Below are 119,608 nucleotides of genomic sequence, written 5' to 3'. Positions count from 1 at the left end.
TCTGCCACAAAGCAAATAAACACAATTCACACAAGTCAACACATACCATCCTTTGGAAGTTGAGGAGCTATGTACAAAGTCATGTTTTCAGTGGCATCATCTGAGGTTTCCCAGAGACGACACAAAAACGCTGGAGGTGGACGTTAATCCGTCAGTTTGCCCATTTCCAGTAAAACACAAGTAGAAAACTGGTTCTAGGTGAGAGTATGACATTTATTTGCATTGGCAGGGGAAGGAGAGATTGTCAGGTGATCTTGTTTCTTAGTCATCTAAGAACACACTTCTCTGCACACTGGTGATATACCTGAGCTTAGCAGTCTGACAAACTTTAACACAAGCCTTTGAGAGACTCACACAGTGACAACATGCTCATCGTGAAAGGCTTCATCTTGGTACGAAACAATAGAAAACAAACTTGTTTAAGGCAAACTTTTACTAGTAACAATGAGAAAGTTGATCTGACGTCAGTAACTCTATGCACATGAGCCGCGGCGTTGTTATGAAAAGTTTTCCAGTTGTGGGTTATACAAAGACTCTCCAGCTATAGAACAAAGTATAGTACACATGCAGATTAGGGCATTAGTTCATTTTCCATTTTCTCCTATAACACCCAGTGTGAACAGATATGACTGTACAGAGACATCCACTGTAGAAATAAAAGATAAATAAAATGTGACATTCGAGAAATTAGTGTTTGTATTAAACAGTTATCTAATATATATGCATCATTTACACCCATATACTGATACTTCAAGAGTGTGTGGACTTCTAGTTATGTCAACATTGAACTGTGTTTCAAGAGTCAGTCCACCCAAATGACAACAGAACTATTTTTCCTACCAAACCCCTTAAGTGTCCGTCGTACAGATAGTTTTAATTTTAATTTTAATTTATTTAATTTAATTTTTTTAGTTTTTATTTTCTGCCTTCAGTCCAAATACAATGGAGGTGAATAAAATTTAGTTTGTGGTGCTCAAAGCATTGGAAAATCAAACTGAAGTAAAATTACAACTGTACTCTCATAATGATTTATATATGTGTGTATATATGTGTATGTGTGTATATATATATATACAGATAGATATGTGTGTATATATATATATATATACACACACACACACACACACACACATATATACACATAAATATATATATGTGCATATATATTTATGTATATATATAAATATATACAACTTTGTGAAATATTGCAACTAATCTGTAAAATCACTTTATTCTCATATGAAACTCAAAATTACAACTTTATTCACATAATGCCTTTTTAATCACTATATCATGACTTATGAATTATGCAACTAATTAATTAAAACTTAATTCCCTATGGTAATATTACCACTTTTTACCCTTGTATTCAAAATTTTTTCTAACTTTACTATCATAATGTCACGTCTTTTTTTCTACTATCACAACTGCATTATTGAAATATTGCAACTTTGTTTTTGTAAATGTACAGCTTTATTCTAATAATATCCTTATTTACTCCAAATATTGTTGAAAAATCCAGACTGATTTTTATTTAATTTTTAGAAAATAACTTTTTCTCACAATTTTATTTTTTTTTATTAATTCTTTCTCCTCCAAATATTGTTTTCATTGTTGAAATATTAAATGTATTTTCCAAACTGGCTTTATTCTCAACATATTCCATTATGATACATTAAATTATTATTCTAAAACAATGCAACTTTTCTCTTGTAAAACTACGATTCTTATAAGTTACTTTTTTCTGGTAAATTACCACTTTATTTTTGCTATGATTTAAATTTACTCAAAATTAAGACTAAATTCTCATAATATATGATATGATGATTTAAAATATCTTTCTTTTATAAATCTATTATTCTATTAATTAGCCATTTCAAGCCATTTAAGGACAAATGTTTTTGTGATTTGAGTGAATTGACCCTTTAACACTTCTGTGTGGAACGCCTGTTATGAAGCAACAACCGGCTGTTTTTTTTTTTTTAGTTTTCCGAAAACTGTAGATTATGACCCAAATAACCCTGAACCTGAACTCCTCCAGTTAAGACAATGACTGCTATGAAGATATTGTACATAAATTAATTAATTGGTAAATATTATAGATTCTTTTTTAACATTATAAACAACCCATAGAGGTTTAATACTCGATCTGTGGATGGAACTGTTCAATGAAATATAAATAGAACAGGTACAACATGTGAAAGCAGGAAACTAATCTCTGCTTTTAAGATTCTACACATGAATACAGAACATCACTACAGGTTTTCCTCAGAAGCAGAAACAACACACACACACACAGTCAGTGTGAGGTGCAGCAACAGTATCAGATGGTGGTAGATGTGGAGGCAGAACGAGCAGCAGCCACATGTCAAATAAACAGGTTTTTATTAACTGTCAGGGACAAAGTTTGATCTGATTCTCATCAGTCACCATCTTAAAAACTGTGATGTCTTCATGTGACCTCATCTCCAACACATTCAATCCACATACACCTGTTCTGCTTCAGTAGGTGTGGTTTAGGGGGGGAAACTTAATTTGTGTTAATAATGAATACATTTTAAAAACAGTGGTTCAGTTAAGTAGAATCATCCACAGACAACACAGGAAGGAGCGTGATGTTCACATAAATAACTGTAATGGCAGGAGGTGGTTGTTCAGTCTTAAGGATGACTCTGGTCACATTCTGTATTTTTCTTATTGACAGTAAAAATCCCATGAAGAGACTACAACCAGCCATGAACCGATCCTGTAATGCTTTCTTTAATGGCTCCCTTATTTTCCAGCTAATTACCTGGAAACTTCCTCAACATTTCTCATCTAAATACCAGCTAATTTTGGGGAAGTTATGAGAAAAGTTTCCATAAAATTGGCTGGAAAACATGGGACTTGTAAAATAAAGTATTACCAAGTATTGTCCGTGTATCCAAAGCCTGATCCATTTTATTTCTCTGTGCCATAGAGCTCCACTGTTGTCCAAAAATGATTAAATACACATCAGTGAGACACACTGATGCACTTGGTGACATGTTCCTTCATTACCATGAACACATGATCCGCTGCTGAAAATATTCTCATAGAAATGAACTATTTCCCCCTTTTTGATCAACATTTACTAAAAACCTCAGTGACCAACTGTTTCCGTAAATTGCTGAGCCTTTAAAAAAAAAAAGAAAAGAGTATACATTTGTGAGGAATTTTTAAAGATTTTTTGCTTCAGTAAGAGCCTGTTGTCCTGGAGCTGAGAGCCACAGACAGTGTAGGGAAGTCAGAAAGTACTGAGACAGGAACCAATACATTGTTAGTTTTGGTCTTTTCATGGGATTTGTTAACTATAATGAAAACATACAACAATGATACCAGGTTGAGGTAAGGGAAAGGAGTGAAAAAAGGAGTGACAGTGGAGTGGTATGTAACACAACAACAAAGTTAAAGTTGAAATGAGTACTGACTCAAAGGAGCTACTTTAAAATGTCTCTATCTCTGTTCTTATCAACTGAAAAATGGGAGAAAATCTAAACATAAAAATTAACTTGTGACCTCAAAGGTCCACTTACTAGCCCCTTTTGTCCACATTTGCAAAGCTCTGAATGCTCGTAAGTGGATCTTGACTAATATATTTTTCTTACATGTGCACAGTGTGTCTACTTTTACTTACAACAAAAACAATGATGCATAGAGGAAGACTTACACCATGAAGCATTAACCAAACCACCATTAATATTTAAGTAAATAATATTCCATATGATAATAAACACAAAATCCCTCCCCAGACTTGAATCACAGTCCAAAGTCCCACATAACCAAGTGGTTACAGTTGACAAACCAAATGAAAAACACTGACAGTAAATATCATGAAGTTTGAAGAGTATTCTGATATGTCAAAGAAAAATGTAACAAAGCTGGTATTAAGTTTCCTCCAAAACCGCATTTTTGCTGACGTAAAACAGTTGCAGTTTTTTGCGTAATGTGCAGGAGATGTCGTTCCTTTAAAATCATATACATGAAGGAAGGCTTTATAAATGTGTCAAAGCAGGATTTTTAAATTAAAAGAGAAGCACAGACATCGTAACAGTTTGATATTTACAATAGCAAAAGGTAAAGTTATGCAAATATTACAAAAATTATAATCATGAAAAGCAAAGATTTTGATTCATTTCCTATACATTTTCTTGCACACAAACAGTTAAAACAAACTTAAGTTTCTCTCCTTGACCACACCGAGTAGCACCTGTACTCTCCTGAAATATTTGCTCTGTGTAACCATGAGTTTGTCAGAAGAATTATTGTTACTGGGGCAGAAGATGAAACTGGTACAAATTCAATTCTGCACTGGTGAAAAAGAAAACAATGACAGTAATACTCCAGTATCTTAATATATATTATTTGTCCTCACATTCAGTTGGCAGAAGCACATACTTTACACCACGTCATCCCCTGCATCTCTACGTGGAAAACAGAGGGAAGAAAAGATGAGTGCGACTAACAGGAAGGGACAGAGTCAGTAATGGCCGGCATGTCCTCAGTGAGGAGCTGAACTGAGGACTGAACAAGGCTTGATTTTGAAAACAAAAATGTGAAGATGGCAGGCAATCTGGTTGCAAACACTGACACAGTAACGCACCAAGTCAAAGAAGGAAATGATCTGCAGGAGAAAGAGAAACACTGTCACTCTTTTCGAGCAGGAAATCAGTAGCTCTCCACATTGTGGAAACACATTAATGCTAGGAAAGGAAAAACACATGAAGAGATAGTAACTCATGACAAAATGTTCTCTGTCTCACAGGTTTGATCTCATTATTTTGACTTTGACTTTCCTTTCCTTAATATGTCATAATCAAAACTCTGTATATCTGTATATCATACTTTTGACTCAGTATGTAATACTAATACACAATACTTTTGATGAAGTTACTCATAATTCTGACTTACTACCTTGTACTTTTGACTTACATCATATTTTTAATATAGTATCTCATAATTTTGACTTAGTATCTCAGTTTTGATGTACCATGAGTATTTTTATTTTTGTCATTCGTTCTATTTCAAGTATTATTTTCTTTTCTTTTCATGGCAGATTTGACTTTCCATACAACACAGACAAGCAGCCATCATAAAGAAAATATAACCATGACAGAGTAAATATCAGTATCACTCATTAAAAATAACCTAACCGACCTTTACTGAGTACACTTAACCATTACTGAAAACATTTATCCAAAGCTAGCATCACGTATGTACTTACCAATGCAATCCACAGCACCAGGTACTCGTCAATAAAACTATTGAAATACTGATCCAGGAACAGTAGTCCCGGTCCCAGGAAGGCTAAATCGTGAAGATGCATCTCACTTTTTGTCATATGCGCTACCTGTGGACATACAGACAGACAAACGACACAAAGTCAGCATCGGACACGACACTGAAATCTTTGCAAACCTTCAAGTGGAAATTAGGACATAAAGTTCTCTGATGGGACATTAATCTTGAGTTTTACACATAAGTTGTAGAAGCTAACTTTCTGTCTCACAGTTTGAATGGTCAAAAGACAGAGAAGATGGTTTCATTAGTATTTGTATAATTGTCTGCACTATGACCTCACCATGCCTAGGCCAAGTTTTACATGGACTTCCAATTGCTAACTGAAGAGTAAAAATGAAAACAAGAATGAAGAAAACAAACTGTCTAATTTCTGTTTTTCTCCACCAGCTAGGTGCCAACTGTCAACAGCCTCATATTTTCTATGGTATGAACAACGGTTATCCAAAAGTCTAAATCCTCCACCAAGAACTCTTGTGTCATAATGTAAGAAAGGTTTATTAGTTTAATTGTGCACTGGTCTGTTAAGACAACTGATTCAACAACATTTGTTTCTGCAACCACAGCATCATGTTTGACCTCCCACTCATAAAAAAGGTGTGTTTGACTTACAACTAATTTATTGGTGATTTTGGCTGAGACAAAGCCGAATGCCAGGATATAAAGACACGGATGTTTCTCAAAGAGTTGGACAGCAGACTTCTTGTATATCATCACCGCCAAAATTATAACTGAACCAATATGTAAGACTGGAGAGAGGACGCTGGTTCCCTGAGGGCGGAGACAACAACAAAAACACAACAGGGTTACAAAAGGTGATTTCTTTTTCTCTTGAAATATTATAAGAACATATAAATGAACATTTAACTGATCACTGAGCCTTGGGAACATTTGCTGAATTGCTTTAACAGCCATAAACAGGCAGTAACATGCGCCCTAAAACAGGCTTTTCTTCCTCACGTTTCAGTTGACACTATCCACCAATTAATTAAAACCCACAGCTCTGACGAAATCACTACATGCTAACAGGAAAGAAATCTGAGGTTTCCAGACTTACTGCTATTGTGGATCCGTTTTTGCCCACACCTCCTGTAAAAATAACTCTGAAGTAATTGGTGCAGGAGAAGATGGCTCCTAAAAAAGTGCAGATGGCAGGAACCATTTTCATCTGGATATTTAGGATTGGAATCTGTGAATTGAGACATTAAAACACAAAAATTAAGGGATGATAATTCAACACAGAGATTTACATCAAGATATGTCCCGATCATACAGTAATTTTCCAGCTCTTTTTTGTAATTTGTGAGTACATTCACCTTTATATTGACAATGAAAGCATCATGAGTAATGTTAGAGAATGTCAAAAGCGGTCAGAGTGTATTTCTGATAACAATTACAGTAAAACAGTCAAAACTAAAATATTGGAGCAGTATCATAATTATATTAGCATTACTAACATACACATTACTACATAATTATGGCATCATTCTCTTTAATCTCAGTCTATAGGAATTAGAAGCGATCACAATTACCAGTGACTGCCACAAAGCAGATCCTCCCACGGCGGCCAGCAAATACATGATTATAATGAAGATTTGCACCTCAGTCACATCAATGCTGAGTGGGAGGAGAAAGCAGAAAGTTTTATAGTGAGGATTAGTGACATCTACCAGCACACAGTCATCCTACAGCCTTCTTCCACTTCCACACTGCACGACATAGCGCTGATGCGACACTGTTGTGTTTCTCTGCACAACACAGGGTTAATTTTGAGGTTCAAGATTCAACCAGAAAGCAGCTACGTTAGAGATGCAATCAGTAATTTCACTGGCTCTTTCAACAAAATGGTGATGATTTAACAGCACGGAGTTTCAAGTGTTAAGTGTGAAGTTTCAAGTGTGGTTGACTCAGTCACTCCTCTGTTCCCTCAATGACTGCTGAGCGCTAAGAAATAGCTCAAGCACATAACTCTCCATGAAACTACAAGGTATTTTACAAATTAAATAAATGAGATACAATGTGTTTATTAGTGAGCTTTAGATTAGTTGATATTGATATTTAAACGCTGGACAGAGCCAGGCAAGCTGTTTCCCCCTGCTTCAAGTCTCTATGCTAAGCTAGGCTAACTTCATCCTGAAAGTAATGGTGAACTATTCCGTTAAGCTTTTTGAACAGAAACAGCCTCTGGGTATGTGTGTTTACTAAGGCTGCAAGCAACAAATATTGTCACTATTAGTTAATTTTCTAATAAAATAATTATGAGTGATTGTATAATCTCTAAAAAACATTAAGATATGCCCGTTAAAGTCTTCAAATGTCCTGTTATGTCTGACCAACAGTCCAAAATCCATATTAAAAAAAGAGAAAAAGCTGCAAGTCATGCTGTTGTGATAGTGGGGCAATCTTACTAGGTGATACAGTATAACATCCAGTGGGTCTCTCATCGTGCCCTGTCTTAGCAGTGCTAGAAATGAAATGCAAAGATTATATATATATATATATATATGAATATTAATATTCTAATGTTAGTGTTTCCTGCTGGAAGGATGTCGCCTGTGTCAGTCTGTACTCAGTGACATGTAATTTGTCTGAGTCTAATTTAGTTAAGTCAAATAGAGTCAAAACCCAGCTCAGAATTTAAATAACACTGGTATGTTTGGAAGATATTCACACAGTTTGCAAACTGTTAATTTCCTTCAGCTGATGTTAGTGAAGAGCTGTAATTTACTGACTGCACCTTTCATCAGAACGGACTGAATTTAAATTCTACATGTGCCTCCTTGGAGGTCAGCAGTCAGTGTGGAAGCAGACAGCAGTGAGCCATGCAGCAGCAGCCAGGAGGTTTACCATCATGTTCCACAGGCATGGACCCACAGTGGCTGTGAGCATCTGTAATCCTGCTAGACAGATCTGCACCTCTGTTATGTCAAATCTGTACACAGATACATCCACATTCACTGCAGCTCAACTGCACAGCTATCCAGTATAACTGGCTAGCTGACTTACAATAAAATCCAACTAGTTTATCCACTTTTCAATAAATACTTTAGTGCTATGGACTTTTATTACATTGTGTATTACATCTGTTATATATCAGATTAATCTGATCTTTCAAAGTTTGTGTGGCTCTATATCCACCTGACTAATGTACAGTGTATTACAACCATTCGACCTATCTAAATTTAAATAGATAGATATTTAACTCCATGTTTCAATGTAATATTGATGCACCACAGACAGAAATTCTCAATAAAAGCAGGTTTCAAGTACAAGTGACGGAGACAGCCAAATATAAAGAAAATAGTGTTGGGGTTAGTTGGTTTTTCTGCTAATCACCATGAAGCTTACATGTAGATTTTTTTCTGAACTCTCGACCCATAAAAAAAAAATGAATGGACACAATATTTAATCAACATTACATCACACTCAGTGAGTCTCCTCTGAGTACATGTAATAACACTGTTTTAGGAAGAATTCTTGGTTTTACAGAACCCGAATGGAGGGAAATAAAACTCAGTAATATAGAATTAGAGCAACAAGAAAACACCACAACGAAAACACTAAGAGGAAGTGAGATGTGAACACTTGGCAGCTGTGATGCTGCTGAACCTCGTCTGATAAATGCAACTGGGCTGACTTCAAGAACAATCCCACATGAATACATGAATCCAGGAGTTACCTAGAGGTAAATTAAAAGTCTTAGTCTTGTTTGTTTATTCCATGATCAGGTATTTCCTGTCACTATTCTGTTTGTTTTATTTAGTTATAAGTTATTCTACATGTTTTTGTCCTCGGACAACATTAAATACTGATGCAATTAATATATATCTTGACCAAGTTAATTGTTTGTTTGAGTATATGTTTGTACTCAGCTAAATGAGGTATGAAAGAGTATTATTTTGGCTGAAACAGGTACTGTATTGGTGGAATTTATAAAATAACTATCCTCACACCCACTAAGGACGCACTGTAATAATGAGATGTATGAGTACTGAAAAGATAAATGGCTGGAAATGATCTTCTTACTTTTAAACAAAAGCAAATCAGAAACAGAAAATCAAGCAGCTTTGGTTGACTCACATGCCAAACCGCAGTGTTCCTGACACGTATGTTTGCCAGTGGGCACAGTAGAACATAAACATCCCAGCGAAGCAGCAGAAGAACATCCAGTCCGGGTTGGTGCCCAGTTGCACTGCTATACTGGTTCCCAACACCACAAACACTACAAAGACAATTTCAACAACACAGGCTGTTTTAACAGAGCTTCAGATTGACTGAGATACAGTGGAGTTAAAAAGGAAACTAACTAACCGGTGGAGAGGGAGTCGCAGCCGTGGTCAAACAGCTCACCCAGCGGAGAGCTGCTATTGGTGCGTCTGGCCTGCTTCCCGTCAATGGCATCCAATGACTGGTAGACAAACAGACCCACTGCACACAACAGGTACGCCCAGAGGGGAGCCTGAAACAACACACACACATTCATATGGAGCTGGGGTGACTTTGCCTTTAAACCCACATAGACACAGTTTCAAAATACCATATGGCAAAAGACAGGGTCTTATGTCATTGCTGTGTCAGAGGTCTGTTTCCCAAAACTGATTTGTCCATATAATCTATGGCTGAAAAAAATGCTTATTTGCATTTCCATTAATCTGCTAATTATTTTCCTGATTAATTGTTCTGTTTGTAAAATGTGAAAAATGTCTTCATATAATTTGCTTTATTCAACCTACAGTTAAAACCCAAAGGATATTGAGTTTACTATGATATGACAAAGAAATCAAATCCTTCACATTTGAGAATCTGGGACTAGGAAATGTTTGGCAACTGATTTCACCCCTATTATAAAATATGTCCAGAACTGGCTACCGGGCCCACAATGGGCAGGAGAAATAGCAAATGACAAACAAAGTGATACTGGTATGCTGTGAAAGCAGAGACACCCTCAGTGATGTGAAAGGATTCTGTTCTCTGGTATATCTGTGTGCTCAGACCAACACACTGGCCTGAGCAGACCTCAGAAATCCTGTGTATTCTAATCACAGCCGACACAACTGGATAACTTCATTCATTTTGGGTGGATTATCCAGAGCATCCAGGATGTTGTGTCTAATGTTTTCATGTTTTGAGCACTACAACTTTTGGGACACCTCAGAAACTCAACAGATTAAATAAAACTATCTACATGGATAGACACCAGTACTGGTACATGAGAAAATAAATATTTTTTATGGTTTGGCTGAACTTCACATTTTGGCTGGTCCCTAAATAAAATCTCAACAGCAGGTTGAAACAAGCCTTTATTTGAAACATGCTCATATTACAACCAGGCTTTTATTTCAGATTCTCTTTCCACAGCGCTAATTCAGTCAGTACAACAACAGAGTCATGTTGTACCCGCCACTCTGCTGATAACGCTTTCTCTTTTTAACACTAACACTGTTTTCATTCATGAATTAATTCTAAAATTCTTCCAGTGGCTCAGAGCATAATCTCTCCCTTTCATGGTAATCTTTTAATGTGAAACATCTGCAGCAACTGAGTTTTATTGACACTAGTTTAATAATAATAATAAAAAAAAAAAATAGCAAAGAAGCAACTAGGGTTAATTATTGTTGAAAACGGTAATAGCCCAAATGTTTCTAGGTTGTTTGACAATGATGACTCACCTGTTCAGTGGCAGTCGGGCAGTAGTAGACGAGCACAAGGGTGGTGAAGACATTGGTGGCGAGGCCGATGATGGTGATGAGGTTTGGGGCAATCCAGGAAGGGACTCGTCCCACCAACCATTCCCAGTAACGCTGCATCAGGGGCTCCAGAAGGGAGCGTCCAGCACTGCTGTACCTGCAGGGATGGACAACAGCCAGGTGAGTTCCCACCCAGGAAGGACCAGAAAGAGTGAGCCCTGTCATCGTAACTAGCCAGGGTGATAATATGACTGTTTATTGTCTTCTTTTAAGACTGAACAATTTTTGGTTTTTATATTGAAATTGTGATGTAAAAGAGTAATTTTTTAATTCTAACTAAATACAAATAACAAGTGTCGTAAAGAGCTGTACCAAGTGACAATTTAAGATGTCAGACACTGATTTTGTCAGCTGCAACAAAAACAGATTAAATTTACCACATTTACACTCAGCCAATGGCGGTTTTGTTAAAGAACAATAGTGCTTTGTATAATTTCGGTGAGAGGGAGAGGGCTGTGTCTTTGTGCTGTTCAAAAGAGACCAACAGATTAGCCAGTCTTTTTCTACATAAATGATTTAGTTGATCACTTCACATCACTTTCAGACAGATACCGGATAGCTTTGCAGTTGTTGAGTGTAAATGACAGAATCTCCTGTTAAATTTTTAATCACATCATCATTTGAAACTGGTCACTGGATTTGATTGTCAGTCTGGAGCTAACGCTAGCTCTAGCAGCTATGGAGCAGTGCTGTCAACAGTATGGCTGATAGTCCTCAGTCTCTGACATTACTCTATAGTTTGCTCCAAACATACCACTGCTACACCACAGGGCTACATAGAATTACCTGTGCTCCTCCAGTCTCTTGAGCTGGTGTCGGGACAGGGGGGGTGAAGGCAGCTCAATCAGCCTGCGCAGCACTCCGGGGGCAAGCCAGCAGGCCGCCTCCATGCCCATGCCCTGCCCAGGGTCCTTGTCCCGGCCAAGGCCTCGGCGAGAGCGCAGGCCCCCCCCTTGCTGCTGCCCCGTCGTGCTCATGGAGCCCTGCTGCCTGCTGGTCTGGTCCCCGATGGCTCTGGCTCTGCCTCTGCCACTGTCCTGACGGAGGGGCTAAAGATCCACAGTGGGGCTGGATGAGGCTGGACAAAAACAAGAAATCGATATTACAATGCTATCCTGTGAAAATATCACAATATATAATACAGCTTCACATAACCCATTAAGCATTTTACTAAGCTGCAACTAATGACTATTTTCAACATTGATTAATCTGACCTAAATCTATATTATACTATATGAATCTGTATTTTCTCAATTTATCAACTAATCTTAAGGTCTATGCAATGTCAGAAAACACTGTCAGAGCTGATATACCAGAAATCTTTTAATTTTAACCATAACTAAACAACTGGGCAGCTGTTATCAATAAATACATTTCTCATTTAACCGTTCAATAATAGTTTATATATCAATAAACACCACTTTTGAATGTCATGATTATATTGGAATAACCCCTGTCAGTGATTTATAACATATTATTAAAAATGTGAAATATATCATTTATATCATTAATATCATAAGGGGAGTTTCGCCACATTACCTACTGAGTTTGTTATTGTTGGTATAATAGGTTTGCCAGGTATTTTTTAAGCTATAAAGCCAGTATTGCAGGTGAACCACACGTGCTCCACACACACATGCTGCTGGCTGCTCAGTGTTTTGCTAATACTGAGGTTGAGGAGTGCCTGTTTACATCCTCTCTACACCTTATGCTGACGGTAAATTGTAGGCTGTATAATATAAATACAATAAAAACATTGGATCATAAAACTTATAATAGTTACACCTCAAGACAGCGATAACAGATGCTGTGTGGGATGTGGAAGAGTCAAAGACGCTCCTGAAAAAGATGAATAACTAGATTACTTATGTGCCATGTCATATCTAGAGATTATAATCAGGTTAAGACTCTTAACAGGGCCACCAGCTGCAGGGTGTGTGCAGGGTTCAGAAAATTAAATTTAATACTTTTTAAGACTGGTTCACATTTATATTGTCAAAAATATGAAAGTACAACAGAAAACCAGCAGAAATTATATGGTATTTATTTTCATATCACATTTAATTTCATTAATTATTTAAATAATTACTGATACTCTCATTAATTACATTAAAGCAACCTGGATACGGATAGATTAGCCAATGAAAAATGTAAGACTCATTAAAGTTAATTTAAGTTTTTTGCTAAAATTGGCAGTTGCCCATTACGAGATGGACTTCTTAGCTGCTGTAGCTACCAGTGGTACCAGTGTTTGACAGGTCTGATGGTACTGACTGAAATTCCCCTAAAATGGACTGACTGCTCAAACAGTCAAACCTTTAAATGTATACATGTATAACATCACCCCATAGCCAGCAATCATATAAAAAAACATAACTAGCATTACCCTCTATGGCAAACAAGATCTAACACCTTTGTAAATGAAATTCAATGCTTTTTAAGAGTCCTACAGACCTACAGATACTCAGATGCATGAAAGCCTGTCTCTGACGCACCAAAATGGCCAGAACCCACCTTGAACTGCCACACGTGTCGATGTTAGTGTTGTTGATTACATGAGTACATGAGCAGTGTGGTACAAGGAAATGTCTGCTCAAACTACCGCACATCTCTGACATGTTGCACATCATTATCTGCGGACATGCCTTTACCAGGGTTCAATAACCAGCGACCTCTTAACCCTGTTCAAATCAAAGACAGCGTGAAACATCCAATTGACGCACCGTATCTATGTTACTCAACTATTTCTTGTGACTGTCAGCGACATATGAACTACGGAGAAGCCTCTATCGACCTCCCTCGGCGGTTTGCTAATGCTGCCTAGCATACTTGCTGTTGGCTATCTTCACATTAGTATTGCTAGTGTTGAAGATGAACATAAGCTGGGCTTGTTGTAACTTGTTCTGTTGGCTTATTCTCATCTCTTCATACTTATATTGTTGAAAATATCACCTACACCACTCAATTAAATCAGACTGTACTACTGACACCTCCCTGCGCGCTAGCCCAAGCTAGCCTGACTAGCTAACCCAAAGAACTGACGGATGTAACACCGACTGACCTGGCCGATTAAAGGACGAGAGCCGCGGACAGTCCGAGGGGAGGTGACGGCGCTTCAAGCTGACAGACAGCACTTCTCTGTGCGTGGTTAGTTTTTGATTTACCCGTTATGAATTAGAGTACCGAAGACACGTTTGCAGCTGTAGGTGGATCACCACGACCGGTGTCACTGTGGTTAACACAGCAAGCTAGTTAACGTTAGCCGTCACGGAAGTCTCGCGAGGCTGTCTCGTTTGAAAATGGACCTTTTGCCCTGAGTTCAGTTTTACAGGCAAGCAGATCAGGCAGACATACTCCACCTGGCCACCTGGGTTTCTGGCAGAAAGGCAACCCAACCAGGTACTTTTGGTGCCTAAACCTAACCAAGTAGTAGAATAAACTGAAAATAATAAGTTAACAAAGTCAAAAAGTGATATAGGACTCAAACCCCAACTCAACCTCCTCATAAAGAATTGTTTTTGCTGAACTTTCTTGGGAATGCAGGTTGAGTTGAGGGACCAGGAGAACTATCAATGATCAAATGGCTACTATCAAAACTAATAAAGACTTCAATTCAGAATTATTAAAGAATAACCAAACAAGGCACAAACATTTTTTGCATGGACCAGCAAGAGCTTTTAGGCTTTTCGGGTCAGTCAGTTACAAAATTTAAGCAGAAAGTTGATGCATAAACACAGACCACATCCGTGCATCCACAAAGTTTAATATAAATTTTCATAAGATAAAACTGCAGGCATTCAATCATTGTTATACAACCACACGTCTCTTGCATGCACAAAGAGAATTAATCAAACACATGAAATTCATAAATGTCATCCCATACATTGTGGGTCATTCAGTCTGTAAGTTCATACTGCACTACATTCAATTCTAGGAGAGGAGTAAACACAGTTCAGTCACTAATGATTACAAGTAGTACAGTAGTCTTAAGATCTTTTTAGGTTCTGAAAACAAATGAGCTGTACTGAAGAAACAGCTGTAACAAGTATGTAGACTCTTACACATGAATATTATCACACACTAAGCAGCGTTTTAACAACGGCCAAGAACAGAATAATAAACATGCATATTTTTAGACATGCAAAAAGTTGTGTTAAGTTGCATAAGACCCTATGGTGGTGATACAAAATGTTAAATACACACACAAATACTAAGATCTAAAGGATTTAAACTGTGTATTATTTTCCTCCTTATATTTGCCTTGTACACACAACTGCATTAGTCCCCCTGGCTGTGGCAGCTGCAGCTTTAAAGAAGGGATTTGTAAGTTTTGCTATTGGTACATAGCCAATGTTAGCATTGACAGCTGTTTACTTACTAGTCAAAAAGAAATGTTGCGGGTTCAGCATCAAACTTCATTCCTTTACTCACCAAGAGTTGTATCCACTGAGGAAACGCAACGCCAATGTCATGGCTTGTTTTGCCTCTATTTCTATCACTTCTTTTCTTCTTCTGAAGTTAGCATGCTAACCAGCTAGCCCCAGCTCGGCTACCCTGAAGAAGTAGTGCTGCTCAGAGGATGTATTATAACCTCTTGTATTGTAAACGCAATGATGGCTGAAGCTCTCCTCAAGACTGGTAAGTAAACAGTTGTTAATGCTAACGTTGGCTGTGTAGCCTAACAATAGCAAAACTTGTAAATAGCTCCTTTAAAGGACAGGTGTGGATTTTTTCAACTCTGTCTTAGTACAAATACTCACATATCCATATATGAAAGGAGGCGTTGGTGTTTGTAATCATTCCTCCTGTCCATACTGGCTGTGAAGTGATTAGTTTACACTGTAAAAATGACTTGTAGAGTTCAGCTGAAGATATAAAAAATTAGGCTTTTAGCGGGCTGAGTTACTCATATTATTTTCTGATGTATGCCTTGTTGTGTGTTATTGCTTACGTATTACAAAGTTGCAGCCACCTGAAACAACATATTTTTTGCATCTAAGCTAAGATGTACTATGGATGTACAATGGTACTACTACTACTGTAGTTCTCTGTTGTGTCTTCTGGACAGCATCTGTGATTCTGAGTGTTTTCTTCAGAGCTTTGTCTGGCTCTCTGGGTTGAGGTGACACAATAAAGATACCAATTGTCTTTGAAATTACATTAATACATTTTTAATTTGCCAAATACAGTTTGAAGGAAATGTTAGATTATGTTCAGGGGCAATGTTTTTTCAAGTGAAAGCAGGAAGTGCTTCTTGTTGTGAACACAAGTCATAGGAAGGTGTTCTGACTCATCCTGACTCATGTGTGGTTAAGTTTAGACAACAAAAAAAGGTTAGGGAAAGATCGGTTAAATGTTAAAAAGTGAAAACATCCTGTGGGTGCTTTAAACTTTTTCAGTATTTAGCTAAATTGACAATCTCTCCCTAATTAAATACATTGTTTTGCAAACTCAGTAATTAAAATGTTTTCCTCATTATGCTGATAAAACATGAAATTCAGAGGCATCAAGCTTCTCTCGAGACATATCAGCGCAGCACACATTAAAAGTATATTGAGACAGGTTTAAACAAAGACATGCAGTCTGTGTGTAAGAGCCGTTAGTCTTTTTCTGATGTCACTAAAGTTACAGTCACATTAGCCTTCTGTTGAATTTACTTCCTCTGCACTGGAAATTATTCACATTTCTGATGTGGGGGGGTAAATAAATAGACTGTAAGCTGTGTATTTGTGTAGTTGTAGTCTGGTAGTGTGATGACAAGGTGTTAGAATAAGGACTTCCCAATTAAAAAACACAGTGCATCAGTGTGTCTGTTGGCTGCCTGTGCAGAGTTTGCTGGAGGAGATCGCACTGGAAACTTCGAAGGCTTGAATTTGTCTTCAACTGAAGATAATGAGAAATAAAGCAAACATAATTAGACCTGGATAGTACATAGAATTAATCCAAGCTATTCAAATTTTAGTTTTTGTGGAAAAGATCAACAGTGTTTTGCACAGTTTAGCACATGACCTAAAGATTTGATGTTGCAATCATGTTTTGGTCTCGCTGTATTTTGTTGGAAAAACAAATTTATCAAAGTTGTGAATTGTCCCCAAGCTTGAAATGAATTTTATTTTTTGGTTCTATCACCCAGCCCTTGATGTAAAAGTAATGTGACTTAACATTAAGACAAAAAAATAAAATAAATATATATATATACAGTATATATGTTGTTTTTTTTTCATAAATATGTTGTTTTTGAGCCCAATCAACAAATCTTTTTTATTGTTCAAACGATGGACACAATCAATACTTTTTATATTTTTGTAACCTAGCTTAATTTTGTGCATCAGTGTGGTGTTAGGGCTCTCTGTCTGGCAGCTGAGTCAGGTAGGGGTTAAAGAAGTCTCTCAGGAGGCTCTGCACCCGGGCGGTCTGGGGGCTCCCCGCAGCAGTGACCAGCGCTGGGTTCAAATCCAGGTTCAGGACCTTTGTGGGATTGAAAGCAGCAGAGCGGGTCTGGGCGGTGTGGAGACCCTCGATGGCGCTGGACAACCAGATGAGTCTCTTGAGACTCTGGATGTTTCGGCCGCGGTCGTGCATCAGCTGGTGCTCAGTCACAGCTCGGCGGCTGTGAGGAGACGGAGGAAAGAGCATGAAGAATCTGTCAGTCAAAATCAGCACATCCTCAGTCCACGTCCTCATAGGTCAGTCAGGAGTCATTTATAAGTGCTGATATTTAAAGTTAAAAAAAAAACATCAAAATTGTCCTTGGAATTTTCTGTCAGTAATTTTAAGTTGTGCAATTTTAAAAACAGCACCAGACATATTTCAAACATCTGCTCATACAGAATGAAATCACATTTCATTGCTTAAACATTTCACTGAAAAAATAAGTCAGTGAGAACAGTTTCTGATTCTGTTATAGTGCTCAGTGGTGACCCTCAAATCCCCAAATGTCCTCCCTGCTGAAGTATGAGCTGTGATAATATGGACACTCTAATACATCTATGTGTTTCAAAAAGCTACATCTGATACACACTAAACATTTTCCTACTACGTTTTTTTTAATTATTCAATTTTTTCAGTGCATGCGAGAATGTCTGAACACTGAACATATTTTGAGTCACAGAAATAAAAATCCTTCAAAACTTGCAACATATAAAATGGTTGAAATAAGGCAGAAACAGTCGTCTCACCTCTCGTTCTGTTGACACTGGCCTGCTGCAAAGATTACTAGAAGCATGACCGCGAGCCACTGCACAGGTCTGTGGGACATCTGCATCTTCTGATACAAAACAACCAAGAAACTCACATCAAAACAAGTCATTTAGAGGAAAAAGAACAGGGAGCATCATCCATTTAATTAGTTAGACAACTAGTTCCCAGCCATTCTGGTTTGTGACCTCTTAAAACGAAGAAATGTCTAATTGCAACTCCTCAGTATCGGTTGCATATATCATACTATTTGCTTTTGCTTTTGTATTTTGAATGAGTGAAATCATAAATGAATTCACAAGAAAAGCGCAAATTTTGTAGTCAGGAAAATAAATATTTTTTAAATAAATATTTCAATATTTTCAGAATACAAAACATAAAATTCTGCATTAACTGCTCCTAAACAGGAACTCCTTACAACCCATATTTCATGATCTGAAAAACTCAATGGTGAGATGCCACTTTTCTTCCACAAAATGCTTAACAATGGATACCTCACCCATATATACATACAGTATTCACACCAACAGGCTCTGTGATGACGGGCGGTTAACCATCCAATCCGAGAGTAAAAGTGATTGTCAACAATAAATTAAAAAATTAAAAAAAACAGCAACAAATATCAACATTAAATCAAAAAATAAAGTTACAAGCTTCATCAATGCATCTTTTTAAATAGCCTTACACTTAGCAAGCGATGTGTGTATAATTACACCCCTTCTATAGATTTCACTGTTTAGTGCAGAATAAAAATCCTCATTAATTCTCACTGAATCAAAACGTATCAGCTGAAAAAATACTAACTTTACTAACTAACTAACTTACTAATTTTTCACAGAAGAATATAAACTGTACACTAAACACTAAAATCCTAGAATTCCCAATAAAAGCCAACATGACCTCTCTGCCCTGCAGACATGGTCAACAGCCAAATGTGTCTGTGGATGTTTTTACTAATGCAGGATTTATTGTAAGTGCTATATATTATTTGTTTGATGGTGTTATGGGAAACCATAAGTCACAGAGGAGCTGATGAGCACACCTCCCAAATATCAGCAATAGTAAAATAATAAAAGTGAGAGTCAAACAAGCTGATGTATCCAATTCCTGACACCAGTTCAAAGAGAAAAAACATGTTACAACAGACACATGAACATCGCCAAATGACCTGTGTGTGTGTTTTCCTCCGTCCAGCCTTTAGTCAATCCATCACATGGATAGAAATGGAAACGTCTCTAATTTTCTTTTCCTTAATTTTCCGTTTTTAAATTTAAATTTTCCAATCTGACCAAATAAATAAATAAATAAATAAATAAATTTTCAGTTAAGTTCTGTTTTAAACTTTTCTATTATAAAATACATCACACAGAACTGAAGCATCATGCTTTTCTAACCTTAACAGGAAAGCCTGGTGGACAAGTTAAACATAAATCATCACATTTACAAAAGTAACTTTAAACAGCAGAAAACACATTACAACAAAAATAAAAGTAAAATGAACTAAACTGACTGTTGAAATAAAATTAAAAAAATCCCACTTTATCAGTTTAGTTAAGTGATGACACTCTTTAAAATGTACTTACATGGTCCCTGTTGGTGACAGCAGCTCCTCCAATGATCAGACACTAAACTGACTTCAGGTTCGACCTCCAGACCTTTTATAAAGCCCCTTGACACACACACACACACACACACACACACACACACACATACACACACACACACACACACACACAGGTTGTTCAGACCTCCCACAAGCTTAAGAGTCACAACAAATTCAAAGTGCAGCCTTTGATTTGATAATGAAACAAGCGTCAGCACNACACACACACACACACACACACACACACACACACACACACACACACACACACACACACACACACACACACACACACACACAGGTTGTTCAGACCTCCCACAAGCTTAAGAGTCACAACAAATTCAAAGTGCAGCCTTTGATTTGATAATGAAACAAGCGTCAGCACCGTCGTCTCTCTGACATGTGATTTTTGTGTCTGCGGAGAGAAAACATCAAACATTTTCTAGGTTATTTGTGTTAATACAATCCCAAAAAGCCTCCTGCATCTCAGTGTGATGGTGGAGGAGGTTAACACACTCTTTACATAATCAGGTGTTTTGAAAAGGAGGATGAAATTCAATTGAGGGATTATCATTTTTCTATTTCCTGGTCTAATCCGACCCGTTCCTCTTGGAGAGATTCAACCATCTGACAAAGAGGAATTTAGAAAAATGGGTTGGAATGGGTTTATTGATGTTGAGGGTGCAGACACACAGGAATGAGTCAGTGTTGATGAAGTGTATGTCAGCAAACTGTCTGTCAGCTCAGGTTTAAACTTTTCTGAACACACTCAGTCTGCAGTGAAGAATCTTGTTGCCTGGAGCTCTTCTCCAGCGTCTTGACATTACACCCTCCACCACCACCCCCCAACACTAATGAACCCAAATAAACCGGAGTCTCTGGTTGCCGAGGTGCCAACACAGTTACCGTTAGAAACGCAGTTGTCTTGACAACACCTTCCAGGATGAGTTTCCCTCAGTGAGAAATGCAGGCCACCGTCAGAGGCTCGTGGGCAGAGAGATGAAGCGAGGAGAAGTGATTTAGTTCATTAAGGAGCAAATGATCGTGGTGTGAAGAAATTCAGAGAAAATGGAGATGGACAGAGAGGAAAGAAAAGGAGGAGGAGAAGCAAGTAATCAGCAGATGGAAGTAAATATTTCTCACAGCGGGAAGAACAAGGGCTGATCTGATTGGTCACAGTCATCAACCAATATTAAAGTTGTGTTTTACAGATGAAATCAGGGTCTTTATTTATCACACTGCTACTGAAGGATATAAGAAACATTTCTCACACAAACTCAAGAATAAAAGCAGTTTATCAAAAAATTTTACGACTTAAAAAAACGCTCTGAAAGCTGCAGAGGAAGTGTGTGAAGTTCAGAGTTGATCCTGGATGTGTGCAGCACAGAAACACAAACCTATCTTATATTTTATACTGACTATTCAATTCTAATTGGTCAGGATAAATAACATGTCAGTTAAAGCATTATGTTTAATTCAGGGTGAGGATGTATTTCTTCTAATGTCTTTCCAGTTTGTTGTCTTCTTTATGTTTCAGTTTCAGCCAGTTTTCCTTCATGTCATCCCTATATACAGAACATGCTAAAAAATATATTAGATTGTTTTTGATTTAATGTGAATTTTTATTGTAGATCTCAAGGATTTCCACACACACAAAAAATAACTTTTCACAAAATTGGTAATACACATTTTTAACATTTTAAAGCAAACATTTTAACATTTAGTCCCAGTAGCAAAAATACAGGTGTAAATGATAAAATTAACGCTTGCTGAATTCCATTTAGAGCCATTTCATTTTAGTCTTCAGTTTCTAAACTGAACCTGTAAAGAGCATGAATCTGAGGTTCATAAGAGACACTAATAGAGCAGGGAGTCAGGTGAACACTCTCATAAAACCAGAATGTCCTGAGTTATCCAACTCAAGTTGGAATAAGTAGAATCTTAAAGGAATTGGCAGCAAATTTACACTATCATTATTCCAAAATCAAAAGCTTGTGCTCCTACAAAGATTTTGAAGAGCACAAAACTCCACTTTGGAAGATCAATAATATCTGTATTACTGTGAATCAGGTCAATATTTTTTGTCACCTATTTGGTTTATTTAAGCAACATAATACAATTTTATCACTTACTTTACAATGTCTTTCCTCACATGGCCATGATTTGTAAATCTGGTGTTCTGCAGCAGGAGGTCTTCCGGGTGTAAGGCAGCCTGTATCCACATGGTGGCAGTATTGCACTGAGCAGCTGAGCGCTGCTGAGAAAGAGGAAGTCCTGTGTCGCCATAACTGGAGCTGCAGATGTGGAGGGAGACCAAAGGCACTATATCGGTTTGTCGTGCAGCACACAGTATGTTAGACTGTGAGATAGCGACTCCTAGAGGCTGCAGTGGTTATTGCAGCGGGGATACGAACAAACTTGTTGACGATTTATTTATTCCTTTAGCCTTGCCTTGTCATTTAAAAGTCAGGACTCCAATGATGGCCGGGGGTGTGGTTGATATACAAACAAATAAAGGCGGGCCCCCAAATACAGGCTGGGGAAAAACCAAGGACGGATAAACATGCCAGTTGAGCATAATGTACATTTCTACCACTTTAATTGAATAACTTCAACAATATAATCATGGATTTTTCAACACTTTGATGGTCTGGATTACTCCTTTAAAGGGTCTGATTCATTCATGCTGATCCACTTTACTTTGTCGCCCTTTCATCCAGTCTGCCTGCAAATGTTTCACAATAAAAGCCCTGTTAAGAAATTGAAGGTTTCTGTTCACTTTAATTTGAAAGATTTACAGGAGGTGTTGAGTTTGTATTAACACCATGCAGTAACTTTAACAGGGCTGGAGTGAATCAAAATGAGGCTTCTTACTGAAATATGACCAATTATACAGAAACATAAATAAAAATAAAGAACTGCCTCAAATAAATTCCTGTGACCTTCTGTTTAGGTAAAAAAAACAAAAGGTCCAGTCACTATTTGAGGAAATACAATATGTAAATATTTTCTGCATTTTCTTGCATTTTCTTACTTTTTACCAAAGAAATTAGGTTTTTGTCATTTTCAGTTCAAAGAGCTACAATACATTTAATAACATTTAATGTGCTGGGAGTAAAAACCATTCATCTTTCTCAACTTATCATCAAGATACATTTTAGATCCCACATCAATCTTGAGGATAAACGTCTTGAGAATAAATTTCAATTGTGAAAAATTTAAAAATCTATATGAAAATAATATTTTAAAAGAATCACAAATTGACACATATTTATTTCAAATTCCAATGGCTTTATTTTATGTATATAGATTTGTATATATTTATATATATTTATATATTATATATATATACTTATGTAACAACTTTTACTCAGTTGCTTGATTATCATCTTTTGTTCAGCTTAAGTTCAAACGACATGACACTAAGACCAAGGCATTCCACATGATCATATCTTACAAAAGAGTAAAGAAAACAACATGTGTGTGTGTGCACCTGTTGTACATACGCGCACACACACACACACACACACACACACACTCACATACATCAATGTACAGGTATCGTGGTTCTGTTTGTAGAAAGAACTGAAAAATAAAAAGCAGATAAAGACGGAGACGAGCAGACAGAGTGAGAGGGAGAGAAAGTGAGAAACCAAATGAACCACTGGAGCCGAACTGGAGGATTCTGTTGCATAGATCGAAGCAAACAGGAGGAGGATGTTCGATAGAGACAGACAGGATGAGAGCGAACGAGGGAGAAGGTGACACACACACACACACACACACTGAGGAATCACACCCTCACCGAGCACCCAGCAGCCCGGCTGACACCAACAGCACACACACACACACACAGCAAACACACAAACCAACACACACACACACATACAGGGAAGCACAGGAAGTTTTTATTTTGGCTCACAAACAAATCACTGCTGAGGCTCACAATCAGCCACACAGGACCCAAGATACAACTGAAGACACTGAGGTCACATCCTCTGTATTTCAGCAACGAGCAGAGCTTTCAACATGCGAAGATGCTATCGATGGCATGCTGACATCTGCTAATTAGCCCTGGACAAACAAAGTGAGCTGAGGCTGATTGGAATGTCGTTTTGCAGGTATTTGATTATAAACCAAAATACTGGATGAATTAAATCTTGACCTGATGATGGCGCTATATGCATCCTCAAGGCTGTTACAGTTCATTAACAGGGGGACATGAGTGTGTGCTGTTGAGACATGTTGATGTTGATGTTGAGACGCTTCACTCAAAACCCAAAATGTGAACTGAAGGAAAACACTGAGGATCACCAAAGTTATTAGGATTCGTCCTCTGACAACCACGAGTGTTTGTGCCAAATTTAATGTCAATCCATCCAATTAGAGGAGCGACAGACCAATGCTGCATTCATGTCATTTGGGACGGATGGTAGCAATTAAAAATATTCTTGTACATTAACAACACAGCATTAAAACACTATGTCCATTAAATTTAGGTTTAATCACCTTGAACAAAGGAGTTTGGATAAAATGAAGCTTCCTCATCTTTGTTTATTTTCCCATGAAATTTTGCGCCAAGTGATGTTTATCAGAGTCATTTCGACTCGGATGTTTACGTGAACTAGGAAACTAGTAATTATGGTAATTCTGATATGACATGAGCGTAGCACAGTGCTGGTACTTTTAGACTCATATAGACTACAGTATGTAAATCTGACTACAAAAATAATTCATTTAGGATGTCCTCGCAAGAGATGTGTTGGTGGCAACGTGGAGAAGGCTTTGAAACAGCATTTAGACAGAAAATATATACAGTAAATAATCAACAAGAAACCAATTTGTAAAATATTTCTTGAATCCAGGCTGATTCGCCAAACTGTTCATCTCAACTTGCTCTGTGCACTTTAACGTGAGCACAAAGAGCAACATCCACCTTTAATGCTGTCAACATTTTGTCGTTTCTACAACCTGATAAAAATAAATGTCTGAGCAGGTGTGTAAAATATTTATAAATATATCTTTCTTTCTTGTTAACGTGGATTTAAACGGACAGTCTGACGCTTTATGAAATCCTCTTGTTTTCTGTCGTCTCCAGTTTAGCACAAAGACTGGGAGCAGAGGTCATCACAACAAACAAGAAGACTGGTCTCAACCATCAGACTGACACTGACGTGAACTCGAGCCCGACTGATACCGATGTAAAACACAAACGTGAACACGATAGAGATCCCATGAGTCTGGAGCTTTGACCAGCGAGGAGCGGCACATTTAACCACTGGTAAAATAATTGGTCAAAATAGTAATTTAGTTTACTGTTGATCAATTAATCTGCAACTATTTTAACAGTTAATCAATGTGACATCCTCTGATCTCTAAATCTGAACACGTCAGCTTGGGTGCTGGGAAATTATAACAAGCATTTTCCACTATTTTCTGATATTTTATGGATAAAACAATATATTGATCAATCAAAAACATGAAATAGAATAAACAGCAGATTAATTGATATTAAGAATAATCCTTAGTTGCAACATTTTACGGTTGAAAAATAAACTTGAGAAAGATAAAATCGGCTGATATATCGGTCGGGCTCGAACATGGACACAGACGTTTAACAGGTTGAGCAACAACTCCATCACCCCCAACCCCCCCCCCCCCGGCCCCCCCCCCCCACAGACCCCGCCGGTGGAGGGAAGCAGGAGGATAGTGGATCAATGGATGTGATAAGATGATGACACCTGCAGAGCAGAAGCCTACCTGAACCACATGCTGAATGTTTCAGGCCTGTTAACTGTCATCTCTCCCTCCTCCTCTCACTGCACAGATGAGTGGGTGATGAGTTCAGGAGAGTCTATAAATCTGAGTGTTTGTGCATATATGTGTGTATGTGTGTGTGTGTGTGTGTGTGTGTGTGTGGTGGATGGACATGAGGATGACACAGTGGGGAGGTGGATGAGCAGACAGATCTGTAAACTGTTTAGTTTGCGGATAAGTGAGATGATGGAAACAAAAAGAAGAATCTTCATCTTTCATTAAATCCATCCGTCTGACGTCACACAGTTTTAATTTCCTCAGTGTGTTTCACCTCACAGTGCAAATACACGTGTCTGTCTGTGTGTTGTGTTGTGATGTGTCTGGGGCGAGTGTTTGAGATTTCATTTGGAAAACACGTCAACATTTGGGATGTTTCATTCCATACTAAAACATGCAGAACACAGAACATTGAACACATATACTGAACAGTTAGTTTTATCCAAATGCAGTTACTCTTTTTTTATATATATATCTCTTTTCAAGTGGCTTTAGGCTACACAGAACACGACAGAACCAATCGCACCAGGTTGGACATATTGCTTTAAACCACCAATTTTGTATATATGTCATGCATGCCACATAGATGATATTATGTTTATACAAAAATAACACCAACGCCTATTACTGTGTATCATAGTAATTACAGAAAACAAATCTTTTTCAGTCTTTTTTGCAATGAAGTTCAACTGAGAAACCATATATATATATATATCTACGTATTTATACCTAATATACATGTATATATAAATATATATATATATATATATATATATATATACACACATATACTTGATATAAATGCATAGATACATTATATAAATATATAGATATATATGTTGAGTGGTTATGACTTTTCCATCTGTAATATTCCAGTTCGTTTGAACCATTTTTTTTATTTGTGAATTTTTAAGTGGATGTGAAGGTTCTCCAAAGATTTCCTTTAATATCCAACTACAGGAAGCTGTTCTGAGAAAGGCAGCGCTCTGAAGAGGAAGCAACGCAGTCAAAATGCAACAATGGCTGGATAAGAAGCGAGTTCCTTCTCCACACTGAAGTCCTAAAGGAAAACTGTGGCAAACTGAGATCTGAGATTCTCCAAAAAAATATGAGCCTTCAGAAAAACTAAAAACCAGGTGGAGATTTTCAGTCCGATTGCTGAGTCTCGTCCTCGACTGTTTTTTTTTTTTAAATTTGTGACGTGGCTGAAACCAGAAGCACAAACAGGTCTGGAGCGTCTCTGATGGCGGGACTGTACCGTGCACCTGGTGTGAGACGTGAGGGCAACCAGTCCAACAGACGACCACCACAGCACACTGAGGCAGAGGGCAATCTCATCCAGGTGGGGGGGGGGGTGGGGGGGGTGGGGGTTCGGGGGTTGGGGGTTGAGGGTGTGTGTGGGGGGGGGAGGGGTCATGTGACTGCAAACTAAACACACTTGTGCAGAAGAAGTAAAGAAAAGAGAAAACAGCTTTGGCAGAACACTCTTAAAGCTTTGCTGGGTGATGATTGGCTGATTGCCCCCTCTCCCATTTCCTGTCAGCGACACAGAAAGCAGGTACACTTCATTCACTTATATGACAATATTTACATTGTACTGACTGCAGGAGCACAGGTGTCCTGTCAGGTTCAGCAGTAGAAACAAAACAAAGAGGAAACGCTGTCATCGTTGGGAAGGTGTGTCTCGTTTACAGCTAAAGGACACACGGCAGGAAGAGGAAGTGATGTCACTGGCACTTTGCCAGTCCTGCTCTCGTCGGGGGATGAAATGTTTCTGAAGCCGTCAGTCGTATAAAATGGTGATGACATCTACAGCTGCAGCTGTGTCCCATCACAGGCCCCGCCTCCTTAATGGTCCAAATTTCATAACCAAAGTAAAAATCAGGAATGAGGCTGAGAACTGTGGCGTCTGTCTTTGGCCCGAATCACACGACACAACCTGTGGTCCAGGGCCGGCCCTAAGCATTTTTTGAGCGCTAGTCAAGATTAGACCTCCCCCCCCGACCCCCACCTCACCCTCCAGGAACGTCTTGGCTACTAACAACCAAGATCTGACCTGGGACCCAGTCAGGCACAAATTACATTCAGTCCAATCACGCTGGGTGGGGGCCTGTTTGGACTAACAGGGTCTAACTGTCTTTGAGTCTGAGCCCACAGACGTTCAATGGTATTAAGATCATTTTATCCTTAAGCTGCTGTTTATACCGGAGCAGGACACGTGGTGAAGGCCTCTGCAGGACGCACGACGAGGCTTTTATGCTCATTTTGTTCTCCATCACAGTATTTTTACAGTGAAGGAGTAAAAATTAAACAAGTGCGTACCGGTGGCGGTTTAACTTTTAGCACATCCATTTTGAAATGAACCTAGTCTCAAGCTGGGAGCCGCATCACTACGCACCCCGATCATTTGTAGACAAAGCAAAAGGTGCAATGACACCACTCTTTGCACAGGATGCTGCATCAAGTATAAATAAAGACAACACCCAGGTCTGTGTAAAAAAACAAACAAAAAAAACTTGATTTACACACATTGGGGCCAGGCAGGTTTTTTTTTAATGGGTCCATTACAAAAACCTCTAAGCTGGGAGGGGCGGAGCAAAACAACTCATCGGTTTATCTAATGATTTGGGCCGGCTCTGCTCTGGTCTGCAGGTTACTTTCTCAGTTTTGATCTGTCTGAGGTGAGGACACGTCTTCATAGGACACGGCCACGTGCAGGAGGCGGAGCCTGAAGTGGGACACAGCTTTGATCCTCTTTAAAGTCGTCAGCTCCAACAACAGCCAGTTGGTAAACAGCATCAACCCACTCATTCAAAGAAATCAGTTGTAGTAGCTTAAAAGTACAGAAACAAAGAAACCCAGAGGTTGGATAAATAATTATACACTCCCATTTAATGTTTGATACAGTTAGCTGTATTCACGTTGCATTTGCTTAACTCTAATGGAGTTGGATAACTGCGAAAATCACATAGCGTGTAGTGTGTCACAACATCTTAGATAAAGTAGATATACTCATGTAAAAGGGGGCTGATGAGACTAGATTGTTGAGATTCCAATTGAACGGCCAACAGGAAGTAAACAAGTCACTGCAGGTTTCTGAGCCCTAACATCAGGTGACCAAGACGACACACGTGGCATAAATATTTAGAGCTGTAAAAAGACAGAGTCCACGGTAGATTCATCTCATTCATGTACTGTACTGTCACCAAACTCTTCAGCCTATACATATATATTCATATATCTCCAAAATATTAAAAAGTACTTAATATAAAAATACAGAAGAATTGTAAAAAAATGAGCAAAACATTGAATTTTATATGAAAACCATGCAAGAAAGATTCCCCATTTAGTTAAATAGTAACTCTAAGATTCAGGAAAGCAAGGGAATGAAAGGGAAGTGGTCGGATGAGAGAAGCGCAGGCGAACTGCCACCCACTCGCTTTTCATGTAAACATTGTAGAGGTCCTTTAAACTTGGTTCGGCAGTGACGACTGAAGATTTTCTCCTTGCTTTTTGGTCATGTTTGGAGTAAAGGGCCAGGGGAGGGGAGGAGGGGAGGCGGTTGGGGTGGGTGGGGGGTGGTGGGATGGGGCGGTTTCAAGGGTGAGAAAGTCCAAAGGAAACCTCAATAACAATGAGATAAAAAACAATACAGACAACCTATAAAATATGGCTCTGAGTTACATAGAAAAAGCTCATCAGAGGGGAGAGGAAGAACCTAGTCATGACAAAAAGTTGGAAATATGGCAGTAGTAGCACATTACTTCAATAACGTGTCCTAGTTCATAGATCGGTTGATGGCTGCTAGTCAGACTAAGAGAGGGGATTAGACACATCGCTGCTTCTGATTGGAGGATGATTCCTTCTTCTTTTAAGACAGTAATCTGCGGACAACGGCAGGCAGGAAGTGCTGAGCGGCAGCAGGGACACACAGTGGATTTATCTCTACGTAAAACCTCAGCGTGGCCGCCACACACTGACGTCTGTTAATCAAACACAGCAGAGCAAGAGAGGGATGATGATGACCGAACACCTCCTCTGCTGCTGGCTGCGGGATGTCACTGACAGCTGATTTATTCTCTGCTCATAAAATCTGACAAACAAGGGAAACAGAAATCAGAAGTGGTACTAAGATTTGTCTTCAACACAGACTGACAGTCCAGATCCCGTTCAGAGAGACATTCACTTCCTGTCTGTTAAACTGAACAACCTGCACTGGCACAAAATAGACTCATCGATACTATGGTCCTTCCTGTGTTGATGCACATTCAGACTCAACATGGATCAAATTTGAGAGGTGGGTGGGGACTTGTGAGATGTGAACTTGATCTAGGCGAAACAAACTTGCAAACTTTAGTGAAAACTTGTGTGCTAATCCCGAGAATGTACAGAGATGTGCGGAGAAGTCGAGAATCTCGAGGATAATAACATAAGAAAAGCTCCTGTTAGGCTTTGACATCAATCCAACTCATTGAAATTCAACAGCAGGGGTAAGCTTGAGTTTCTGCAGTAATGAGGACACTGTACAGAACTGACCTGTAACCTCACCTACAGTCTCTGAGATTGCGGATACAGGAAGCTGAAATGAGTTTTCCTCTGCAGAGCGTCTGGGCTCAGCCTCGCAGGCAGGGTGAGGAGCTCAGACCTGCAGGAAGAGCTCGGAGGAGACCTGCTGCTCCTTTGCGCTGATGTGGTTTACCGCCCCATCAGGGCGCCCCCTTGTGGACGTGTTCTGCGCACACACATCTGGGAGGACGCGCCCGGCTGCTGTTAGAAGACACTGCAGGGATTATACATTCCACCTGGTCTGGAGACACTTCTGGACGGGAAGGACATTACTGGGGAGAAGACGAGCTGGGTTGGGGCTACCTTGCTTGGTGCCCCTGCAACCCTGTCCTAGACGAGTGGTGGCGCATGGCGGGGGCAGTGGTTAGCGTGGTCCCAATGTCACAAAAATCACAATGTCATGGTCGAAGGTTGGAATGTGTCAATTCTGATTAGTTGCCACACTTCAACAGGGTGGGTCTTTTCTAACAAGAGCCTGTCAGGAGGGACGAAGAGAGAAAGAGGGAGGAGATAAGAACGTGAGAAAATGAGTGTTTGAGACTGTGATGGAGAATGAATGACAATCTTCGTCCCTCAGTATTTTAGATCAGTTTCTGTCAGTGTATCTGTTAACCTAATTCAGCGCACAGTCGCCCAGTGAGGAGGGGGCCGGTCTGAGCAGGGAGGGGCTCTAGGACCTCACAGACCTGCATGGGTATTTATGGGTGAATCCCTTAGTCATGATCTGCAAAATCTAGGAGCACATGGACTGTACGCAGACTGCACTTGCCTACAAGTGTGCGGAACAAGTCCATGTACGCAGACACCGACTGCTCTGCTGTCAAGTAAAACAGCCCTGCTACAGTTTCCTCTGTGTTTGCTGAGTATTGATGAGTCTGTCTCAGTCCTGTTGCGGTAACATGATGTTCAGTCCTACACACAGGAAGTTCACGGAGCTCCGAGCAGGCGCTGCTGCACACCAACACACACAGATGGTTGTCTAAACAGAATCCCAAATATTCATTCCTAAGTTTTCATGCGACTCAACACGAATGAAACATAACATGCATCCTACTAGAGGGCGAGTACGAGCCACACTCCTGTTTCCTATCGACACTGTGGATGTACCGGGGGAGGGTCTGAGAGAACCGCTGCATGAGATGAGGTCAGACTCCCACTGAGCAGAAAGCGAGCCCTCTCTGGACGCCGCTATGTTCGATATTTTTGAGTAGTAAACATTCTGTCTTTCCACATGCAACACAGCAGCTAAAAAGAAAAACCAACACATACAGACACGATAAAGGGAAGAACATTTTTTTTTTAACAGTTGAACCTTGAAGACTGTAGTGTCACACTCACAAGACATTCTCAGGAGTTTGAATCAACTATCAATTAACATTCGTTAGAGGTTTTAAAAACATAATTGCTAAACATCTAAAAAAAAAAAAAAAAAAAAAAGAAAAGAAAACAAACAAAAAAAAGGTTACATTTTTGCATTTGCCTAAAATTCTTCTGATCACCAAACCCGGCTGTTAGCTGTGTAGAAGAGCGGAAGCGTATGTACATGAGAATCACTGCACTCTTTGAAAAGTTCGGTGCTGTTTTTGAGAACGTTATGCAGGAATGAAGCAAGTACAGAACAAAGACATGCTGCTGCGAGTCCCACAAGGATCGAACCCAAAATGGTTTAAAAGCTTTTCAAAAGGATTATCAAGTAAAAAATATACACGGATGGACAAAAGAACAGGCCTTCCAAACTTACAGGCAGAACAACGCCACAGTCAGTATGAAAAACACAACGTGGCAGGAATAATTGAGAGGGGGGGGGGGGCAAGACGATGTGAAGCATGTGTGCGTGCAGAATGAGGGGATGAGCAGAGTGATGACTTCCCCCCTCAGTGCGACAGTTCAGTTGGTGGAATGACACATAGGATGTTGATGAGGAGGAATGAGGAGGAGGAGGAGGGAGGAGGAGGAGCTCAGATGGATGACTCGCGGCTGTGGGGGAAGACGCTGGGTGGCTCTCCTCCTCCCCTCGCCCCAGAGGAGGCACTGGGGAGGGGGTCGATCTCATCTCCGGTCTCCTCGATGGGGGGGATGCGAGCCTCCTCCTCGGACAGGGGGACGAACTCGGGATGGGCCATGAAGCTGTGGATGGAGCTACGGGACTCTGGGCTCTCCAGCCCCTCGTACAGGGAGCTACGGAACGCGTTGACCACCTTAATCTGAAACAGAACAAGAAAAGGCAAGTCAGACGACGAGCAGGGGAGCAGACACAAGGCGTGATGTCAAACAGGCAGCAGGGACTGATGGGACACGCGGTGGCTGGTGTGTCTGCATCTGGGCAGGGAGGTGCAAAACCACGAAACACAATGTGGACAAGTGAAACAGAGGCTGGCTGGATGTGAACATGGTGGGAAAACTGAAAGATATTCACAACACATCAACACAAAAGGTCAAAAAAAAAAAAAAAGGTTGACGTGATGTTGGAGGCAGCTGCAACAAAAGATCCACAAAGAGGCGGCTGAATGTGGAGTGGCGTCGAAACACAACCGCTACAATACACACACATACACTTTTCACACACGCGCACACACACACACTTTTTTTTCTATCTGTGGTCGGGGTTACATCCTGTACACTGACTGACTTTTACAATCCCATTTTATATTTATAATCCCAAATTTTAATATTTAAATTCCACACTGACACACTGAGTCCGACAATATGCCAATGCCTGAACATTACGTCCGTATTTTGATGGTGTAACATGTGACTCCAACATGTGATGGGCTGCAGCTGCTACAACAACTCTCACTCTTCTGACTCCAGGCTTTCCGCCACATCTCTGAACCCGGCTGCAGGGATTTGCTCCGCACTCAGCCACAAGAGCATCAGTGAGGTCCAACACTGATGCTGGGTGATAAGTTCTGGCTCACAGTCGCCGTTCCAACTCATCCTGAATGTGTTGGGTGGCGCTGAGGTCAGGGCTCTGCGCAGGCCAGTTAAATTCTTACACAACAAACTGTGAAAAACTATTTCTTAATGGATCTGGCTTTGCGCTCAGGGACATTGTTATGTTGAAACAGGAAAGGGCTTTCCCCAAACTGTTTCCACAAAGCTGTAAACACACTATTGTCTAAGAAATGATAGTATAAAGATTTCCCTTGATTGGGACTGAGAACCCAGGAAAAACACACCCAGACCCAGAGTACTCTCAAGCATGTGGACGGGGTGTTTTCTTTTTTTCTTTGAAAAATAATAAGTCTTTGCCTTAATGTATTAATTGCGGGTTAAACACTTTCACATACGTTATTATAGTGGAGACCCTCTACATGACAGGGCCACAAGATTATCAAATAATGCTGGACCTGTCTTTGTTGATTCACCAACAAATCGGCAATTAATGATATTTCGATGTGTAAATAAATGTGTATAAATATAACAAACAACTGACATGCCTAGATCTAGACCTAGATCTACCTCGGGAGGTCCACAGGGTTGCAGGGATGGACGGCGCTGTCCTAAGAGGAGACACAAGTCCTCATGTGCAATCAGGTTTGTGAGCCCATAACGCAATGAACATTGGCACCAAAAGAAATTAATATCAAAAACCAACAAGAGAACCAAAAACTGCTGAGTCCGATTTAAAATGTAACTTTTTTGTCAAATAAAAACAGCATTTTGTAGAAAGTGAAGTTAAAGTGAAAGAAAGGACCTGTATTTCATATCATAGTCTGACTGATCAGAGGGAACACGAGTCCCCACAATGCAATGGACACACAGCAAACACTAGGTCTGGGTACCGAACCTCTAAACAATCTCCTGTCCCAGTAAACAACACACACACTCACTTGGGAAAAACAACAAACACATGCACACTGTAAAGTATTTATAATCACATTCAGAGCCAGAATCATTTTGTCCTCTAGCTGCTCTCTTCTCGCTGCCTAAAGTCACAGCCTCTGTGATGAATCCACAGAGGCTGCAGCTGATCACACTGATTTATACGCACCAGCAGACACTCTTCATTATAATTAATAACCCTGCAGTTCAAAGCTCTCTATTACTGAACCACAGGAGAGCTGCAGGCTGAGCACTGCAGCTTAGAGCATACATGCAACAGTCACAGTCTCACACACACACACACACACACACACACACACACACACACACACACACACACACACACACACACACACACACACACACACACAGCTCACAAGTTAAAAAGCTCTTGGCTGTTAAACCATGAGAGACTTGCTGAGCCTGACAGATTTAACCCTGCTCAGGATTAACCCATAAAATTATCTTGGTGCCCAGGCTGTCGCCTCCGAGGAAAAGAGTGAGAGAGAGAAAAAAAAACAACAAAGAAAATAGGACAGGGATTTTTTTTTCCTCTGTCACGAATAAGAAGGATTCACAGCTTCCTTCTCTTCTCATTGGCCATGTGTGCCAACAGTTGTTATCTGTCATCGACTCGTCAGGCAGCAAGTCGCATCAGGGTTCATAGCTGCACGTCCACAACATGCAGGAGGAGCGGCAGCAGGCTGAGAGGGGACTGATGACAAGTATCAAAAACCGAGAGATATCGAGATGGAGAAAAGGCTGCAGCAGAGGAAGGTGAAGCAGGAAGCACGTGGAAACCGAGTAAGAGATGGAAACACAGATCAGGTTGTCTGCAAGCTCCAGAGTTTTTAGATGGTTAAGCTGAATATATTCTATATTTTTCGAACTGTCTCCCGTGTCCCATGTACGACACACAGCCCCAGTCCCATGCATCTCTACTGAAGATGTACATCTGTCAAAATACCTCATTTATAAAAAGGCTCAGTAATTTCCTAAAACAATAGGTTTTTATATTTCTGTCTGTGTATGGATTAAATAAGATACAATATTAGTTTTTAACTGGTGAGCTTTAGTCGTGTTGGTAGATGTGCTGTATTTTCCCCCTCCCTCCAGTCTTCATGCTAAGCTAGGCTAACCACATCCAGTTTAGTTTCTGTCCTATGTTCCTGTCAGGAGTCATGCTAACTACTCTTCACATCAGTTGCAGCTTCATGTAAATTACTATCACGTTTTCTCAGTCAGTTATTAATAATAACAGCTCAGATAATCTTTGAGATTCGTCAGACTAGTGGAGGACGTGCAGACACCTGCTGATGGACTTAGTGGGTGAGTCATGCAGCGTTCAGTGTTTCATGCAGCTCAAACAGAGAAAAAGAGACAGAGTCCAGCCGCGTGAAGCGTGGTGTTAGCTGGCCTCCGGTCACCGACTCACTGCCTGCAGTAGAGGAAGAAGCAGCAGCGGCAGGGGGTGGAGCCCCGGCCGAGTTGGTGAGAGAAGAGGAGGAGCTAAGTCCTACGTGGGTGGGGCTAGAGAGAGTTTTGGCGGCAGTGGCGTCATTGTGCTGGCTGACGACGGACGGCTGGCGGCGCAGGGCACCTGGCACCGCCGCCTGGCCCGTCTGGAAGGTATAGACCACATCCATCTGAAGGAAGGACAGCCACAACACACCGTTAGACAGCAGAGACAGAGACAGAGCAAGGAGACAGGACAGGAGGGAGGAAACAAGGAGGTAGGAAAGACTTCTGGAGAGGTTAGAGAAAGTTTTAAAGATGCTGCGAGCTAAAGTTTGTGTTTATGGTTTTAAGTTTCAAGTTTCATGTCCACAGTGCAACAAACACCGGACAGACAGAAGAGGAGGTCCGGGTGCAAGTAGCTGGGACGAGCCTGTCCAGAGAGTGAATGTGATAAAACTGGTGTTGTTCTACTGACTAGCGTTAATGGAAAGACGGCGGTGGCATCCAAGTGTCTGAGGAGTTGATGTGCACCTGTGATGACGACATACAGTAGGTGTGGGCACTGCTGCCTTTAGCTTTGCTTCTCCAAACACAAATGGTCAACCGAACGTTTAAGAAGAGGATCAGCTCAACCGAAACCGTCCTCTCTTTGACGGGGTGTCAGACCTCAGCACGTTTTTGGTGCAGAGGCTTAAATGTGTCTTTGCGCGATTGTAAAGTTGGTATCGAACCCTTCAGTGCACATTGTAGCTGGAGTCTCCTGAAGCGATGCAGCTCCATGGGCTCTACTGATTTCTTTCTTTGCAGAGGAGGGGCTCGTCTGCAGCTTTTTGACTGGCAGCTTGAGAAAGCAAATGCACTCATTAGCTTTTGTTTGTGGCAGAGAGAAGAAATATGAAATAATTACAGAGAGATTCTGATTTCTTTTGAAAGGATTATTGCACTGGTTTTCTCGACACATTTTAACCCATTTACTGAAAAAATATCATCTTTTTTTATCCCATCTTCCAATGAGATAAACACAGGCGATCTGTTCTGCAGCAGAGAGAAAATATCATCGAGCTGACAAAGAGGACGGAGAGAGGAAGAAGAACATGAGACAGAAACAAAAGGAAGAAGAGGATGATGGAGAGATCAGGATGAAGGAGAGGTTTTAGGAGTGAGGAGAAGAGGAGCAAAGTTTGAGAGAGAAAGCATGAAGAGAGAGAGAAAGCTGTCATTTAGTTAGCGAAAGACAAAATGTGAAAATCCAGAAGAAGCTCCGATAGAACGAAGGGATGAAAGAAGAAACAACAATGAATAAAGAGCTTTTGAATCAGGCTGAAAGCACTTTGAGAGAGAAGGAGTGCAGACAGGAGAAAGAGGAGAAAATGTGTCACTTGGAATGACTGATAAAGTTTCAGCAGTGAGTGCTGCTGCTTGTACCAATTATTCCCCCACTGTGTTTGACTGTCGAGGCGTTGAGCGGCACAACGCTGCCCACCAGGATTAGAGAGGAGGAGGACAGGAAGAGGAGCAGGGAAAGATAAGAACCTAATTAGCTTGCAGCCTTTCGTTGCCTCCCCCTCCATCCCCTCATCCTCCCATCCCCGGAGGATGACAGACTGATATTACAGATACACAGGCATGAAGAGAAAAGAGAGAGCTTCCTCTTTTCTCTACAGCGTGTCTGATGGTGGAGAGACTGAAGAGGACGAGAGCTTTGTTTCACTTCCCTCTGTCACGACGCTCCGCTGCTTCATGGAGGCCAGGTGAAGGTTGTCATCACGCACCTGTCCGCACATTTAGTAGCTTTTCTTGAGCTTTCGATCGTATCGCATGATCTTAACCGGCAGATGGACTTTGTCACGTAGTCATGGAATTGTAGATGTTCAGATTTAGATTTTGCACCCAGCTATTAAAGATGGTTTTCTCAACGACCGTTTCCAAGATCAAGAACGGTTTGACTTGTTGAAAAGTTCATGTGATTATTGCAGGAATGAAAAGAAAGAACAGATACAGCTGGTTGTTTACTGGAGAGGAAACATCTAAATATTAAAACACATGAAAAGCCTGATGTTATGTCTGTTAGTTTGAGTCTTTGAGGCTTTTCAGAAAAAGTGTGAAGGTCAAACTGAAAAACTCAAGTCAACAAAGAAGAAGATATTTGTCATTATCAATTCAGATGTCTTTACCCTCCAGCCACAATAAGCAGAAGTTAGTCCACAGCTGAGAGGAAGACACCTGACCTCTCTGAGTATGTGTGTGTGTGTGTGTGTGTGTGAATGTGTGGAAGCAGAGCGTTGGCTGCTGTTACTACAGGTGGGTGTTAGCATAGAGGCTAATGAAGCCCATAGGGACTGAATAGGACTGCCTGTGGACATTGTAATGCTCAGCGAGTGTTGATCCATCTTGTAGGTGGAAGGTAGGAGGAAGTCCTCGACTGTGAGATGAGTCACTGGTGCAGCTGTTTACCACCGACACTCGTCAGGTTTCCATCTGAATCTAATGCAAATTTTAATATATAATTTTATTTGACTAATTGTTTTGTTCATTGAGATAAACAGTTGGTGGCGCCAATTCTCCAGCCAGGTGTCGTTTAACCATTGCAGAAGACGAGGTGCGAGAAGACATTAAAATAGCGCCAGGCAAACCTCAAACGAAGGAAAACCATGTCAAGAACATGATGGAAATATGTTTCAGGTATTAACTCCTCATCGCTCTACAAAGATCTGATGATTTTGTTCGTCTTAAACCCCTAAGCATTTTGCTTTTATCAATACACCAACTTTTCCACTTCAGCCAAGTGTAAAAACTCTTTAAACCTTTCAACTCATTTTAGAATTTACTGTGTTTACGCTCACGGATTGAAAATGTGCATAGAAACAGCTGGATGGAAACATAGTTAGTGACTAATGAAAATATCTGATATGCAAAGTGTTTAGTCCCACGCTGGTTACCGTCTTTAATTTCTGTATTTTAATGAAGTGGTTCTGTGCTGGAGCTCAGCAGCAGAGTGTGAAATTAAGTGGACAACAGCTACAGTGTGTGTGTGTGTGTGTGTGTGTGTGTGTGCTAAATTTCCAGTTTTACCTCCGCACACTCCTCTGTGTTTTAAAGCCTTTCCAACAAAAAATGTAGAAGACAGTTTGTGCCATCAGCTGCTGCTTTTATCTACGACTCTGATCACCTGAACTAAAATGTAAATATATAAAGTTTTCATTCAACCGCTGCCTCTAGTTTTCAGACACAGGAACTCATTTTATCAGCCGTCTACTGAGGTCTATGTATGAAGATTATGTGTGTTCATTTTTCTCTCGACCATTGTCTCTGCGCTTCACTAATTGTTTCATAAAATCACAAACCAAATTAGCCCAGAGCTAATAAGCGCCACTCTCCTCTTACTGCTAACTCTAGTTTGAATCTGATTTAACTAAAATGAACTGCAGCTCATGTAAACTGTCAGAAATGTTTGAAGTGAATGAAGCGTTTTCTGATTGTCTTGATGAAACACAACGTCTCTGGTGGGACAGTTTGTCTCTGATTCAGTGGCTGTTTGGCGAGGAGGAAGAGGAGCAGCTGGATTTGGATTTTCTTTTTGATTTGCAAACGACAAAAGAGAAATTCACCTCAACAGCTTTAGATTTTTAAACAATAATTCACAAAACAACTGATCAAAACAAACTGTTTTCTTCCTGAGTTCTGTGTTACCACAGTAACTGATGTTTCCTGCAGCTCTGACAGAACAGTCATGTGATAATCTTCATAAACACCATCTTGATATCACTAAATATATAAACTTGATATCAGAAAAACCTTAAAACAAAAAGCAGAGTTAGCGATAAAGTTAGCCGTGGCGGTGTGACGGGAGTGTGACGGCGAGGCCGAAGCCGTCATACCTGCGTCTGGATGCGGTTCAGGCCTCTGAACCAGAGGATCTGGCCTCTCCTCAGCTCCATCTCGGCGTGGTCGATCTCGTCGGCGCCCTCCGTCAGCTCCTCCTCGTGGATCTCCTCCTTCGTGATGCCGTGACCCGCCTCCTTCAGGAACTTCAGGTGGTGAGTTGGGATGGCCGAGATCAGCTGAGTGTGATGGATAAAATACGTTTGTTAATGGGTTTTTATTTGGGTGGGGGGTTCAGAGGGCTGTCTCAAAAACTGATAAATCACATTTCTAATGCTACAACAAATGACAGCATGTAAGTGAATGGGAAAGTGGTCTCAGACTTCTGGACCGCACTGTATACATTTATGATATAAGCTATTCATGGTTTTGCTGGTTTGTATCTAGTTGCATTATGGGAAATGTAGGAGTTTTGGGCGTTTGAGCCATACCAGAGCTTAAAATCAGAATATCTTGCACTCTGCTGTTTCAGTCATTCTTTTAATCTGTCTGTGTTACATTACATTTCTGGAATTCCTCTTTAACAGCAGAGATCAATATCATGAACAAAGTTTTTCCTGACATAAAGTGGAAGTTTGACAACTTAATTTCTAATAAAACTGATGACAGTTCATTGATTTTTATTACTGAATTTCTAAAAGTCAATAATTGTTTCATTACAAAATTCTTACTATTAACAAACATTTCAAGCTCTGCTAAAGTTTTACAAGAACTAGTGGAAATATTTTGATTATTTTTGTGTGTAAACCACGTAGAATGTATTTTATCTATTTGCATTCATACTATTAATCACATCAACATCAGATGTGAAGGTGTCCTGAACTTCTATCATATTGTGTTACCTGCTTTGTTGTAATGTTTTTGACGTGTTGTTTGTTCATTATTCAATTAAAAAGGCAGAAGGGAGACAGACCCAGCCTCCAGCTACAGCTGCACATCAGTTTTTTATACATCTGTCCCCTTCCCCTCCTCCCTCTCTCTCTCTCTCTCTCTCTCTCTCTCTCTAGAAGAAACAAAAGGCACTTTACCTCTGAAATAACTCACAGACCTGAGATCAGTCTGTTTCTGTCAGCATCTTTCTGTCTCTACCCTTCAGCTGAACCCATCAGGCTTCTTACAATTGAACTTTTCTTCCCGTGTGTATGAGAGTGTTCATGTTAACAGCATCTCACATGCGATGGTGTGTGCTTGTGTCTATCCACAGAGGGACTGACACGCTGGGTTTGTTTTTCGCCCGGCGCTCGTAAACAAGAGTCGCGCTGCTTTCATGTGCTGAGCTCATTACCATGGAGATGGTCGTGATGGCAACGCTGCAGCAGCGCGAGTGTGACAGGCAACAGTTTGCTGCCACAAAGCTCAATGTATCCACCTCTTCATCCTCTCAGTACTTGTTCATTCTCAGAGCTCACACTGACATATCATGCTCAGTGCTGATGCTGTTTGATGAGACTAAAGGCACCTGTCGATCTGGCTCTGGTCTCACCTGTCCCCACAGCAGCTCTCCCACACCGATGAACACACACCACAGCCACTGGTCAATGGTCAGAGCCGTGCAGGAGAACGGCTTCCCTCCGAACTGAACGATGACGATCTGAGGAGGGAGAGAGATACGGGACGTGTTAGCTGTGTGAACTCTGGTGGAGCAGTCCTAAAGTGAAAGTCCGGCGATGTTGACCAGCAATGACTTGTTCCTCCTAACAGGTATTGTCTGTGTCTCCTAAACATGATATATCTTGTTCCTCTGATGATGATGATGATAGTGATGATGGTGAGTTACCTGCAGGGCGAAGGTGCCCAGTACCACGCTGCAGAAGATGGGGTTCCTGTAGATGCCCTCGAACACGTTCCTCTCTCCGTGGATCTTCCTGGCATTGATTTCATTGAAGAGCTGCATCATGACAAACACGTTGAACACGATGGTGTAGTGTTCTGATGGCGGCGAGTGCAGGGGAGTGTTGCGGCCACTGTCGATGTCAAAAAACTTCTCACCTGAGAAACAACGCAGGAGAAGATCCGCAAAATAAATCGAATTTTTTTTTGGTCAGAAAACAATTTTTTTCCTTGTGAACGTTGGTTTAACTCACCAGCGAAGAGCAGGGTGAAGATGATGACGAGCTGGTACACAGCGTGGCCCAGGATGTTCTTCATCATGGTCCTAGAGATGAGCGGCTTGTCGCGGCCGTAAGGTTTACGTAGCAGCAGAGACTCGGTGGGCGGCTCGGTGGCCAGAGCAAGAGACGCCAGAGTGTCCATGATGAGGTTCACCCAGAGCATCTGGACGGCCTTCAGAGGGGAATCCTGCAGGAGGAAGAGGAGGAGGAGGAGGAGGAGGAGGAGGAGGAGGTCAGACATTTAATTTACAGAAGGGAATATAAATCTGAATGAGAAAACAATAATAGGAAATGATCATCAACAACCAATAACCAATAACCAATCTCCATTTTGTTTCGACTTGTAGCATAACAGCAGTGTGTTGTCAGGATCGGTCTAAACAATAAACATTTGCCTCACAATCTATCACTTGTTAGACTGATCCTGCTGAAAGGCTCATGTCAGGTCTGACTTGTTGCGGAGGCTGGGCATGTGCAGGCGTGTAAGCCACCAGTCACTAATTAACAATCTCGTGGCACAGTGAGCAGAGGAGAAAGTTCCTGCTGCCAAAAAAAAAATGTGGCCCACTTTATCCTTCCCATACTCTGTATGTGACACAGAGTTGTGACGAGTCACGACTCGGCTTTGCGCATCGTTATTCTGGAAAACAGGCCGTTAACAAAGTGTACTGGGCATGTATATGTGATTCTGACTAATTGGTCACTGCTGGACTTAATTGATGGGCGCTGGAACAGCTGTAACCTTTCTGTCCTTGTTCAGTTATATTACATATCCTAGTGCCTTACCATAATTACATGTTGTTCAGTTCTGTTAATATTGTTGTGAAGCTGATATTGCTGTTATATCCTACATATTAGCTGTTGATAGATTTGGAGGTGAGGAGAAAACCAGCTTCTCTGCCTGTTAGACTGTGAAGGTTACATGTGTTATGTGTTATATGTACTACAATGTATATCTGTGAAAGGTCACCTAAGATCCCTCTTTTTATATGGAAGACATATACAGTATTTCTCAGGTGCTAGGAGATCACCTCTTTACAGTTACAAATCTTCACTGAATTGTCAATTTGTGTTTTTTCCTCCTGTGCACATAATACACACATCTACTCTGGGCTTGCTTTGTTGTGCTGTAATTTATTGTATTTACACTAAAAAGTGAAAATTATCCAAACTGGTCTCGTGTTTCCATCGACACTCTGGAGCGAGGGCCTTCTTATATATATATATATATATATCCTATTCTTAAGATTCAAATGCATGTAAATGCAGGACACACACACACACACACACACACACACACACACACACACACACACACACACACACACACACACACACACACACACACACACACACCATCCTCTGTATAAACAATAAGGACATAAATCAGTTTGCCATCCTCTAATCATCGGTATCAACATCTCAGTGACCTGAATGATCAGTGAGCATAAACACAGCACAGAGACCACAGACCTGCTGAGTCCCTGGTATATTTCAGGATTATGATGGTGTCGTGTTGCCATGGTTTCAGGCTGTATCTTAGCCTACTTTCTGTTCTCCGCTCTGTAGACGAGTTAGTTATCGGTCCTGCCAGCTGTGAGCCTTTCAATTAATACACAGTCGCAAGTTACTTTTTTTTTTTTTTTATTGTGTCAGGAGTTCACTTTCATGATTAGAGACACATTATGAAACAAAAAAATGTGACACGGTCGCCTCGCCTCCTCACAGCAGCCAGACGGCCACATCAAAGTCACAGATTATTAGCTTTTTCTTATTGTTTCTGTGGATATGGTGACAGAGATTTACAGATGATTTACAGATGTTTACAGGGCGTGAGAGCAGATGCATCAAACACAACAACAAGCTGCAAAACTAAATCAACCTATCAAAACACAAGCTTCTGCTCAGGTTCAACAATCAAACAAAAGCAACTCTTCCTTGGGAAGAATAATATGGAAGAAGATATTATGGACTTGCTGATGTTAAAGAAATACAAAGTATTTTTTGTCTCTAAAAACGTAAAGAGTCTAAAGTCACACTGCAGCTCTGTGAGTCTGTCCTGAGTCAGTGATGCTCAGCCTGATTCAAGGTTTCAAGGTATCTGGTCATAAATAAAGAAAATAAATCCATTTCAATGAAAGAGGTGAACCTAGGGAGCAACGCTGAGGATGAACTAAAATGTGTAGTACTATTTAGAGAGTTAAAACATTGTTTAAAATGAATTTAATAAACAACTAGAGACCATCTTGCACACCAGCCAGTAGCCACGGGTCAAACCACACCCATCTTCAAACTCGGCCTTCATTGTGAAATCAGCCACACACCTGTGAAGGTCACACTGAAAATCTGTCCACAGACGGACAGACATGTAAACACCTGCCAAAGCACCGAAAACTGCCTCAGAGGTGCTTCCTGCTACAGTAGGTGTCTCTAGGACCACTGTTTGCCATGATGACACACACACACGCGCACACGCACACGATGACAACAACGGCAGCTGGCGGTGCTGAGCTGCTGCGGAGAAGCACGTGTGTGTGTTCACCCCCCGTGTCTCTGCTGCTGCAGCTCTATCTCTCTACAGAGTTTGCAGGTTACTGGGATGTTTGATTTCTCTTCATTATTAATTACTTTCCGTTTTATTTATGACAGACAACCTCACTTAAATGTCACTGCTAAAATCGTTAAAAAAAATAGGTTTGTACTCAAATAGGCCAGATGCCAAATCTCTAGATCACGCGACGTAGCCGCGACGTAGCCGCGACGCAGCCGTGTCCGCTCTAACCTGTTAACGTGCGCTGAAATGAAAACAGCTGGGACGAACACGCGACACATCCAGTGTGTTCCTGGCCTAAGACAGTTGGTTGATATCCCATAACATAACTGTGTCTATGATAAACCACTTCATGTGATATGATGTTTTGATACAATGTACATGAACATCCTGGTGCGTCTGTTGCAGCTGCGATGAGCAGTGACCACACATGAGTTTCAGATCCAGCATGGAGCCTGCAGCCTACCTGTGTGATGCAGGCGCCGGTGAACGCCACGATCACAGCCACCACGTTGACAGTCAGCTGGAATTGCAGGAATTTGGAGATACTGTCATAGACGTTCCTCCCCCACATCACAGCCTTGACGATGCTTGTGAAGTTGTCGTCAGTTAATATGATGTCAGACGCTTCCTTCGCAACATCTGTGCCGGCAATTCCCTGTCAGGAAACAGAGGGACATGATCTGTTTCAGGAAATTGGGGCTGAGTGCCACAGACAATAAGACAGACAATAATGTGTTGACAATAAGAAAACTGCACTAGACTTATCCTATAACTAACAACATGCTGCATTTTATTTCTAGATGAATCTAAATGGAGAAACCAGAGCATGAGCTTCAGTATCAACCAGTGTCTGCTGTTCAAAAGCTCAAATACTGCAACTACAAGAAAAAAAAACAAAACAATAATGATATCAGTTATTTGATTGGAGGATGAGCTGATCTACCAAATCAAATATTCATTTGACCCTTTTCTACTTATGGCACATGGAATAAATCAGACATGAAGACCAGACAGGCTGCTACTGAGTTCAGTCCTGTCATTGCCTCATCAACCTCATCTGTGCTGCAGATTTGAGCTAAATGACACTTCAGGCTACATCATCATCATTTCTCTATTTTCAATTTAACAGCGATGTCAGTTTTCTTTGTTAGTCGCCGTTGTTCTCTCAAAGTCTCCGTCTCAGTTATTCTTCCTTTCACGACCACAATCAATGAGTGTTCTGTTTACTCTCACTGGACTCTCTCTTCGTGGGTTTAAAGCAGGGGTCTGAAACTACTGTACCACACCATAGAGTCATTATTTAATTTCTAGCAAGGGTTTTCTTACTTCACATCTAAAATTTAGCAAACTGTGGTTCCCATCGTGATGGATGGGATCCGCTAAAAGCAGCCCCAAGCTAAATCTGAGGGGTCATGAGATGATCAGTGGGATAGGAAAGAAGAAACATATATACACAAAAAAAGGAAAAAAAATAATTATAACATTTCCTCAATCTGAGAGGGGAACACTTGCTTCACTGTAGTAGTAACAGAAGTGAGAAGCCAAAAAGATTGGGAAGCAGCAGCTGAGACACCTGACACCTGTCTCTTTCTAAACCTTAAAGAAAGTTTAATAGGACTGTCAGTCGCATCTGCAGGGGGAGAGCTCCTGCTTCAGCACCATTATCCTACTGTACCTCCACCACAGTATGACAGATACAAGGGAGAGGAGGAGGGACGACCAGCTGCTCAGCTCCACAGGTGATATAGTTGGAATTTACTACTGACAAATACTGGATTTTTTTTTCCCATCCCAGTGTTCTAGGAGAGAACAACTCAGCCAGCGACACCCAGGTGATTTCAGTTTGACGTCCCTGGTGTAGAGGAAAATACAGCTGAAGTGTAGAATATTTTAAACCCAGTCAAACGACACGGTGGTGGTGAAAATAAAACAGGAGAATTAGTCTCATGTTAACAGTAACCACGTAACCATGAAGAAGCTGTGATCTGAGTAGCTGCATCTCTCTGCAGAGTCAGACTCTCCCAAACAGACGGAGGTGAATCGCTCTGTTTTCCAGCTGAACAGGTGATAATTGAACTGGGACACTTGGTGCAAACTGAAAAAGATTCCAAATGGGACACATTAGTATCTGGAAGGTCACTGGTTTAAGTCCCCAGAGTGTGTTCGTGATGTGTTTAGGAACAGTGAGTACTGTCAGGGAGCTGTTTGACAGCTCAGCAGCTGCTCGGCAGCCTGCAGGAGACACTGGTGTTCAGATGACTTTTCCTCAGTAAATAAAGGTTACAGCAACACACAAAGCTCAGCTGATGTTACTGAGCGCATCCATGGGCCATTTTAATCGGTAAGTATCCGCTTAAATATTCAGTTGATCACTTTCAGTGCAGCTCTTGGTGCTGCGATGTCAGCTGAGAGAAACTCCTTGCTGTGAATCTTTTCTGATCTAATGAACAAATAATCATCAGCATCTGATTCATTCACATTCATTGATGACAAACGTTGCTTCGGGTTTCAGTCACTCTCTGTCTCTGCTCCTCAGGTGAATCACTTGCTGCTTCTGGTTCACAACTGAATTTAGGGCCTTGAACCAACAGACCCCAGAAGCCCCTTAATCCCAGTCTCTAGTCTCATATCATATAATGCTTTATTACTGTACTATTATTTTCAGGTTATGTGAGTCAACTCAGAGATACGACTCACCAGGCATCATTTGTAATGCACGTGTTTGTTTGTATGTTTTGAGTTTCTGACACTACAGTTCCCATCATGCTGTGGGTGACTGTAATGTTTCCACTGTCAAATAAACTGGCGAAGATAAAACATGCAAAATCACTGAAAGACATTATTTACTGTATATAATACATAATGCATAAGCTAAAAATATAAAAAAGGCAGATTAATTCTCCCTGATGCATCCGGGCTCAACACTTATTGATTTATTATTCCATTTTACAGCTATCTTAATAATTCCATGGCATTACACTCAGGCGTTACTGTGGATGATGTTTAGAGAAAATACCTATTTCATGGCTGCGTTAGAAATGTAATTAACTTAAGGACTTTTTTCTTCTGGTAATGAGGCAGAGCTAACTGAAGCAGCAGATGAGTGAAGCAGTGAAGAGCTGGCGAACAAAGATGACAGAAAAAAAAAAAAAAAAAGACGTGAAAATAAAAAAAGAAGTGGTTACCATGGCAAAGCCAACATCAGCTTTTTTGAGGGCAGGCCCGTCGTTGGTGCCGTCTCCTGTCACTGCCACCACCTGTCGGGTTTCACCCACCGTGCTGTCAATGATGCCTGATCAACAGAGTGGAACAAAGAAACAATTCTCCATCTCAATGAGCGTGTCAATATTTCAAATTCTCTCCTTCTGTTAAAGAATTAAAAATACAAACATTTTCAATTTTCAACCGACATGAGATCTGGTTTAAAACTGCATTTCTTTTTTTCTAACCAATATACAATATACATCCTACAATATAACACTGAATCCCTGCGAGAACAAACCCACCTTTGACCAGAGTGTGTTTGTCTGTCGGTGAGGAACGAGCCAGAACGCGCAGCTTGGGCCAAACTTTGTCCAGACGCTCTTGTTCCACCTGGAAAAGTGAAACATTAAAAATGGTTTGTGTGAATTAGCTCATATATGATACAACGTGTTTGTCCGACACCTCGTTAACAATTCAACCATCATTTATCGGATCTCGGACTATTTTCTTTCCTAAGGTGAGTTTGGCTGCATCACATCGTCAATATGGTCATAAATCAAAACGACGTCAACAAAAGTCTGTGAAATATTCATCTTGGTGTAAAAGACTCTGCAGAAGGAAACACCTGAACGACTTCATGCTACAAAGAACCAAGTCTTTATTCAACTGAATGCAGCAGAAAATCACAAATGATGTAGTTTGACAGAAAATTATTCTTATATCCTTACTCCCTACCATTTTCTCATTGTTTCCATGACAGCAGCTGATGAGAAGTGGCTCCCATCAGGTGGGAATCTGTATCTTAATTATACATTGTATCTAACTTGCATGGTGCAACCTGTTTTTAAAGTTAATAGTGTAGCTTCCACACTACGATCAAACTAAGCTTCAACACAGCTGCCGCCACAGCTGGACTCTCGCTCCGTGTCTGCAGGATGTGGAAGCACTGGTGGATGTTTTTGTTCACAGGTTATGCTCAAGGACTCGATCAGCCAAAATTACATCAATGCTCAAGTTGCTGTGAATTTTGGACGCAGCCTGTTTTCAAAGCTTCACACAGCTTTAGGTTCATTTTTAATTACACAGTTGTAGGCCACAATAAACCGCAGTAAAACATTTTCGTAGCCGTCTCACCTCTCCCTTGTCGTTTCTGATCTGCTGGTTGAACTCTTTGCCCTCCAGACACAGGAAATCCTCCCCGGGCAGCAGGATGCCACACTTGGTTGCAATGGCGCGGGCCGTGTTAATGTTATCTCCAGTAACCATGCGTACGGTGATGCCTGCACGCTGGCACTTTGAAATAGCCTCAGGCACCTGAAAGAGTGTCAGAAAAAACAAACGTGCAAGATTCAACAACATGAAACCTGAAAGACGAGCACAGACGTAACAACTCCGGGAGGACAGAGAAACTCTCCAGCTTCTTGTTCTGATCCATCCGTCACTTTAAAGATTATGATGAGTCGCTACTGGAGAATACTAGAACTGGATTTAGGTGAACGTGATCAGTTCAGTCCTTCAACATTACCCAAGCTACACTAGTATTGCATCCTCATTGCTCAATGATATGAATAATATATGAATAATAAAATGAAAGGCTTTTCTCTTGTATAGGAGTTTAGTTTCATGTCTTCTACATGAATAATTAACTGTTGAGGAAATGGGCTTTTGGCCTGGGACATGTTCACTGTAGCCTCAGTTTTTTTTTGCGAGATGGTCGCTGGCCTAAAATGGGAAGCGGCTTTTGTTGACTTGTGTCTGAAATCAAGGATCTGTTGTTTAAAAAAAAAAAAAAAAAAAAAACCACTATGAATTTTTACTGTAAATCTCCACAGTGATCACTGCAAGGAATAAAACAGAGAGAATAGAAAGCTGCAGGGCACAGCACAGGGAGAAGCCGAGTAGTTTAGTCGTCGTGATTTACTTTACTACTTTACTGAGTTAAACTGGGTCATCACGGGAATTTGACCAGTGTTTGTATGATGTCAGTATGCTCCGCCCTTTTCGTGAAGGAACTAACCACTAATTGCAAGTGGTTATACGAGGGTTCAGCTCTTTGATAGTGGGATTTGTTCCATATAAATTTACGGTGCAGACGAGACAGTCAGGTCACAGTGACATGCAAGTTTCATGTTTCAGAAGTCTGAACAGAAAGAATAGCTAAAATATTCAGACGAGTCTTGTGTCCATCACAGGTCGTGTAGAGATAAACGATGAGCTGCCGACTCTCCTGCTGCTCTCCAGTTATTTCCATCCTGTCTGTGATCTTTGTGCGCTGACATTAAAGCAGCAGGCAGCAGCACTGATGCTTTCTGAGCTTCATTACAGGCTTCATTTAACACTTCAGAGCTTCTGAATCCGACGCACCTGAGCAGGACTCACCTCAGTCTTCATGTTAGGGAAAAGAGTTCATTTATCTCGACACTGTCACACACCACTGAATGTTGGAAGCTTTTTCCCTTATAACACAAATATTATAATATAATCAGGAGCCGCTTGACAGATCAGTCACACTGTCCGTTTTTCTCTTTGTTCTGTCATGATGGAATAAACTGAGCCTCGGTGACTCTGCTGAATTCCCGCAGTGCGCGCAGGACATTTTAGAAGTAAGCTGAACTCATTTTTGTATCAGTGAAAACAGCCGCAGACTGCAAACACTGATTGTTATACTGTAGACGTACCGACACCACACCGAAGCCGACGTAATACTGCAGGTAACGGATGCCACAGCCGCACTGAGCTGCGGCCCCTTTCTGCCGTTTGTCAAATTAACGAAACTACTTCTTTCACAACAACTGAGTGCAACATCATGAATATCTTTGAGGAGAGACTGTATGACACTGTGCACCATTATCCTTATACACGGCGGTGGTGGGATGCAGCCTGGAGGAGGCCATGACAGCAGATTTTTCACTCTGCCTTCCAGTGTGGAAATTCAGAGCATGTAGAATCGTGATCCTGATTTGTCTTCATTGTGTCCTCATTTCTCTCGCATTTTCTTTTCTTGTGTCTTAGTCCCGTCTTTAGCCTTAGCCTCCTTCCTCTGAACAGTCATCTGAAGCACCGTCAGTCTTTGACGAGCTGGATCAGCTGTCAGTCTGCAGGGGTTGACAGCTCTGTAGTCTTCTTAGAAATTTTTCAAGGAAAGTGGAAATTATGTTAATATTTCTCACATCAAAATATAGTTTCTGTGGACGCAGTGGGATTTTCAGCTTCACATGTGAGAAAATAGAATGACACTGATGGATAATTAAAATGTGTTTCTTGTTGAATAGATAAAGACCCCCCTCCCCCCTCCCCCTCCCCCTCCCCCCTCCTCTCGGTGAATATGATATGATGCATGATGCGGGTTAAAAGGGTAAATAACAGATCATAAAGAAATGTTTCTCTGATGAATGATGAAAGTGGTTCGCTTCACACTGAATCCACTTTCTGGAGTTATTAGATTACATTTACGGTCTCTCTATCTATTGCCTCTGGTCTTATTTTCTAGTGTTTACTGCAACAGAGAAAATCCAGTAATTCTGTCCACTTGACCCCCCCACAAAAAAAAAAAAAAAAAAAAATCTTTAAAAAGTTCATGGCATACCACAGCACACTCCTCCCCATAACTTTGAGGCGATCCCAGGACCAACCGACTGATTTCTAACGGGTGTGTCTGTGTGATAAAAAACCTCCTTAAAAGGCGGCTTTTGTGGATCGTTGCTCAAGATAATCTTAGTTTTATTGTAGGTCCTTGGGCTAAGATCATTTTAGTCTTAAGATGCTTTTGGGAAACTGGGCCTGATTAATTTCAGTAAGTGAGGAGAGATCAAATAAAGCAAAAATTAAGGGACAAATGAGGCTAAAAACGTACCACATAATTAATACTAGGAGAGATGGAAGCGGTCCAGCAGTCCGAGATGTCACATTTCTGCTGGTTTCGATCATCTTTGTTCAGCAGGAGTTTACTAAACAGCTCAAACCGCCTCCTTTATTGGGAGGCTCTGTTGCACTTACTGCCACAGCCTCTGCTCATGCAAACAGCACTCACGACTTTCTGCTCTGCTAGTCCGACTCCCTGGCGTCTTCAGCACCGATAGAGGAATGGACCTTAAAAATTCTGTAGGTTTTCACTTATGTGGAGCCAGTCTCAAGTTAAACGTCCTTCACATCGGCAGGATTTAAAGTCGGATCACTTGATTTGTTTTTAAGTTATGTGTAATCGGACAGGAACAGTGAGCGGGTGGCAGGAGGGCACATCGACTATTACCTATGTGACTGAAACTCTCCGATTTCATTAGACTATATTTAGACTATTCGACTAGTCGGGCTTCCAGTCCGACTATGACTCACTGCGAGAGAGATAATAATTAGTACATGGATAAAATATTAATAATTATTTGAACTGACTATTTCTGGCGCCGACGTTTTAATTGTTCAGTCGACTAATCACATACATTCCTAATGAACATAAACCAACATCGGGTGTTGAGTACAGGATGTGTTTCCACGTTCAAGATATGTGCGTGAGCGTGGTTAACCGTGTTCCGTACCTCAGGTCTGACGGGGTCCTCGATGCCGACCACGGCGATGCAGGTGAGCTCGTTCAGGATGTCGTTCTCGGTGTCCCAGTCTGGCTCTCCGGCCTCGGCGGGAAAGTCCCTGTAGGCCACGCAGATGGTCCTCAGCCCGTCGCACGCCATCGGCTCGATCACCTTGTGCACCATCTCGTCGCGGTCCTTCGGCTTGAAGACGCGAGGCTGACCCTGGGCATCCAAGATACGAGAGCATCTACGAGAGGAGGAAAGAGGGAGGCGGAACAGGTGGAGGGAGATTATTAGGGAGTAAGGAAGTGAGTGAAGACTGTCATCCGTTACTTCATCCATCCATCTGCTATTTGATCTCATGTCTTACTTCCTCAGGACGATCTCTGACGCTCCTTTGCTGTACATGCGGAAGCCTCCGTCAGCGTTCTTCAGCACTGTGCTCATGGACTTGCGGGAGGAGTTGAAGGTGTAAACCTTGTAGAGGCTCTCTTCGGGGACCTCGTCTCTGATTGGCTGGTAATCCCTCTTCAGCTCCAGCACCAGGCCCAGCAGAGCACACTCAGTTTTGTTGCCCACGTGGCGGGGGAGGCCGCCTTCTTTTTCGGGAGGCTGAGAAGGGGAGAAAGGTTTGGATGAGATGTCAGAGTTTGAAGTTTCACCAGTTTCATGTCGTCACGAGCAATGAGGGGCGGACACCCAGACTACTTCTGCATGTACAATGGTTTCAGGTGTCTCCGATCTTACACCATTGTGGCTTTCATGGTGTCAGGGTTAAGGAAAAGATAAGATATAGGTTGTGGTTAGATGAAGCTGTGGCGGCGAGGGTCTCACCAGGATCTTTGTTGTGTATGCTGAGTTAATGGAGATGCTGTTGACCATCACTTCCAGAGTCTCTGGTTTTATGACATCTGGTTCAGGGACAGTTTTGTAGTGTGTGTCGCCGATGTACGCCTGCACCACCGTCATCCGGTTCATGGTCAGTGTGCCCGTCTTGTCCGAACAGATGGCCGTGGCGTTGCCCATGGTCTCGCAGGCGTCCAGGTGACGCACCAGATTGTTGTCCTTCATCATTTTCTAAAAGATGGAGAACACGGTTAGAAGCTGAGGTCTGTTTTTAGACAGAGTTATGAAAGACATGTTTGATAGGTGTAGTTATCAAATCCTCAACAAACATGACATGATTCTCTGAGGAGTTAAAAATCCATTAGTGTTACATTTCCCATAATCCCCTTTGCTTTCCATCCTGCTTACCTTGACAGAGTAGGCCAGAGAGATGGTGACAGCAAGCGGCAGCCCCTCAGGAACAGCCACCACCAGCACTGTCACGCCAATGATGAAGAACTTGACAAAGTACTGGATGTAGATGGGGGTGCACTCAGCCACCCAGGCCCGACCCTGGATCCCGAAGGTGTCGATCACAAAGTAGAGGATGAGGATGATGACGGTCACGGCTGACATGATCAGACCTGGTTGGAACGAGCAGAGCGAGTTTTAAGACAAGCGCGCGTCCTGTTCCAAGTCAAGTCAGACATCCTTTCATCTCGATGTGGGCAAGAAAGACCTGCCACAGATTTCCACATATTTTGTTGCAGCGTGAAATACGAATGACATACTGCAAGTATTCCAGTGACTGACTGATGCTTATTTCTCGTTGTTTTTGTCGTGGTAACACTCTTTTAAAAGATGATGGCCATCTCATGGTGCATTCAAGGACAATCTGATAACTACCTAACTACCTGCTGAAAAATGACGACGACTCATGTTGCTGGAAAACTGAATCCAGAGAAACAAAGTAAGTGACTTTCATGCCCTTGAATATACTTATTCCTTAATGTTTGACTTGACTGATTGCTAAATGCAACATTTGCATATATCAGGCTTATGAAACTGAGAACTGGAACTGAAATCATGGTCAAACAAAAAAAAAAAAAAGAAAAAAAGTGTGGTTTATATTTCTGCAAACCTGTGACGACCTGATGCAGAATCAAGGTAAAGGTCTAACAGGAAGTTTGCCACTTGACAAAACAGAAGGGGAAATCTCTTTATTTGTCTGTAGCTCAGACACATCCTGAGTGTAAAATCAGAAACAAGTGAGGACAGGTGGAACACAAAAATCCACTGCTTATGTTTTTTCCGCATCATCTCTCCTGTCAGTCACCTCCAGTCAAAGTGTTTTGGCCCAAATTCTATTTCTGTCCACTAATGAAGGGCAGTTTATTACTGAAGCTAGTCTATGGATGTTGCCCCCCCCCCCCCGTCCTGAAAGCCCCTCGGTGTATTAAGGTCAATTGAAATGACACAGACAATACCTTCAATTCCGGGATGAATCATGTACCCAATAAACATCCATCCAATAAAACTGAGTGCATTCTGACCCTCAGCCTCTCCGTCCCCGACCTGAGCGCTTTGTGTGATGTTAAAGGAACAGTCCCGCATTTCTGGAAATCCCCTTGATCTTTGTCTTCTCCAGAGTCAGGAGAGAAGATGAGTATCAGTTTCGTATATGTGCATCCAGTAAAGAGAAAGGTCCAGGATGTGTTAGCCTAGCCTAGCTTAGCACAAACACTGGCTCAACAAGCCACGTGATTATACAGAGTCACGTTATCAAGGAAAAAGAAAAAGCTCGGTATAAAGCAGATCAATGAAGGCGTGTCTTTACAAGATCATGATCCACCATCATTTTAAATTTCACATTGACCAGGATCAGATTTGATCAGGAGAGTTGATTTGACCTGTGAGCTTCAGTCTTATTGGTATTTTCCACTCACTGTTTTTTGAGTCTTTCGTGGCTTTGGTACCGTGACTTTGCGAGAGCCTCCGGTTGTGAGAAACCTGTGATTCTGAATGACTTTAGCTTGGCTGATAGCTGTGACGTACTCATTATATTAAAAAACCTTCACAGACGCCCGCAGAGAGATGCCGTCAGACATGGGGAAAATATTTATTTCTCTTCTGTGGCTGTAAACCAAACACACAAACCTGCAATAAGTGTAATAAGTGCATTCAGAGCTTCTCTAACATTAGATATTCAGAGCTGGGGAGCAGTAACATCATCTTAAACAATGGAAATAGCAGGGCTATTACTATGTACTGGCACACACACACACACACACACACACACACACAAGGAGAGATGAGCTACAGAATATTTAACTCCCTCAGGGGCATAACTGTGTTTCAAAATACCTTTGGTCTCGCTGTGTTTCCAGAAGAGACCTGCAGAGCCCAACAGTAGCTGCTCATGGCAGGTTCGCTCTGACTACCTTCACCATTGATGCACATGTCACTGTCCATGCATACATGAGAAGTCACTGTGCCCAGACCAGCATGTGTAAACAAACACTTCATAATCACAAGGACGTTTGGAGGCTGTGGAGATTTTATAACTACTCTAAGGGTGTGGCTCTGTTGAATGGATTGGCATGAAATTTGGGTGCAACATGTCATTTCCCCTCAGGATGAAATATAATAACACTGTCGGTCTCTTATTGTTTCACTTAGCTCCATCATCATGTCAGAGTTTCAGTTGTTCAATTACTTTGGTTTATGACCAAATATCTGCAAACGCTGTACTTTGTGTTCAGTGCTCATTAGCAAATGTTAGCACTCTAAACTGAGACGGTGAAGGTTATATGTGCTGAACATCATAATGTCACTGTGTGCATGATAGCACGCTGACATTAGCATGCAGCGCATTAGTACAGCCTCATATAGCCGGTAGCGTGGCCTCAGACTCGGCTTTACAAACTGCTTGTTAGATGCTTCAGCTTCAGAAGCCCCCGCCCTGAACCACACAAATATTTCTGTGACTTTTCCTGAGAACAACTGAATGCAACACTGGGAGTGACCGTCTAAAGATGTGCGCCGTTATCCCTGTATCTGAACATATCGCACCTCCACCCTCTCTATGATGTTTGGCTTTTCATCTAACATCTGGGCGTGGTCGTCCAAACAACAATAAACACTTCTGACTTCATGCTGAACAGTCCGTCGTTAGACCTTGTTCTGACGGAGCATAAACTGACCCTCTGTCTTGTTCAGATGAACCTGCTGACTCATCCCTGCAATTATTAATGACTACATGTTTGCTTTAATATTGTTTATCAAACTTATTAACCCTTTTATTTTGTTTTTTATTTGTTCCAAATTTCTCTGGATTTGTTGGAACATGTTTTTTTCCCTCTTGACTGAGCTAGGCTAGCAGGTTTTTCTAGGTGCTAAGCTAAACATATTGTGTTGCTGTTAGTGACACACATTCATGTTCACGCTGTTCCATGTTTTATGTGAGTAAATGTGTGTGTGTGTGTGTGTGTGTGTGTGTGTGTGTGTGTGTGTGTGTGTGTGTGTGTGTGTGCTCCTCACCAGCCTTCCCAATCTGTACAGCCAGCCTGGTCAGTTTGCCCTGCAGCACTGACTTCTCCTTCTTAGTCACGTTGACCTTCTTCACCGGTTTCACCTCCTCCTTCTCATCTGACTCCGGGGCCTCCTCGCTCTTCAGTGGCTGGATCTCCAGGGCGATGCCGTCCTGGGTCTTGGCTGGAGGAGGAGGGGCGTGGGGGGTGGGGGGGGGATAAGGTGATGGTTGAAGGGTAAAAGAAGGAGGAAGGTTTTAAGGGGCAAATGAGTGAGGAGAAAGGTAGAACAGGGGCAAAGAGTAAAGAGAGATGAGGAGGAGGAGGTTAAGGAGAGGTCAGGAAAGGTTTGTGATGATGAAGAGGTGAAGATGAAGGAGGATGAGGGAAGGAGTTATGTGATAGATGGGGGGAGAAAATATTGTGTAAAAGGTAGATGGTTGTATTTTTAGGAATGAAGATAGAAGAGAGGAATTGTGGGCAGAGGGTGAGGAAAGGTGGGACAGGTTGACAAAAGGCGAATGAATTAAATCAATGACAATAAATGACAAAATAAAACAATTGAAGAGGGGAGGAAGGTTCAGGAGTGGTTTGGGGATAAAGGGCAGAGAGGCAGAAAAAAACGTTACAGATTCAGTCTGAGGGAAAGCTGAAAACGACGGAACGAGTTTTCTCAGAGATCAGAAAAGACCCCTGACACTTTATCATTAACATGGTGACCCTTTGGCTGAATGCAGAGAGTAGCATGTCATCACTTTTGATAACAGAACATTCATGAAAAGGTCCAGGTAGCTTTCAGAGAGTGTCACAGACGAGTTGGGAGCAGCAGGTCGTAATGAAGAGCAGCAGACAGAACAGAAAACAGCAGATACAACAGAGGATTTAACAGGGGGCTGTCAATCACACACGCACACACACTCTGTTTGTTTCACATCAGAGCTCAGAGTTTGGAGCGAGGCTGGGCTCTGAAGTCTGACATGGCGTCTGGTTTTTCACGTCCTGCTCGGCGGCTCTGCTCCTCATTTGCATAAACAAACTGTGTATTTGCATTTCACTTCATCAGCTGTGATCCTGTTTGGACTGTAGTGCTGTAAGTGCCGCTTTTTGATCTGTTTGATCTCTGCTGAAGAGCTTACACTGAATTCAGCTGCACTCTTTCCATCCACTGCTGTTTGTCATATTTCCATACCAAAGAAATGTGAGCAGGTGATGAATGGAAACAGAACAGATCTACAATTAATCTGACACACTCAGGTTGGACGTGCTGTTTGTCCTTATGAACAGCTGAGCTGACAACACTGACTGAACCTGGAATGATTTTATCTTGAAATCCCATAATTTCTTAGAAAGGTTATTAACATTTAATTACTGGAGATGTCTGATTGGGCCGTTAAATATATACACAAATACTCAAACGCCGTCCATCAGCTAACTGTGTTGTCCTGTACTAAACCCTGTTGGAGAGTCACTGCTGGTAACAATATCAACATCACTTCTGGAACCAACAATACCAACAGATCATGGACATAAAGCAGGTTTAGATTCCTGGATGACCAGTAAAAAGTTTTTAAATAACAAGAAAAACTTCATCTGTTCACTGCTGAGAAACTCTTTAGATTTATCCAAAATCTAACCAGGCAATGTCAATGAAATTCAAAGGAAATTCAAAAGGAATGGGGGAACATGTCTGTTGGAAAACTTCTTCCGATTTTTTATTATCTACTGATGTCAAATAATGAAGCCTGCTGGGTCAGCGAAGACGACCGTTTCTGTCAAATCTATCCCAGTTTTTGATTTCTGCTGGAGAAACTTTCACTGGAAGCAGCCAAGAGCAAAGTGAGTCAATAATAAAAATGAGGGTTGGAATCTGCAGTGTTTGGGAGTGGAAAACATACAGTCCTCTGTTGTGCCGTGTCTGCGGTGAGTTTTCAGCGGAAAGTTAAAATCGAAACGTATTAAAACAAATTCACTGACTGAGCCTCATGTGAGAACCAGGATGTGATCGAGGTGAACTTGTCACACTCTCAGATTTAGTTGTGCATGACTAATCATCATGTACAGATAGTCTGCCTTTCTCCACAAGGGAAAAACAGCAGCATATAGCCTTTAAGAAAAACATGGAGGTGGAGGGGAGGGGTTATTCTGATATGCATTGTGTTGTGCTGCACTATATATCCAGTGTGTAAACAGTGTGAAGCCTATCAGGGCTGGTGTGTGTTTCACGGTATTGGGGTGCAGATGTATTTAACAGGTTACTGCAAATGTTTTCACTCTTTTATTGGTGATACATTTTTGTGAATAAAACTTGGTATGAATCAAGTTAAAATGAGCAATTTACAACAAGTTTGTTCAAACTGCAAACTTCACAGACAAACATTAGAGAAATAATAGATGAATAAAAATATAAAAAAAGGTTCTTGCACGAGGCTCAGTGTTTCTAAACAAGAGATTTCCTCCCAGCTCGCTGTTGATATTTTGTAGAAAACATCCACACTGAGCTTAGGGACCTTCAAAGATTTGGAGATATTCGCACAAAACCAGAGAGTGTCTTTAATGTGCAGTAATGTGTTTTTGGACACTTAAATCCCAAACAACTCCTTCACCGCCTCACTTCATTTTCATTGGGTTGATAATCAGAAGCTCCCCACACTGAACTTCGTTAGAAAGGAAGTAATTTCAAGACAGCACGACCTTAACATGACATTTAGACATTCTGAATGTGTCGGTGTCAAACCAGGAAGCTGTGGAGCTTTATGCACATGGTCCACTCTGAGGACAAGCCACAACATAGAACTAACTGACACAGCTTCACATGAACAGGACTGAGACCCACTGACCAACCACAGAACTGTAAACAGGCGCAGCACTGAACCATGGGAGAACACATGGCGGGCAGAGGGGAGGGGGGTGTCTGACAATCAAAAAAGAAAGCAAGTCAACAAACAGAAGACAAACTCAAAGGATCACCCCAAAAACGACAGCGATGCAGAACCACGACAGAGAGAGACAGGAGGAGGTAGAGGAGGCTGCAGAGCTGTGGAGGCTGCAGGAGACTTCAGCAAGACAGAAAAATAACAGAAGAGGGAGAGAGTCAAACAGTGATTACAAGACAACATGAAGTCCTGAGCAACACCCTGCAAGGAGGCAACAGTAAGAGAAATGAGAGGAATCAAAGGCGAGAAAAAAATATAAAAAAAAGGAAAAAAAAGAAACTGAAGATACACAAACAGAACAGACGACAGCCCACAGCCCACTAATACTGCAAGGGTGCAACTCCCACACACACTGACAGCCTCGAAACAGCCAAAAGACATCACGGCACTGTTTGTTTTTCTCACCGGTGTCAACAGAAAGTCACATTCATTAAAACAGAATAAATAACCATGTGGTGGGAAAACTGATCGTGTAGCATTTTTAAATGCTGAATAAATTCTCAGATACAAAGAGCTTAACTTCAAAGGACAAATCTCTGTCTTTCCTGGTCGACTTTTACTGTGACACATCCGCAGGAAGTGTTTAGTTTCACTGATGTTACCTTAACAGTGAAGTAAGTGGAATTTATCAGAAAATGAAAACGGTGTTGGTGTTGAAAAGATAAAGCGAGAGCAGCAAAGTGGTGAGTGTGACATGTTGTTGTCCTGTGCTGCTTCGGTTTCAACACTTCCTCAATGTTTACCTGTTTTCTTCATAAATTCAGTACAAACTCAATTTCCATTGCAGTAATAAGATCAGTACGTCAGTCATGTCACACTCACCGCTCCGCTGAAAACACTCTCTGTTTGTAACACTCATGTTTCCATTCACTAATTATTGCCAGCTGCTTCTACATAGCTGTTTTTTTGATCATTGTTGAGCTACTGTCAGTTAAACTTTATGCACAGATGTTACACTTGAAACGTTTTAAACCACTTTAAAAGGCATAATTATGTCCTAGAAAGGAAACGATTAGTTGATGAATCAATTACCCTATTGATAGAGAATTAATTGGCAACTATTTTGATGACTGATTAATCGTTAAGCCATTTAGTCGTATTTCTAGCAAAGATGCAAACATTCCCAAGTCCCATTCTTAGGTTGAAAACTGAAAATCTTTGGTTTGAGATGTCACCTTTAGCTTTAAGAAAGTGTGAGACAACCTGGATTCTTCCTTTTACTTAGGCTTTTATAGTGAAACATCTGCAGGAAGTGTTGAGTTTCAATGAAAGTAGCTTTACAGTGATCGAAAAAACAGCAAAGTAGAAGCTTTTGAAGGTCTTAGAAATACCTTGTGGTGTGTGTTTAACACTAACTGTGAGACTTTAATTTAGGAGGTGCGTTACCCAATTTTCTTGACCACTAGGGGGCAAAATAACTCCTCCTTCAGCCCTGACACACTATAAAGTGCAAACAGCTGCCTACTTTCACATCCAGCAGAAACAAAGGCACATCATCCCTTTGGAGTCATGTGAAAACAGCTGTCTGCTGCTGGAGACTGAGCCACACAGTTCATCTGGCATAAAACCAAAGCTGGGAGCTAAAAGAGGCTAAAAATCTCAGTAGAGCTGCAGAGTTGGTGAGAAATCTCATTGATCTCTAAAGCTAAAGAGTAGATGACGTGACTCAAGGTGTTTTGATCTTGATATGTTTTTAGTGGAGGTCGTCTGTGACTGCAGCTCTGACTGTGAATTATTTTTCTGTGCAAAACTGTGGTGAGTGTCCAAGAGCAGTGTGTTTGTGTGTGTGCTTCTGTGTACATCAAGAAGCATTCTGCCTGCAGCAGATGCTCAAACCATGGGAGGTCGGGAGGAGGGGAGCTCTATGTGTGTGCATCAGTGTGTGTGTGTGTGTGTGTGTGTGTGCATGTGTTGAGACAGCTTGCCGTGGAAGTTGGACATGTGTTGGATCACACGGGACTTGGAGGGCAGTTGGCTGGTCGAGTTTGGAGTGATGACATCGTTACCATACGCACGCATGTACGCATGCGCGCACACACGCGCACACACACACGCACGCACGCACGCACACACACGCACACACACACACACACACCAAACCCATTAAATATTAAATATTTAAAGGCACCAAAGGAGCACTTGATGTCAACACAGCGTCATACACCAAGGACACCTCAGAGGTCGGGCTAGTTTGGACTGATAGTCATGTCTCATCTCTGAGCGTGGAATGAAACATTTTGAGGAGAGAAAATATTTTTGCAAGCATGAATTATAGTTTGTAGAGAGATTATTATCACTACATGAATAACTTTATTTGAGTGAACACAAAATATATTTTGTGCTCAGTAGATGTATTTTTTTTTGATTGTTTTGATCCACAGAAATGCACTTTGATAACCTCTAACTCTCAGTTTTACTCATTTGCTCTCCTTCAACATCTGGTCTGCACACCTGCACAGACAAAGTAGTTTATACGGTTTTGGTTACATATATCGTTTGTTGAACCTTTATGAAACTCTGTGTGTTTATTTCATTAGCTTGCAACCTAGTTGTGTTGGTACGTAACTAGCTAGCTATCTTCTTCCAGACAAGCAGCAACTAATTAAGCTAGATGGCTAACTTTAGCATCACCAGTTATACAGCCAAGGCGTTACAGTCAATCATGCAGTTCCTTTAAAAAAAAACAAACAAACTTGTAAGCTTTGTCTTAAAGATCATCTTCTTAATATATCTGTGGTGTTGTCAGGCTCATAAATGTGGCTATGCATTCTCAACAGAGAAACGTATAGTAGGATGAGACTCTTGTATTTACTATAGCCAGCAACATCAACTGGAAGATAAGACACAAAAACGGAAATGGAACAAATGAAAAAAACGGGCGTGTCACATGAGGTCGACAGTATCCTTTTGGTGGAACTACAATAATGACTTCAGAGCCTTGGCCGTGTAGCTGGTAGCTACCAGGTTAGCTAACTTGCTTGGTTAAAGGGCAAATGAGTAAAACACTGAGAGGTTATTATTGCACATTAATGTGGATAAAAACAAACATGCAAATATATTTATTGAGCACAAGATATATTTTTGTTTTCTCAAACACTGATAATTAATTCCTCTACAAAATATAACGTATCTACTTGCAAAAATATTTTTTCTGTGCTCAAAATGTCCCATGCACTCACAAGTGAGCCAAAAATATAACTCCATAGTTGCCCTGCGACAGTTGCCATGACAACTGTGGACACTGATTGGCTGTCAAAGACCTGAAGGTTGAGAGTTGCACCCTTTGACAGGTAAAGCAAGGCGAGAGAACGTCCCCCTTTTTTTTTTTTTTTTTTACAGCAGAAAGATAGAGAGATAGAGAGATGGACTGGACACTCCTCTCCTGCCGCTGGGTGGAGGGTGAGGAGGGGGTGAGTAACAGGGAGGATGGAGGGACAGAGAGGGACAGATGGATGAATGGAGGGGTTACCTTTATTGCGATTTTCAGTGGGTCCTTGTTTTTTACCTGTTCGGACAGAGAGAGAGGGCGGAATGCTGATAAGATGGCTCAAAGGAAAAATAAGATCAAATCAAACTGAGGGAAAACACAAAAGTTCAAACTGATAGAAACCCACAGGTGTGTGTGTGTCGTGTGTGTGTTGTGGGCAGGAATGGACCAATCAGAGGAGAGAGACGCATGACTTCCTGCTGCGGAGAACCAACGGCCACAATGTCTGACGGCCGCACTAATCAATTCATAAATAAATCAGTAATGAATGAAAAATGTAAAGTTCAATTCAAACGTTTTGAGGAGAATGTTAAAAAATAATGTATAATGTATAAACATTATTGGTTTGATATTTTCTAATGCTCCGTTTCCATGGGAAATCACTTTTTGTGTGTGTGTTGTCGATAAACTGTATTGCTGTTCCGGTGCATATACATTAATAGTACTCATTGTCTGAGGGTGGTCTAATAAACTCTGGTTCCAATCTACAGCTTCTAGATACACAATGAACTTAAATACTGAATACTTAAATACCAGAGACAGTGTACACAATTGTATTTATTTGTCCCCTTCTTTCTGTAGATCGTAGCTCAACTTTGTTTTCTGTTTCACTTTGTTTCGTGTACTTGCTGATTCGTCCCCGGCAGCGAAACTTTATTGAATGTCATTCCACATCTGTCATTTCATTTCATTTCCTGTCATCTCCTTACTGTTGGCTTTCAAATAAAGGTTGTTTGTCAAAAGGTTGACTTTGTAAGTTGGAGGTTTGATTTTATTTGACGTGAGCTTCTAAAAATGGCTCCAAACTAGACTGTTACATGTGGAAGAGGCTGTCGATTGGTCAACTTCACAATTATTCTTCCAGTTCAAACAATGTGTGGACTGGATCAGCTTGTGTTGGAGTGACGGATGGATTTGGATTTGTTCCTTCACTGCACACATCTGAACTCTGATCCGTGTGGCTGTTTACATATGCTCAGATCTAAACATCTAGCAGCTGTCTTGTGATCATGTATTGATCAGACATCTGACAGTGTGAATGTGAGAGGTGTAGGTCAAGTGCATTTCCCTCCACAGGGACATTAACTTCCTGTTGCCCTAAAATGGACACACACACACACACACACACACACACACACACACACACACACACACACACACACACACACACACACACACACACACACACACACACACCTCTTTCTTCTTCACATTGGTGCTTTGTGACTGATGACTGAGACTTAACTGCTGCAAGGGCGTGTGTGTGTGTGTGTGTGTGTGTGTGTGTTGCACAAACTGAAGGCTGAATAGGATAACCAATGGGTGTGACTCCAAATGAGTGCATGAATGTGTGTGTCTGTGTGTGTGCATGTACAGCAGGTTGATCTGCTCTCACCAGAACACAATAGACACACAACAGTGACTGTGTGTGTTCTTGTACTTCTCTCTTTGTTAAGACCAATTAAAGTTTCAGACTTGGTGTGTGCAGACATTTTTGTAAAGTGAGGACATGTTGAAAAGTTGGTGCCATTTTGTCCAGTCCTCTCTTCTTCTAAGGGCTTTTTCAGAGTTCCTGCCATGTGTTAGGATTATGGTTGAGATTAGGAATAGACGAACGCTATGCTCAGGGAATGTATTATGTCAATGAGGAATGAAGTGTAGCAGTACGGACACATGTGTGAGATGCTAATCTAAATATTCATTTCAGTGGAATTGGAAAACTTGTCTTGTGGTATTCCTCATTAGGAATTCATTACTGGTTTGCTTTTTAAAATCAGTGACTGGAGGCTGAAATTTAAACCTGAGCGTCTCTCTCCGCTGAGCTGGTACATTCAGCCAGTTCACAATGAATGCCTGACAAACTAAAACTTTAGCAAATAAAACAAATGATAAGACAAAAAACAAACTAAAGAAAAAGACATGAGTAAAAGGGGGTTAGCGTGATCACAAGCAAATCAAAAGCAATAGAGACCGACTGCAGAAGCCTGTTGGTTTACATCAAACTGCTCTGTGATAGTACGAGGATCATCTGGACTCTGGCTTTTGAAGGGTTCCACTTCAAAAACAACTGTATGTAAACAGGGACAGGTACGTTTCACATTGGTAACCGACATTACAACATTGTCAAATCAATACCTCTGTATAAAAGGCATAAACTATCAGGAACAAATGAGACCATGATGTAGTATTTATTTAGGTGATTCTAAGTCCTTTTTAAGGTCCGCGTGAAAACACTGTTGAAAAAGTGAACTGACGGAAATGTTCACCACGACGCCTTCATTTGCAAGTGTGCAAATTGGAAAACTCACAACTGTTGCTACGCCTGTCAAGCTTCCCGTCTCACACCTATTCAGTTAAAGGTGGGAGATCTGTCATCAAAACTCATACTCCAGTTTTTTAAATAATGACTCTTTGATTTCAGACAGAAGTAAAGAAAACCAGCTTCTCGTTTTTAAAAGTCACCGGCAGATTTGATAAGATGACTCAGCTACTGAGTTAAGTTGGTTCAAAACTGTCCCCAGTGTTTGAAACTGACTTGTTTGACGTGATTGATTGATCGATTGATTGATTTAAAGTCTGAAAGTTGAAGATTCATGTAGAAGACATGTAAATAAAGGTAAAGTAAAGTTTTTTCTTGTATTTCAAGTGTTAAAATAAACAAAAAAACAAAACTGTGTGATCAGGTTTATTTCTCAGTCACAGCTGTAGGTAGTACGCTGTTAGGTCAGGAATGCTAATGTTAGCAGCTCACATTGACTACAAATGACACCACCCTTCAGACTCGTTGGATGCAGAGTATCTCTTCTACAACACTATGTTCACTGGATTTAATGTGTGGAGAAATTCAAACACCGATAAATCTGCCATGCCTTATTATGGTTGCTAGGCTGTGATTGGACATTCACTGTTTGGGGGAGGGGTTAAGTGAACTTGTCGCTGTTGGCCAGACACTTGTGTTAAACTGTTAGTGTAAAATAACACACTACGGATCAATTCATCCATGGTCTCATTCATTCACTGATAATATTTTAAGGTTCAGATTGAAGCTAAATGTTTTTAAAATACTACAGTTAGACCCTTCAAACAGCTCTGCTGTTATCAGCCCAGACTGGATGAAGTCTACCTGCTGACAGAGTCAGCTAGTATGACAGGAGAAACTTCAAATCAACACCAGCTGATATGAACGTGCAAATATTTCCAATCTGCGCTGTTCAAACAGTAGAGTAGAAATATTCAGAAGCTGACACGGTGATAGTCGTCTTTCTAGCCAAACTTCCCTCCCAACACTTCACACAATTACTGTCCTCGCATGACCTTCAACACTTCAACGTGTGTCGTGTTTTTTGAGACATGTGTCAGGGGCTTTGTCTCGTGTCTTACTTTTCTTGACCTTCTTCTCTTCGTCGCTCTCACCGGCACCCAGGAGAGTAAAGATAATGCCGGTTTGAGAGTTGAGGCCGACGGCTGACACCACCATCCTGCCCGATCCCTCCATCACGTGGGTTCCTGAGGAAAGATTCAAAAAGGTATGAGTCACCACTGAAACCTGGGTTTTTGCTGTCGCTGTATCACTGTCATTTATCAAATCATTTATGATTTTAGTCACTAATCATTTCTCCAGTTGCATCATTGAATACTTATTAGTATTTAAGTTGTATTTGAGATTTGTTACAGTTTGTTTTGCCAGTTTTAACTAATATTATTATTATTGTTGTTTTAGGTTTGCAAGATAACTTTTACAAGTCATGCAGCAAAAACAGATACAGGGATTGTAAACAGGTTTGATGTTTGATCCTCGACTTTCCTCTCAAGAATTAAACATGTTCTTGTTTAAGAGTAATGAATCAGCAGAATCAGCTCAGACCAGAATCATCCATGTTGGTCCATGTCATGTGACTGAACAGGAACTCACCGGACAGCAGCATGGGGTCTTTCTCCAGAGACTTGCGGACATGGTCGGATTCTCCGGTCAGGGAGCTCTCGTCAATCTTCAGATCGTTGCCTTGGATCAGGATCCCATCAGCAGGCAGCAGGTCTCCTGCAAGTACAGAGGTCAGAGGTCAGAGGGTCTTATTCCTTTCAGCCCTGGGAAGAGAAGAGGATCTTATACAGGACCTGCATTTCATTTTATTTCTCGATACAGCTTCAGTGTTTACAGATTTTTGCCTTAGTCCTCAAACAATGATGAGAGCTAAACACCAGAATGTTGCATTAAAAAGTGAAACCAAACAGCTGAATACCTACTGTTTAGCTCTCCTATGAATGCTGTTATTGTAAAATAGAAAATATGACTGAAGTTTTTAACTTTTAACATTCTGTGGTTGTTATTGAGTGAGGACAGTGTAACAGATTGAGGAAGTCCTTAGCACGCTCCGTGGTGGTCAGTGATATTTCAGACCAAAGTTTTAAAAAAAGATGAAGGAGGCAGGTTATGTAAAATTGCCTTTCTTGGAGTGTGTATGTGAAGATTTCCCATCAGCCATACACTATATGGCCAACTGGATATCCACATACTTGTATGTCTGCGTGTTTTTTCTGGTTTGGTCTTGGACCACTAGCTCCAAAGAAGGAAAATCTTAATGTGATGGCATGCAATGTTATTTTAAGCTACAGTGAGCTTTCAGCTTTGTGTCAGCAGTTTGGGGAAGGCCCTTTCCTGTTTCAGTGTAACAATGACCCCATGCTCAAAATCCAGGTCAACACAGAAATGAGTTTATCGCTTAAGAACTTGAGTGGCCTGCACAGAGCCGTGACCTCAAGCCCATCCAATATGTTTGGGATGAATTGGGACGCCAACTACGAGCCAGAGCTCATCACCCAACATCAAAGGCTGACTTCACTGATGTTCTTGTGGCTGAATTAGAGCAAATTCCTGCAGCCAGGGCGTCGTAGCAGCATATGAATGCCCATGGTTTTGAAACGACACGTTCTACTATCACATATAACTAAAATGTTCAGGTGTCCGTTATTTATGTCACAGGTTTGATGTTTCTTCGTCTGTGGCCTCGTACCGTATTTGATCTGTGCGATATCTCCCACCACGATCTCGGCCACAGGGATCTGGATGACCTGGCTTTTGCGGATGACGGTGAACTTTTGTTCCTGCTCGATCCGACTCTGCAGTCCACGGAACTGCTTCTCCTTGGACCAGTCGTTGAAGGCCGTCACCAGGACAACGATGATGACCGAGAACAAGATGGCGGCACCCTCGATCCAGCCAGCCTGAGCCTCGCCCTCGTCCTCGACACCGCCTGCGACCTCGCCACATGCTGTGAGAGGACGAGGACGTGTTGAATTGGAATCACTTTTACCAAATAAATAATAATCATTTTCCTATCTTCTTTTTAATTTGTAAATTAAATCCTAGGCTAATTGCTACTCTTTGTAAAATAGAAATCATATTTTCTTAATCATTATCTTTTAGTTTTTGAACATCTTTGCACAGGATAATAACCAGGTTTTCAAATTATATAAATTATATTACATAAATAATGTGTGTGTGTTATACAGGAGAAGAAAGGAGGAGAAAAGCTAAAACAGATTCATTTACTATGTTGTTGTCTTAACAGCTGGAGTCAAAAAAATACTGAGATCAGATTTAAAAGGTCACCAGGTTACTTAAACCTCAACATGTACACACACACACACACACACACACACACACACACACACAAATATAAATATAAATAAAATAAAATGGTGTGTACATGATCTCAGTGTCATAAATAATATTTGTAATAATAACAATAATAATAATAATTTTGCAGGTGAAAGTTCGACTGCACCAACCTTCAGTGTCACCCCCGGGTGGATGGTAGAAGGACAGGCCCAGCGAGATGATGGCAGCGATCTCCAGGATTATAAGCGTGACATCTTGCAGAGCCTCCCACACCAGCTGCAGGAACGTCTTGGCCTTCTTGGGCGGGATGAAGTTTTTTCCAAACGACGTGTGACGTTTCTCCAGATCGACGGGGTTACCAGACAGACCTGCAGACCCAAACACGAGACATTAATATTCACATCCACGCAGACCACATGTCTATAAAAAGGAAACCACTGGAGTGTGGCTTTGCTTTACACACAAAGCATGAGTATTTTGTAAAAAAAAAAAAGTCACACTTCAGCCACACTTGATGCTCAAGAGGAGTCGAGGAAGAAAAAGATCCCAAGGCCCCTCTGGCTAAAATAAATGATAAAGCACAGTTGACACCACCCTGATCTGGCTCGAAGCCTTCATCACAGTGTCGAAGTAAAATTCAAACACAAGACATGATACAAATGAGGTGCAGGTGTGCGGATGGAAGCCAGGAGGAAGGTGTTGCTAAAAGAATCACACAGTGCGAATAATCTCACTGGCCACTTTATCAGATACGTGTGCACAATCTAACACAACAGCTCTGCCGTGAATTCTGCTTTTATGAAGCTTAAAATCGTCCAGATTTTGTTGACGCTGTCGGAAAGGTGATAGCTCTACTTTATTGATGAGGTTGGGGTGGGTGGTGCTGGATCGCATTATATTGAAAGGTGTGTCTAATATTTAGTCCATCCCAGGGAGGGGCAAACAAAAACTAGTGATGGCTGGTAATTAGTAACTGGTGATACTTTTATTTCTTCCTTGCATGTAGCACGACTACATTGACAACTCGTCTATATATCTGTGAATCCAGTTTCCTTGTTACTGTACTCATTACTTTTGGTCTAACTTTATTAGTTAATGTGTCACTCAGGACTTGGCCTTTTAAGTTTTTATTAGAAGCATGTCTTCCCCCTTTAGTGAAAGGGTGTCTAGCTTGGTACATAGCTGTGCACCTACACACAAATGAGGGCAGAAGATTCACCACAGTTACGGAAAGTAAAGATTTTTACAGATTTCTATGAACAGTAGTTTTGCAACATGACCTACTTTTGTTGGAAAGACTGCAGTGTTTCCATATACAGTTTTCTTTTTTCCCCTTTGGGCGAATCACCAAAACAGATTTACCCCACCCAGAAAAATTATGTAATTTTTATATTTATCATTTCCTCCTTTCTGTCTGGAGACACAGTTAAAAAAAAAAAAAAATGACAGACTGAAAGTCAAACGAATGATACGTTCAGGTGCAGGAAGTATTATTATTGGAAAAATGATTCCCATGATCAGCTTTGAAACAACAACTGTTTCACTGATCCTTGCCTGTTGTATAAAGCAGGTGTTTCCCCAACATTTAAATGAATTCTCGTCACAGACTCCATTTGTCTACAATGATCCAGTAATTCACAGGAAAAAAAAGTACGTATTAAAGAAAAGTCTGAAGAACTAAATATAATTTTAGATATTAGAAGTGTTTTTTCCTTAGCTTCCCCCTCCTGTCAAGTATCCTGCGACCCTTCAGGTTTATCCTGTGGCCCCTCCTCACCCCGAGGTTAAAGACAGTGGTCGGGTGTTTGTGTCTGTGTTAGTGATAAGTCCGTGGCAGCCTGAACTGACCTGAACCCACCCCTGCTGTACAAACAATCTGCTGCTCAACCAGAGCCAAATGTTCCACGTCAGTGCAGCATCACCTGATCTGACCGACCCGCTCAGGATCAGCTGACTCACAGGAAGCTGCTAAAGATCCCCATTAAAGATTTATTTGGAAATCAAAAAATCAAACAAAATAGACAGATCAATTAATAATGGAAATAATTATTTGTTGCAGCCCTGTACTCAACCAACAATCAAACAAGTCACAAACACATAAAAGTGGAGTAAGATAAGAGTACTGTAGTGTAGCACAACCCTCGCCTACAGCCTTCTTTAAAGATCGGTCACAAGATGTCTACAACTAATCGATTCGTTCATTGAAAAATGTGTCTGATGTTTCTCTTCCTGTCCCTGAGAAGAAAGATCTCTTACAATCTACAATCTGCCAACTGAAGACCAAACAATATCTGTGAGTTATTGATTCCAGAGCTGTGACTGCCATTTTCCAGCATGACTCACATCTAAGCGCTCATTCATTCTCCATATAAAGACAATAAAGATAAAAAGATTTCTCAGTCGACATGAATGCTCACAGAGGGGAAGACCAGCAGGGCAACGTCCTTAGAGCTCATTGATTTTGGCTTTTATGGAACTGGGTGAAAATTATAGATTTTAAATACACCATTTACAGTTTATTTATTCTACTATATTAATTACTGAAGGGTAATCAGCGGGTCGTGTTTATCTTCAATTTCACAAGGATTTTCTGAGCTGAGCTCATCACAGGACCTCGTTAACTTTAACTGCAGTAAAGAGTATTTTTTACAGCACGTTGCAGGTGCACAGGGACGAGACTGAAGGACGGCTAGTTTAAACGAGCTGCTTGTTTTTAATGAATCTGGTCTTTTTCAGTAAAACCTGGAAATCTGTCCCTTCCTCTGCATGGCAGGGTGGGTTTCAACATGGCTGCTGTGGATTCTTGGTGGAGTTGGGAGATGTGCAGTGGAACGTGATCTGAATGTCAACAGATCGCACTGCCAGGATTTCTCATGGAGGACTCTGAAAGTCAGCACGAACATGAGCTCAGACATGTTTCTGTCCTTATACGTTTTAATAATTGACCCTTATTCAATGTCTGATTATGCTGTACAGACAGACTCACAGTTAAGAGTCTCTCCTCCTCCTCCTCCTCCTCCTCCTCATGACTTCTTTCCATCTGCCTCTTCTCTTTGGATGCAGTAACCTGGTGAAAACCACCAGATAATAGTTTCTGCCATTTTGAGGTTTATCTACCCACAACGCACACAGAGGGACTAGTTTCCTCATCACTCATGTCATATAACCTCGACTAGGTGGCATCAATGGCAGAATTATTTAACAACTGAAAGGTAAATCTGGTAAAAACGACTGGATGAGGAGATATGAGGTGAGAGGAGGCCGAGTGAAATGAAGGAGAAAGACACGATGAGTAAAGATGAAGTGACGTGAAAGGAGATGAGGCGTCGTGAGATGAGTTAAGAGGGGGTGAAGTGATCTCAAGTGAGCTGCTGTGACGTGAAAAGAGATTAGCTGAGATGAGGTGAAATAACATGAGGTGACATGAAATTAGAGGACATGCAAGGAGATGAGCTGACATGAGAGTAAGTTTCGTGACATCAGATGAGATGGCGTGAGATTGATGAGAGGTTAGAAGAGGAAGCCAGATGATGTGAAGTAGGGTGAGATGAGAGCCACCGAATGAGATGACGACAGGCAATCTTTCATGGGATATGAGATGAGAGATTGGGTGAGAAGATACAAGATAGGGTGAGGTGAGGCAAGATAAAGCGAGAGGGAATGAGAATGATGACAACATGACATGAGATGAGATCAAGCAACATGCGATGAGGTGTGGTGTTATGAAATGAGATGAGATAAAAGGGGGGCAGATGAGATGAGGTCGGAGGACGCAGAATGAGATAATGAGAATGTACTTTGTCCAAAGAGCTGTGGATAAATAGAAAAAACATTTCAAACTTAAAAAACTGCTGTAATTAAGACAGCGCTCCACTTTAGACTGGTGTCCGTGAATATACCTCAGCTTATCTGACCGATAGCTTCCTAACATTACTGACTGAGTATCTCTGCTGTTCAGAGCTGAAGCAGAAACAGTTTCGTGATGAGCCGATGCACAGAGATTTTTAAAAATACACCAGCTGTCAAAGTCATCATCAGCCATGTTTCATCACACTGCGGTTTAGTTCAAAGTTTGGTTTGATCATTTTAAAGTCAGCCATTGATGTCAAAAACTCCTGACACACCAAAATAAAGAAAAACAGAATCACAGAGCCCCTTTAATGGCTGCTTGATAGATACGAGTCTGTTTTTCCCGGTTTAATGTTGTGATTGTGAAGGCGGGTTTCATCTGGTGCCTGGCATGGGCTCGTTGTATTGGTGAACGTCCCCGTGGAGATGCAGATTAAAGCTCGGAGATGATGTTCCAGCAAGAGCAGGGCAGTTTGCTGCGCGCTCGCCTGTCACAGATGTTTATTCATTTCAGCTTCCAGAAGAAATGGACTTCATTGGTGCAAAAAGAGGTCTCTTCCAATTCACAGCTTCATCAGCCTACACGCAGCTTCATCTTTTACCACGCACAGTTTTCACTTTCATTCATTCTCCCTCTGACAGATTAAACTGCAGCAGCATGTATTAATGTTCAGTCTCATTGTTCAGAGTTTTTGATGTCCACTACAAAGAGAGACGACTGTTTCCTTCATCATCTCTGCGGTTCAGCTCTGTCTTTGCCCCCAGCCTTCTTTTCTATCATCATCCTGCAGCGACTTCATTCTTTCACTGCCGTCCCACAGCTGGAGCGACAGTCACAGACACATACAGCTTCAGCTTCAGCCGCCTCTGTCCAGTTTCAAGCATGAAACCAACTGAAGCAAAGCTAATTTTATGGACAAGGTGATTACATATAAAAATCAATGTTTGCCCACGGCCACACATAAGAAGGCAAATATGTGTGATCCTGATATAAAAAGATTTCAACTTGAGCAAAAAATCTGCACTTATTCTGTGGTTTTATGGATCAACTTCGTAAACATAACTTCCTATAAGAGAAAGACCTGAAGTTCCCGGTGAATTTCTGAAAATAAATGTGAATTGAATTTGTAAACTGCATGTAGAATTTGGATTTGTGAGATTCATCAAATCAAATCAAATCTGCAGCAATTATCCCATAATTTGAGTTTCTTGACAACTGATGCTGATGTTTCTCTACTAGTTTTGAAAGACTCTTTTAACTCTTAAGACTCTTTTCTTTTTCTGAAACAAAGTCAGGCACGTGTAAAGTAACAATCACATATGATTTCTTTGTTGAATTCCAACAGAAAGGTCTCCTCTGTTAAAGTCAATACAACCATGTAAAATCAAAGATAGTGGCTAGTGTTAGCTCTGTGCTGCTACTGCTGGTGGCTGGAAGACACACAGCAGCAACACTAGTGATTAAAATAGTTATCTAATGTGTAGTATTTATCATCCAGCCGCCTGTGGTAAGGTAGTAAACAGACACCTTAACAGAAACACATTTTTCTGTAAAGGAATATAATTGGCTCTGTGTGGAACCACATACTAACAACCTGCCTACTACATACTCAGTGTCCTGCAATGTAAAGTTGATTTCCGATGTGCAGTCAGTTTATCAAACACCTGTTTCTAAATCTGCTGCAAACGTCTCTGGGTTTGTGTCCGCCATGGTGCAATCTGAAGAGATGCAATGGCATTATGGGGTAGCTGAGTATGTCCAGTAAACTCACGGCGCAAACTCAAGAAATTGTGGCTAATCTGGTAAACATCTGGGCATTCACACAACCAGAGTCTCCAACAATAAACATTCGACATCATCTGCCCTCAAAAGCCAGCTGACAAGATTGGCCATTAGGGAAGCTCACGCACTGCTGTTGTCTGGAATATCTTTGATTAACTTTCATTTCTAACAGTAATAAAATGAAGTGGGATTTTATTGTCTTTTTGTTGCAGGAACAGACAGAGGCGTCTTGGTTGATAAAAGAAAATCAGACTTAACAGAAGAGTTTAAATTACAGGCTTACACAGAGAATGTTCTATCTTTAGTATCCACAGACAGGAAATAAACCTGCCTTTAATAAAGACACTCACATCCCCCGCTGCACAATGATGCAATAACTAAGCCTCATAAATCCTTAGGCTGAAAGGTTTTTTTTTAAAACTGAAACCCTTTACACGACAAAATTATACAGAGTATACTTTCGATTTGTATTTCTAAGTTATTTTTAGATTTTTGGAAAGTCTGGTGAGAAAATTTCAAAGGGTAAGATACACTGTATATAACATCTTGTTTTAGTTTATCGTAAGAGGATGAAAAACATGATACGAAGCAAGAAAAAAAAAAGAAGAAAGACATGAAGAGCGTTGCATGTCTTGATGTCTTTATCCCTCTTGGTGATCGCTTAGAGGAGCATTCTGCTTCGACTGGCAGAGACATGGATGACCTGAGGCTCTGCGTGTGTTTGTGTGTGTGTGTGTGTGTGTGTGTGTGTGTGTTAGTTACAATGAACAGCACTCGGGTCACGCAGCTCGAGCTGTATCTCAGATTGGTTGCTGACTTCTCACGCCACAGAGCTCGAAAAGATCTGACACGCCAGCAGGCCAAGAAACCTCTGAACCTATACAATAGTACTGTATGTGTACATTTGTTTATGTGTGTGTGTGTGTGTGTGTGTGTGTGTGTGTGTGTTGTGTGTGAACTGATTTATGTATAACTCCGATTTAACTGACCGATGATTTATCGCTTGCTCAGTACGACTCTTACTGAAAAGTGCACCGTCTTCACTGTCAAATAAGTCATGGCAGAGGAAACTCACTGCAGCCCAAACTGACCAATCACAACTTCAGGTCCGTGTGTGGTTACAATTAGTGCTGAAACCACTATAAATTCTCATATAAAGCTGGTATTCAAATAATGAGAGTGTCTCAAATAATAGCCAGGGATGTGACCAGTCGCTAATGAAGGCAAGGTAAAAGAAATACTGAGGAGGGTGGGGTTACCTACTGCAACAGCTCACATAGTAAATTTGGAGAATGTGGCTCTTCACAGCACTTTCTTTTTCATGTGAATCATGTTTTCAGACTAATTAAGCTGCACAACTCAATACTTCCTGATGTTTTTTTCCATATTAAAGCCCACCTTTAAAGGGAAACCTGGATGTTTAATGAAAAAGGTCTGGAGGAAGTGTTAAGTTTCATTCATGGTGGCTTCGCCTTGTTTGGAGGCAAGAGGCAAAGAGAAACCCCTAACAGGACCCCTAACTGCTGTACCGACAGAATTGGTGCTGTGGAAATGGAAGAACAGCTGAAATTAGAAAAATAAAGGCCCATATTGAATATAAGCTGACCGATATTTGAGAATTTAACAATCAATTAATCAAATAATAGCTTGAGTGAGTCATCAATTATCAAGTCCAACCATCCATACAATTTTTTCAATAACTGCGTCCGAAAACTGTTTAATTCTAAAAAAATAATTCTAAAAATTGAAAATTTTGCTATCGCTACATAGCTAGCGTTAGCATCACCAGCTGTTTACTTACCATTCTTGGCAAAAGTTTCAGTCATCATTACATTTACAGGACAAAAGGTTATAATACGCCCTGAGAGCAGCGCTTCCTTATCAGGGCAGACTGGATGCCACAGTGACTCGGTATCGGAAAGTGAAGAGACAGTCTTACTGAGGCGGGGCTAGCTGGTTAGCATGCTAACTTCGGTACAAAAAGATAAATGATAGAAATAGAAGCAAAACAAGAGGGTTGCTTTCTACAACTGGAGACAGCTCGTGACGAGTAAAAGAATTAAGTTTGATGCTTAACTTGAGACGTTTCTTTTAGACTGCTAAGTAAAGAGCTGTTAATGCTAACGTTTGCTATGTAGCAATAGCAAAGCCTACAAATAGCGCCTAAAAAATAACTCAGTCAGTTACATCAAAAACAGAATCAGAATTCATTTGTTCTTTATCTATCTAATCAGTTTTATCTGATCACATGTTTTGTGTGGCTGTGATCTGAGGGGCCGATAGTAGCACAAGAGAAACGGCTAAAATCTCTTCAACATCTTCGCTGCTTGTGATTTAAATCTAAATAAAACTGAACATCTGATCGTCAGCTGATGACACAGTCGGTGAATGTTTAAATCCATTTTTATTTGACAGTTTCAGCTCTCAGTCCTGGATGTTTATTTGAAGAGACTAACTCCTTTACATGAAGAAATAAAAGCAATGCTACAGACACAAAGAGAAATCACCTTGTCTTCTTCTCACCTGAGCAGTGACAGAACATGCCGCTGTTCATTAGCATCTTCCTAAAATAGTAATTTATTTTTAGGCTCATATGTGTCTCTTTGTGAAGCTCTTTGTAACCCAGGTCCTGTTTAAATAAAGTTTACATCTAGTTGTTTTTCTCTTGCTCAGAGCCTGCGCGTCTCCTCAACATGAAATACACTCTGATTTTGTAAAATGATGAGAAGGACGATCAATGACCTCCAGAGAGGCAGCCGACGGATTCATCAATACACATTAACCAGCAGGACACACAGCTACAGCTGAGCCATGTTGTGTGTTTTCGGGTGTGTGTGTGTGTTTGTTTGTGTGTGTCTGTGTGTGTTTGTGGTCAGTCTGAACTTCTGACAATGACAGTCATCTCTACGTGCAAACACAGGCGGATTTTACAGACTTAAAGTAAAAGCAACTGAAGAAGAAACATCTCATTATCACAGCCAGAGCAGTGAGCTGATGAAACAAAGTTAAATACAACTACGTGTGGTCTCTAACTGCTAACATAATGCCTCTGTTACTTAGCTGATCAGGTTAGCTAACTGTCAACTGGCTATCAGGCAGCACAGCAGGTTTTATGTTATGCGTGAGAAACATGGGCTATATCGGTTACAGTTCAGCGCTGACACAAAACAAACCAGATTAATGTGAGAAATCAGACTAAGGTGAGAAATAGATAACCTCTGTGTGAAACTCAGGTTTCCTGCAGGTTTTCCGTCTGTCACAGAGACACAGTGCTGATCTGCACTGGCTCTTTATCGTGGAAACACTGGAACACTTCCAGTTATAATCCTTAAGTTTCTCATTATTTCAGTCCAGACTTTTGACACTGTTCATGGTCAACATTTTTTCAGCAAGAGCCTTTCAATGAATTCATATTCTGTGATTAAAAGTCTATAAACTTGTTTTGTTAGTGGCAGATCCCGCCATTACTCTGAGTGATTCAGCCTACCTCTATGTGGACAAGACACTCGCAGGAAACAGAGCGTGTTAAGGTTCTGCTAATGCAACGCCAACACGTCCTGCTGCTGATGCCTCAGATGAAAAGTGTCAGACTGGTAAACAATGGGGTGGATTTTATTGTAAAGCAACCACAGGAATTGCTACGTGTTTATTACCAAGGACACTAAGGGTGCGGTGGGGGGTTTGGGCCTAGTCTCAGGACAACACATGCACGTAGAACGCTCTCAGCGACATGATGGATTTTTTTGACAGAGGCGGTGGCTGACCCGGGATTCGTCCCGGTATGCCTGATGGCCGTTCCGACTCTGGCTGTTCTTGCTCTGACAGCGTTACTGAAGCCAGGCTGCTCACCAGCTGCGCTTTGTCGACCCGAGGCTGGCGGGGTCCACGTAGCATTTTAACCAACAGATGTTGCTGGCGAGCTTTCCAACCATTACATCTAGGTTTTCTTGGTTGCCTCTTCAAGTTACTCAATGTATAGATCCAGCGGGGGTCGACTTACGCCTGGCGGGCTGTCGGGCTTGGAATACACTGGCGTAACCCCTGTATTTTGGTGATTTTAAATGAAAAGCTGCAGATGAAGCTCTACTGTGGTTTGTAAGAACCAACGCTCCTTCAAATCGTAATCAAAGTAAACAACTCCTTTTACTGTGCTCAGCATGAAATCATCACTTCACTAACTGCTCAAGGTGTGTCTGCTGCCCCCAGTGGTTGATGAACATGTGATTTCCAACACAACTGTGTTGTAGCAGTAGAACACACTTGCCATTTTGTCCCCAGTTTTCAACCATATCTCACAGTCAGCTGTTGACATACGAGCTCAGCAGCTGTAACTTTTCTAATACTGCTATGATGGAGTCACTTTCTGAGATTCATCTCCTTGAAATTGAACAAACTATCCACTGTGTAATACAGCTGAAAACTGAAAGAAACCTGGTGACTGAACCTTGGCATGGGATTATTAGGTGAAATAAGAACTATAATATCAGATGAAATAAATACCTGTGAAAAGCTAAAATGGCCCAATAATATTAACCTGCCGATGCATCAATTTAGCTTTAATTTCAGAACATCTATTGATAATTTCCCACAACCCCAAATTCTGAATCCTAAATGCTTGTTTTGACGAATTAACAGACTAAAACCCAAAGTTATTAAGTCCATTATCATAAGATCAAGGGAAGCAGCAAATCGTTTCGATTTCCTGAAATCAGCACATTTTTGACTGAAGCAATTATCAAAATAGTTGCCAATTAATTTTATTGCCATCGACCAATTGATTAATCAACTAATGCTTTGCAGCTCTAAATGTAGATAATGTAGGCTATTTATCAAATGTGACTACAACCTTAGCACTTAGAATAATGTGTGAAGTCGTAATATTGGGTGTTTCCCTCTTCTTCCCAATCTCCTGACAGTGCATGAATGCAGCATGAAAGTCAGAATATCTCCAAATGTATTGGTAAGCCGCTTTATGGAAGTGACAGACCGAATCACCGGAGTTCTCTTAAATGTGAGTAAGCACAGATAATGACGCTGGTGTCAGACATAACATTACATTACTGATAATAAAAGACGGACGGCAAACAGTATCCGGACCGCAAGTGGATTGACACTAGTCCACCCTAGTTAACTATAACAGTCAATCATTTTGTGTGTTTGCCCTCAATCTTGCATTTAGTTTTCCCCCAATTTTTTTCTCCCCCTCCCCCTCTCTCTCTGCAGTGAAAATATAATTACACTTTCTTCATTAAAGTGAGTAATTTCTTGCGTGGAGGACGCGACTACAGCTGTCCTCTGATTACTAAATGGAACACAGCAATGATCTATGGAGCCATTAGGGGAACGGGCTGGAACTAATTTCAATCCTGGAATGGACTGATGGCTGCAAACACACACACACACACACACACACACACACACACACACACACACACACACACGGATCAAAAGATGAAACAGGGATAGAGAAATAACAAACAGCAGCTTGTCGGCCATTTTCTGGCCTCATATGAAGCTCTGACTGAAATCCAAACTGATCACCTTTCACCACAAAATAATAAGTGTGTCAACCAGAAATGTTGCCTGTTTGTATCAATTATTACCATTTCATGACTCACACACTGACACCTCTTCATCTGTGTGTGTGTGTGTGTGTATGTGTGTGTGTGTGTGTTAGGGCCTATTCTGATTCTGTTCTGATTTGCCACTGAGTGATTCCTTTTGGTTATCTGTACAGATATGTTTTAAGACCCACACTAAACCTTAACATCATTCATTCTTTCATTCATTTGTTTTGTGAAAACAGAAGATTAGCAAAGAGTCACAGGAATAAAAAGTGCTGCGCTGTTGTGTTGTATCATTCAGTAATAAACTGCTACACAACACAATGTCAAGTGTCTCAGCTGTCAGCTGAAGTGTTGACCACATTGACTGACAGGTTTGCAGTTCAGTCATTTTGAGACTTGATTTGTAAAGGTTTCGAGGCGTCCAAGCTGTGCACAATGATACAGCAAAAAAAAACTTGGGGGGGGGGGCAAGGCAAGACAAGGTCACATGGATCACAAAATGATACCGTGGAGCAAATTGTCAAACAAATTCACAACCGATCAGATACTTTGAACCACTTTACACACAGTGAACCTGGGGACTCTGGGAGTCCATGTCGGTCTGGGGGGCCACAGGGCAGATGCCATCTTTTGGTAAATTACTGCAAATTACTTAAATGGATAAAATTCAAATTGGCAGCTTCCTGAATGATGACTTGAATCATCATATTAATATTGATTAATATCTTGATTAAATGATTCGTCATTTAGAATACAGATACAGAATGTTTGACTCTTATTAATGGTTTGTGTGTTGGACACGTCTTACCTTCTATAGGTGATGTTTTCAGGCGGCGGCAGAGGCCCTGCACGTCTCCGTACGTGTCCCGTATCTTGTTGACAGCCTCGGCGCTCCGCAGCTCCATCAGGCTCCTCAGATCCGTCACGGCTACCCCAAAGTCTCCGTCATGGTTGCCCTCGGCAACCGAATTCCCCGGAGGGTGGTCTGCCGTGTTGTTGGCCATATTGGTCCTCTTCACAGAAGTTTTGTGGTGGAGTTGTTGTAGCTGTTGTTCCTCTGAGTTTCTTTGTTAATCTAATCTAAATTGCGTCGTTGGTTCACAGGAATTGTGGGTCGTGTAGTTCTCACAGGATGCAGGCGGAGGAGACGGACACTGACGTTAGCTCCTGACCTGGGCGTGCGTGCACTTCTTGTTTATCATGGAAACGGGAGTAAACATGGTCCTCTGGTTTGTCACTAAGAAGGAAACAGAAACAGGAAAACAGATTTTTATGAACCAGATCCAGACAGGACACAGTCTGAACAAACAGCAGTCAAACGTCATCATCAGCAGACAGTTCAGTTCAGGACTCCCTTTGATTTTCACTAATGAAGAGCACAGAGACTAATTGAGCCAATTAAAGGAGAGTTTCTCATCTCAGATTATTAAAGGAGTCTACTGAATAACTAAGGCTGTTATGATGTAAACTGATTATTGGTTTGCGCTGCTCCTCTGAGACACATGATTAGCTGGTAAATATTGGTCCTCCCTGAACCGTCTGCTCCGAGTTTATGACCGAAGCTGAAACAACAATGTAATAATAATAATAATAATAATAATAATAATAATAATAACAACTGTATAATTTTGTTTTTCTCGTGTTTACGGATGAGTCACACTTCATCCTTCACATCCACCAACAGTGTATCGCTGGAAAATTCATCACTACATCAGTGACACTTAGATCAAAGGGCGAAAAGGAAAGAAAAAAACAGCAGTGACCATAATTAAAAAATGAAGGAAAAATAAAAGTATCTTCTTGAATTGTCATATGGGAATGAGAAATCCCTGAAAGAAACATTTACAGCCTCATGTACCCAAAAACTGAATCTGCCTGTCAGGTATCATCCCCTCTACAAGCACGCACATCTAGAGATCCTCACTCTTCGGTCCTCCTGGGCGTGTAGGTGCACAGTTATACAATAAAGGCTAAACACGGGAGTTGGCCTTTGAATTTATTACAGCAAGAACAACAGTAGCGGATAACAAATTCAATTATAGTGATTGCAAATCAGAAAAAGAGAAGATACCATGGTCAAGACTGAAGGTGCTGTAAAGATAATAACAAGGAAACTGGATTCATAGACACTTTGTCCTGCTGATGAAGAACCCGGGGTCAGCACTGAATACATGGTAGCTCTCCAGTGTGTGTGTGTGTGTGTGTGTGTGTGTGTGTGTGTGTGTGTGTGTGTGTGTGTGGTGCGGGAGAGGGAGTCAAGAGTGCGTGGCCAAAGTGTGGCATTCCAGCCCATCACCACAGATTATGTAAGTGCACATCAAAGGCTGTCCTCCATTTTTCACTGTTTAGTGTTCTGTCATGGACACACAGAGACAGAGACAGAGACACACACACACACACACACACACACACACACACACACACACACACACACACACACACACCACAGCCTATAAGAGAAGTACTGCTATTACCAGTGCTGCTGATACATTTGTGAATTTCTGAGCAGGGTTCTCCTGAGTGGTGGTTTGTTGAGGAGGTGACACGGGCAATTGCCTCGGTCAGTCGGTCTCAAATGGGGGTGGGGGTGGNGGGGGGGGGCACGGAGCCATTTTGAGAGCAAGTCACATTGACAGAATCTGAAGCTCTTCTCGGACATCGAATCAGTCACATTGCTGGCTTCATCACGCAGTTACAGTGATGGCTTTTTGTGGGGACTTTAACATAAACGTTCCTTAAAGCTTCATTCAGACATGACAGGACATTTATGAACCAAATGCTGTTTTGTGTAATATTTGGCAGCTGGTGCACAGAGGGAGCAATATCACCGTGGTGTCATTGATTTGATGTTTACTGATATGAAGTGAGGAAAGTGTTTGGTGTTTTCTCACAGGCTGCATCACTTCTACGCAGCTGTCCATGGGAATGGACAGATCTTTGATAGAGAAGAAAACTATTTTGATAATCAAATTAACATCATTTTTTAAAGCAAAAGTGTCAAATATTTGATGTTTGTAGGTTCTGAAATACCAGGAACTACGATACACACAAGGCTATAAATCAAGCCGACTATTATTTTGGTGAAGTAGATAGTAAAGTACTTACAATGCAATGTCCTTCACAGATAAACATTCATAAATCCACATTAAAGTCAGAAAAAAGACTTTAAAGCTTATGACTTAGTAGCTTCTGTCTCGTATTTATCATGTTTGATTTAGGATTAGTTTTGATTTAGACAGTTTTTTTAAAATTACTGTTGTTGTGTGTGAAACTCTGCTGTGCTGTGGAAATTCAAACAAAGTGAAAAATAAATAAAGAAGATAGATAGAAATATAATCCGTCTGTTAACCTCAAAGTTTCTTCAGTTCTCTTAATTTTCTGTTTCAAACTGTTTTTTTTGGGGGGTTTTTTCCTCCTCATATCATGTTTCATAGAGTTCCCTGTCAATACGTGTGTGTGTTATCTTAAACAGATCAGGACAGATGCCCTCTCTCTGTGTTCAGTAATCATCCCTCTGTTCCCAGACCAGAAGTCGAGTCATTATTACAATAAGACAACAGAGAAATTAAATGAAATTAAATGCCTACAGACCTCGTCACATTAATGTTTTGTAATGTTTTATTACACAAATAGTTGGTGATGTCATTGTGATGGAACGTGTTAATTACAGATAACGAGATTACTTAATTGTGCAGGTTCTAAGAAGAGGAAATTGGCAACTATTTCATTAGAACAGACCAAATAACACAAGTCTATAAACATAAGTCTACATGAATTATTCAGATTAAAGTAACAATCAGTTAGTGTGTTCTGATTGTTGGTGAAAATAATGATAGTACTGTTAAAATAAATAAATGAATAAAGTTTCCAGAGAACTATTAACAGCTAAAATAGCAGTTTCCTGGCTTTGCGTCAAACTTTTTTTTTTTGTTTTTTTTTTTGATTAAAATTCTTTTCACTCTTCACTTTTTTTTTTCCACTTTGGAAAACTGAGTCATAACTTTTGAGACAACCCCACTTTTCCAAATGCCACTATATAAACTCAGAGTGAACAGAAACTATCACAATGCTGATTACATAAGGAAGTGACTTTTTGTGCGCTTGCAAGGAAAACACTGGCTCACTGTGATCTGAACTGTGAATCACTGATAAACATTTTCTCTGGTAAGAACAAGAATAAAAAGGGGCAATATTTGGCGAAGGTGACCAGTGCTGAATTTAGTCAGCACAGGGACAAAATGCTTGCGAAAGCCAGGAAGGACACTAGAGATGTCCCAGTATACCAGTTTTATTGTATACCACAGTACAACATTGTGGCATAAACAACACCAACAATTTCTTATACCATTTTTCAGGGGAAATGTTTACACAGCACATTGCTCCTGCCATTATCCGGAGCAGAGCACCTTTTTACCATTCAAACAAACACACGACAGTCGCTGCAGGGCCAGAGAACCAGGGTCCTTGTCTGTCTACATCTAGCTGCTCCGGCCATGATTTACAATGCTTATACCAGCTTGTCAACCTGCTGAGGTGCGGCCAGTTTATCTGTGCTGAGCTGTAACCTTTACTGAGAGAGAGCATGCATTTTACATGAGTGATAAAGAGGAAACTCCCTGCATCTAGATCACACACACACACACACACACACACACACACACACACACACACACACAATGTTACACCTTACAGGCCAGCTTTAACTCTGCCCTTGATATTTGTTGGTAGTAATGCTGAGATTGTGTGCAGACGGGAGAGCGGCGCTAAAGCCTTATCAAAGCTCGACAAATGACATATTTAGTTGATTTGATTTGAGGTGAAAAGAAGTGAATACAACTACTGCAACAAACAGACAATAAAAATAGACTTTCTTCAAATGTTAATGCCGTGTTACTTTTATCGAAAAAAAAAAAAAGAGCAGTTACAGACCAAAATACTGAAAATAAAGTGAGTGCAGGTGTTTCACAGTGTGCAGGATTTTTTGATTAACAGTAAATAAAACCCAAAAGAATCAGAGTAATAAAATCTCAGAGGATATAAAAAGACATCTGAAGTAATTTCCAGTTTTTAACCAGCTGCATTCGGGTCGAACAAAGCTTCAATTTCAGTTATCAAAATAAAAATTTGATACTGGCACGTCCCTGTGAACTGTGGAAATACACACACACATACACACACACACACACACACACACACACCTTTATCATTTGTTCACTGCAGCACCACACCCACTTCAGTCTAAAGGTAAGCATTCCCATTTTTAGACCTTAATGACACACCTGCTGACACACACACACACACACACACACACACAACCACCTTTTATCATGTGACACAGTGTGTGTGGCTGTTATGCTTTAACTAGTAAGTGTTTGATTAACGTAGACTAATGACACAATCATGATGCGCACACACTCCACCGGCTACACCACACTGTCACTTTGCACGTTGCTCCACACATGGCATCAGATATCTGGAGAGAATACAGATTGTGTGCGAAAGAGAGAGAGCGAGAGGGAGAGAGAGAGAGAGAGGGAGAGCGAGAGAGAGAGAGAGAGAGAGAGAGAAAAGGACAATGATTTGAAAAGACGTGGGACAATATGGACAGAGATGAGTTCTGACAGCTGAACTTCATCTCATACTGAAGACGCTGCTTCCTGTTTTCATGATTTTGTTTTGGACCATTTTCACTCACTAAGCTCTGTTCCTGTCTGACTCAACCTGGGTCCAAACACTTGAGCTGACGGTCTTTTCAAGTGATTCAGAAGTTTGCTGCTCAGTGCTGGAGAAACAAAAGAGCCAATCAGAGCCTCTGTGGGTGCGACTCAAGTCGATGGTGATGTTGGCCTCCTTACAGTCACGCAGATCAGGACACTTCTGATAAAGCTGCAGTCAACAGGTCCGTCACCAATAGTCGTAACGTAATATATTACATAAAACCATGACAAAAATACAGTGTTCACCAGGTCTCATCAACAGCTGAGCACTTTTTCTGGCTGAAAAACACGAGCCATGTCTCAAAATGAGAGACGCCGAGTCAGACAGAGCAGGTACAACTGAGTGATGATTGGACTGTGATCACAACTGGTGTTCACCGAGCGCAATGACAAAAAAAAAAAAAAGTGTAATCTTATCTCATCTGATCTAATCTAAACTACTACAGTACAACAAACAGAAGAATGAAAAACATCCCAGACTGAATGGGTCAACACACGTCAGCCGACCCTTTGCTAAATGGAGGATGCCGTTAATTTAAACATGTTGCACCACATGAACTGGTTCTTACATAGAGAGATTATTGATTACTACAGGCAGGTGGAACAGTTGACTGAACCACAAGTCATAACTATATGTCTAATACATGACCGCTATCGACTTAAAGAGTGTGGAACGTGGTCGACAAAAATGACCAGAGACTCGGTTTCACATCCACGGTCCCGTCTGTGGTTAGGTTTAGGCAAACGTTGTTTAATAATGCTGTAGTCACTACAACTGGATACTGTACAACAAGACTGAATATTTTCCTGAGTGCATCGTCTGTGAATGTATTTGCCTCTTGTCAGATGTATGAATTAACAACATATCATCATTAAGCCAATAGGAAGTCTAATCCATTTACAATTACTTTTTCTACAAAATAAATTTGCTGTTGTTTAGTTTTATATAAATGTGAACGGAATAGAGACCTTGTGCTTACAAACCTTAATAATTCTCAATAAAAACCCAATTCACTGTCCTCTGTCACTGTAGAGCACTCGAGAAACATTACCTCCTGAGCTTGGAGAGTTTTAAACTTGTTTCCTTTGCATAATATATTGACTGCAGAGCAAGTCGACAGTGCTCTCTAGGATGTTTCCTTGTCAACACTCAAGAGAAGGCTTCACGACCAAAACCTCAGAGGTTTTCACCACAAGATGCAAACCCATGAGTGAACCACAAAAACAGAGAGGCCAAAGCAATCAAACAGCTTTTCAAGGTGAAGAGGTGAATATCCTCGACAGGCCGAGTCAGTCGCCTGATCTCAGTCCGACTGAGCAGCGCTCTACTTGGTCATAACCAGACGAGCAGCTGGCTCTGTGGGCACTTTGTGTTTAAAGAGCTATATTGCCCACACAGCTCTTTGTATATTGATGCAAACCTACTTAAATTAAAGATGAGACTTGGCAGTTTAATTCAGTATCCATTATTCTAATTCAGATTGAATGTGCTGAAGCTGCAGAGACTGAAGAGCAAAAAATAAAAGTGAAAGTGTCCAGATATTAGTTTTGACTATAGTTTGCTGGAATGGATGGTGCTATAGATGTTTCCTAGCAACTGATTTACCCATAACAGAGAACCTATGGACAAACTGAGATGTGAGACCGAAACTTAACTTATTAGATATTTATTGAACGTATCTGCATTAGTCTACAGTTCATCGATGAAGTGGAACTACACTGCAGAATGAATCGGGCCAGAAACAAAACCTTCAATGAGAGCTCAACAGGAAGTGATGTCAGGACTTTTAGCTGTGTCTATATATAGATGATCTATGCAGCCATAAGACAGCCAGGGTTTCAGTGTGTGTGTGTGTGTGTGTGTGTGTGTGTGTGTGTGTGTGTGTGTGTGTGTGTGTGTGTGAGCGAGAGAGAGAGACAGTGCGTCTGTTCTTTGTCCATCTTATCTGTTTGTTATTGACTCCAGATGAAATTATGCTGCAGCCACCATGTTGCCAGCCACTCAGCTTATATGTGTGTGTGTGTGAGATATGATAAGCCTGCGTGTGTGTGTGTGTATGTGTGTGTGTGTGTCAGCAGAGGGGACAGTCCTGGACCTGATGTGTCTGGGTCTGTCTGCGGACACTCTACAGTGTTATATTGCTTTTGTTTCCTCATAATTAATGCTGAGATTGTTTGTGTGGTTTACAGAAGCCTGACAGCGTGTCACATTTTGTTTTACAAACACTCCGTCACACGCTGTTTTAACTTAAATGCTAGAGATGGAAAGATTCTCAAATTTTCGACTTGAGAGTCCAATGTACTGTGGAGCAGAGGTCGGTGGAAAACTCAAGGAAGGAGAGGAGGTTGATCTTTGCACTGTTTCATTGCACACAGAGAAGTTTTTGGAAAACACCTGAAAACATAAACATGTAGGCACGTCTGTTCATATTCAACAGTTTTCAAAAATAATCCGTCTCAGTGAGGACATGCTGTGTTTTTTGGCAGAGTGCACTGCGCGCTTGTCAGGATTATATTTGGGTAAACCAAACAAACCCGAGGAGCACAATGACTCACACTGACTATCATCATCATGCAGTTATTATTAGGAAATCAGATGTGCATTTAAACAGCAGACTTATGTTAAAGGGGACGAATTATAGCAATAAAATTTCTTTTTTTTTTCCCCCAATGTGTCCAGGATTCAAAACTAAAAACCTGGGTTTTCCCTACTATTACAATATTTTTTTAATTATTGATTGATTAATTAATTAATTAAATGAAAAGTTGGATCAATCATTTAATCCTTAAAACAATCAAAAATTGTAAGAAAAAGTAGAAGCTGGAACCAGAGGGAGGTTGGAGTTTTAACTGATAAATACCTCAGACAATCAATTCTTTAAAAAGTTGCAGATCATTTTTCTGTTGATTGGCTCATCAATTAGTCCATCAGCTCGTCATTTCAGCTCTAACGACATTACATGTTGCTGTGGGGATCATCAGTAAAACAGTGAGGAGCCTGGAGTGTGAAATAGACGTGGATGAGACCAACAGCTGTCTCTGAACACCAGACCGAAGCATCTGCCGGGAAGAGGTGAGAGGTCATTGACAATGAGCGAGCAAACGGCCATCGTGACTGTCATAGCCCAAAATTATATTGCAATATATCTGCAAATCTTTCAAACTGTCCTCCAATCTGTAACCCATCCGATACTTTCTGACTGCAATGCTCAAAAAAGAAAAATTTTAATCAGCTGTTTAACAATAGTATATATACTTATTATAGAATTTAGTTCCAGTCTGAATAAAAAATGCTCATCAGTTTTACCTTTTATTTTGGAAGGTGCATGAGCTCCTCACTGTAACAGTCATTAACCAGCAGTTAAGCTGCAGTCAGACCTAAATTTGATAGGGGAAATTTGCTTGTGCGATGTGGCCAAAAACAGGTGGGGGGGGTGGGGGGGGCAGGAAATAGCATGGGTAGAGTTGTAGACTTTCTATACTGTGCTAGCAAGCCACGACATAATTCCACAAAATTGTGAATTATAAAGCTTTTTATCAAACACTTGACTGTCAATAATCTCCACCCTGGCAGTCACAGCAGCCAATCAGCTTCCCTCCTTCTCTCCTGGTTGGATTATTGCAACATGCAGTTACAAAACAAAGACATAAGCAAACATAATTTCCTGAATCAGAGGTCAGCTCCACCCCTTATCTTACACTGGCTGGGGCATTGGAGAGCCTTGCAGTTATTTGCATCAGAGTTCAATACGACTGAATTCTGCACAAGGTGAACGAGGTGTGTCAATTCACAAGCTTCAGAAAGGTCAACATGTGATGGTGTGTTTTTCCCCCAGAATTCAGCTTGTCAGGCAGTCGGCTTCTCTAACTTTAGAGCATTTCATCAACAAACTCTTAGACTTTGACTTGTAAATTTCAAAAATCAGAGTCCAGCTACTGATATGTTTCTGACTGTGTAGATACAAAAAATTGTTGGAGGAATTCAAAATGTCTTCTCTCTCTTTCTCACACGATCGGTTTAAGGTCAAATAAAGGTTTGATTCTTCTCTCTTTTTATTATCCTCCATCAGACCGTCCCTCTGTTCAGCTGCTGTTATCCTCCCTCCTCTTCCTCCTCTCTGCTCTCTGCCTCTGCAGACACACCTGCTCTGCATACTTAAGCAGCAGCCCTCACACACACACACACACACACACACACACACACACACACACACACACACACACACACACACACACGAGTGCGCTGCTAGCCACACCCTCCCTACAGAGAGGAACTTTTTTCTTGTTGCACCCAGCAACAGATTATACACACACACACACACACACACACACATACGCACGCTAACACACATACACACACACACACACACACACACACTCCCATTGAATCATGTCACATTGACTTCACAGAGACATTTCCACATGCAGGGCACGTCAACCAGCCGAGACCGTGTTTGGTCTAGACGACAATGTGTGTGTGCATGTGTGTGTGTTTGAGGGAGAGAGTGTCGCAGCATGCCAGACAGTAACAAGAGATCGAGAGAGAAAAAGAGTGAGGCCAGGAATGCAGGAGACCACACCCATATCTGCAGTCATGTGACCGGAGTGGAAAAAGGAAATCCCCACACTGCAGAGAGACGAGGCAGAGGTCTGGACTCACTGTGGAGCATCAGACGCCCACACAAACACGCACAACTCAAATCCTGGACTATCCAGGAATCATCTGTGGGACGTTTACACACAGACACACACACACACACACACACACACACACACACACACACACACACACACACAGACAGCTGTTTGTCTCAATTCATTGTGTGTTAATGATGCTCTCAGGTGATGACACAATATGGACAATTAACAAGGATCATCTTACAATTTTGCACACAGTTAAGACCTGCACACAGACACACACACACACACACACACACACAACTTGGTAAATGACTCATACTCACAGGAAACAGTTCAGGTGTTTCCTATTTGTCTGTTCATGCACTTCACGCTCACCGGTCGTATTCTCGTGGTTTTGCATTCCAAGCGCAGCAAACTGAAAGAAATCCTCAACTGTCAAGCAGATAAAAATGCTACGTCACCGCAGCTCTCTGCTATCCAGTCAGATAAGAAGAGGGAGGGGCCTTCCCAATTAACTACAAAGACGGTCGGTTTAATTCAATGATGACAAAAAAACCTGTTGCCTCAAAGCACTGCAGTAAGCTCTCAGAATTTCAATAGCAAGTCTGCCTCTGACACGGAATCAGCTCTCCATGGGACAAACTGTCTTTACCAACCAGGTGGTCGAATCCTGATGACAGACAGAAGGACAGAGACTGTGTGTGGATTGATAAACCTGTAGACACTGAATTTAATCTTTTCAGTGACACAGGCGACGCACTGTGGTTTCCGTGCAGAAAGCTCATTCCTGGGATTCCTGACCGACTGCCTGGATGAGTGGACAGTTTAGACAGCCTGACTGAGGCCCCACTGTGTATTGTGCTGCTGCTGCATATGTATGTGTGTGTGTGTGTGTGTGTGTGTGTGCAGGGTTAACAGTGCATCTCATTACTTGACTGTCTTGTCTGTAGTTCTTCCCTCTCTGCAGCAAAGCATCAAACCGTGGCGAGCCAGTCGGCCAAAATCCTGTGGTTTCTCATGCGTGCCCCCGCCGAGTTCTTAGGTCTTTACACACCAAGTTACTGCTTCCAAACTCATTTTGAGACATTAAAAGTGTGTTAACACATCGAATGTTAGCACGACGATGCTGACTGAAGCCCACATTATATTTTACCCAAGTGGCCACAAAGGTTCATTTGATATAAATTTTCTCTACCACGTCCACGAAGCTCTGTGTGTACCGCTCATATGTAACACAAACGTCGGACCAACACAACAGACACAAACATGTCCGCCTGTGTGTGTGTGTGTGTGTGTGTGTGTGTGTGTCGTTGGGATGGATTCCGTTTCCATGACACTAGCTGACACTGCCAAGGGCCGACCCTTTGTGGACTCGGCGCTATGACTCCAAAACTCTGGAATTCACTTCCTCCTCCTGTACGCCTCCACCACCAATCCCTTTCATCACTGTTTTCAAGAATCAGCGTACTCACTGGCCTTTACACCAAGTACTTGCTAGCTTTGCTGTATTTCTCCTGAAGCCTTTGTGGGAGTTTGTTGTCTCTATCAATTGTATTAGAAACATCCGTGGCAGTAAAAGTTTGAGTTGAGAAAGAAGTAGTTAGGACAAAATTTGTCCCCTTTGCTCCCAGTTTTTGATGCGTTAAGATGTTGAACGTATAAAAACGATACCAGATTTAAACATTTTTAAGGAAATAAAATTGTGTAAAGTAAAGTAGGGAGTAGGAGATTAATCAAGTCAATTAATCAACAACTAAAGCTATCAATTCCTTGATTTTGCGTGGTATTTTAAGCACACATGCCAAAAACGCCACTGTTGCTGGTTTTCTTCGTCTTCTATAGAATAAACTGAACATCTTTGGGTTTTTCAGTTATTGGTTGGACAGAACAAGACACGTGTAGGAATTTATAAATGATTAATACATTATTGGAGAAAGTAATCAGGAGATTAATCAGTGATGAAAATATCAGTCCGAGCATAAAGATGCTATGGGATAATACTGAAAATAAACCACACATGCAGTGTATAGGGATGGTGTTTGATTGCATTTTATCAATCTCAATCCAGTTCAGACTCCTTCTGAATTCCTCATCAGATCTTTTCAAGTAGTTTATTTGGTGGGGAAATTAAGACATCTGTCTCATCACAGTGACAATACAAATTTCAACTGTTTTGTGTTACAAAAGATGTAACTTCTTATTTAAGAATCTAGCTTCTACTAATCGCGTTGATGACACAGCTGCTCATTTTAATTGAGATTTATGGACCAATTATGACACTAATAGAAGCTGCAGTAATCCCTAGCTGTGTGTGAGTGCCTGTTGACAATGAATCCATTAGATGAAGTGAGTGGACGCAATGAAGTAAGAGAGACAAAGAAGTGGAGAGAGAGACACTGGTGATAAACTCTGAATGATACTGGAGGCAGCATCATGGAGGATGCGTCCTTCATGTCCTTCATATCCTTCATATCATTGTTACACCGAACAGCCGCACCAGGAAGAAGACGGATCTGGATCAAAAAAAGCAGCAACATCTGGAGAGCGTCCAGAGATTCAATAATCCTGTTTACAGGCTGAAGCTCTGAAGCTCAGCCTGTCCATCACTGGAGACTCCTGAGCCACACTGATCATAACCTAAATACACTGAAAAAGACCTGCAGCAGCCTGAGAGAGAGAGAGAGAGAGAGAGAGAGAGGGTGAGTGAGTGAGTGAGTGTATATGGACACATCAGACACCAGTGGTGCTGATCAGTCCCCAGGTGTGAGTGTGTATCAGGAACAGTCTGATAAAAGCCTCCATTGTTGCAGCACATGAAGGGAAACAAGCTGCAAATTCAAACACACTTAGCAGAGCTGAAAGATTTGGAGCCATGTCCCTTTAATGTTTGCGCCTTTAATGAAACAGTCAGCTCCATGTGGGTCGCCCACAGGTCTGATCTGCCTTCTGCAAGATGACGAGATGATTCTTGTTGGATTTGATTTTCACAAAACTGACCTGCAATTTTGAAAAAAAAAAAAAAAAAATTTCACAAGGTCAACTTGTTTTTCCCGGGCTTTCAGCCACATCTCATTGACTTCATCAGAGGCGGAGTTTGCCCGCGGGGCCGCCGCATTGGTGTGCTGCCACTTAAGTGTAAAGAGTCCATGAAGTCGGTCCGAGCGGAGAAGTCCGGGGCTTAATTTCTGTCCCAATCTGACTGTGGCTCTCTCCATCGAGTAAATGCCCGTCCGTGGTTCGCTACTGTTTCACCTCTGTGTCCATCACTCTCCCTCTGCACGTTCTTCGCCTCCTCTGTTGCTGGGTAGAGTTTCCACAGTTACTCTGGTTGTACCACCATTTTTTTCCTATGAATTATCATGCCATGTGGAAGAAAGAATTGCATAGAGAAAGCGAGGCTTACAGGGAGCCAATCTGAACGCCGATGATGCCATCATTCAATAACCACTTCACTGTGCAGTAAACATTTACTTCACAATGAGAAGTAAAGTAAAGTTGTCACTTTAACAAAAATAAAATTTTGATAAACGGCTTCTCTCCAGGTTCATCTGTCCTTCACTCTGCTCTATAAGGGAATACCTCAGAGTCAAACTATAACATGAAATCATTCATATATTCCTTTTCCTCCTCCTATTCCCACTCTGACCTGTGTGCTCTTTGAAGGGGAACTCCTTTGAAGTGCGTCAGCATCTGTGCAATAAAAACCCTCCCAATTAGCTCTGACAGCTAACGAGCTCCACAGGGCTGTGAGGGTGGGCCGTCCTGCCTTTGATATGGCCCAGGTGACAGTACCTGCAGCTGGGGTTGGAGCCAGCTGACCTCCTCTGGGCTGGATACTAACAGGTGGAAGCCCAAACTAAAAAAACCCTCTGCGGCTTCAATCAAAGGAGTTTAGACTGATCATCAATTCTTACTGAAAATCCTGAGGATTGAGTCACATCTGTTGCTGTTTGTTGTCTTAACTAGTCAGTCATATCAAAACCCTCAGTGAGGAGAAAGGAACTGGCCCATTTCACTTCTGCTCTTTGAATATTTATGTTAACTTGGGCCGCTACTTAAAAAAAACGGTTCATACAAATTTATATTAACGTGATTATTTCAAGTTATTTGTACAAAGCTCTTGCAGCATTATTTATATAATTATACATAGCCTAAAATACATTGTGGCTGCAGATTTGGCTCCCCATTCATTTCCATGAGGAACAGGGAGATGCGGTACCCCGAGGCTCTCCAATATCCTGCCAGTTTGAGAGGGGAAGTGGGGAAGTGGGACTGACCACTCATTCAGGAAATACTGAAATTCTTGTTTATAGAGCTGCAGGTGAAATAATAGAAGCTGCAGTGAGTGGGTATGAATAGTTATAGAGATTAATAATAGTGAAGTGTTCCGTATAATTATCAACTTTGTGGACTTTTTCATGTTTACATACCTGAATTTTTTCCATTGGGGAAAAATCTGGTCATTGTGTTGTGTTTACTCGTGGTGCCTCTCCCGCCTCAATGAGTACAAGCTAACATCACTATAGGTAGCTGGTTTTTTTTTAGTTTTTTTTTAACAAAGTCAGCAAACGGACGGACATCCATTTTAGGAACGCCTGCCACCGGAGGTCGAGGTATGGGTATGGCCTGTTGCAGTTACACACTGAGGATTTTTATTTTACATTTCAAATATTAAAAGCCGTGTTTATGACCCACATCAGAACCACAAGATCTTTTTTTGGAGCTGAATGCATGGCAGTTTTGTTTACCAAAAAGCTGACGTGATAAACATTATCAAGGTTTGGGCACTTAAGGAATTGTAGTAGATTTTCACAGTCAGCATCGTTCTAGCAGGTAATGTTACATTAAAATGGGCAGAGCACCAACACTTCTGAGTATTTGGACCATCCTTGTCAATATGTGGATTTCAAATTGAACTAACTGAGAAACGCTTGCTGTGTTTATGGAACTGTGCCTGAAATGGCTTTACATTACAACCACAGAGACATGGACAGTTTCTCCTTTAAGAACATCACAAGAGCCAGGGCATGCCAACGAGACATGGAGCGTGTCTCTAACATGTTAGATAACAGTGGTTGTCTGCAGTTCGTAGATAAGCAGGACACGGACACACCAAGTGGGACATGCCAGCATTTTCCTCATGAGGTAAATGAAGAAGATGCTGAAAAAATGACAGCACAGGGCTGCTGACATCCTGACAAGACAACACAAAGGGACAACAAAAACCCGACATGCCAGTTTGTGACATTATATTACAATAGGTATCAGATGACACCACAGCAGAAGCTTCATTTGTTTATCGACTGGTTATTTTGGAACTGATTCAGGTTCACTCCCAACACTGCAGCTGCACTTACACAGTTAACCTCTGAACACGTGTGAATGGAACAGAGCTGCAAACAAAGATTATTTTCATTACTGAGTAATCTGATTATTATTTACTTGATAAATGTATAAATCCTTTGGCTCTAGAAAATGTAAGAACATTTTGAGCATGTCCATCACAGTTTCCAATGCGACAATTTTAAAAGTCTGATGTGACCAACGATCCCAATCCAGGGGATTTTTTGGCTTTTTTGCTCTTAAAAAATGACTTAAACCAATAATCGATTATCAAAATAGTTGCCAATTAATTTTCTGTTGATCAGCTAATCGATTAATCAGCAATCAATTAGTTGCACCTCTAGAATGGAATATCCCCATTAGAAGTTTCTTCATTATCTTGATGGATACTGGTTCAGTTTAATTAGTGGTAGGAAAAATATCCTAATAATCAGACTGAAATTCCATTTAGTTTCTCTTCATTATTCAGTCTGACATCACATTTATGTGGTTTTTGTTTTTTATTTTTTTGTGTCAAACACAGCAGGGTGTTTTACAGTGCATCATATTTCATTGGTGTCTTGCCCTAAATTAAAAATGTTGAATTGAGAGTTTCATTGTTATATATTTATGTTATATGGTGTAAATGCTGTCTGAAAGTTTCCGCAACTTATAATTATAATAATTATTATAAATAATTATAATAAACTTATAATTGTTTTGAGTCAAAATGTTTGAACACAGTCAGGGTCTGCACATAATAGAAGCAGCTTGTATCTAACAAGGACACACAGCGCATGAATGAATAAGAAATGAATGTGTTAGTGACCCTGTCTGACTCAGTGAGCTGCTTTACATATAAACATGGCAGCACAGGTCATAACCAGCCAATGGAAGCAGCTAATCTCAATAGCTGGATTTAACACTCCTTTTTAGTCTGAACACTCCTAATCATATTCAAAGACCAGAAGCCTCCAGACCCACTGTCCTGGGAGCAGTGGGAGCAATCAGCAGGTTCCTGTTCTGAACCAGCCGTCAGACGCTGCAGCTGCTCGGATTTAAAGCCACTGTGTTTTTGCTGCTTATCAAGAAGGAAGTGTTGAGCTGTTTGGATGGCAATCAGTTTCTTTCCTTCCTCCTTTGTTTTATGTTCCACATAAAACACTTCAATGTGGCTGAACAGTAACATGCCAAGAAATCATATTGTAATTGTTTTGGCAGATATTGCAGTTGCAGTGTGAGTCACAATTTCAGTTACATTTCATTTTCACTGAAAAAAAAAAAAAAAAAAAAAAAGATGATGATGTGATTCTTGTTGGGTCTTGTACCAAACAAGCATGTTCCCTTACGTCTGGAGAAAATGAATTGTTGGCTGGGACATCTCTGTAGTGCCACAATGCTTCATCTATGTTATGTTGTGACACATTTTACCCATATTTACCTTTAACCTTATAACTTCCTTGCCTTCAGTCCCACCTTGGTAATTGGTCATTTATTACAACTAAATGTAAACACAGACAGAAATACAAAGCCCTGGGACCCAAGTCATAAGTTTGCACTCACTCACCGACTACGCTTAACAGATGACATTATCTCTCCTCTCCACTAAACTTTATTGACACGAATGTCTCCTCATATCTTCAGTGCTGAGGAACAGTTACTGTCTGTGAGCGTCTGTTTGCGAGTCTCAGTTTGAACTTCTGTCATCATCATGAATTTTGAAACGTTAGACCAGCTGTCATGTTGGACTCGCCTGTAGCATGAACAACTGCGGAGTCAGAAAATCAGACAGCAACTTAGACATTTACAGTGTTTTCCACATTGTGTTACTGCAGCAGAAATAAAGTAAAACAAAGTCCTCCAGGAACATTAAAAGAAATTGCTACACCTTCGTGGAGTGTGATGTCAAGATTCAGGGAAAACAAGCAGAACTGCTAAACGAAACAACGAAGGCCACCAATTTAACGAATGAGTGAGTGAATAGTTTTGCAATGTTGAGAGAAATGAAAACTGCAAGTTTACAAGTTAAGAAAAGTCAATAGAACTGTAGACGGAAAAACTTCTCCACCTCCGTTGACCTATTTCCTGCAGGAAACACTGAAGTGAGTCATGTTTCATTAAAGGTGCCATAACAGGCATCTATATGAATCTATAAAGAAACATATTTTCTTTTCTTCCCTGTTGGCTGAAAAGCAGCAGACATAACCTCCATGTATATCAGGAAATGAAAAACAAAGTATGCAACTTTACTTACTTTTCTGCAAGGTACATGGAGAAGAGAAATAGTCTGAAGAGGTCGACACCCCAGTCAGACCTGTGGCATTAATAATCACTGCGATCTTCCCTTAAAGCATGAGAGGAGACAGAACAACGGAGCTGCTAGCAGCAAGTTGGAATGATTGACCGTTTGCTACAGAACGACACACGGTTATGTTTATGAGTTTGAAAAGAGTCTTAATTATCCAGAGTTTAATTAGTCATATAAAATCAGTCCTCCTAAAGATCTCCGTGTAACGTTTGATTTAGTGTAATCTCCACAGGCAGCTGTTCAAATCTCACAAATCTCCTGCTGTCGATACGTTGTTCATTTATCAACTACAATGACGGATCAAGGGCTTTAGTTTCTTTGTGGACATACAGAGCTGCTGTGGGCCGGGAACTTAAAAATCGATGAATCACTCAATAAAAAAATGCAGTTTTCTTCCTGTATACTCCTCATGCAGCCAACTGCACAACTGTTTTTGTTCAGTAAATTTCTGGCATTACACATTGGAGTCAATGTGGATTGAACAGACACTTTGCTAACACTGGTAAGTCCGTCTTTGTGAAACCAGCCCTACAGTCCTCCTTCACAGTCATACGCATCACAGGGCTCTCCAATGTCTATTGGTGATATTCAGGTGGCGGTTTTGCTGTTAACTAGCAGTCAGACAACAGCAGACTGTTTTCTGTGGGACTTGAATTAACAATGATGGTGCTGGCTGCCGATAAACGCAGGAAACAACAACAGAAACAGAGCGCCAGAGGAAAGGCTGGATACAGTGCAGGCTGTAAGAAATGTATTCAAAGCAACATTTTTCCTGTCAATCACAGGAATAAATAAAAGTGCCAGTTAGAAAAGTATGGGGGTCATTATTCACCTGTGCAGTCCGTCCAGCTCCGTCTCAGGAGAGTCCTGGAAGAAGACGGAGAATCCATCTGTCTAATTGATTGATTCTGCTACAGCCTCACACTGCAGACAGAAAAATCTTTTAGTTTAATGTCCTTACAGTCAGGCAGCAAACACACCTTTGTAACTGTCTGGATGAACTTCACCGGTAGAACCGCTCTCTCAGCCCTTCTCTGCTGCAGAAACTTATTGAAACATAACACAACCCGTCGGCCTCTATTTATTTACATTTTGTCAAATTGGCACAATTAGAAAGATGCCGATAGCTATTAGCAGCTCCTGTTTAAAATATGCCCATGGATGTTCAGGCAGCTGTCACTGGATTACTTTGATACTAATACCGATTCACCTCAGACATTATCTTTGCATCGCATCGCATCCCTCCCTTTAGCTCTTCAGTTTGAAAACCTCTGGTAACATTTACCTATTTTCTCTGAATCTGCTTTTTTCTTCACTGGTCTCCAACTGTTTTGGGGACGAGTTTCTGGAACTACATTTTTGCCCTTCTCAGGTTGTGATATTTAATCCAAGTTCCAGGTGCTTTCAGGGGTTGATGGCATTGGTGGTCTGGCCTGGGATCCTTGTTGCATGCCATTCTCCATTGTCCACTTTGTGTGCAAGACAGCTGATCTGAGGCCGAGGATGTCATCGTTAGGCATACTTGCAAAATAGAGGTTACCATGTATAGCTAAGGACTGTCAGTACCAGATGCTTAAATGAAGTACAGCACAGAGATGCAGTTTAATAATCAGTTTCAGCACAGGTAGAGCAGAAAACTCAGCACATTTCACACATTTCATCTGTTCCTGTTGTTTGCGTTTCTTGACATCAGTCTAATATTTGCAGACAGCTGGCGAGCTGGCAGAAAGGCCACGCATTTAATGATGCAATCACAAACAATGTCATTTCGTAACCAATTCGATCATGAGATGATGATTCAGCTCAGCAGGCGATTTATAGATCGATCACATTGTTCGTTCACTTCACAGGTGTTAACACAGCAGCCTTTTGCAATGTTAGGAAAAGAAAACAGAGTATTTTGGGGGCATTTTATGTCTTTCCAATCAATAGAGATGGAGTACTGACATGTAACAAAGATCCCAGGTCAGACTCAAATTAGGGATGTTGTGGTCAGTGCCTTAAATCCCTGGGCCAGCAAGAACCCTCTTACTACATGCATTAATCAGCTTCGGTCACAACGTCCTGTTGTTTTGCAAAACCTGGGGATGGTCTGTACCGCTGCTGCATTTTTAATGAAGCCCCAGCTTGTAAAATACAGTAGGAAGATGGAAGGGAGATCCTTGTACTCACAAGGTTGTCAAAAGTACACTTACATTTTCAGGTGCGGTACAGGCTACAGGCTAAGTTCCTGTAGAAGAAAATGACTACAGTTGATGTTTATGTATATGCTGTTTTATGACATAACAAAACCAAAAAACCTGATCTGACTATCAGGCAACCACTACATTGTGAAGTCCTAATCATCTCCGTTGTGCACAACATTTGGTTGGACATTTTTTTCCTACTGCGCAGAAAAATAACCCCAGAGCTCAGCAGTGAGAGAGCACATTATTCAGCCTCAGATGACTGTTGGTGGAGCATCTTGTGACTGAGAGCAGAGCGGAAAAAAAGCTTCACAGTCTGCTGTTTGTTGGGCTGAAAACCAGTTGGACAATGTGACACCAAACATTCCTGAGTTTTATGAAAAAAATAACAGAGAGTGCGTGAATGCAGAACACACAGGCTGCCATTCATGTTAATGGCTGGGAGGAGTATATCTCGCAGTCCAATCACAGAGCAGCTGAGTGTGTGACAGGCTTGTATTCACAGGAGGAATGTGATGTGAGGAGGTGACAGGAAACAGTCAGTCATTAGTTTCAGACTCGGTTTGAGGATCTACAACAAGTACAACATAAAGACAGCACATGTCAGCGTGTGCAGGGTTTAAAAAATATCTAAAAAAAAAAAATTGATTCACATGTAAATATGAATTCAATTGATTGGGGTGTGGAAACATAGGAAAAAAAAATTGGGTTTGGTGTTCACTTGCAGAGGTAAGTTTCATGTAGTAGATTTCTAGATTTTCTGCACTTTTTGTTGGGAAGTTATTTTGAGACTTTGCATGGACGAAATACATTTTATTACATAATAAACAAAGCATGATGAAGAAGACCAGCTCAGGAAACAAGGGCAGACGTTCATCTTACTAACAACTTTTAGAAACCACAGACAGGACAGGATGTGAACCTTGGGCACCATCCACCCCAACCACAGCCTGTCGACTCTGCTGCCATTAAACAACAGGGAACCAGTTTAGTAGTATTTGAATGGGATTCCTAGGAGACAGGGTTGCTCAGGGACACCTCAAAACCTAGACATGAGGAACTGGAGATCAAACCACCGACCATGAAATGTATGGACTACCTGTTCTACCACTTGAGCGTCAGCTGCCCTTTTTCGACTGGACATACAGTATAGCATCATTTCTACCTTTCTGAGCTCCCCATATGCTGTTGAAAGCAGAACACATTAATCATGCATTTAAAGTCACATGAAAACGTGGTGTGAGAAACCGTGGTGCATGGACACAAGCGCACTTTGCCGAACTTGGAAATGAAAAGCCACTTCAGTTTAACTGAGCTCATGATCTCACAGAGCTGAGGTCAAAGGCCCGCTGGCTGAACCGAGACTCAGACAGAATGACAGGTCAGAAGAACGAACCTCCAGATCTGATTCTGGACCTCAGAGTCAGAAGTCAGAGTTATAACGATATTTAGAGTTCAAGAAACTGAAGTGGATGGCTGAGAACAACAGCAGAGGAGCGAGCAGGTCCCCGTTCCTCTCTGATGTTTTTTTTTTTTTTTTATGTTTTCACAGATTTCATCTTGTCCCAGTTTGGGGTGTCTTGGCTGTGACAGCAGAGTGTGTGTTCAGATCTGAGCTGCGTGTTTCCATGTGTACACACCGTGATGAATGGCTGCGTGCTGACTGCTCAGGCACCATGGCCAGCCGGAGCCACGCCCAGCATCTACAACACAAACACTGCATTCCACTGACCCTGCTCTCCCTGCACGGACCACAGACCAGGACCGGGAATGAGATCTGAGTAGGATTGTGTGTCTGTCGTAGAGTTCCCTGTTGTCAGGACAGAAAACATACCACAGCAGGGACTCTTTGCAGCGTCTGCAGTCTGAACAGGAACCAGGACTGAACGTCAGCAGGGTTTCCCCACAGAACTGCTCCGATCCTGACTCACCTCACCTCGTGACCACTTTTGGCAATGCTTTAAAAACATGTAGGAAAATGGGGCCATGGTTACACAACCTAAACAACCGTCAAACTCATTAAATAAATAAATGACTTATATAGCAATTATGTTACATGACATTACAAGGTTTCCCACAGATCTGCAGTGTACTTGTGGGATGGGGAGGTTCCCTGAATAATACATAATATTACAAAAATGTATTAAAATGAGTCAGCATTAGGAGAGTACATCTCCACTTCTCTTCCATATGTATCTAGAAACATGGTCCATGACAACAAAACAATGCAGATACATTAGCAACAAAGTAATATAATACACTACAATATATTAATTTTGATTAAGCTCTAATTCAACAAGATTTTAAAAAAAGAAAAAAAGAAAATCAATATCTCCCTCAATTTTTATTTTAGGTACTGAAGGAGAAATGCCACAGACGATTATGTCCTGTGAATCAACAACACTAAACATGGACAGTGATGCACTGGGTCATTTTTTAACCAGTCTCCAAGGAGGAGGATGTTTTCACTAAAATATTTAATGGTCAGCCTCATCCATCTGAATTTAGTATTTTTCCAAAACGCAGTATGGACCTGTGTCCTTGTAAACAAAAGTTTATGACTTTAGTTATTCAGAGGAAGCTGGGGCCAGTTGGAGGTACCATTAGCTCGTAATGAGAGCGAGACTCGCCCTGGGTTGACTGTTCCAGACTGTAACGTTGCTGTCAATGCAAATACCGCCTTCTAAAATGAGTTTTTGAGTTTGTGGTGGGAGAGGCAGATTTTATGACATTTTTTTTGATCTGGCCTGAATTTCACACAGCATTTGGGTCAGAGCTATAGTTATGCATCATCAGTGTATCATCGTCTGATTATCAGTGTAGTTACTAGTTTTAACAGCTGCCTCTCAATGTGTCAGGATACTTTCAATTTAGAGTTTTTAAGAATAGACCCACACACACATGGAAAAATAGTTATAGTTAGTATCCAACAAAAGATTGTCTTTATGAGCAGAATGCTATTTAACCCCAACAGTTTTACAACTTCTAAAAAATCTCCTTCAGAGAGAGAAATAGTTTTGACAGATTGGACTAATGTGTGAATACCTCTGCTGCTTTTAGTCCAAAACTATAAACTGGCCTTTTAAACACTTCTCAAGGTCTTGATTTTCAGAAGTTCCTTTGAGGTGAAGAAGAACAAAAAATAATATGAAGAGAGGAAGAGATGGACTAAAATGCGGCACACACACTCACACCAGCACCTGTTGGCTGTTTGAGCACAGGGAAGTGAAATCCTAAATGTGGTCAACACAACATGAGGAAACCATCAAGCCTCCACTTCCTGTTGGCTCTCTATCCACCCTCCATCTGCTCACTTCCTCCTCTGACCGACACCTTATTCTGACTGTCTCTGGGAGGACACGCTCACTGACGCGCATGACACACACACACACACACACACACACCTCCTCCTGCGGTCTATGACTACACCTAAGACTGATAGACTGTAAAGAACAACTGCAAACAGGTGTTAGTGGAACTTGGTCCTGACACAAATGTGTTTTTAATGTGTTCAAAACTCAAATCATGTAAAACAAATAGTCAGCAATTTCTCACATTTTCCAGTCATACGGTCGGGTCATATGTTTCTAGATTATTGTACAACATTTTCCCATTTGACATTCCAAAAAAAAAATATATATATATATATATATATATATATATACACATACACACACACACACACACACATACATATTGATATAAAACTACATGTAGTATAATCCATATTGCCTCCTANACAACATTTTCCCCATTGACATTCCAAAAAAAAAATATATATATATATATATATATATATACACACATACACACACACACACACACACATACATATTGATATAAAACTACATGTAGTATAATACAGGATTTATCCATATTGCCTCCTAACATGTAATAATCGTAATATGATGATGAAAGATGTTCATCTCCAATTCTTAACCTGTTTGGACATGGAAGACAATAACTGAACCAGACAGTCTCTATCAAGTAAAGGTGGGAGTGGGAGCACACCTGTACATTACATACAGGCTGCTTGTGATGATCATTGATAAACTAACTTTGAGGACAATATGCTCAACCTTTAATGATCAGGAGTGATGAAAGAAAACCATAGGAATGACACATTAAGGTTCAAGATGAAACGCAACACACATAATGAGCTTAAAACAACTTTGAATGCTGATAAAAAAAAACTAAGTTAACACAGTGATGAAATAGTGACCCACTAACTGAGTCAGTTCACTAGCAGCTCTGTTCTGTGTTTCAGTTCTGGCAGCTTGGCTGGTAAAAGAGCTCTCTGCTCTCTGATAACTCCCCTTTCTCCTGCAGCATCCCGCTCTTTATTCTCTTATCTTTATCAGTTGTTAACATGCTGCAGAGGGATGCCAAGTGAGCTGCCAACATTTAATACACACACACACACACACGCAGTGGCCTACAGAGTCTGCATGAACACCGGTCAGTCCTGGAGCTGAATCAGTTATGTAAGTTGAACATTAAGGAACTTTCAGATGCTGCCTCCATTGCTTCTGATGTAAACATGACAGTAGCTGTGCCAGCGAGGTAGCCGCCCTCTCCCTTGGCTATGTGATAAGATTCCTGCAGGGGAATAACAACAGTCTGCAGCATATGGCAGAGGTTAGGATCTAAGGTGGCCACGCAGAGTTTTACTCTGTTGCCACCTAATCAATGCGTGGTGAGGTGGCAACGTTAAGCTGGATTTATACTAGGCACAAAGACTTAATTTACAGTCTGATTTACAGATCAGCATCGGACTTTACCCACTAATATAACCACCACAATAATGAACAGGTATATTGTATTTGATTAGTCCGTTTAATTCTATTCCCCACAGTATTTATAGTCTTATGTTCACAGTGAGAGCGGTGAGCATAAGGTTTGCAGTAGAGAAGCCTTTGCTGGATGAGGCTTTTTTCATCATGCCTCATGTTGTATTCACGACCAATCTCTGTCAGAACCAGAAACATAAGAGGAGAAAACACAGTCCTTCACAGTTCCTTTGGCCCCAATTTGTAGTTACGTTTTTGAAAAGGGGCGCGTCAGCTACAGCTGCTACCTACATCAGCTCCAAAACTACACTTTGCAATGCAGAAGCATAAATCCATCTTAACAGCTTGCACATGAAAGAACATTTGCTGACATTGGAGCACTGACTCTTTGGTTTCTCAGATTTAAGTTTGAAGTAACCTAAAACAGACATTTGGTTATTTTATGCATAAATTGTTCTCAATTGGATATGAAGAAAATGTATTTTATCATAATATATATCAGTATCATGATATCAAATTGTCCTTATTTCCCACCCCTAGTTCTCATATATTAATATTTATGATGTATATATTTGAAGATTTTTTTAACACTTTGTTCGACATGAAAAGATAAAAGGCCGTACAGACAATAAGCTTAAGAACAAAATCTTTAGATGTTTTTTCAGATGTGAATTTTTACACCATACAGAAGTACATATTTTTAAAACATAATCATGTAAACGATTGTTGGGGCTCATCAGCAGATCAATCACAGACAGATCAATCCGTAGAGGCTGAATATCAGCTGGTAAAACTCAGCACACGGATAATTATTGATCCTCATACCAACTGTTGACGCACAACAACACTGTCCCAACCTACGGTGCAGCAATTGCACTCACATGTAACATTCCCACTCAGACGTATCTGTCTGTTAGAAACAGCATTAAACACATACTCACACACAGAGCTCAGCTCACTGCATCACATTCACAACAAGCTTCAACACCTCTCTGCACCGACGGCTTCATCAGGATTAACACACACACACACGCACACACACACATCTGAGTGTGTCATAGCAACACCTTCACCTTTAGGGAGGTGAAAAAAGTTAAAGTTAGAGCAGAAAGACGGAAACAAGGGCTAAAACACAGGTTGAGATACTGATAATTCAGATGTTTAATGTTAGTTTAGTTTGTTCTCAACTCTTTCCTGCATTATATTTTTATTGTTTTATTTATCTCAATATGTATAGTGTATGCATATTTTAGCTAGGGAGGATGCAGAAAGCCAGGGAGCCGCCTTAAGATCATGCCACATGTTTTGTTTTTTGTTTTTTTTTTTTTACATTTGGTTTGTTTTGAAGATTAGTCATTATTTTTTCTTTAAAATAGGAGCTTCTCTTATTGGGCGACATGTTCACAGCTCAGAATGTGATCAGTTCCTGTCACATAAGCACAGTTAAGCTTTATTTGGATTTGGTATACAGAACAGCGCGTGCTGCTTCAATGTGTCCACCTACAGCAGCCTGGGTCCAGACCTCTAATTATTGTCTATATCTGTGTCTCTATATGCTGTGTTAATTGACAGATATTTCCCTGGTTGGAAAAACAACCAACCAATCAAATAGTTTTAAGAACCTTGATTACATGTAGAGCTTGAACGTCTTCAACTTTTGATGAGATGTTTGCAGCTGCACCAGGTTGTCGTACGTCATATTACAGAATTGACATATTTCTTAATAAGCCCTCTCGCTAAATGAAAACAGCAAATCTTAACATGTCAGACTGAATAATAAAGACAAATGGAAATTAAGTCCAGAGACTGGTAAAAACATGTTTTCACATAGTTTAGCATCACTGAATCCAAACAGAGGGGAAGTCTGGACGATAAACTGAATGCGTCGAATTACAGACATCGCAAATTACTTTCTGTGATAAATATAACCTGATCATTTTCAATAATTAGTCTAAATGCAACACAATTAGACAAAAAACATCCAAATATCAATGACCAGTGACCAATAACCAGACATTAAACTAATCACTAAGCCCACAGTCCAAACTGCTCAGACTGTGATTAATACAAACATATTGAGCCAACACAAGAAAGACTATGTAAAGACTTTATCAACAGTGTCTCTCCTTCAGCTCCTCAATGTGCTTGTTTCTTGACCTACTGTAAATTGTAATTATGGTCGATTGTAACAGTCGAACTTAATGTGAAAATAAAACATTAGTATTTGACTGAATCATGTATTTGAGTGATGGGCTGGGAACTGTTGGCTGAGTTCTGATAGCCGGTTTAAGTTTGAATTCAGTTTCCAGTTTCGAAAATAACCAGGTCTGTTAAGCTCCAATGCAGGTCCTTTATCAAACCTTTTACCTTTACACACTATTTTATTAGCAAAAATCAATGCACAAAACAGGTAGCAGCTTCTCCTTCATAGCCAGTGGTGACGATCGCTTTCCCTGTCACTGGCAGCAGATTTTATCAGCACTAGATAATTAAATATCGGGTAAAGTTAAACTGGCGGTTAACAGGCTCTCTGCAGCTGATGTCTGTACTCAAAAAGAAACCACCCTGTGACACCAGTCACCCTCAGTTTGGGGTGGGCGATATGGCAAAAATATCATATCACGATTTTTTAAAAATAAACGCACGATTTCGATTTTATCACGATCTTAAACTGGAAAAAGAAAAACAGACAATTTAGACCAAAGAACCTTTCTTAACAGATTTTATTTCAAATAGTCGCAGTTTTGCCTGCATGTGCAAACAACGTAAAGTTTAAGGTAAACAACAACAACATTCTGGTTCGTCGTGTTACCGCCCGACGTGCGAACGGTTTCTGTGCAAACTTTGCAGATTACATTTGCTTGCGCTTGATCAGTTGCGGAAAATCCAAACCAATTCCATATAATGGAGGTGGAAGTTTTTTTTTAGCGCCCAACTCCGTTTGGCTTTCAGCCATCGCTCTCCATGTGCTACCGCTACACACACAAACAAGGAGGCGGGTAGGAAAGTGCGGTACTGCCCGTAATCCGCTATGATTGGTCGGTCAGGTTGACGACGTCAATACGTCTGGTGCGTCGGTGCATCAGCATAGAACTGCAATTTATAGAATGTGCCCTAGACGATCCCACGATCTCTGCAGTTTGAAAGATCGTCTTCACGTTGTAATCCTCCACGATCTAATATCGTCATATCGCCCACCCCTACCCTCAGTCAAGCTTTTAAGCATTTGATATCAGTTTTCATTTACAATGTCACAGTTGTGAATTAGGGCCTAAAGTATTTGGATCAATACATATTCAATTAACATTTCATTACTACTGCTACTCATCTCATTTTCAGGTTAGAGCCACTGGTTGTCACCATTATTTAGCCCACCAATAAAACCTGTAATGTGAATGGCCTCTCGGCCAAAAAAGGTGATTATAGATCAAAACTGAATGTTTTAGTTATTAATAACTTAAGTTGCTTGTACACAATGGATGTTGGACCTGCCTAGATTTGATCAGAGAGAGACTCTTTGATCCAGTTCATTATTTTTCAGGAGTGTTTAGGATGATACTGTTGCTGAATGTCCTACAGCTCAGACCTTCCTGTCTGTCACTCACAAACACAAACTCCCACATTCCCACCTACAAAACACCTGCCAACTGCCAAATACACCACACACACACACACACACACACACACACACACACACACACACACACACACACACACACACACACACACACACAGGTATTATGTAAGCATGTGTCAGGAGGACACTGTCAGATGGTCTAGTTACAATCATCAATCCTGCTGACGCCTCCAAGACGTCTGTGTGCATATTTCTAAAAGCTAGGTGCAGAGTGGACCCACAGCCATGAAGTGTCCCCATGACAATCATGTCCAATGAGGAGGCAGACAACACTGCAATGGGAGTCCATTATCGTCTCTATGTGGACATCTTAGAGCCCATTACTGTCTCTTCTATCATTTCTACTGGCCAGAGGAACGAAGGTCAGCTGTGTCTGAATTCTCTGCCATGCTTTAAAGTGTATTTGTCGTCTGCTGTGATCCATGGGTTGGTTAGTTTCACCAGTCAATTAACCCCTAACATAGCCTGAAGCATCAGTTCTGTTGCTATGGTTACATGCACTTTAACATACGTTGTATGGCACTGAACAGGTCTGAAATTTACATGTGCTGCACATTCTGCTGGTGCATGTGAGATGGAGTGAAACAAAGACTAACTCAAATTTGTCAAACCATTCAGCCTTGGGCCGAGCTGCAGACTTTAGCCTGTAAGCCAATTAGAAATCAAAAATCTATTTTCCACGGCCATTATATAAACTAAATTCACAAATATAAGAACTAAAAAGCCCTTAAAAAGGCACCTATTCCATCAGAACAGTTTCTCCTTTTAACGTAAATACTGTTTAACTCAAAAATATATTCTGCGCACTTCTACTTTGCTGTTTTTTCAATCGCCGTTAAGCTACCGTCAATCAACCCCAACATTTCCTGCATGTATTTCACGTGAAATTAACACTTGAAACTCTTCTTGTACTGGAAATGTATTCTCAAAGTACAGAATATGTTAAGAAGAACTGTCTGACATGTTGTAATATTAAGAGACTTGCAGCAAAAACCCACCAGAGGAGGAAGGGATTATGCCACATCTGTGGAAGCTGGAGTTTCACTGACAGCAGCTTTCAAGCAAATGAAGAAACGGCAAAATAGAAGTGAGTGGAAACCATTTGTGTCAAAAGAGAAAGTGTTTTCAGCTGAGTGGTGAGTATGACATGAGTTTGCATTAATAACAAATTAAAACAGGAGGCGATCGGAAACAGAAAGGCCTCTTATTCAAGTATGATCAAATATATTTATTAAAACAGGAGAAATTAGAAGTAACGACCTATCTTTAACATTGGCCTGTTTCAAATAAAAGCCTGTGGATGAGATAAATAAAACCAGTTGATACAAATATTACACAAACCCTTACATGAGTCTGCAGTCTACCACAAACACTTTGTTTAAGGATTAAGGATTAATCAATTAATGGACAGAATTAGCTTATAATTATCATAGTCATTAGTTGCAGCAATGATAAGCATCATCTCATATGACATGTCTAAATGTTCACAGTCAATGGTGTTAGAAATTTTATTCAGTTAAATACCTACATTTCTGTTTAATTCTTATTTGTGGCATATTTGGTGTTGTTATCCGTATTGGTTTTTGCAACTCATTTTGGCAGAGAGACTTGAAGAAGATTGAGACTTTACTGGTTAAATTAAAAAATTAATTAATAATAAAGACATTACACACAGCTGTAATTCAGTAGGTCTCCGTTACAGTGGGGTGAACTCTTTCCTGCCAGCAGAATTATAAAATAATTATAAAGGCAAACAGCTCTATTATAACGATGAACACAGAAGCTATGCTGAGGAGAGACCATCCATATCTTAAGTATAGGACTGAGTTTCTCACAGCTGCACTGCGTCCATTAATAATTGATGTGGACTTACATAAGAGACAAAGTGTGCGCTGCTGGATCTGGTTCACAGGCAGGGATTCCGTCTGCAGAGGGGTTTCCACATTTCACTGAATTTTAAAAAACCTCCATCCACACCGTGTAACAGACGGTGTGTTCAGTCGGTTTCTCAGGTCCCAGTTGTGAACGATGCCATACTCTCGACCGCCACAGAAGCATGAGGCGCTGTAGGTGTAGGACTGGATGGTGCTGCCACAGTGATGGTGTCCAACAGACTAGCGTTGGGCAATATGACGATATACAGTGAGACTATGTAAATTTGTCAGCCGGCAGAGATTTCGCCATATCGTTTAAACCAAGACATCTATCCAATTAATGTCCCTAACTTTAGAATCCAAATGTCAATATTGGATTTTTGCATTGATTTGATGAAGTGCTTGGATTTTACAGGTATTCAATTAATTGCAAAAAACATGCACAAACCTTCCTGCCTGGTTATTCGGTTAATAAATGGTTTAGGTTTCATGAAAATATACAATATTATAACTACATCATATTAAATAAAATTCTGCAGTTGGCTAAATAATAGCACAGATAGTATTTACTCACTACAGATATAAGGTTACAAGTTCAAGTTTGTCAGCTGTATAAAATATGAAATGTTGTTTTGTCAGGACTAGTCTATAAAACTGCCAGACTAAACATAAAAGCATCGAGGCAAAAGCATAAAACCTGAGTGCAATAAAAGATCAGAGTTTGCTCAAGTGCATGTAAAAGAGTCAAAATAAAACAAGATTATTTTGAGGGGTTTGCCCATGGTCCCTGATCACTACATGTAATCAAAAACTATGTAATTTCAGTTTCAAAATTTGACAGACTGTAAAAAGCAACATGAGAATCATCACTCAACCGTTCAGAGTTCAGCAGTGAGAGAGGAAACAGATCATTTTGATCTGTAAATCTGGCCCCAGAGAGTTTGGACTCAATCTGGGGTCTGAAGGTCTGAACCACTGAGATCACAGTAACACACTTGTTTGCAGTTGGTCTGAGGTGTCAACATGTCAAACCCATTTCCACTGAAAACCACATACTCATTAAAATCACCGCTGCTGTTAATGTGTGTTTTGGTGAATTTGGTGGCTTGACAACATTTTTTTTTTAACCTAATGGGTAAACAGACTGATGTACATATCAAAACATCTCCATCAACAGTTTTAAAAAGTAAAGTCCCTTCTGGAAAATGTAGGAAAATCACTGCTTTACAATGAAGTTGAGAAAAAAACTTAAAGATTAAACTTCATTAATGCTCATTGGGGGGAGCAGTTTGATCATGCACACAGAACTGACAGATCAATTCAAAATTCAAAATAAAAACATATTTACCAGAGGACATGAGATGAACTCAATCACAGACAATTAAGCAAACAACAGAAGCCGATGATACAGGTCCATTTTTCCTGATATCTACTCTGAAACTAACGTAGATGCAGAGACATTTGTCCAGCTGGTCATAACAAATGAACCTCAGTCAGGTCTCACCTCAGTCATTTAATAATTTATTTAATAATTTATTCAAAAATACTAGGCACTTGCTGTTATAATGAGAAAAACAAGTATTTGCAGCTTTTGTCTGTTTAGTATCATTAAAAACTCTATTAAACTCTATTTCAGTTTGTCAAAGAAATCATGAATAATAAAAAAAGCTCAACACTTTATAATCTCTCCAGTAACACCACCTGGAGCATTGGTAACAAGTAACAGAGGTGAGAGTGACACCTGAGATTATAAAGAGCATCTTCAGTACATATTCTGACTAATCTCTATAAATAAATCACAATGAAATATCAAACCGATTCTTCTTTTTCCTGCTGAAGGAGCCTGAACCTCCTGGAGGACGTTAAGAGGACAGACACACTGAGTCAGCACCTGTCTCTTCATCAGGACCTCAGCAGCAGCTTCAGACACAAACAGGGCACTCATCTGTCTGCAGGTAAACCTGACTGTGTCCTCATCTGGGAAGGGATCGTGATGCATTATTTTCAGACATTATTCATTAGGATAATTTCAACTGCAGACCATAGCTGGCACCATCCATCCATTTATTATCCATGCCTATCCATTATCCTGTACAGAGTATAAGGGGGCTTCAGCCAATCCCAGCATATACTCCATCACAGCAAGCTTTTGTAATGTAAACTTTTCATAGCAAAACTGGCATTCAAATAACGGCAGAGTCTCAAATAACAGCTAGGGTGTGGCCAGCGCGAGCAAATACAGGCTTGGTGAATAAACAATCAGGGGTGAAATCCCCTGTAGCCAACTACATGGTTCACATGGTAAATTCAGTATGAAATAAACCTTCACTCAGCTCAGTACAACATGTCATACTCACCTCAATACTGCTCTCACTTTCTCTTTTTAACACCAATACATTTTCATTGCTACACTGCCAATAATGAGACCCAACAATTCCTGAAAGCAATGTCACGATACAAGAAATTTGGTAGTCAGTACCAATATCAAAGACATTCCATGATTCTCGAAAGCAAAAATACGGAAAACAAGAGGCTGCTGCACACACAATGTGCTAACACACCCACACATGCACACACATCCACAGTGGCAGAGTTGGACACTTAAATGTACCAGGAGAGTCCTACCTTAAAAAGTGAAACCGTATTCTATCCTTTGCACTCATAACATTGTGAAGTGCCAGTGTGCACACCTGAAGCTGTGTTTTCCCTGCTCCCCCCTCCTAGCCCTGTCTCATCTGGATCACTGGGCTGACTCAGTTCTGAGGCTGCAGAAGAAGATCTCTGCGAGAAGATCACTTGTGGCAGTACCCTGCTAAAACGTACATGCAAACTCTGAAAGAAAAAGATCACAACATCAACCAGTCCATTTGCTTGACATGCAGGTCGACACCACACATTCTTTTTGCAAAAACGTTTATGTGCATCTTAACAGAAGCATAATTCTAGCTTTAGGACTGCAAGACAGTTATTTTTACGACCAATTATTCTGGTTATTACTTTCTTGTTTAACTGACTCATCAAAAATGTCAATCACAGTTTAACCAGAGCTCAAGGTGATGTCATTACATTAATGTCTTATTTTATTTGACCAACAGTCCTAACAGACCAACCTAAAGATATTTCTTTTATAGTGATATGAAACTGAGAAAAGCGGCAACTATTTACTCTCTAGATGATGGAATTTTCTGTATTTTTGCTTGAAAAATTACTTTAATGATGAACTGATCAAGAGAGTTGTTGCCAATTATTTTTCTGTCGATCAACTAATGATTAATCAACTAATCTTTTCAGCTCTAGTTAAGCCAGATATGCCATAGCCTACCTAACATCAAGTAAAGACCACCTCTGTTAACTTCATAAAAAACAAATATGCTTTCATTAAAATTAAACTGTTAACCTTCAGGGAACAAGAGCAGAGGTGCCATTTCACACAGCAAATGCCATTAGTGTAGCTGCTGTTCAGGCGATCATCTATTAACTAATTATATCGCAAGACAAGATGCATCAGGATCTGAGTGGCAGACAACCTCAGATGAACCATTTCATGAGGGGAATCCTGAACAGTCGACATAGGATTGTTCAAATTTTAATACATTGTCCCGTGAAGAAACACAAAGAATCATGTTCTTCGATGATCATCTGCACTGACTTTATTAAAATCCATCTCTGAATCTTACATGATGAAGAAATGAGGGGTGTAAACTGGTTAATTAAGTGTTTTGATCCAATGCGTCTATCAGTAAGACTTTGTGGTGTGCAAGAACTTTGAAGTAATCATAATCACTCCACAAGGTTTCTGAAATTGTGTCATTATGCGACTCTGTCAGGTCCCAGCACCCACACAGATTCAGATCAATGCATCACTAATCATGTGCTTTCTCCTTTAAATTCAAATGGATATAAAGCATTTTGCAGGATTTGGTCAATTATAGACCCGTGGTCTCACAGCTGGTGAAATACCATGAATTCATTAGTGAAAAACAAGCACATGTGATCAAAAGTAGCCATTTTCCCTTAAGAATCCAGGAAACAACAGAGTCACTGTGCCATTGCTCCCCTCAGAATCACCTAAAATTTAACCTACTTCTCTAAGCGGGCACCAAAGTTTCCCTGCTACTGATTTTCTTTGCAGAGAGCTTCTCTGTGTGGTAAAATAGCAGCATAGGAAAACAGAAGAAGCAATGCCCTCGTTTAGAGGTCACAAGCTGAGGAGGAGTCACCATGAGCCAAGATGCGGGATCCCCCCTCCTTCCTAACGCAATAAGGCAGGACACACCCAGATAGAGAAGAGGGGAGGAGGGGGAGGAGAAGGAGGAGATGGATGAAATGAGAAGAGAGGAGGAAAAAGAAGTATAGCTGCTCCTGCTCATCCGCCCATCTCAGCAAATGACGTAAGGATGGTTCATCGCGAGCAGAAAGCCCGTTAATTAAAACAAAACGAGCTCGGTAAAGAAAATACTAACAAAAAAAATCCCCACCCTCGTTCCTTGCCGCCTGTCAGTATGACAGCGTGGAAAGCAGAAGTGCTATTTACAATGTGAGTGCTAAATGTGGGGAAACCACTCCAACAAGCTGAACAAGCTCACCCTGAAGGCGCCGCATTCATGACACCAGTGCGAGGACACCACTCATACCAAGAAACACATTATAATATCAAAACTAGAGCAACAACCCGGCAACCAGTGTCCGCCGAAGAAAAAAAAGAAGCATGTTTTATTATCAAGTTCCTGGAGACCGTGTGATTTACTAGTGACAATGGGTTCTTTTGGTTACCAAGGGAAATATCACTCGGAAAACAAAACATTGTAGACATAGACTATGAGCAAACTGTTTCCAGACACTCGGAGACATCCGCATACGGTCTGATTCCTGCCTTGCAGCCACTGCAACGGTCGATACGTGCCGTTGCGCCGCCCGGGGAGACCCGTCACAACAGCGCCATGCAGAATCTGACTATTTAAATTCATTTTCCTTGTTAGCTACAACATTGAAAATGTTATACACCGTAAAAACCTGCTAAGAATCACTTGGAACTGCTCTTAAATTCGGCATGCTTCCACTACACGTAAAAACATCTTATTTTACTAAAATAACAACTTTACCAACTGATAGGCACTCACGATCTCCTCGCTGGAAAAATAACAGCGGTAGGCGACAGAAACTAGCGAGTACTGCGTAACAAGTCTGAAAAGTTGTTATGATATCAGAATTAAGTGATATTCGATTAATTATATGTGTGTTTAATCCCAGACGATCGTACAATGCCACCGAGTGTGCTTTGACAGTCGCTTTGGTTTGTCAAAAAGCGATGTAAGTTGGCGTTTAACGTCCACATTTCTGAATGGAGACTCGACAGCGTTGACTGCAGAGGAGAGAAAGGCACGTATCGGGGCTGTAACCTAGCTAACTGTCGGGACGTTTGACGAGAAGAAACGGGTAAAAAACATGATTCCGGGGGAAATGTGAGACACTGTTGAGATAAATCTTGCAGAGAATACAATAAATTAGAGGTCATAGTGTCCCTGAACAGGATAGTTGTGCGTTCACACCTGTGGAAAAACCCAAATTCGCCCGTAGTTGCTAATAAGTGGGTGTCAAGGTAAAGAAACGGCAGTTGTGAACGTTACCCGGATGCTAAGCAGTGCGGACAACTAGGGACACGACAGACTCTTTAAAACACGTTTAAAATTTCACTTTAACGGTCGCTGGCAGACAAACGATGTCATGTTTCTTGTCTTTTAGCCACAAGTGAAGTGGAAGAAAACCGACAGATGGCGAGTAAAGTTTAAAAGACAGAGAGAATCGACCTTACCTCCACTCCGGGGATCCTCGTCCAAATCACGTCCTGCGGTTGTGTTGGTGAGCGGCGAGCAGCGTCTTCAGTTTAAAGGGGTTTGTCCATTTCCCGCCAGGGCTCCAAGTTGACAACTGCGGTGGGGAAAAATGATTGACACACCGGGTGAGGGGAAAATCTTCACCGTTCCTTTGTTCCGACGTTTACACCAGTTTATTTTACTGTAATTACATTCGCCGAAGCGTCGGCTCTGGTCCCTGCAGCGGCAGCCCAGAGGAAGGAAAACAAACCAGATCCAGATTCAGTCAGAAATCAATCCGGTAAAAGGGAAAATAAACTCCCCCCCTCTCTCTCTTGAAATAAAAAGCAGAGGAGGGAAATGCTCTGATAACAAAGAGCAGATCCAGTAAATGAGCACTGGTAGTGTGTATGTGTTGCAGAGCGGTGGGTGGGACTGGGGGAGAGGGGGGTGAGGGGGGGGTCCGACACATTCAAACAGGACCAGAGAAAAGACCCAACGTCCGGACCAGCGTCTTTTCCTGGTGAGCTGGGGAACTGATAGAGGGAGGTGAACTGGTGCTGGAGACCGCGAGAGAGTGAGGGAGGGAGGGACCAGCCCGGGATTATACCGTTTTTAAGGTGGATCTATGAATTAATGAGGTAATCAAGCTGAAACCGAGCCCGAACTATCGAGAGCACCAAGCCCGGGGAGAAGATCCAGGCTGAAGCCCTGGAAACTTGAGAGGAAGGATCATCTAAATCCACATCTGGATCTATTCAGGAGCAATGTATAGAGGCTCATTTCCGCCAAAGGGAAAGAATTCAAATGATGAGACACTCTCAATTCAGTTCTCCTTTTTTTCCAGTGGACAATATCAAGAAGGAGGGAGTTGTAATCTAAAGAATATAGTTGTCAAAAAAAGTAATGGTCTATTTCCAGAAAGGGTTTCAATATTTTGATTTAAAAAAGTGTTAATATTTCTAGAATGAGTTGTACAATAAAATGTTATTTCAAGTTATAAGTATTAAAGTAGAAAATCTTTTCATAGAGCTGTACTATTTCAAAAGGTCAGAAAGGTCATATATTTTGAGGGGGAAAATGATGTGAGAAAAAAATACTATTTCTAGAATATGTTCAGATGGAGCAAAAGCTGTCATATTTCAAGAGAAAAGTACAATATTCTGAGAATAAAGTAAAAAAAATTGAGATAAAAATCACAGTATTTTGACAATAAAGTTGTGATAAAAAAATTTAAAAATAAAAAATTGCAATGTTTTAAGAATAAAGATACAATATTTCAAGAGGTTGTAAAATTTTGAGATAAAAAAATTTTATTAATAAATTAATAAATCATTGGAGTAATTTTGGGAGCAGGTAAAAAAAAATAAAATAAATAAGCCCAAAAGTCAGTCAACCTGAATACTGTTTTGAAGAGCAGAATTTTATTTATTTGTTGTTGTCATTCATTTATTCTGTGTCCCTGGGAGGAGGAGAATTTATGTCCAATTAAAAAATACAAAATTGAATCTGAGTTTGATTTGAACTGAATCTCAGTCAAACAGCAAAGAGTTTGCCACAATAGGAGTGCATTGAGCTGTTTTTGTATCATGATCATGTATCCAACCTTCAACCTTCAAGAGGAACAGATGCTTGTCCTCTCAAAGGCATTGTGCGGAATGATGGGTATGTTCAGGTGAAAATCTGTAAAACATGTCCTATGATATAATTAAAGTCTGACCATCTGGCATATACATTTAAACATATACATCTTACTTAGAATAATGTGATCTTTACATAACAACATATTATAGAACAAGAGATGGAGATAAACGTCCGTTGTTTGTGCTCATGTATGGTGAATTTTTCTGATGCAAACACAGGAACATGAGCAAAGAATCTGAAAAGAAATTTCTCTTTAACTGCCAACTGGCCACTCAATCAGCTCTGCCTCCTACGCTATGCTAATGACAGAGAGGCAGAGAGGTGGTTAAAGCTGCCATTTAACAGCACAGCACACTGCTCCACTTTCAATAAAACACAGACTGCAGATGAAGGAGAGCTGCCGACTCTCATATCTGTTCCCAAAGTCGCCATCAGTCACCTGTCATCCTTCCTCCATCACTGCTGTGTCCTAAAACCTGTATACAGTAGTAATCTGTCTCTGCAGTGCACGAGATATCAGCTTACTTTACTGCCCGACCCTCTCTGCTAGAAATTATGTTTATGAGTTGGTTCCAGAGGTGAGATGGAAACGGTGAAGTCTTAAAGAGCAAATATGAGTGATATGACTAAAAGGAGTTAATGTGTTTTCTATAATGATAATAGTCTGGCAAAATATATTTAAAAATGCATTGCAGTTTGCTATATTATTAATGCACTAACACTGCTAATAAAATAATTAAGTTATATGAATAGAAACAACATAGAACGGCATTAACTGATTCTTTGGCTGGTTGAAGGCAGCGAAAATAAGTTATGAACACAACATGGACATAGTATTGCATATAAATTCGATACAGTGAACCTGTTAGCAAATTTGTCGCATATCGGCAAATCCAGCGGACACAGGACAACATTTCAACAGCAGTCGTATTCACTCTACTTTTCTTGGCTCTGGTTTTGGTCTCCACCAACTCCTATATGGCTGTTCAGCTGCTAAATGTTCCACTCTCTTCACCAGTCCCTAAACCGTGTCTGTGTGCCGAGCAGGTATGATGTGCAGTGAGTTTATCAGAGTGTGTTTGCTGAAAACAACACTGACACTGAGGCATTCAGGAAATGTTCATTAAAACCAAACTTGTGAACTAAAGGAGGATAAAAGTCTCCATAAAGCTGCAGCTTTGGGTCGATACTTCTCTGAGGTAATGTAATATAAATGTACTGATTATACCCACTTTAGCTCATATTGCATCTTTGCAGTTGGTTGCACAGTCCTTTCTCCTCTTTACATTTGATTGTAAAAAATAAAATAAAAACATGCAGATGGAGTCAAGCTGCCACCAGTCAGATGGTTAGGACACCCTACGTGAGATACGAAACACAGGACCAAGAGTAAAGCACTAACTGCTGTTTGTAAAGCCAATAGATGTGAGCGTACAGTTACAATTCAAAGCTTATGAACATTTCCATCAACTGTCAGATCGTCCCTCATGTGGATGTTGGACAGTCAAGGTATATTTGAGTCAAACTGAAAAGATGGAGGGGGAGCAGATCTATAGAGTGTGTGTCTGTGATGGACTCTCCCACCACCCTCCTGTGAATCAGATCAGAGGAATGTGCTGTGTCAGGATTCACCTGCCTGATTGGCCGCAGTCCTTCCCCTCCCCTCCTGAACACACTGTTTTCACAACACACCTGTGTATCTAATGTCAATACATTCTGCAGAGTCGGCCCGAGACAGGACCGGCAGGTGAAGAGCTAGACATCTAATCTGAAGAGACACTGTCCACAAAGCCTGGCATCTGTGAGGACAAGGAAAACACACCTAAATCATGCTTTAGGTGATAAAATGTGAAGAGGACACATGGAGGATAACAGTTAAATTTTAGTGTTCCATCTACAGCACAAGATCCGTTTTACTTTTTTTCATTTATTGCAGCTATTTCTTGTCGATACTCCAGTTTCCCCCTGTGCTGCATAGCTGCGTTTTGCAGTGTCACGGTAGAGGAGAATTAAGCAAACATTCATCTCTGGTGTTACTGGATTTGCTGATGAAGTGGTTGCAGACGTACTAGCTCCACTATCAAAATGAAACCAAAACCTTTCCAAAGGTCTTTTATCAATTTCCTAAACCACTGACAGAATTAAGCACATTAGCAGCAGCAGACTCATTCATTGTGAGCAGCTTTTAATCACTCAGGTGTCCTCTGGACTTTTCACAGACATTGAAGTCAGGTTCGTGTTCAATAGCAATTTATTGTTGGAATCCTCTAATCGAATCTAAT

General features: G+C 40.9%; 3 protein-coding genes across 13 annotated transcripts; all 3 read right to left on the bottom strand.

Annotated features, from left to right (window-relative positions):
• Window positions 1-2,368: 2,368 nt before the first annotated feature.
• cept1 (choline/ethanolamine phosphotransferase 1) lies at window positions 2,369-14,309 on the bottom strand. 4 transcript variants are annotated; one of them, XM_022742104.1, is made up of 11 exons: window positions 14,125-14,309; window positions 12,849-12,902; window positions 11,850-12,141; window positions 10,986-11,160; window positions 9,628-9,775; window positions 9,397-9,538; window positions 6,849-6,933; window positions 6,374-6,505; window positions 5,929-6,087; window positions 5,243-5,368; window positions 2,369-4,642 (listed from the first exon to the last, which is right to left on the bottom strand). In XM_022742104.1, exons 3-11 carry the CDS (start codon window positions 12,038-12,040, stop codon window positions 4,520-4,522), a joined length of 1,281 nt encoding a protein of 426 aa, XP_022597825.1. In that variant the 5' UTR covers window positions 12,041-12,141; window positions 12,849-12,902; window positions 14,125-14,309; the 3' UTR covers window positions 2,369-4,519. The 4 variants fall into 4 exon arrangements, with proteins under 4 accessions (XP_022597825.1, XP_022597826.1, XP_022597824.1 ...); XM_022742105.1 differs by lacking the exon at window positions 14,125-14,309 and adding an exon at window positions 13,518-13,533; XM_022742103.1 differs by lacking the exon at window positions 12,849-12,902.
• Window positions 14,310-17,402: 3,093 nt separating this feature from the next.
• On the bottom strand, window positions 17,403-19,868 carry LOC111219352 (parathyroid hormone-related protein-like). Its single transcript, XM_022741985.1, has 3 exons — window positions 19,844-19,868; window positions 18,242-18,330; window positions 17,403-17,673 (listed from the first exon to the last, which is right to left on the bottom strand). Exons 2-3 carry the CDS (start codon window positions 18,325-18,327, stop codon window positions 17,403-17,405), a joined length of 357 nt encoding a protein of 118 aa, XP_022597706.1. The 5' UTR covers window positions 18,328-18,330; window positions 19,844-19,868.
• A 9,391-nt stretch (window positions 19,869-29,259) lies between these two features.
• Window positions 29,260-116,102, bottom strand: LOC111219522 (plasma membrane calcium-transporting ATPase 1-like). Of its 8 annotated transcripts, none has more exons than XM_022742224.1 (22): window positions 115,682-116,102; window positions 98,215-98,306; window positions 80,203-80,631; window positions 68,366-68,563; window positions 67,588-67,845; window positions 66,489-66,614; window positions 65,957-66,082; window positions 62,558-62,593; window positions 56,166-56,339; window positions 53,055-53,269; window positions 52,635-52,877; window positions 52,171-52,412; window positions 51,810-52,047; window positions 48,412-48,591; window positions 47,580-47,667; window positions 47,259-47,365; window positions 44,537-44,728; window positions 41,493-41,706; window positions 41,186-41,397; window positions 40,892-40,999; window positions 39,405-39,587; window positions 29,260-32,447 (listed from the first exon to the last, which is right to left on the bottom strand). In XM_022742224.1, the coding sequence occupies exons 3-22, from the start codon at window positions 80,396-80,398 to the stop codon at window positions 32,202-32,204; spliced, it is 3,582 nt and encodes a 1,193-aa protein (XP_022597945.1). In that variant the 5' UTR covers window positions 80,399-80,631; window positions 98,215-98,306; window positions 115,682-116,102; the 3' UTR covers window positions 29,260-32,201. The 8 variants fall into 8 exon arrangements, with proteins under 8 accessions (XP_022597945.1, XP_022597951.1, XP_022597946.1 ...); XM_022742230.1 differs by lacking the exon at window positions 98,215-98,306 and adding an exon at window positions 35,625-35,714; XM_022742225.1 differs by lacking the exon at window positions 98,215-98,306 and having other exon boundaries at window positions 115,682-115,797; window positions 115,895-116,102.
• Between the last annotated feature and the right edge of the window lie 3,506 nt (window positions 116,103-119,608).

The sequence above is a fragment of the Seriola dumerili genome, unplaced genomic scaffold, assembly GCF_002260705.1.
Source record: "Seriola dumerili isolate Sdu_G_001 unplaced genomic scaffold, Sdu_1.0 BDQW01000066.1, whole genome shotgun sequence".
In the NCBI taxonomy this organism is placed as follows: Eukaryota; Metazoa; Chordata; class Actinopteri; order Carangiformes; family Carangidae; genus Seriola; species Seriola dumerili.
The sequence above is the reverse complement of the archived record's forward strand: the minus strand, read 5'-3'. Positions and strand labels throughout refer to the sequence as shown.

Excerpts from the sequence above, each read along its gene's own strand:
- LOC111219522 (XM_022742230.1), bottom strand. The coding sequence starts at position 80,398 with ATGGCCAACAACACGGCAGACCACCCTCCGGGGAATTCGGTTGCCGAG. Across the intron at positions 47,366-47,579 it reads CAAACACACTCTGGTCAAAG|GCATCATTGACAGCACGGTG; the intron begins GTGGGTTTGTTC and ends TCTGTTGATCAG. Across the intron at positions 44,729-47,258 it reads CTGATGTTGGCTTTGCCATG|GGAATTGCCGGCACAGATGT; the intron begins GTAACCACTTCT and ends GTTTCCTGACAG.
- LOC111219352 (XM_022741985.1), bottom strand. The coding sequence starts at position 18,327 with ATGCAGATGTCCCACAGACCTGTGCAGTGGCTCGCGGTCATGCTTCTA. Across the intron at positions 17,674-18,241 it reads CAGTGTCAACAGAACGAGAG|CCGCCGAGCTGTGACTGAGC; the intron begins GTGAGACGACTG and ends GTCTCCTCACAG.
- cept1 (XM_022742104.1), bottom strand. The coding sequence starts at position 12,040 with ATGAGCACGACGGGGCAGCAGCAAGGGGGGGGCCTGCGCTCTCGCCGA. Across the intron at positions 9,539-9,627 it reads CTGCGACTCCCTCTCCACCG|TGTTTGTGGTGTTGGGAACC; the intron begins GTTAGTTAGTTT and ends TTGTCTTTGTAG. Across the intron at positions 6,088-6,373 it reads AAAACGGATCCACAATAGCA|GGAACCAGCGTCCTCTCTCC; the intron begins GTAAGTCTGGAA and ends CTCCGCCCTCAG.